The following is a 144,179-nucleotide window of genomic DNA, read 5'->3' as shown; positions in this document are numbered from 1 at the left end:
GACCACCCCCGATCTCCTCCTGCCCCTTTCCCCCCCTAAGATTATTCCTCCTATTGCATGAGCCAGAGTCCAAAGGTGGGCTTTACTTCTAGCAGCATATAACTACGTGCTCCAACATAAACCAGATACCAAACTATTGAACACAGATGCCCTCAGTCACCTTTGACTGCCTCAAACAATATCACCACCAACAGTACCACAAGAAATAGTGTTAGCCCTTAACTTCTTGAATATGCTGTCACTATCGTTGAAGAAGATTCGGAATTGGATTCAGAGACCCAGTTCTATTCCAGAGTAAAGTATATGATTTTCCTTGGCTGGCATTCCGATATATCAGATCAATTCAAGCCTTTCCAGCTCCACAAAAACAAACTGAGCTGTGAGGATGATGTGTTATTGTGGGAGTCTGTAATGGTGTTTCCTGTTCCAGCAAGAGGGACTTTGCTGCAGGAATTACCCAATGCTCACCCAGGTCAGACCAAAATGAAGATGCTTGCCAGAAGTTAATTTGCTGACCAGGCATTAATAAGGATATTGAAAATCTAGTCAGGCATTTTGATCAATGCTAATTGCAACAAACCCTGCCTCCTTTGGCTCACTTGCACCCGTGGGAGTGGCCTGGTTGACTTTGGGCATGGTTACAAATGAAATTTGCAGGTCCTTTTTATAGGCACCATGTTCCTGATCATTGCTGATTCCTATTCCAAGTGACTTGATATTCACGAAATGAGAATAATGTCTTCCACGACAATTGAAAAACTATGACAAACCTTTGCTACACATGACATGCTGGAGATTTTGGTCTCTGATATTGGCTCTGCCTTTAGAGAGGCAGTATTTCAGCACTTTATGCATATTAACGGAATAAAACATGTGCGCATGGGACCCTATCACCAAGCCTCAAATGGCTTAGCAGAAAGAGCTGTACAGACATTCAAGTCAATGATAAATAAACAGCCAGGTGCATTATTATGAATGAATCTTGCTAGATTGCTCCTTATTTACTGGGCAACACCACATGTTACTGCAGGAATATCCCCTGCAAAGCCATTGTTGGGGAGGCGCTGCCGGACCAGATTTAGGACCTACTGTTTCCCAATTTAATGGGAAGGTGGAAATGAAACAAGGTATACAAAAGGAATATCATGATTCTGTTAAAGGCGGTAGGTCATTTGAGGTAAACGACCTAGTATTTGCCTGGAACTTTAGGGTTGGTCCAGCCTGAGTCCCCAGGAAGATCGTAACAAAAACAGGTCTGATGTCTGGTCTACCTTCAAGGAGGAAAAGTAAGGAAACATGTAGACCACATACAGAGAGAAACTAACTGTAAATGTGATGATTCAAGCTCTTTGGTTTGATTACTAATTTCCCTAGCCAAAAGTATGATGCGGTGTAATGCTTTTTTGAGAAAGAGGAATTTCCTTACCAATGCATTAAGAGTAACTTTTCTGTGCCTTAATGGTCTGAATTTCCAGTATGCCTAATGTAACAGAGAACATCTGTATTAATATCCATTTTACAACAGTGACATTACTCAGAATTATACCAGCGCTGGAGTCTAACCTAGTTGATGAAATTTGAATAAATTTTTTAAAATCTGGAATTAAGTCTAATGATGACCATGAAACCATCTTGATTGTAAAAAAAAACACATCTGGTTCACTAATGTCCTTTAGGGAAGGAAATCTGTTAGTCTTGCTCAATCTGACGTACGTGTGAAGCTAGATCTACAGCAATGTGGTTCACTCTTAAATGCCCCCAGGGATGGGCAATAAATGCTGGCCCTGCAAGCAATCCCTAATTGTCATGATTTTATTTTAAAAGGCAGCTTAGAAAGCAACTACGATTGTTGAATATAATCCTGTTCTTGTTTTATTACATATATGTGCTGTCTACAATAGAATTTATTGTAGTGCTGAAATTGAAACTTACATTGTTAAGAGAATGCATGTGTGTTTTACCTGGAATCTTGTTTTATTTGATTTTGCTATGTCTTACAGATTGCAAGTTCATGGCAATTATTAGTATGATATGCAGAGCATTAAATGTAATTGAAATCACACACCAGGCACGCTAAGAGGGAGAAAGATGGATCAGGAGATCCAAATCTTTTACAGATCTAGAAAGTATCCAAAATGTATTCAAACTGCAAATAAATAATGGAAGTTTTGAGAAGAAACTAGTCAATGTATGGGTGATTGTACTGTATTGCTGAGGTGGTTATGCCCTGCAGCATAGTGACACTTAATTGCCTGCAACATGGAAGAAGGGAACATGAGAAGGGGAAGCGCACAAACTCTGGAAAAAAATTTCAGGCTTACACTGGTGAAGGCCAGAAGCTGATCGGAAATGCAAAGTAACATTTCTAAATGTGCAAATGATCCAACCACCCAATTCTAATTTACACAGATTATCTCCCATTCAATCCAGTTCTACAGTTCATTAACTATAGTGCTCATCCACCTTAAAATGTACTCACTTTATTTCCATTGTTTTCCATTATTATTTGACACTTATTAAAGAAAGCCTCTGATCTTCATGACACGGAACCAAATTTTAGGTATATTTCTCCAGTGGAACTTGATCCATAATTTGACTCTGGAATTGCTACCATTGAACTGTGTTGACACTCAATGATGATATATAAACTTATGTACTGCTCTTTTATTTTACAATGATGTTACTGGAATGAATAATATGTTGACACTGAAGGATATGATCACAGTTTTAAGATTAGATGGAGACAACTTAGTTTATCCTGTCTGTGCTTAGTGTTTGCTGGAGCAATTCAAAACTAATTTCATTTTTGCTATGCCTCGAATCTCCTTGCTTTTCAGATACTTTTCAAATTTTCTCCAACAAAATACAATGATCTCTGCATCAATGTTCCTTTGTGACAAAACACCAATGCCCCAACAACTTTCTATGTATGCTCCTTTAAACCTCTCCTGTCCACTCACTCTCTGAATGACAATTTTAAATTGATGACCTCATCATTGACTGCTTGACCAGAGGAAGCAAGTCTTTCACTTGTCCCCTGAGCAAAATTCTTTATATTTTTAGAAAGTTTCCCTAAATCACTTAACTTGCTGGCCCGCCTGCCCTGACCATATGGCAAATATACACTGGGATGGATGAGGCTTTGGAGAGGAAGCCCACCCTTTCCCCAATTACAGCCTTTAAGTGGTCAATTAGTGAAGTATGATCCTCAAGAATAACTGGGTCCCACACAATTAATTCCCTTTCTTAAACCGTTTAACTTCTCCACCACCCTCTATATCTATATGGCATCTCATTAAAACCCATTTATCCAACCAATCTTTTCATTCTCCCATAATGTTGCAGTGCATTTTTGTTTGATTACACTTCAGTGAAGTACCTTAGTTCATAAGTTCATAAGATATAGGAGTAGAATTAGGCTATCCCAAAGTGCGGTGGATACCATTTGGCCCAGCAAGTCCACTCCACCATTCAATCATGGCTAATATGCTCTTCATCCCCATTTTCCTGCCCTCTCCCTGTAACCCTTCAACCCATTACCAATTAAAAATCTGTCTAAGCCCTCCTTAAATTTAGTCACTGTCCCAGTATCCACTGCACTTTGGGATAGCGAATTCCACAGATTCACAACCCTTTGGGAGAAGTAGTTCCTCCTCAACTCGGTTTTAAATTCGCTACCCCTTATATTAAGACTACGACCTCTTATCTTAGAATGCTCTACAAGAGGAAGCTTTTGCACCATGTCTACTTTATCAATACCTTTTATCATCTTGTATACCTCAATTTGATCTACTCTCATTCTTCTAAATTCCAGAGTGTATAGGCCTAAACTGTTCAACCTCTCTTCATACAACAAACCCCTCATCTCTGGAATCAATCTACTGAACCTCAACCAAACTGCCTCCAATGCCACTACATCTTTCCTCAAATAAGGGGACCAAAACTGTGCACAATACTCCGGGTGCGGCCTCACCAATGCCTTGTATAGTTGCAACAATACTTAAAGAGTCATATAGCCATAGAGGTTTACAGCATGGAAACAGTCCCTTTGGCCCAACTTGTCCATGCCACCCTTTTTTTAAACTCCGAAGCTAGTCCCAATTGCCGGCATTCGGTCCATATCCCTCTATACCCATCTTACCCAAGACTGGAGGGGCTGATTGTGGACAAGTCCCCAGGACCGGATGGAATGCATCCGAGGGTTCTGAAAGAAATGGCGGAGGTGATAGTGGATGCCTTGGTGGTTATTTTCCAGACGTCGCTGGATTCTGGGGAAGTGCCGGAAGATTGGAAAACGGCTAATGTTACGCCGTTGTTTAAGAAGGGTGCCAGGCAAAAGGCGGGGAATTATAGGCCGGTTAGTTTAACGTCTGTGGTAGGTAAAATGTTAGAATCTGTCATTAAGCAGGAAATTGCGAGGCATCTTGAAGGGAATTGCTTGATAGGGCGGACGCAACACGGTTTCATTAAAGGGAAGTCGTGTCTGACAAATTTACTGGAGTTCTATGAGGATGTGTCTAGGGCAGTGGATAGAGGAGAGCCGGTGGATGTGGTCTTTCTGGATTTTCAGAAGGCGTTTGACAAGGTACCTCACAAGAGGTTATTGCAGAAGGTCAGGGGACATGGAGTTGGGGGTAGGGTGTTAGCGTGGATAGAGGATTGGTTGTCAAATAGGAGGCAGAGAGTGGGGGTCAATGGGTGCTATTCGGATTGGCGGATGGTGACTAGTGGGGTGCCCCAGGGGTCAGTGCTGGGGCCTCAGCTATTTACCATTTATATAGATGATCTGGAGGAGGGAACCGAGTGCAGGGTGTCGAAATTTGCTGATGACACCAAGATTGGGGGAACGGCAAATTGTGCGGAGGGTGTGGAGAGTCTGCAGAAGGATCTAGATAGGCTGGGTGAATGGGCCAGGAAATGGCAAATGGAATTTAATGTTGGCAAGTGTGAGGTGGTCCACTTTGGTAGGAAGAATGGTAGGAAGGACTATTACTTACGTGGCGAAAAACTGCAGCAGGCGACGGTGCAGAGGGACCTCGGGGTCCTTGTGCATGAGTCGCAAAAACCCAGCTTGCAGGTGCAGCAGGTGGTCAGGAAGGCGAATGGGATGCTGGCCTTCATAGCGAGGGGGATTGAATATAAAAGTAGGGAGGTCTTGCTGCAGCTGTATAGGGCATTGGTGAGGCCGCAGCTGGAGTACTGTGTGCAGTTTTGGGCGCCGCACCTGCGCAAGGATATTTTGGCCCTGGAGGGAGTGCAGAGGAGGTTTACTAGGCTGATACCGGAGTTGAGGGGATTGAGCTATGAGGAGAGGCTGAATAAACTAGGCTTGTACTCGTTAGAGTTTAGAAGAATGAGGGGAGATCTCATTGAGACGTATAAGATGATGAATGGGATGGATAGGATAGAGGTGGAGAGACTCTTCCCGCTCAAAAAAGACAGTAGGACTAGGGGGCACAGCCTCAAGATAAAGGGGAGGCGGTTTAGAACGGAGTTGAGGAGGAACTTCTTCACTCAAAGGGTGGTGAATCTCTGGAATTCTCTGCCCGTTGAAGTGGTGGAGGCTGCCTCGCTAAATATTTTTAAGAAGCGGGTTGATGGGTTTTTGATAAGAGAAGGGATTGAGGGTTATGGGGAGAGGGCGGGAAAGTGGAACTGAGCCACGACAGATCAGCCATGATCTTATTGAATGGCGGGGCAGGCTCGAAGGGCTAGATGGCCTACTCCTGCTCCTATTTCTTATGTTCTTATGTTCTTATTAAAAGACATTATACCCACCGCTACTACTATCTCTGGCAGCTTGTTTCAGACACTCACCACCCTCTGTGTGAAAAAAATTGCCCCTCTGGACACTTTTGTATCTCTCCCCTTTCACCTTAAACCTATGCTCTCTGGTTTTTGACTCCCCTACCAATATCCAAAAGATATTGACTAGCTTTTCTATGCCCCTCATTATTTTATGGACTCAATAAGATCACCCCTCAGCCTTCTATGCTCCTGAGGAAAAAGTCCCAGTCTATCCAGTCTCTCCTTATAACTCAAACCATCAAGTCCCAGTAGCATCCTAGTAAATCTTTTCTGCATTCTTTCTATTTAATAATATCCTTTCTATAATAGGGTGACCAGAATTGTACATAGTTCCTTACCTTTATATTCAATTCCTTTAGCTATAAATGTGAACATTCTATTTGCTTTCTTTACTATCTGCTCTACCTGCATTATAGTTTTCTGTGATTCATGAACGAGAACACACAGATCCTTTTGCACTGGGGTACCCTGAAGTCTCTCCCCATTTAGATAATAATTTGCCTTCCCATTTTTCCGACCAAAATGCATGACCACACACTTATCCATATTAAATCCAACTGCCACAGTTTGGCTCAATCTCCTAATCTATCTATATCCATTTGCAAGGTTCCGATTTCCTCATTGCAACTTACTGTCCTGCTTATTTTTGTGTAATCTGCAAATTTTGCTATAGAGCCTTCTATTCCTGTATCCAAGTCATTAATATAGTCTTAGGATATGTCTCTATATTAATGACACTATATAAATGCAAGTTGTTGTAATGCACAACAGAAAATGCAGTTATATTTTTAAATGGCATTTAACGGCAGTTAAGGGATGGGCAACAAATGCCAGCGACACTTGCATTTCATGAAAGTATATAAAAAACATTGACCCGAGGCAGCAAACTCTTATTGAGTGATGTAGGATATTTCCATTCATGTTTAATGTACAAAGATAGATTTTACAATTAGAATTTTAAACATCTGATCTAAAAGTCTCTGAGATTTCAAAAGATGAGATTTAATGGCCATTATCATTTTTAACAACTTAACATACAATGTGAAAATCATAGAATGGTTGCAACACAGAAAGAGGCCACTCGGTCTGCTGAACATGTGTTGGCTCTCAGAAGAGCAACTCACTCCCCCATCCTTTCACTGTAGTCCTACAATTTCTTCCTCTTCAGATGCTTATCCAATTCCATTTTGATAGCCATGATTGAATCAGCCTCCACTACCTTTTCAGGCAATGCATTCCATAACCACTTGCTGTGTAAAAAAAAGGTTTTCTTTATGTCTTCTTTGGTTTTCTGATAATCTATTTAAATCTGTGCCCTTTGGTTCTCAGCCCTTCCACTGATGAGAAAAGTTTCTCTTATCTACTTCTACCTTACATGTCCTTTTTTTGCTCCATCTTGCTCGTATTGCCCAATATTTCCCCTCATGAGAATGCACTTCAACTTTACCTGAAATATTTCTGCTTTGAAGGCAGTCCATTGTTTGATTAGAGTTTGATCTGCTAATCTTTGATTCCAACTTACCTGAAACAGATCCATTTTCAACCCACTTAAATTGGTTCTCTAATTAAGGGCTTCTATCTTTAACTGCTCCTTGTCCTTTTCCATAACTAATTTATATTTGATGATATTATGATCACTGTTCCCTGAATGTTCCATTATGGCAGCTTGAACCAACAACCCTTCATATTCTCCTGAACCAGATACAGAAATCCCCTTCCTCATTGGGTTAGGAAGCTCCTGATCAAGAAGATTCTCCTGAACACACGTCAAAGACTTTCCCACCCTTTAAACTAACTGGATGGCTGGTTCACAGAAACATAGAAACTAGAAGCAGGAAGGGGCCATTCGGCCCTTCAAGCCTGCTCCAGCATTCATTTTGATCATGGTTGGCCATTGAATTCAATACCCTGATCCTCCCTTCTTCCCAAATCTATTGATCGCTTTAGCCTCAAGAGCTATATATGATTTCTTCTTGAAAATCAGACAATATTTTGGGTTCAAATACTTTCTGTGGTACTGAATTCCAACATTCTAGGTGAAGAAATTTCTCCTCACCTCAGTTCTAATAGTTCTACCCCTAGTTCTGGACTCCCCCCACCATTGGGAACATTCTTTCTGAACTTACCTTGTCGAACACTGCTAGAATTTTATGAGTTTGTGATGCAGAGACACGCCAACAGAGCAGGTTCAATTCCTGTACTGGCTGAGGTTATCCATGCCTGAGGTGTGGTGTCCCTCAGGTTAAATCACCATCAATAAGCTTTCCTCCTCAAAAGGGAAAGCAGCCTGTGGTGCTCTGGGGCTATGGTGACCTTTCATTTCATTCCCGTCTATATTAAGATAACAGTTTTTTATCTTTCCATTAGTCAGTAGCCTATAGAATATACCCAGTAATACTACTTCTATTGTTTGTTAACCAACTCTATTCTGTCCTTGAACCCTCTACAGCATCCTTTTCTTCAGCACTGTAATATTTTCCTTGGATTATTGTAAGCAATACTGCCATCCCTCCTCCTTCCTTTCATTACTTATCTTTCCTGAACACCTCACATCTAGCAGTATAACAATTACAAGGAGACATAAGTTCAAAACGAAGAGGGGAAGGTTTAGTGGAGATGTGCAGGGGAGGTTTTTTACACAGAGTGTGGTGGTCTCTGGAATCCACTGCCACATGAGGTGGTTGAGGCAGTTACGTTAGCCACAGTTAAGACTTATCTTGATAGACAAGTGAACAAAAGGGGAATAGAGAGATATAAGAGATTGGTCTATTTGATTTGATTTGATTTGATTTATTATTGTCACGTGTATTAGCATACAATGAAAAGTATTGTTTCTTGTGCGATATACAGACAAAACATACCTTTTGTAGAGAAGGAAATGAGAGTGTAGTGTTACAATCATAGCTAGGGTGTAGAGAAAGATCAATTTAATGCGAGGTAGGTCCATTCAAAAGTCTGACAGCAGCAGGGAAGAAGCTGTTCTTGAGTTGGTTGTATGTGACGTCTGACTTTTGTATCTTTTTCCCGAAGGAAGAAGGTGGAAGAGAGAATGTCCAGGATATATAGGGTCCTTAATAATGCTGGCTGCTTTGCCAAGGCAGCAGGAAGTGTAGTCAGAGTCAATGGATGAAAGGCTGGTTTGTATGATGGATGGGGCTACATTCATGATCTTTTGTAGTTCCTTGCGGTCTTGGGCAGAGGAGGAGCCGTATCAACTGTGATACAACCAGAAAAAATGCTTTCTATGGTGCATCTGGAAAAGTTGATGGAAGTCATAGCTGACATGCCAAATTTCCTCAGTCTTCTGAGAAAATAGAGGCATTGGTGGACTTTCTTAACTATAGTGTCAGCATGGGGGGACCAGACAGGTTGTTGGTGATCTGGACACCTAAAAACTTAAAGCTTGTGACCTTTTCTACTTCATCCCCATTGATGTAGACAGGGACATATTCTCTTTTGCACTTCCTGAAGTTGATGACAATCTCTTTTGATGACACTGAGGGAGAGATTATTGTTGCTGCACAGTTCACCAGATTCTCTATCTCATTCCTGTACTCTGTCTCGTCATTGTTTGAGATCCAACCACTAGGGTGGTGTCATCAGCAAACTTGAAAATCAAATTGGGGGGGAATTTGGCCATACAGTCATAGGTGTATAAGGAGTATAGTAGGGGGCTGAGAACACAGCCTTATGGGGCACTGGTGTTGAGGATGATCATGGAGGAGGTGTTGTTGCCTATCCTTACTGATTGTGGTTTGTGAGTTAGGAATAGGAATCTAGATAGATAAACGTGATCGGTGCAGGCTTGGAGGGCAGAATGGCCTGTTCCCGTGCTGTACTGTTCTTTGATATATTTAATAACCAGGCTTACTTTTTTTAGACACCTCTATGTAACCATCAAAACATTAAGCAACACGTGGCTATTTGTAATAGCCACTCTTAAACATAATTCACCAAAATGGATTTCTGTGCAAGAACACAACTATTTTAAAAGTAAAATAGTCACACCAATTTTTTTGTAGAGGTTGAGATGAGCTGTAGATATAGGCATTTCACAGGAAAGAATTTGGGACGTCTATAGAATTGATCAATACAAAGGTCAATGTCCGCCCCCTTGTGGAGGATCGAGGGCTGTGTGTCACTGAAGTGTAACTGTGCTGAATGTTCTCCTGACAATTTATATTTTAAAATGCTGGAAACTTTAGTGCTAAAGTAGACATCCTACCACAGGTGAGTAGAAGCCCAAGAGCCGTGAAGAGTATTCATTGCACATCTTGATTCATGGCATGCGATAAATTTGAAAGAATTTGGAATTAAAAACCCTGCAACTCGTATTGGGATTATTGCTGAAGAGTAAAACTACATTTCTGCTTTGACCCCTCCCCCACGGTCTGACAGACTCAATCTCATTGATTACAATGTGGCGACCCAAAGAATGAGCAGTAAAAATATTTGGTGATCAGAATCCACTGATAGTTTATTGCATGCTCCAATTAGAAACGGGAGAATAAGTAGAACTCTGTATCTAAGGTATGTTCGAAGCATTGCGTTTGGGTCAATGTAAATTTCACGGCCATAAGACCTCAGAAAAATGTTGATACAGTTTGCTTTCCCGGAATCGCAGCAACTCACTCCAGGTTTCTGGAAATGACACCATATTAATTGGCTGTTTCCCCAGGATCCCGGCTATTCACACGTAGGATGTCAAAGTGGAGGATTTGGGAGTTAAGTGCACTGGATCCGGGTCCGGCGTCGCAGCCAAATCCCAGAATCGCCCTCAGCGGCAATTAGTCCCTTTAGTTTCAATTATTTCAGAGCATAAATTGAACAGGAAACCGAGAAAGAGAGAGATTTAGTGTTTGCCCAATAAAACAGAGCATTAACTTTTCAACTCCGGAAACCTAATAAACATGTTAATAGTTAATTGTTAACACTCCCAGAACTATTCCAGTAAGTTTATTTTGTGCAGTCATAAATTGGTAATTGGAAGGTGACACTTAATGACTATTTTATATGATTCACTTCCTTTTTGCTTTTATTCCGTATATAGAACCCCTACTGCACAGAAAGAGGCCATTCGGCCCATCGAGTCTGCACAGATTACAACAATCCCACCCAGATCCTATCTTTGTAGCTCGCCATCTGCGCGTTGCTAATCCCCCTCACACTATGGGGGATTTGGCATGGCCAATCCACCTAAGCCACACATTTTTGGACTATGGGAGGAAACCGGAGCACCCGGAGGAAACTCATGCAGACACGGGGAGAATATGCAAACTTAACACAGACAGTGACCCAAGGCTGGAATTGAACCTGGCGCTGTGAGACAGCAGTGCTAACCACTGTGCCACCCCTCATCACTGGATGACGCAATATTAGATCACTATTACCATTAAGATGTTTAATCTATCAATGCTCGATTTGCTAACCAGCACACGGGAATAATCTGTAACCACCCCACTTGGTGACGGCCCCTCGCTATAACTGGACTTCATTCATTTTCTGCTCCCTTTTATTTCTCTCAGAAATGCTGTGAATCCCGAAAAAATGCTGGAGAATCTCTCAGAGTCTGCGATGCACAATAAAGTGAACATCGTGTTGGGATTGAGAACTCACCTCAGTTCAAACCATCACCTGTGAACTTTGAAAAATGAATCAAAATCCCAGTGTGTTGCAGGCTGTCCCGGTGTATTCGGTTTATCAGAAGTGCGGTTTTCTTCTTTTAAAATAAATCACTTATTTAAATGTCACTTTCGTGAAATTATTGCAGCCAAATATCAAACAGTGTGGCTGGAAGGATCTCTGTGTGGGTAGGGGGGCGGGTGGGGGTGATCTGTGTGTGGGCGGGTGTGTATGGGGATGGGTGTAGATGTGTTGGGGGGGTCCCTCGTTTATGTAAGGAACAAAGTTTAGTTTCAATTGAGATGCAGGTTTTAAAAATCCGCAAGCGTGTGCTGGTTACAGAAAGATGCATAGAATGAAATCAAACACACAAAGCGAGTGGCGAACAAGTGGGGAGGGATAGTGAGGGGGTTCTGGTGATTAAGGGGCATTTTCGCCTCAGGTTAAGCCCTTGAAGAGGATGAAATATCACAAAGTGTGGATCATTCTCAGCACTGGGGGATTGCTTCTGGACAGTTCAAAGTCCACATTTCAAATTCTGCCAAAGGTTTTCTTGTTTCAGTGTGTGCCTGTGCGTGAGATGCTTGCACGTATCTCCATCATTGCTTCATTGATTCCAACTATGGTCATGACCCCCCCCCTCCCACGTTCCCCCTCCCGCTCCCGCCCAGAATTATAAGGATGTGCTACAGAACCTTGTGAAGAGATGTCACATCACTGGCTTTCTGCCGGCGCTTTAAGGTGATTCTGATGTCATTTGCTGCATTGACTTTAAAAGCAGCAGCGATGGGTTCAGAGGCGGAAGAACGATCCCGTCCGTGTCCAGGACAAGCTCCCAGCTCCAGCTCTCGTGTTCGGGATGGGCTCCAGACTTGCCAACTTGCTGTGCTCGCACCTCGCCGTTCTCCTCGCCGCTTCACTGGTCAGATCAACCCCTCTGCTGAGGACGGACTCAGGAGCTCAGCTGGAGAGGAGTTGGGCTCAGCAGATCCGATTCATGCACCTGTACATGGAGGGGAACAGCAGACACTTACAGATTAACCCTGACGGACGCATTGACAGCTCCAACTCCCAGAACTATTACAGTAAGTTTATTTCTGGGTTGAATGTGACATTTAATGACCATTTCATAATTTGATTGTCATTTCTTTTTTAAACATTCATTCCGTTTATATCACTGGATTATGCAATATTATCTTTCTCTACTATCTTTCAATATTATCTTTCTCTACACCCTAGCTGTGACTGTAACACTACGTTCTGCACTCGTTTCCTTCTCTATGAACGAAATGCTTTGTCTGTATAGTGTGTGAGAAACAATACTTTTCACTGTATGCTAATACATGTGACAATAATAAATCAACTCAAATATTAGACTGTTATTGCTGTTAATATTTGGTATTTAAATCATAGAATCATAGAATCCCTACAGTGCTGAAGGATTTACCCAGCCAATCCCCCTGACACAGTCTGCGGATGCTGGAATCTGAAACAAAAACAGAAAATGCTGGAAAATCTCAGCAGGTCTGGCAGCATCTGTGGAGAGAGCATACAGCCAATGTTTCAGTGCTGAGAAGGATCACTCAGACACCGAAACGTTGGCTCTATTCTCTCTGCAGATGCTGCCAGACCTGCTGAGACATTCCAATACTTTTTCTTTTGATATTTGTTAATCTCCCCACTTTGTAATGGTCACTCTCTTCAGTTGCCTCTTTCTCTCAGAAACCTGTGTGATTCCCAAAAAAAATTCTTGAGATCTTCCAATGTCAGCTCATCACCTCAGGCCACTTAGTTAAAGATGAACCTCAGTTAACGTTTCGAATTCATATCAGATCTTTCTACACAACTGTTCTGACTTGAAACGTTAACTGTATTTCTCTCTCCACCGATGCTGTCAGACCTGTTGAGTTTATCCAGCATTTTCTGTTTTTTTTCAGATTTCCAGCACCTGCAGTATTTTGCTTTTCATTAAAGATGAACTGTCTTGTCGCCTTTCGATTTGTAACCAAGTTATTAACTGCAGTTGGTTCCTTATTATTTAAAGATCGTTTGAACGGATAATCCATAAGTTTCCTTTTCGTGAATTCATATTTTAAACAATTAAGTGTTGATAGAATCGTTAAACAGTGTGGACGTAAGTGGGTTGAGGGAATCAACTGGACATCTCTTTCAAAGAGCTAGTAAAGGCACGTCAGGCTGAATGGCCACCGTCCGTGCTTCTACGATTCAGGGGAGAAAGAGACCATGGGGCCCCTTGTGCCTCATGCCATCTTTGAAAGAACGAGTCTATTAGCTCTCCATCCCTATCATTTCCCCGAGGGCACACGTCCTTTTTAATTCCTCTCTTGCCCTTACAAAACCATCAAAAGCCACAGGACATCTGGGGAATGCTTGACTGCTACCTCTCCGTGCCGGTATCACTGACTAACGTGCGTGTTCTTTGTGGAATTACAGCTCTGCTGGAGATCAAGGCGGTGGAACCAGGACATGTGGTGATCAAAGGGGTGAGGACTGGACGGTACCTGTGCATGGACACCGAGGGTAGCATTTTTGGATCAGTGAGTATTGGCCATCTATTTGTACAAAACTAGTAAAGTTGGTCTGCAGACCCAGATTCTCAATGAGAACACCTCACCCATCTCTAAACATGTTAACCTTGACCATCCCAAGTGTAATATGCGGTGAATATCTCTTTTCCCAATAGATGACCTACAGTGAGGATGACTGCAATTTCAAAGAGGAACAGTTACCAACATTTTATAATGTGTACCACTCCCCAAGGCACAAGAAGGTGTTAAGCCTGAGCCTGGAGAAGCGCCCATTCATCCCCAACAGAGAACTGCCACCTCTTTCTATGTTTCTGCCTCTGGAGGACCAGTTACCCACCACCACCCACAGCAGAAGAAATCCTGAGAGAGAGGCCAACGACACAGACCCCTTTGGGATGAGATCAGGACAACAGGCGAGCCCAAAACTCTCCAGAATTGGAAGAGGATAATGGGCCACACCGATCTATTTGAGACTATAACTACAATCATGAACATTGGCCAAAAAGTACCATTACCAGGGTCTAGATTCTATTTATTTATTGTGTTGTATCACCATATAGTTGATGAACTAGAGTAAGTAACACCAGTTGAAGAAGCACTGATAGGAATAGGGTCACAAGATTACAAATTAATTGCGGAGGATAAAGTTATTCTTAGCCAATGCACCCAGAGAGATCCGAAAGTCTTTCTCTTGTAGCATTTAATTGTTTCTTACAAGGTTCCAGATTCTTACTTCCATTGTCTTTCCTGGAACTCTGTTTCATGCAGTATCCACTTGTGACCTGGAGAATATAATCCTGACATCAGCTCCTAATTTGCCTTTTTCTGTTTGAACTTTGCTCCATTACCCACTCTGGATATTTCATTTAAAGTCACAGTCCAGTTTTATCTTTTCGATTTTTTTGGCAGTGATGTTCAGATGTCCCCTTTCTGTGATAAATCTTTCCTCACCTATTATATCAAGGATTATCATTTTCACTGCTTCCAAGGCTTAAATATCTTCTGTGTTTCTCGACAAACAGGACTGGATGCCATACTGAAGATCCACCTAAGCAAAGCACAACCCAATTGTGACTTTATCCCACTTAGATTCTACTCTTCTACTTGTTTTTTACAGCTTGTTTCTACAGCTTGGGCATTCTGCTAACCTTGCTAATGATCACTGTGCATGTTTAGTGTTTAGTGCACCATTGAGACCTCTAACCATTTTTAGCTGAATTCTGACTGCCTTCAACACCCATTCGTGGATTATGAATCCATGTGCTGGGGCGGCACAGTAGTCATGATGTGGGTATGCCGGCGTTGGACTGGCGTAAACACAGTAAAAAGTCTGACAACACCAGGTTTTAGTCCAACCTATTTATTTGATAATATTCTCACTAGCTAGTGAGAATATTATCAAATAAATAGGTTGGACTAAAACCTGGTGTTGTCAGATTATTTGCGGCACAGTAGCACAGTAGTTAGCACTGCTGCTTCACAGGTCCAGGGTCCTGAGCTCGACTCCCAGCTTGGGTCACTGTCTGTGTGGAGTTTGCACATTCTCCTCATGTCTGTGTGGATTTCCTCCAGGTACTCCGGTTTCCTCCCACAGTCTAAAGATGTGTGGGTTAGGTTGATTGGCCATACCTGGGTGGGATTGTGTTCGGTGCAGACTCGATGGGCCAAAGGGCCTCTTTCTGCACTGTAGGGTTCTACGATTCTATGATATGTGTCATCTATTTTTTTCTTCACATCTGCACTACTTTCCACTTGTTATATTAAGATTCATCTGGATTTACCCTGTCAATTTATACACTTAATCCAATTCATTTCAGTGAATATACTATTCATCCTCTTTTGATATTATCCTCAACTTTGGCTGCCATGCCATTGAATCCAGGTCAATGACATTAATTGGAAATAGTGTTAGTCCCAACACCAAACCCTGGGGCAGCCGACTGGGTATATCTCACGGCCTGAGATAACTTCTCTCACCAATGTTGGTTGTTCTCCATCCTTTCACAAATTCCTTTTCCATTTTCAAAATTTATCCTGAAGTTTGAGATTAACTGGTCACCTTTTCTATGGAGCTTTGTTGAGTGCCTTTCTGGAATTTATGTATGCCACATCCTAGGCCAAACACAGAACACTTCAATTGTTACATCCTCAAAGACATTAAAGGAGGCTGATCAAGCAGGGAGCTTTCCCATCTGAATCCACATGTGATGAATAGCCTCTTCTTGTCTTATAAAGTCCATGATTCTATGACTGATACTTCTTAGTGCTAGCTTTACTTGGAAAGGAAGTTACACACACGAAACTATATTTAAAGACCAAAAGGGCAGTCTAAATGCTTTTTTATTTCACTTTTGCAAAAGACTTGAATCACTCCCTCTCAGTGTACAGTTAATATACAATTAATCTTGTCTGTGAAATTGTACTGCCTACTCTGAATTATCTATTTATTTAAATTATTGCTGTCAATATTTATATTTATATATATATATATGCCAATCCTTTTTATAAGAATGTTTTTCTAACTTAAATGGTGATTTGTACAACTAAAATATAACTATAGTAGAAAATAAATGGCACTTTGTTTCCTAATGAAGTTTTACATTTGTTTGACTTGTTCAAAGGTTGATGATTGTGTCTTATTGCAACAGATCAGAGTGGTCAGATTATCATTGATACGATTTGATTTGTGTGCATATCCTTGTCAAGCTCCATGAACTTGCATATTGTCATTCATTACCTCGTGGGTAAAAATTCTGATTGCCCCTCTGTATTTACAAAACCAGTGTGCAATTCAACCAGTTAATCCCCAGACACAACTGCAGTTTGAGGTCAAGAGCATCAAGGTTTGTAGTTTTAAGCATTATTCACTTAATTTTATTTAATGAATGGGTGTGTAATTTTATGGGGCTATGTATTACATCATGTACAATATTGTCCAGTTCTAATCTTTCGCTGTAAAGGATGTTGTTAACATTGCAGGAAAGGGTTGGAGAGGATATAATTTATTTTGTGCACTTCACAAGATGGAACTGTCCAACATTTCTGAGCAATGACATTAGTTAGCAAGATTTGAGGTATGTAAACTAAATACAAATTTTTGCAGTAAAACTCACCATTCCGTTAAATTTCAGACATTATGGGTGAAATGTTACGAGCTTTGCTCTAAGTGTCTAATATGAGTGAAAATCAGAGAATTGCTGGTCCGTTTTTTGGGTGAGTTTCCACTCCCAATCTATGCACTCTGTCTCTGAAATTTTGGCCTAGACCATTTCTGGCCACAAGTGGCAGTGGGCGGGACTTAACCCATCAGATAACCAGCAGTTCAGATCGGAGCCACAAACTGCACATGCACAGAAACAGAGAAAGATAAAGCTGTTCTCCTGCCAGAACCCTCGGGCCAGATACAGCCTCCCCCTACCTGCCAAGGACATCGGAGGCACCCAACATTACTGACCCCCTTACCCCCAAACCCCACCAGACCCACTTGCACAGGATCCCCTCATCACCCCCTGGGCCCGATTGCTACCTGACATGACTCTCTGTTGTAGTGGGAGAGTAATTTTCCTCATATTGACTGGAAATCTCTTAGGGCTAAGGGTCCAGATGATGAGGAGTTTGTCCAGGAAAGTGTTTTGGAACAAGATGTAGGTAGCCCAACTAAAGAAGGGACTATACTGGACCTGGTACTAGGGAATAAGCCTGGCCAGATCAACAAAGTTGCAGTGGGCGAACATGTGGCAAACAGTGAACACAATCCCATAAGTTTTTAGATATGCATGGAAAAGGACAAGTGTTGTCTAGGTTAAGGTGCTAAATTGGAAAAGGCTAATTACAACTGGATTAGGCAGAATTTGGAGGCTGGTGTTTGGGAGAGGCTGTTTGAGGGTAAATCCACATCTCACATATGGGAGTCTTTTAAGGAACAGTTGATCAAAGCGCAGGCAGGAATGTGCCTATGAAAAGGAAGGACAGGAAAGGCAGGATTCAGGAATCATGGATGACCAGAGAAATTGCAAGTCTAGTCAAAAAGAGAAAGGATCCATACATAAGGTCCAGGCAACTAAAAACAGATGGAGCACTTGAAGAACACAGGGAAAGTAGAAACAAACTCAAACAGGGAAAAAGGAGGGCAAAAAGGGTTCACAAAATGTCGTCAGCAGCAGGATTAAGGAGGATCCCAAAACATTTTATACGTATGTTAGAAACAAGAGGGTAGCTAGAGAAAGAGTTAGTCCACTCAAGGACAAAGGAGGGAAATTATGCATAGAACCAAAGGAAGTGGATGAGATCCTTAATGAGTACTTTGCATCTGTGTTCACAATGGAAGGGACATGTTGATTGATGGTGTCTTGGAGGAGTATGCAAACCCTCTAGAGCAAGTTATCATTATGAGGGAGGAAATGTTAGATGTATTAGAAAGCCTTAAGTAGACAAATACGCTGGGTCAGATGGCATCTATCCCAGATTGCTGAGGCAGACAAGAGAGGAAATTGCTGGGCCTCTACCAAAGATCTTTGGCCAAAGTGAGGTCCCAGAGGATTGGAGGATAGTCAAAGTTGTCCCATTATTTAAGAAGGGTAGCAAGGATAACCCGGGTAATTATAAGCCAGTGCACTTGATGTCAGTGATAGTGAAATTGTTGGAGAAGATTTTCAGGGATAGGATCTTTATCACATTTGGAATTGAATGGTCTGAAAGATATGTAGGGAGACAGGTAGTATTGAGGAAGCAGGGGGCTACAGAAGAACTTGGACAGGTTAGGAGAATGGGCAAAGAAGTGTCAGATGGAATACAATGCAGAAAAATGTGAAGTTATGCACTTTGAAAGGAGGAATTGACTAGCTTCTAAATGGGAAAATGCTTAGGAAATCAGAAAGAAAAAGGGACTTGGGAATCATTGTTCAAGATTCTCTTAAGGTTAATGTGCAGATTCAGTCAGCAGTTAGGAAGACAAATGCAAGGTTAGCATTCATGTCGAGAGGGCTTCTGATGCTGTATAAGGCTCTGGTCAGACCCCATTCGGAGTATTGTGAACAGTTTTGCGCCTCATATTTAAGGAAGGATGTGCTGGCCTCCAGTGGAGGTTCTTAAGAACAATCCCTGGAACGAAGAGCTTGTCGCATGAGGAATGGCTCAGGACTCTGGGTCTGTATTGTTGGAGGGGGGGATCTTATTGAAACGTAAAGGATACTGTGAGGCCTGGATAGAGTGGATGTGGAGAGGATTTTTCAACCAGTAGGAAAAACTAGAACCTGAGGGCATAACCTCAGGTTGAAGAGATGATCCTTTAAAACAGAGATGAGGAGGAATTTTAAAACAAAGATGAGGAGGAATCTGTGGAACTCTTTGCCGCAGAAGGCTGTGGAGGCCAGGTCATTGAGTGTCTTTAAGATAGAGATAAATAGGTTCTTGATTAATAAAGGGATCAGGGGTTATGGGGAAAAGGCAGAGAATGAGGATGAGAAAAATTTCAGCCATGATTGAATGACAGAGCAGACTTGATGGGCCGAGTGGCCTAATTCTGCTCCTATGTGTTATGGTCTTATGGTCTTAGCAACAGACAGCATGGTTTTGTATGAGGGAGGGCATGTCTCGCTAATTTGAATTAGTTTTTTGAAAAGGTGACAAAGATGTTTAATGAGGGAAGGGCTGTGGATATTGTTTACATGGACTTTGGTAAAGCATTTGACAAGGTCCTTCATGGCAGGCTGATGAAAAAGGTTAAATCACATGGGATCAAGGGTGAACTAACTAGATGGATTCAGAACTGCTTGGCATATAAAACAGAGGGTAGCGACGGAAGGTTATTTTTCTGAATAGAGGTCTGTAACTAATGGTGTTCCATAGGGATCAGTGTTGGGACCTTTGCTATTTGTAATATATATAAATGACTTGAAAGAAAATGTAGCTTCTCTGATTAACAAGTTTGCAGATGATACCAAGATTGCTGGAGTTGCAGATAGTGATGAAGATTCTCAGAGAATACAGCAGGATATTGATGGGCTGTAAAATTGGATGGAGAAATGGCAAATGGAAATTAATCCAGATAAATGTGAGGTGATACATTTTGGTCGTTCCAATTCAGGTGGGAGCTACAAAATAAATGGCAGAACTATCAGGAGCATAGATACAGAGAGATCTGGGAGTACAGGTCCACAGATCCGTAAAAGTGGCAGAAGGTGGAAAAGGTGGTGAAGAAAGCATACGGCATGCTTGCCTTCATTGTCCAGAGCATCGAGTGTAAAAGTTGGCAAATTATGTTAGTTACATAAAAGTAGGTTAGGCCACATTTGGAATACTGTGTCTCATTCTAGTCACCACACTACCAGAAGAACGTGGACATTTAGAGGGAATACAGAAAAGGCTAATCAGGATGTAGATCGTAGATCATAGAACTCTACAGTGCAGAAAGAGGCCCTTCTGCTCATCGAGTCTGCACTGAGCACAATCTCACCCAGGCCCTAGCCCCATATATTATACCCACTAATCCCCTCTAATGTACACATCCCTAGACACTAGGGGCAATTTCTTAGCATGGCCAATCAACCTAACCCACACATGTTTGGACTGTGGGAGGAAACCCACACAGGCACAAAGAGAATGTGCAAACTCCACACAGACAGTGACCCAAGCCAGGAATTGAACTCAGGACCCTGGAGCTGTGAAGCAGCAGTGCTAACCACTGTGCTACCATGCCATGCTACATTGGCTGGTTTGGAGGATATTAGCTCTGAGGAGAGATTGAATAAACTGGGATTGTTCTCCCTGTAAAGACGGAGGCTGAGGGGTGACCTGACAGAAGTTTATAGGGTAAATAGTTGGAAGCTTTTTCCCAGGGCAGAAATGACAATTGCAAGGGGGCACAAATTCAAGATAAGGGGGGAAGGTTCAGTGGAGATGTGCAGGGGAAGTTTTTACACAGAGGGTGGTGGGGGTCTGGAATGCACTGCCAAGTGAGGCAGTTGAGGCAGACACATTAACGACATTTAAGATTTATCTGGATAGACACATGAACAGACGGGGAATAGGTTGGTCCAGATAGGAAAACGTGATTGGCGCAGGCGTAGTGAGCCGAAGGGCCTGTTCCTGTGTTGTACCGTTGTTCTTTGTTGTTTTCCTTGCCCTCATCAACACAGGGACACAGATTCCACCCCCCCCCACCCCCTTCGCCCCACCCCCTGCATCAGGACACCTGCAAGTGCTAACTTGGCTTCCCCTCCATGATAACAAGGTGACATTTAACGAGAACTTTACAATATGATTCCCGTCCTTTGTGTCTTAATTTATTCTGTTTATATAATTGAATGATTAAATATTAGATCACTATTACCATTAAGGTGTTTAATCTATCAATGCTCGATTTGCTGACCAGTATACGGGAATAATCTGTAACCATTCCACTTGGTGACGGCCCCACTCTATGACTGGACTTCTTTCATTTTCTGCTCTCTTTTTCTTTCTCAGAAATGCTGTGATTCCCAAAAAAGGTGCTGGAGAATCATCCAGAGTCTGCAATGCACAATGAAGTGTTGGGATTGAGAACTCACCTCAGCTCAAACCATCACCTGTGAATTAAATCAAAATCCCAGTCTGTTGCAGACTGTCCTGGTGTATTCGATTTATCAGAAGTACAGACTTCAGTTTCTTTTCAAAAACATACACATATTTGATGTCACTTTCATTTACCTATTGCAGCTAAATATCAAAGTGTGGTTGGAAGGGTCTGTGCGTGTGTGTGTGTAGGTGTGTGGGTCTGCATGGGTCTGTGTGGGCCTGTGTATAGGTGTGTAGGTCTGTGTGAGTCTGTGTGTGGGCGTATGGGTCTGTATGTGGGTGTATGGGTCTGTATGTGGGTGTGTAGGTCTGTGTGTGTGATCTGCGTGTAGGTGTATGGGTCTCTGAAGGTATGTGGGTCTGTGTATGGGTGTGTGGGCCTGTTTGTGGGTGTGAATCTGTGTGTGGGTCTGTGTGTGGGTATGTGGGTCTGTGTGTGAGTCAGTGTGCAGGTATGTGGGTCTGAGTGTGGGTGTGTGAGTCTGTGTGTGGGTGTGTGGCTGTGTGTGTGGGGATCTGTGTGTGGGTCTGTGTGTGTGGTCTCTGAGTGTGAGGGGGGATCCTAATTTATGTAAGAAACAAAAGTTTAGTTTCAACTGAGATGAAGAAAAGCAGATTTTTAAAATGAATGCCGGCATGTGCCGGTTACAGAGATAAATTCAGGAACACGAGTGAAATCAAACACACAAAGTGAGTGGCGAACAAGAGGGGAGGGATAGTGAGGGGGTTCTGGTGATTAAGGGGCATTTTCGCCTCAGGTTAAGCGCTTGAAGAGGATGAAATATCACAAAGTGTGGATCATTCTCAGCACTGGGGGATTGCTTCTGGACAGTTCAGAGTAAAGTCCACATTTCAAACTCTGCCAAAGGTTTTCCTGTTTCAGTGTGTGTTTGTGTATGTTTTTGTGCCAAAAGGCTAGCATTTGCACGTATCTCCATCATTGCATAATTGATTCCAACTATGGCCATGGCCCCCCTCCCCCTCCCCCGTTCCCCCTCCCGCCCAGAATTATAAGGATGTGCTACAGAACCTTGTGAAGAGATGTCACATCACTGGCTTTCTGCCGGCGCTTTAAGGTGATTCTGATGTCATTTGCTGCATTGACTTTAAAAGCAGCAGCGATGGGTTCAGAGGCGGAAGAACGATCCCGTCCGTGTCCAGGACAAGCTCCCAGCTCCAGCTCTCGTGTTCGGGATGGGCTCCAGACTTGCCAACTTGCTGTGCTCGCACCTCGCCGTTCTCCTCGCCGCTTCACTGGTCAGATCAACCCCTCTGCTGAGGACGGACTCAGGAGCTCAGCTGGAGAGGAGTTGGGCTCAGCAGATCCGATTCATGCACCTGTACATGGAGGGGAACAGCAGACACTTACAGATTAACCCTGACGGACGCATTGACAGCTCCAACTCCCAGAACTATTACAGTAAGTTTATTTCTGGGTTGAATGTGACATTTAATGACCATTTCATAATTTGATTGTCATTTCTTTTTTAAACATTCATTCCGTTTATATCACTGGATTATGCAATATTATCTTTCTCTACTATCTTTCAATATTATCTTTCTCTACACCCTAGCTGTGACTGTAACACTACGTTCTGCACTCGTTTCCTTCTCTATGAACGAAATGCTTTGTCTGTATAGTGTGTGAGAAACAATACTTTTCACTGTATGCTAATACATGTGACAATAATAAATCAACTCAAATATTAGACTGTTATTGCTGTTAATATTTGGTATTTAAATCATAGAATCATAGAATCCCTACAGTGCTGAAGGATTTACCCAGCCAATCCCCCTGACACAGTCTGCGGATGCTGGAATCTGAAACAAAAACAGAAAACGCTGGAAAATCTCAGCAGGTCTGGCAGCATCTGTGGAGAGAGCATACAGCCAATGTTTCAGTGCTGAGAAGGATCACTCAGACTCCGAAACGTTGGCTCTATTCTCTCTCCGCAGATGCTGTCAGACCTGCTGAGTCAATCCATTATTTTCTGATTTTTATTTCAGATTTCCAGCACCTGCCATGTTTTGGTTTTTTGCAAAGATGCACCTGCCTTGTCATCTTTCGATTTCATATTAAAATATTAACTGCACTTGGTTCCTTATTATTTAAAGATCAGTTGAACAGATAATTTGAAAGTTTTTCTTTAGTACATGAATACTTAAAACAATTAAGATTTCACAGAATCATTGAATAGTGTGGACCTATGGGGTAAAAGTAGGCTGAAGGAATCAAATGACATCTCTTTCAAAGAGCTAGCGAAGGCACATCAGGCCAAATAGTCACCGTCTGCGCTTCTATGACACAGCGGAGAAAGACCAGGCAGCCCATTGTACCTCATGCCATCTTTGAAAGAAGTCTATAAGTTCCTCATCTCTATCCTTTCCTGGAGAGCACATGTCCTGTTTAACTCCTCTCCTGTCCTTACAAAGCCATCAAAAGCCACAGGACATCTGGGGAATGCTTGACTGCTACCTCTCCGTGCCGGTATCACTGACTAACGTGCGTGTTCTTTGTGGAATTACAGCTCTGCTGGAGATCAAGGCGGTGGAACCAGGACATGTGGTGATCAAAGGGGCGAGGACAGGACGGTACCTGTGCATGGACAGCGAGGGCAGCATTTTTGGATCAGTAAGTAATTGGCCATCTATTTGTACAAAACTAGCAAAGTTGGTCTGCAGACCCAGATTCTCAATGAGAACACCTCACCCATCCCTAAACATGTTAATCCTGACCATCCCAAGTGTAATATGTGGTGAATATCTCTTTTCCCAATAGATGACCTACAGTGAGGATGACTGCAATTTCAAAGAGGAACAGTTACCAACATTTTATAATGTGTACCATTCCCCAAGGCACAAGAAGGTGTTAAGTCTGAGCCTGGAGAAGCGCCCATTCATCCCCAACAGAGAACTGCCACCTCTTTCTATGTTTCTGCCTCTGGTGGACCAGTTGTCCACCACCATCCACAGCAGAAGAAATCCTGAGAGAGAGGCCAATGTCACAGACCCCTTTAGGATGAGATCTGAACAACAGGCGAGCCCAAAACTCTCCAGAATTGGAAGTGGATAATGGACCACACCGATCTATTTGAGACTATAACTACGATCATGAACATTGGCCAAAAGTACCATTACCAGGGTCCAGATTCTATTTATTTATTGTGTTGTATCATCATCTAGTCCTGAAACTAGAATAAGTTGAAGAAGTACTGATAGGAACAGGGTCACGAGATTACAAATTAATTGCGGAGGATAAAGTTATTTTCCTCCACAATCATCCTCAACACTGATGTCCCACAAGGCTATGTCCTCAATCCCCTAAGATACTCCTTATACACCTGTAACTGTGTGTCCAAATTTCCCTCCAACTCAATCTTCAAGTTTGCTGATGACACCACCGTCGTGGGTTGGATCTTAAATAATGATGAGACAGAGTACAGGAATAAGTTCAAGAATCTGGTGAACTGGTGTGACAATAATAATCTCTTCCTCAATGTCAATCGACTTCAGGAAGCGTAGAGGAGAACATGCCCCTGTCTACGTTAATGGGGATGAAGCAGAAATGATTGAGAGCTTCAAGTTTTTAGATGCTCAGATCACCAACAATGGTCCCCCCTATGCTGACACTGTAGTTAAGAAAGCCCACCAATGCCTCAGAAGACTAATATAATTTGGCATGTCAGCTACGACTCTCACCAACATTTACAGGTGCATTATAGAAAGCACTCTTTCTGGTTGTATCACAGCTTGGTATGGTTCCTGTTCTGCCAATGACTGCAAGAAACTACAAAAGATCATGAATGTAGTCCAATCTATCAGCAAACCACCTTCCCATCCATTGACTCAGTCTATACTTCCTACTGCCTCGGAAAAGCAGCGAGCATAATTAAGGATCCCACGCAAACTGGACATGCTCTCTTCTACCTTCTTCCATCAGGAAAAAGATACAAAAGCCTGAGGTCACATATCAACCGACTCAATAACAGCTTCTTCTCTGCTGCCATCAGACTTTTGAATGGACGTACCTTGCACTAAGTTGATCTTTCACTACACCTTAGCATTTACTGTAACATTTTGCAAAAAGACTTGAATCACTCCTTCTCAGTGTACAGTTAATATACAATTAATCTTGTCTGTGAAATTGTACTGCCTACTCTGAATTATCTATTTATTTAAATTATTGCTGTCAATATTTATATTTATATATATATGCCAATACTTTTTATAAGAATGTTTCTCTAACTTAAATGGCGATTTGTACAACTTAAATATAACGGAAGTAGAAAATAAATGGCACTATGTTTCCTAATGAAGTTTTACATTTGTTTGACTTGTTCAAAGGTTGTTGATTGTGTCTTATTGCAACAGAGCAGAGTGGTCAGATTATCATTGATACGATTTGATTTGTGTGCATATCCTTGTCAAGCTCCATGAACTCGCATATTGTCATTCATTACCTCGTGGGTAAAAATTCTGATTGCCCCTCTCTATTTACAAAACCAGTGTGCAATTCAACCAGTTAATCCCCAGACACAACTGCAGTTTGAGGTCAAGAGCATCAAGGTTTGTAGTTTTTAGCATCATTCACTTAATTTTATTTAATGAATGGGTGTGTAATTTTATGGGGCCACGTATTACATCATGCACACTATTGTCCAGTTCTAATCTCTTGCTGTAAAGGATGTTGTTAACATTACAGGAAAGGGTTGGAGAGGATATAATTTATTTTGTGTGCTTCACAAGATTGAACTGTCCAACATTTCTGAGCAATGACATTCATTAGCAAGATTTGAGGTATGTAAACTAAATACAAATTTTTGCAGTAAAACTCACCAGTCCTTTAAAATTCAGACATAATGGGTAGAATTTTCTGACCTCGTTGTGCTCATTTTATGATGGGAAAATGTTATAAAGTCGGGGGTAAAGCAGCTAGCAGGAATCGCACCTGTTTTCACACCCATTCCCATCTTACCATGGGAAAAAAATTGGTGCAATCGGAAGCCCGTCCAAAATGGATGAGGTGTCAATTTATCTGTCTTGTCATGCATCATAATGTCATTAGTGAGCTTCACTCCCAATTGTCCCAGCTCACCTGCCTTTACAATCTCATTTGCCACAACTAGATTAGTCTGGAAAACACCTCCTTTATAAAAGTCGGATTCTAGCACTAGATCAGTGAGGGTGAGCAAGGAGTTAAGTCTCTGCATTTAAACTGCTCCGTGCTGTTTGGTGGTGTGGTTCATGGTGCTCAAGTTGCATTTCGGGTCGGGGGGGAGAGGCTGCCAGTATATGGGGAGCTGTTGTTGTTCAGGGAAATCTCAGCACGGACGGAGTCTGAGTGCTGACCTCAAGTCTCTGGGTCCTAGTACAGGTAGCAGAAATCACTGCTGCAGGTAGGGGATATGCTGGCAAGTCTTTGAAGTGGCAGTGCTACAGTCTTAGGTACATCAAGCAGCATTGTCTATAGTCACTACTACATGGGTTCTGAGTGTGTGTTTGTGGGAGGGGGAAATGGTGGGTTGTGCTGCTGGGGGGCTGTGGGGGGAATGGAGGGTTATGTTGCTGGGGGACTGCTGGGGGCTGTTGGGGGGGAATGGGGGGCTGTGTTGCTGGGGAGTTGTGAGGGGATTGGGGGGTTGTGTTGCTGGGGGGCTGTGGGGTAGGAATGGGAGGCTGTGTGGGGGGAATAGGGAGCGTGTGTTGCTGGGGGGGGGTGCTATGGGGGGGGCTGTATGGCTGGGGGTGCTTGGGGGTGGAATAGAGAGTGTGTGTTGCTGGGTTGGGAGTGAGCAGGATTTTTAACCTCTCCATCTGTCTCTCCCCTTCCCCAAATTCCCCCCTCTCCTATCATATTGACAAGATGTCTTTTGCAATGCAACACATTGATTTTGCTGTTCTTTTAGTTGCTGCTGGAGCTGAGGAGGAGGAACTGGAGGGTGAATTGTGGGCATAGGGGGCCCAGGCCTTACCACTCGCAGAAATGATAGACTATCTCCAGAGGCAGGATGTGGCCACCATTTGTCCCGGGGGGGGCGGGGACCCTGGCAGTTCGCACATGAGTGTCCTTCGAACAGCTGTCAGACATTGCATGCTGCCGATGGCTCTGCTCTGAAAGGAGACAGTGCAACTCTTGACACCTGTGCCATTTGTTGCAGGACTTTGGAGCACGAAGGTTGGGGATGTCAGGGGGGTTGGGGGGTTGGGGGTTGGGGGGTGGGGGGGGTTGGGGGGTGGGGGGGGTGGGGGGGTGGGGGGGGTGGGGGGGTGGGGGGGGTGGGGGGGTGGGGGGGGTTGGGGGTGGGGGGTTGGGGGTGGGGGGGTGGGGGGGTGGGGGGGTTGGGGGTGGGGGGTTGGGGGTGGGGGGTGGGGGGGTGGGGGGGTTGGGGGTGGGGGGGTGGGGGGTGGGGGGGTTGGGGGTGGGGGGGTGGGGGGGTGGGGGGGTTGGGGGTGGGGGGGTTGGGGGTGGGGGGGTGGGGGGGGTTGGGGGTGGGTGGTGGGGGTGGGGGGGGTGTGGGTGGGTGGTGGGGGTGGGGGGGGGTGTGGGTGGGTGGTGGGGGTGGGGGGGGTGTGGGTGGGTGGTGGGGGTGGGGGGGGTGTGGGGGGGTGGGTGGTGGGTGTGGTGGGGGTGGGGGGGGTGTGGGGGGGGTGGGTGGTGGGTGTGGTGGGGTGGGGGGGTGGGGGGGTGGGGGGTGGTGGGGACACCCACTACCAGTGCCTGTGAAATTAATGCCTTAAAATTTTATGCCATCAGGTCATTCCAGACCGCCAGTGAAAACCTTTGTGGCATTTCACAACTATCCATCCAGAAGTGTGCGAAGGAGGTCATAGATGCCCTGTACGCCCAGACTGGCCAATATATCAAATTTAACCTGGACAGGCCCAGCAGGAAGCCCAGGCTGCAGGATTCATGGCCATCGCGGGGATGCCAAACGTACAGGGGGCTATGGACTGCACCCACATCACCCTCAAGGCCCTGGTCAAGAATCCATGAAGATTCATGACTAGAAAGGGCTTCCATTCAGTAAATTGCAACTGGTGTGTGATCAGCTTAACATTATGCATGCCTGTGCTAAGCACCCCGGCAGCGTGCATGACAGCTTTATATTGAGGAGCTCAGATATCCCAAAGGAAGAGCCCATGGTGCAGGGATAGTTTGTGGGGGACATGGGATACCCAGTTTGGACTTGCCTGATGATGCCTGTGCGGAGGCCTGAGACTGAGGCAGAGACCCAATATAACGAGGACTGCATTGCCACCCATTCAATAGTGAACCAAAATGTGGTTCAGGTGCCTGGACCATTCTGTCAGGGCCCTCCAATATAGCCCTGCATACAATATTGTCCACGTTGTGGTGGTGTGCTGTGCCCTACACAACCTGGTGCACCAGTGAGGAGACCTTCTAAAAGAAGAGGACATGGAGGTTGACCAATCAGGTGTCGCTGGGAAGGAGGCTGCCCAGCAGGAAGAAGCAGATGAGGAGGAGGAGGAGGAGGAAGAGGAAGAGGAGAAGGACGATGAAGAACAACACCGCCAGCTGGAGGGCTGGTGGCAGCAAGGATCAGGCACGTGAGGGCAGTGTGTGAGACCCTGATCAGCACATGCTTTGGCAATAGGAGGTTGTGTTGCCACACATGGGTTCCATTCCCCCTCACCCCAGAGTTCTACAATCTTCTGAACACTTGAGGTGGCACACTGGCACAGTAGTTAGCACTGCTGCCTCACAGCGCCAGGGACCCAGGTTGAATTCCGGTTTCAGGTCATTGTCTGTGTGGAATTTGCACATTCTCTCCGTGTCTGTGTGGGTTTCCTCCTACAGTCCTAAGATGTGCAGTTTAGGTGGATTGGCCACGTTGAAGTGCCCCTTAGTGTAAGGGGACTAGCTAGGGTAAATTCATGGGGTTATGGGGATAGGACCTGGGTGGGATTGTGGTTGGTGCAGACTTGATGGGCTGAATGATTCTATGATTTTAACACCAGGATGGTGGGTCTGGGTACGCTGTGTTAACAAGTTTCTTTGGCAGGCAGGAGGGTGATGACAACTTGCTAAGCCCCGTTGTGATGATGCCCTAGTGCAAAGCAGTCTGACTCCCATCTGTGTTTCGCATGCACACTAGCACCTGACCCACATATAAACTCCATGCAGGCCCCCAGGGCAGGATGAGTGGAGGAGGGGAGGGATCTTTTGTGGGTTCTGGGGATGCAATGGCAGTAAGTTACAGATGGCCCAGGGCGTCAGGGCCCCTTCCTGCAACACACGGCACCAGGTTAAGTGCAAAGAAGGGAGAGGAACTTGGGATGTAGGCAACTTACTTGACATTTTTCCATAAAGTGGAGGATTGGCAGGTGTTCATTCCTATGCTCCAGCCTGACCATGCTGTCACTTAACATCCACATCCCCTCCTCTCCCACAAGCTCTAGTGCCCATGCCTCAAAGGGGGTGAGGACCCAGATCTCAGGCTTACCACCTCCTGTCTTCACCCTCTCCCGGCAGTTATGGGCACTCTTCTCCTGTGGAGACAGGAGGAAACATGCAAAACCTAGTAGCATGAGAACTACAATGTATCGGGGGTGGTCCTCAGAGAACTGTGATACTCTTGGGAGGAAACAGGAGGCGCTTTGCAGTCAGGAGCTGGAAACATGCAGGGTGCTGGGGGTGGAGGGATCTGGGGGTCATTTAAGGGAAAGATGTTAGATGAGGTTACACACTCACCTTGTTGCCCAGGTTAGGTCATTTTTTTTTCTGGTACTGCCTCCTGGTTCTCATGGTCAATGCCCTGACACTCAGACATGTGGCCACAGCGTCCCAGGCTACTTCTGCGTTGCTTTCCATCGGGGAAGTGTCCCGTCTTGCCTCCACCACCTCCAGGAACCTGGCCAGGTTAGATTCCAAAAATCTGGGTGCTAACTTCCTTCAGGCCACTTTTTTCTGCACTGCCTGCCTGCCTGTACATCCTCGAGGTTTTCATGGAGCTTTCTTTTATTCGAGCAGATTAGCTGCAGGCAGTTTGGGTGAGTCACATGCCCGTTAGAGAATTCCAGTGAGTTTAATAAAGTTTGCCTCATTACCATGGCGGGGAAGCCAAGTCAGCACTTGCAGGTGTGCTGGTGGGGCGGGGGGGAATGTACCTCTGTCAGGGCAAGGGAGGGGGAGAGGGCCAGGACGTGGGTGTGCAGGACGAGGGAGTGCTGGGGGGCTAGGTGAGGGAGACCAGCGTTAGGGGAGATTGGAGGCAGGGGAGAGAGAGGGTCATGTTCGGCAGCCATCAGGGCTGGGCTGGGTGATGAGCCACATATCCAAGTGGATGAGGGGAGGGCAGCCTGAGGGGATAAATGGGTCAGTAATGTCAGGGGGGACTCCGATGTCGGTGGGGGAGGGAAGGCGGAGGCTGCATCTGGCCCAGGAGGGTCCTGCCAGGAGAGCTGCTTTATTTTTCACTTTCTCTGCACATGTGCAGTTTGTGGCTCCGGTCTAGGCTGCTGGTTATCTGGTGAGTTAAGCCCCTGCCCACTGCCTCTTGTGGCCAGAAATAGTCTAGCCCAAAACTAGCCCAACGACAGAATACATAAAATCAGGAGTGGAAACTCACCCGAAAAACAGATCAGCAACTCTACTGTTTTCACGCTAGCTGGACACTTGGAACAAATCTCATAAAACTGAGTCCTATTTGTCATTCTAAGGTGCCAGTAACTGGAATTTTACTGGCATATTTCACAACCGGCTGTGTACTAATCAATTTGCCAAAGTAAACATGGATGGTGTCACAATTTTCTTTCCATAAGTGACATGGCTGAGATAAAAAATGCAGTGGGAGTGCTTTGGAATTAAGATAAAAATGTTTCCATCCACTTTCATTTCTCAATTGGTTCAGATCAAGGGTATAACTTGTACTTCTGAAACTGATGAAATAGTTTGTAAATGAGTTCAGTAGCTTTTTTTAAATGGATGTGGTTTTTGTTTTGTTACATACATATTTGGCAGAAATAGTAGCCTTATTTCCAAGTCCATTTTGGCTCACTCCTGGAGCCAGTAGTCTTGTTTCCACTTTCATTATGAAAAGGAATATTCTTATCAAGGCAATAAAGCCTTTCTCATTCCGTGCAGGAGGAGAACAGGTCATTTGCAGTGCAAATAAATTGCCCTCAAATTTGCCAAAACTGTAAGTAAGCTAAACTCTCACAGAGTGAGGGAGAGGATTCTTTGACGCAATAGCTTCTCCTGTCCCTCATTTCTCTTCCCTACCTGCCCACACCTCCCCTCCAACTCTCCCCCTTAATCATGTTATTTTCTTCATTGTTCATGATTCACCAATCAATACATCAAACAGTCAAAGAAAGGTGCTAGTAAAATGATTATTAGTATCTGGTTATAAATACTGTCTGATACCAATGCAGCATGGGTCATTAATATTAAGAGCAGCAATGATATCATGCCATGTTAGTTTGTGTGCATCCAAACGGTGATCCCATCATGACTAAAAAAGGTTTTATTTTAAAGTTTATTTATTAGTCACAAGTAAGGCTTACATTCACACTGCAATGAAGTTACTGTGAAAATCCCCTAGTCGCCACACTCTGGCACCTGTTCGGGTCAACGCACCTAACTAGCGCATCTTTCAGACTGTGGGAGGAAATGGGAGCACCTGGAGGAAACCCATGCAGACATGGAGAGAATGTGCAAGCTTCACACAGACGGTGACCCGAGGCTGGAATCAAACCTGGGTCCCTGGCGCTGTGAGGCAGCAGTACTAACCACTGTACCACCCACAACTAAACAACTATTAAACAAGCCAGAGAGTTCAAATTTTATTTTAATAGCATCATGCAATGTTGTTAACTCACGGATATTTTCCTGTCAAATTATTTGTAACCCTGTGCAGACAGTAACACTGATTTCTGTGACAGCCTCCACATTGCACCATTTGGGTAACTGTAATTCATATTTGTGGGAAAGATTCAATACTGAAACCCAGATTGCCAGAAAACCTGTCAAGTTGTGTTTTATATATTTTGACTACCTGTTCTGTATAGAGCAGAAAGACCATCCCCAGGCTGCAATTCCCATTGTTCAATTGTTGGAGAGTTGTAGAAAGGAATGAGAACGGGAGCGAGGGGAAGGAATAGCCCTATTCACTTGCTGCTGCCGGTGCTCCTTCTTCCAGCCCTGGGTATACTGACACAGCACTTAGTCACATCCTTCAAGATAAGTCAGTACCACTAGAGATGAGTGCCTATTCTCTGGGAGTGACCTATGCCGCATTCAGGCTGATACAAGGCAACAGTTTCCCTGGGCCTGTTCCAGCCTTGTTACCGGTGAAAACTCCTTCCTGTTCTTTCACTTTCTGCTAATTCTCCTTAGCCTCCGGAAGATGTTGTTACAAATCATTTAGTGCAGCTGAAAGACATCAGCCAGCACAAACAGCCAGTATGATGTCTCCAGCTCTTCCATCCACAGGTTCCCTCTCTCCTGCTCTTGCCACTCCTGAGATTGGAGAAGCAGCAGGCTTAGGAAAGACAGTGTTGTTCTCCAATCACAGATCCTGGGCCTGATTTTACCATCAAGTTGTACCTGTTTTCAGGTGGGAAAACCTGATACAATCGGGCGTGAGGCAAATAGCGCAATCTGTACCCGTCTCCACGCCGGTTCCCCCTTTACCAAGGCCCACAACATTGTCTATAACAAATTTGAATTGAACTAAGAAATTGACAAGTTGCAGAAAAAGGTTTTGGATTGGGGGAAAAGTAGATTTTAACAAAATTAGGCAGGATCTGGACAAGGTAGACTGGAATGAGTTAGTTGTGGGAAAATCTACAAAGGGCAGTGGGGGGTGTTCAAAGATGAAATGAGGAGGATGCAGGCCCAACATGTTCCCTCCGGGGTAATAGGAAGATGTGGCAAACCCAGAGTACCATGGATGACCAGAGACATTCAGGATATAATGAGAAGGAAAAGAAAGACTTCTAACAAGTGTAAGGGGAGTAAGTCTGCAGAGGGATTAGTGGGGTATAGAAAGTGCAGGATGGAGCTTAAGAAATCAATTAAGAGAACAAAAATGGGATATGAAAAAACTCAGGATTTTCCCTACTTTTACCAGCCAAAGATATTCAATGAGTATATCAATGAGAAGATAACCAGGGAAAGAGTAGGGCCCATTAGGGACCAGAGGAAATCTGTGGGTGGAGGCAGAAGACATTGATAGGGTATCTTCACTCAGGAGAATGAGGAGGTATTCATAAACTTGGGAAGAGAGACTGTGAGGCTCTAGAGAAAATCATAAGGAATGACAAGGTATTGGATGTATTGGCGGGCTTAAAAGTGGGCAATCCTCCAGGTCCGGATGAATTGTGTCCCAGGCTGTCGTGGGAGGCAAGGGAGGAAATTGCAGGGTTTCTGACCCAAATTTTTAATTCCTCCCTGGCCATCAGGGAGGTGCCAGTGGACTGGAGAACAGCTAGTGTAGTCACACTATTTAAGAAAGGTTGTAGAGACAAGAAGGGGAAGTACAGACCAGTGAGTCTCACATCTGTGGTTGGGAAACGATTGGAGAAGATTCTGAAGGAGAGAATCTATCTCCATTTGGAGAGGCAAGGTTTGATCAGTGATAGTCATCATAGTTTTGTCAGAAGTGGGGGGGGGGGGGTCATGCCTAACACATTTGATTGAATTTTTTGAGCATGTAACCAAGTATGTGGATGAGGGGTCGTGTGGTCGATGTAGTTCATAAGGATTTCAGCAAAGCCTTTGACAAAGTCCCACATGGGAAACTTATTAAGAAGGCTAATGCACATAGGATACAGGGTGATTTGACAAGGTGGATTCATAATTGGCTTAGCGGTAGGGAACAGAGAGCGATGATAGATATTTGCTTTAGTGACTGGAGGCCAGTGACCAGGGATCCATGCTGGGTCCCTTATTGTTCATCAGTTACATAAATGACATAGATGACTATGTGGGAGTTAGGATCAGCAAGTTTGCCAATGACACAAAGATTGGCTAGGTGGTTCTTAGTGAAGTTGAGTGTCTTGGGTTACTCAAGATATAGACAAGATGGTCAAATGGGCAGATATGTGGCAGATGGAATTTAACCCTGAAAAGTGAGGTGATGCACTTTGGAAGGAGTAATTTGGCAAGGAAGTATACTATGAAAGGTCTGACACTGGGAAGTTTCAAGGACAAAGGGACCTTGGCGTGTTTGTCCATAGATCTCTGAAGGTGGAAAGGCAGGTTAACAGGATGGTGGAAAAGGCATATGGCACACTCACCTTTATGAATCAGAGTATAGATTACAAGAGCAGAGATCATGATGGAGTTGCATAGAACTTTGAGGCCACAGTGTACTGTGTGCAGTTCTGGTTACCACATTATAGGAAGGACATGAATCCACTAGAAGGGGTGCAGAGGAGATTCACCTGGGATGGAACACTTAAGTTATAAGGAGAGGTTGGATATGCTTAGGTTGTTTTCTCTGGAGCAGAGAAGACTGAAGGGTGATTGAGGTGTTCAAGATTATGAGGGGCACGGACAGGGTAGATAGGGAGCAACTGTTCCCCTTAGTTGAAGGCTCAGTTACGAGGGGAGGGAGGTTTAGAGGGGATTTTAGGAAAAACCTTTTTACTCAGAGGGTGATGATGGTGTGGAATGCACTGTCTGGGAGGGTGGTGGAGGCAAGGTGCATCACATCCTTTAAAAAATACCTGGATGAGTAGTTGGCCCAGCGTAACATTTCAAGGCTATGGGCCAAATGGGATTAGATGGGCAGGTCAGAGCCTTGCATGCATCAGTATAGGCTTTTCTGTACTGTGGTATTCTGTGATTCTGTGAATACTGCTTTCCCAACTGATCATCCACAGATGGCTGCTTATTTAAGGGCTGTCACTTCAGATTTTTTTTGTGACAAATGAATTTTTCCAAATTCACACAATGCTTCATCTGTTCCATGTTTATACTTTGCATAAATATCTTTCTAATCTGTTTAGAAATCTTCCTTAGTTCAGGAAGCCAGTTTGGGAGGAGTAATCCCCAGAACGCTCCTGGCAATGTGCTCTTGTTGGTCCATTTCACAATCTATTCCATGTTATGAAGCATAACACAGTGGCACAGTATTAGCACTGCTGCCTCATAGCGCCAGGGATCCGGGTTCAATTCTGGTGTCAGATCACTGTCTGTGTGGAGTCTGCATGTTCTCCCTGTGTCTGCATGGATTTCCTCCGGGTGCTCCAGTTTCCTCCCACAGTCCAAAAATGAGTGGGTTAGGTCGATTGGCTATGATAAATTGACCCCAGTGTCAGGAAATTAGCAGAGTAAATATGTGAGGTTATGGGAATAGGGCCTGGATGGGACTGTGGTCAGAAGAGCACAAGAACTAGGAACAAGAGTAGGCCATCTGGCCACTTGAGCCTGCTCTGCCATTCAATAATATCATGGTTGATCTTTCATGGGCTCAGCTCCACTTACCCCCCACCACCCCGCTCACCATAACCATTAATTCCTTTACCATTCGCGAATTTATCTATCCTTGTCTTAAAAACATTCAATGAGGTAGCCTCAACTGCTTCTCTGGGCAGGGAATTCCACAGATTCACAACCCTTTGTGTGAAGAATTTCCTCCTCAACTCAGTCCTAAACCTGCTCCCCCTTATTCTGAGGCCATGCCCCCTAGTTCTAGTTTCACCCACTAATAGAAACAACTTCCCTGCTTCTACCTTATCTATTCCCTTCATAATCTTATATGTTTCTATAAGATCTCCCCTCATTCTTCTGAATTCCAACGAGTATAACCCCAGTCTACTCAATCTCTCCTCATAAGCCAACCCTCAGCTACAGAATCAACCTAGTGAATGTCCTCTGCATCCCCTCCAGGGTCAGTATATCCTTTCTCAAGTAAGGAGACCAAAACTGTACACAGTACTCAAGGTAGGGTCTCACCAGCACCTTACACAGCTGCAACATAACCTTGCCATTTTTAAACTCCATAACTCGAGCAATGAAGGACAAAATTCCATTTGCCTTCTTAATTACCTGCTGCACATGAAAAACAACCCCTTGTGATTCTTGCACAAAGACACCCAGGTCCCTCTGCATAGCAGCGTGCTACAATTTTTTACAATTTAAATAATAGTCCATTTTGCTTTTATTCCTACCAAAATGACAACCTCACATTTACCAACATTGTGCTCCATCTGCTAGACCCTCACCCACTCATTCCGACTATCTCTATCCATTTGCAGACTTTCAACGTCCTCTGCACATTTTGCTCTGCCACTCATCTTAGTGTCATCTGCGAATTTTGACACACTACACTTGGTCCCCAACTCCAACTCATCTATGTAAATCATAAACAATTGCGGTCCCAACACTGATCCCTGAGGCACACCACTAGGCACTGATCGCCAACCAGAAAAACATCTATTTAGCCCCACTCTTCGCTTTTTGTTAGTTAACCAATCCTCTATCTATGCTAATACATTAATATAATACCATGCACCTTCATTTTAAGCAGCAGTCTTTGGTGTGGCACCTTGTCAAATGCCTTCTGGAAATCCAGATACACCACATCCACAGGTTCTCCATTGTCCACTGTACATGTAATGTTCTCAAAGAATTCTACCCAATTAATTGAACATGACCTGTCTTTCATTAGCCCATGCTGCGTCTTACCAATGGGACAATTTATATCCAGATGTCTCACTATTTCTTCCTTGATGATAGATTCAAGCATTTTCCCTACTACAGAAGTTAAGCTAACTGGCATATAGTTACCTGTCTTTTGCTTACTTCCTTTTTTAAACAGTGGCATTACAGTTGCTGCTTTCCAATCTCTGAGGCAACCACCTCAGAGTCCAGCAAATTTTGATAAATTACCACTAGTGCATTTGCTATTTCCCCCATCATCTCTTTTAATATGCTGGGATGCATCCCATCAGGGCCAGGAGACTTGTCTACCTTTAGCCCCATTAGCTTGCCCGACACTACCTCTTTCATGATAATGACAGTTTCTAGGTTCTTACCCGTCATAGCCTTCCTGACATCAATTTTTGGCATGTTATTTGTGTCTTCCGCTGGTTGGTGCAAACTCGATGGGCCAATTGGCCTCCTTCTGCACTGTAAGGATTCTATGATAGATTAGGCTTCTTTTGTAAAGCACTTAATGGTAACAATTCACTACACAGTTACACCTGATTTCCAAACGACTCAGACTACTTATGCTGCACAAGAAATTTTCCATTCTGCAGAAGTAAAAAAACTTTCTCCTGCCTGGGTGCATGATATTATTCCACATAATTATTTCATACAAATTGGATTTTATTGTATTAGTAATCTCACAGAGTAAAATGATCAAATGGCTCCTGAGCAACAATGTGGAATGATTGTTCACTATCACTGTCAGTGAGAAACATTGGAGCCCTCAGGTGTCTCTGTCCAACCTAAACTTTTAAGGGGCCAGAGGACAGAGATTGAATGGTTCACAATTGTATCTGTGTTTTGTTGGTCAGCAAGCCTGAAAACTCAAAAACTCAAAGGCACCAGAATAGAATTGGGCAATAGGTAAGTAGGCAAATAGGACAAGATTGAAGTCAATCGAAAAGCCTCTAGATAATCAGGTATGGTTTAAAATCGATTCACTAAGGGTTCAATATGCACTCCTGGCAATTACCTCACAAAAGCCTGTTCGTGGTAAACTTCCATTTGCAACAAAATAAACCAAACTCCACTCAATATTCCAACCTCTGTTTATAAGATAATTATGGATGGCCCAACATATGACCTTAAAAGTCCCCCCTTCACATCACCCAATCTGCTCTAAAATGATTCCAGGGATTTCACTTGCTATTTTTCAACCAGATTGTCAATGAAGCACTCTTGTTTCTGTGAATTCTGCTAAAATTTCAGCAGCTTTGTGGTATTCCGGAAGACTTTTAAAAAAAAAATCGGAACCATGACGCTGTCTGAAGCTCAGAAGCAGCAGTGCAGCAACCGTAAGTGAAACTGACCTGAAAGACAGGCTATAAAAAAAATCAGAACCATCAGTCTGGCTTTGGACAATTGCAAGTACTCCATTTAAAATAAAGAGTCTGCATTATCGTAGCCCCCGGTAGCACATGTTTTGCACTGTGTGCATCCCCTCTCCCAGATCCTGATGTCCCAAAGTCAACATGGGTTATTTTTTAATTCTCTTGTAGTAGCATACAATACATATCTGCTACATTGTTTCCCATGACACATGGAGTGCCAGTGTACAGACCAGTTATAAAATTGTTAAAGAGAGGCTTACGAGAATGACCAATTCTGAATTCCGGGTCACCAGAATCTATTAATGATAAACACATAATCAATAAAAATACTGACTGAAAAATAGCATTGTCTACTTTACCAGGGAGATATCTCGGTAACTTATCACACAGACATTCTCATAGATTTAACAGCACTACCCTGACTACATAACCAGTGCAGCAGCTAACAGAGTTATTCTAAATCTTACTAAGAAAGTACCTGTCTCTGGTCTCACAAAGCAATCATGCAAATTCACCACACCAGACTTCAGAAAACCCAATGAGAATATAATATTAAAGGAAAAATCAATGCAAACATTAATATTTGTTTAATAATTATCCTTCATGTCACAATCTACAAACATCTCCTCCTCTATCTTCTTCTCCTGGTTCTTTAGACAAGAGCCATTGTGACTTATCCTAATGCGACCTCAAGGTGAAACTGAAAGCCAATGTGTGGACCAAGAGCCACTTGACACTGATGTCATTGATTGTCTTGAGCCAGTATATTATGAACTTTCAGACAACACATTAAAACTTTGAAGACAGACTGTCTATTAATATGATTTCTCAAGCTCATATGACTTTTGCCATTCTGAGCCAGATAACCCCGAGCTCCAAGCAAATACTGAACTAAATGTGGACATTTATTTGTCAGATTCACACATCCCTTTGTTTAAGAATGAAGCATCAACATAAAGAACTAAAGTATTCCAGCTGGCTCGTCCTTCTGTTTCACAATGGAGAAACAAGACATCAAAACTCATGTCTTAGATGAGTTTTAAATTGATCCTATTGACCTTCCATTCTATTGTGATGGTCGCTCATCTAAACGAGACAGGATAAATTTCAAACTATCAAATAATGACATAGAGTATATAATCAACACACCACCTTTCTTTGGATGAAGGACTTTCAATTTGTTCAAGGCACATGATGGGAACAGCTATGTTTTCTGTCTACTTTTAAAACAGCATAAGCTGCTTGAAGAGACAGAGTTCTACCAGAGTCCATCAGAAAAACCATCAAAACAGCTGCAAGTCAATTACACAACAAAAGGTAATAAACAACTGTACACTGAATGTAGAATGACACTCCCCAACCTGTTTTAACTACAGGTTCACCCGAAAACCACCAACTATTCAAGGACAACTAGGGATGGACAATACATGCTGGCCTAGACAGTGGTGCCCATATCCAGTAAATGAATGAATTTAAAAAATCAACTACAAGAAGCAACACAGCCTACCAAAACTCCATTGTCTATATGACCAGCACTTCAACTAAAAGCCTCAGCTCATCTAAGAAACTGCAGGCCTGCCATGAAAGAGAAACTGTGACAATTATACTTTGTAATTGTATTTTTTTTCTTCAGCTGTATCTGATCTCTGTGTGAGTGTGTGTCAGGTGAGCAAGTGAATTGTCTCATTTTAAAGCTCTGGGGCAAATGTGGGATAATAAGTAACCTTCTTTATTTTAAAACTCACAAGGACACTTGCTACTGGAATTATTTAAACTGGGACCTGGGTGCGATTCCTGGCTTGGGTCACTGTCTTTGTGGAGTTTGCACATTCTCCCTGTGTCTGCGTAGGTTTCCTCCAGGTGCTCCGGTTTCCTCCCACAGACCAAAGATGTGCAGGTTAGGTGAATTGACCATGCTAAATTGCCCTTATTTGATTCGATTTATTATTGTCACATGTATTAACATACAGTGGAAAGTATTGTTTCTTGTGCGCTATATAGATAAAAACATGCAGTTCACTGAGAAGGAAATGAGACAGTGCAGAATGTAGTGCTACAGTCATAGCTAGGGTGTAGAGAAAGATCAACTTAATGCTCCTTCTGCACTGTAGGGTTCTCTAATTCTATTGGGACAATCACTCCATGGATAAGGAAATACGTAGACCTCACATATGAGGCATAATCATGGACAGTAAGAAAGTGCATACATTTTGCCTGTACCAATTCGGGTGCTGCACTTTGGAATTGTATCTATTGCAAATGAGGCAAATTCGACTTTAAAGGAATTGGAAATAGAAGGGAAAATTTACATAGCCAAAATCTTTTGAAACAAGAAATGAAAGAGGTTACAGTAGTGAGTTTTATGAGAACTAACAATAGAAAGTAAAATGCTACTTTCCATGTTAAAGCATTTCTGCAAGAAATTACTTAACTTGGCAAATGTTAGTGTCCTTAAACACAGGACAGCTGAAAGCCATAGCTAAGCAGATAGAATTGAATATAGATGATGAAGCGCTGATATCTGAAGTACTAAAGACGCTGTCCAGCAAAACGATCTCACTCCAGATTTGGAACAGATAAAAGCTAAAGAAGTTGAACTAGATCAAGAAATCAGACAAAATTCACCTCAAAGAATGGAGGCTAGAGAGAAGGAAAAGAAATTCCAAAGGAAAGTGAGAGAGAGATCGTACTTTTCAGCTCAGAGAGCTTGAGTGAGAGTTAGTCACAGAAAAATTGGGAGCACAGATTGCAGCAGCTGGGAAATTGACCTAACAGTGCAAATATGCCAGAGACAAAATCTGATCCCCTAAAGCTTTGTCCCTAAGTTTGAAGAGGAGGATGTAGAAACTTTATTTTCAGCCTTCAGAAAATTGGCAGCTCAATTATAATGGTCAGCAGAGCTTTGGACTCATTGGATACAAGGCCAACTATTAGGAAAATCTGTGAGGTTTCTTCCCTGCTGCCCACTGAGGTTTCTGCCAGTTATGATCAGATAAAGGCTACTATTCTCAGTGCTTTATAAACCCATGGCCTATCACCAACAATTTTGGAACCAGTGGATCCAAGCCAATTGACCGCACATATGAAGGGTTAAGAGAAACAGTACTGCTTCCGGAGTTTAAGAACTGTCAGCTATACAGCCTCAAGACTCACAGAGAAACACAGGGTTTACAGTCAAAGACATAGCTATCATGATTGGTGACTACGTGAACTCATAAACCTCTAGTCCAAAACAAATTTGGATCTAGTAACTCTTGCCAGCAAGGAAGAGAGAGAAAGGAAGGAAATGGATGGAACAGAAATAAACTCCAAAGGAAAGGAGAATAGAGAAGGTGGGACAGATTAATTCCCAACTTGAAAAGGAGATGACATGAAAAGTAAATCAGGAATACCACACCTTGCTTGCTTCCAAAGCATCAAGCTGAGGTACATAAAACTGTTGGTTCACCCAAGAAACCAACAGGGGGAGTTGCAATCACAACCATGTCAATTGTCTTGAAAGTACAGCTCAGTTGGCTGGATGGCTGGTTTGAGATGTGGAATGATCCCAACAGCGCAGGTTCAATCCCCATACTGGCTGAGATTGTTCACAAAAAAAAAGTGCAGCATAGGAACAGGACTTTTGGCCCTCATGATGCCATGACTAAACTAAAAAAAACCTTCTGCCCTTACTCAGGCCATATATTCCCTCTATTCCCTCCCTATTCATTTACCCATCCAGATGCTTCTTAAACGTGCTTGCTTCCACCATGTCCTCTGGCAGTACGTTCCAGGCACCCACCACTGTGTCAAAAAACTTGCCCCATATATCTCCCTTAAACTTTTCCCCTCTCACCTTCAACCTGTGCTTCTTGTAATTGACACATTCACCCTGTGAAAAAGACTCTCACTATCTACTCTGTCTGTGCCTATGATAATTTTATAGATCTCTATCAGGTCTCCCCTCAGCCTGTCTTTCCAGTGAAAACAAATTTATTCAATCTCTCCTCTTAGCCAACATCCCTCAAGACCAAGGAAACATCTTGGTGATCCTTCCTTGCACACCCTCCAAAGCTTCCACATCCTTCTGATAGCGTGGCAACCAGAGCTGCACACAATACCCCAAATGTGGCCTAACCAAGATTTTATATAGCTACAACATGATTTGCCCAACTCTTGAACTGAAGAAGACCTCACCTTCCCAACTTTGCCCCATGCCTGAGGTTAAATCACCACCAGTCAGCTCTCACTCTAAAAGGGGAGAGGAGTCAATAGTCATTTGGGACTATGACGACTTTATCTTTACCTTACCAAGCCAAACTCAAATGAGAGGGGGGTAGGACAGGATACGTAGTGAGGTTTTCTGTAAAAAGAGAAGATGACTTCTTTTGAATCACATGTTCTAAGAAAAGAAATGACTATTTTTGGAGATACAGGGTAGTTTTGAACCTTACTCGCAGTGAAGATTGCTGACTTGCCACCTGAAAGCAGGACAAAAACAGTAAAAGGCCTTAATGGCAAATGTTCCAAGGTACCTCTAGTAAAAATTCACCTACAGAGTAAGTGGGTCAACAGTGCACAGACTATTTTTATAGGGGGAGCCTTTTGATGGGAAATGACTTGGCAGGATACCAGGTACCGTGCCCAGAGAGTCTAATACAGTCCACAGGGACCGGGAAAGCAAAAGGGAAGTAAAACAATTCCATTCAGCTGCGAAGAACTGAAGAATTTCCTAACATCTGACATGGGGCCATACAGCCAATAAGGATTAAGGTGATAGAAGGAAGCTAGAGGACTTTTAGGACACCAGGAGATAAAAAGATTGAGGTGAAGCCCTTGGGGAGAAATTAACTCCAACACTGGTGTCTAAGTAAATGGAGTGCCAAAGTTTAGGCAGTTTGGAGCTACAGTCATAGAGCAATACAACATGGAAGCAGGCCTTTCGGCCCAACCGGTCCATGCCTACCATGGTGCCCTCCCAGCTAGTCCCAATTGCCTATATCCGTCTAATCCTTTCCCACCCATTACTTATCCAAATGCTTTTTACAATATTCAGACATTGGCGAACATGGATAAAACTCAGGAAGGCAAGCAAATAACATCCATCACATTTATAACATGGTTCATGGGGCTAAAGGGATCAAGGGATATTGGAGGAAGGGGGTCAGGATATTGAATTCGATGAACAGCCATGATCAAAATGAATGCCGGAATAGGCCCAAATGGCCTTCTCCTGCTTCTAGTTTCTATGTTCACTATATTTCAGTACCTGCAGCACATTATGAACATTTAATTGTTTTATTATCTGCTTTATAAAGAAAGATTTGCTTTTATATAGAGCCTTTCATGACCCCAGAACTCTCTTAGCAAATGGTTTCATCTTATTTGTCTGCTCACTATTGAATAAGTAAAGATTTTGGCCTCAATAGAGATAGTTATATTCACTAACACAAACTTAAATGTTACTACAAATGTACACATAGCAAAACATACATTTTTTTTAACATTACGGGCAATACACTAAAGCATAAATATCACCACCATATACCCAGTAAAATCACAAATATTCATCTATGCTTAGGACAGAAAGGTAACCAATCCTCTTCCCATCAATGGTTCTGGCATCATAAATTGCCCCAAGATCTCTGTTTCATTGGGGGCTTGAGTTATCTTATATTTAGCTTATTCTACATAGCTTGCACAATTACCTCTCCTCCCAACCTGCCCCTGTCCATAGAGCTACTCTTTAGCATGGAGATGTTTGCATTGTCTCGGATACTGATTATTTGGTGTAGAGGTATGAAGATATCCACCACTAGGATAACAAATCTTCACAGTCACATGACCAAGTTGTTGCAAAGTATATTCATGAAGTCAGAGAACAGACCTTGATCTGATAACACACTAGAACCAGGATTTTCTGACCATTCATACCAGCTGGATGCTTTTCCGAGGCAGTGGGAAATATAGATGGAGTCAATGAATGAGAGGTTGATTTGCATGATGGACTGGGCTTTGTTCATGATCCTTTGTAATCTTTATAAATGATCTAAGCTTGGAAATAGGCAGCAGCATTCTAAAGGAACATTCTAAAGCATTCTTGGTCGAAGCAGGAGCCATACCAAACTGTAATAACATCCAGAAAGGCTGCTTTCTATGGAGCATCTGTAAAAATTGGTAAGTGTCGCAGCAGACATGTTGAATTTCCTTATCCTCACAGCGCCAGGGACCCACGTTCAATTCTGGCCTTGGATCACTGTTTGTGTGGAGTTTGGATTTCCTTCCAGTCCAAAGATGTGCAGGTTAGGTTGATTGGCCATGCTAAATTAATACTAGTGACAGGGGGCCTAAACAGGGTAAACATGTGGAGTTATGGGAATGGGGCCTAGGTGGGATTGTGCTTTGTACGAATGGCCTCCTTCTGTACTGTAGTAATTCTATGATTCTATGATCAGTGTTAGGGTAGCTATCCTGTAGTTTACTGGTAGGGTGGCACAGTGGTTAGTGTTGCTGCTTCCCAGTGCCACGGTTCAATACTGGCCTTGGGTGACTATTTGTACGGAGTCTGCCCATTCTCCCTGTATCTGCATGGGTTTGCTCCGGGTACTCCAGTTTCCTCCCACAATCCAAAGGTTGATTGGCCATGCTAAATTGCCCCTTAATGCCGGGAGATTAACAAGGTAAATATGTGGGGTTACGGGGATAGGGCCTGGGTGGGATTGTTGTCAATGCAGACTTGATAGGCTGAAAGGCCTCCTTCTGCACTGTAGGGATTCCATGATTTTTTTCTCTTTCCTGGATAGTGGTATAATATTAACAACATCCAGTTTTCACGCCACTCCTGACTTGGATGAGGATTGAAAGATTGTGACCAATGTCTCTGCTTTTTCTACTTTTGCTGCAGCAACACAGGATGCATTTCATCTCGACTGGGAACCTTGTCCACTTTAAATAATGATAATCTATGGAATATGCTTTCTCTTTTTGATTATTATTCTGACTGTATCTTACACCTCTTTTTGTATTACCTTCACATTATCTGCTTCCTTTGTAAAGATAAATATTTAGCCTTTTGGGTTATTCTCCTTAACTACCAACTTACACGTTATATGTTTATAAAATGTCTTACAATTCAATTTAGTGTTACTTTTGAAACATTTCATATTTTTTCTTTGCTTCCCGAAATAACTATTTCAATTCCTTGTTGTATTTTCCATAGTCTTTCTAGTTATTAATTGAATTTCCATTTTATTTTAATTTGCTGTGTCTGCTACAGCACAATACATTTGGATACGCTATCTTTCCCCTTCGATGGGATGTGACCAGTTTGTTCCTGAACTATCTCAGCCCTAAATGCTGTCTGTTGCTCCGTTATTATTAATTACAAATTAACTTCTCATTTTTGTCCATTAATTTCTCCAGTGCTTTTTATTTATTAATACTAATTTCTTTAAATTCCTCTTACCACTAGATTCTGGGGTGGGGACATCTTACCATTGCAGTCTGCAAACTCATCCAAAAAACAGATCTCAAACTCACCCTTTTTCATGCTCATCCTGAACTTCAAAATTTTTTTAAGATTGTTCCACCACCACCACCTACCCACCGCCCCCCAAACCATCCCCCCCCCCACCCGCCTTTCCAGGTCTCACATTATTTGCTAAACTGTTTTGAGTCTTTATCTGTGAAGAAAAGACAAAGAATGTCTCTGCCATTTCAACAAGACCATGGCTGATCTTTGACTTTAACTTCACCGTCCAGCACTATCCCTGTATCTCTTCTTTCCTTTAGTCCTCAAAAGCCTATCAACTTATTTCTGGAATGCAAACAACTGAACATCCATAATCTCTCTGGGCTGGAGAAATTCAAAAATTTGCAATCCTTTGAGGGAAGAAATTTCTCCCTGTTACAAACACTCCTGCAATCCTGATTTATACTCTACCTGATACTACAGAGACACGACAGGTAAACTACACCCAACATGAAAATAATCCTGTATCTTGATTTTTCAGAGTTAAAATCATTTCCCTCAGCTATCTTTATCCCATTCCTTATTATCAGGGCTATCCATCTCATCAAGTCAGTATTCATGGTCCACAGAGAAGAAGGAAGACTCCATCCAAGGCAACCTAACAAAATAATCAAAACATCTGTCACAATTTTATCATTGGAATCAAGGCCACGAGTATCACTTAGATGCAAGTGGTGATAAAGAAAAATATCTGTATGTGCGGCATTTATACTGGGACAGCCATCTTATATCTGGCCACGACTGGATTAAGCTCCCAGCTTGCCTGTGTAATTCAGAAATGTATTTTTGTCATTGTTAGGCTATGTAAACCAGCTCCCAATGTATGGAAAGTTCTCAACTCAAAATGAGTACTTTATGACTACTGAACAACAGTACAAGTACAGATGTTTGTACATCCCAACGTTGTGCCCAGACATTGGCCACTCTAGCAGCTAATTAAGCCCAATGTGTACCATCCTTAGTACAGACTCCTGGCAAAGACTTACCCAATTGGGATCACACGAATGGAGTCATTTCAGGGTATTGTAGCCTGGATTGTGCATGGCAGCGAATTGGGTTTGCATGGCTATGGTCAGAGTGTCCACTGGAACACTTGGGCATTGCATCGCTTCTGCTTCCATTGCAATGGCTGTTGAGACTTTACCTATCAGAAGCTAAATCATAATTGGGTCCACACGTTCTCTCAGGGGCTCCAAGCTCAGCACAAAGCCCTGTGCAATGTTAGTGCAAGAATCCTCCTAGCAGCTGGACAGGGACCATAGGCTTTCTCATGTACCAAGACTAACTAATCCTTACCCAAATCTGATTTAATTTGATTTATTATTGTCATATGTCTTGCGATACAGTGAAAAGTATTACACGCTATACAGATAAAGCATATTGTTCATTGAGTGCACAGGGGAGAAGGAAAGGAGAGGGCACAGACTGTAGTATTAGTCATAGTTAGGATGTTGAGAAAGATCAGCTTAATATGTGGTAGGTGCATTCAAAAATCCGATGGCAGCAGGGAAGAAACTGTTCTTGAGTCGGTTGGTACGTCTTCACAGTATTTTACATCTTTTTCCCGATGGAAGAAGATGGAAGGGAGTCCATCCAGGGTGTGTGGGGTCCTTGATTACACTGGCTGCTTTACCAAGGCAGCAGGAAGTTAGACGGTATCAATGGCTGGGAGGCTGGTTTGCGTGATGGACTGGGTCATGTTCACGACCCTTTGTAGATTTTTGCAGTCTTGATCAGAGCAGAAGCCATCCCAAGCTGTGATACATCCAGAAAGAATGCTTTCTATTGTGCATCTGTAAAAAGTGGTGAGAGTTGTAGAGGACATGCTGAATTTCCTTATTCTCCTGAGAAAGTAGAGGCATTGATGGGCTTTCTTTAACTATAGTGTCAGTGTGGAGGGGCCAGGACAGGTTATTGGTGATCTGGACACCTAGAAACTTGAAGCTCTCGACCGCTTCCAGTTCATCCCCTTTGATGTAGACAGGGGCATATCCTTCTTTATACTTCCTGAAGTCGATGATTATCTCTTTTGTTTTACTGACATTGAGGGAGTCTAGCTCTTTCCTGTATTGGGAACTTTTGTTTAATCATCTGTGGCCAACAGAATCTGGAGCACTTGCTTACTCAAATGGGATCAATGAACGATAGAGTGGCTTGTTTACTTGAACCATGAGTTACAGACAACCTCCTCACAGAATCAACAGTTTTAAAATATTATCCATAGAAAATTAATATCAGACTCGGTAACAGATGGACAGTGAACACATTGCTAATTGACACGTAAAAAGTGGAAGAAAATATTGCAAAAAAAATCAGGAGGTACCAACCATTCACGTGTTTGAAATAGAACATGCTGATTGCAATACTGTATGTGCCAAAGATCAGGAACCAAGTGAAAGTCACAGCCTTGTACAAAACGCAGAGATGGGCAAATGTGAAGTGCATGATAAAATGAGCCAAGAGAGACAAAGCACTGCAGCATTACCGAATACCCTAGATAAGGTAACAGGGGATGTTGGGTGAACGAGTTGTCAACATAAATCTGAGATTCTGCAGTACTGAGGGTCCAAAGGCCACGTGTACGTTTTATAAACCACGTCACGAACATGAGAGGGGAGCCTAAGCAAATTGATTAGGGTGGGTGATTTGGCACTTCAGTCAAATTCCTTTCAAGGCCCACTGCTTGGCTTGCAGAAGGAATACTTAAGAAGGGCAATTCAAATGAGCATTGGTCGACTAATGAAATAAAGAATAAAAACAAACTCGACAAATCCAGTCAAAGAGAAATGTTAGTCCAAGGGGTTTTCATAGAATCAAAACAATACAGAAGGAGGCCATTTGGCCCATCGAGTCTGTGCCGACCACAATTCCATCGAGGCCCTATTCCTATAACCCCACACATTTACCCTACTAATCCCCCGATACTAGGGTCAATTTTAGCATGGCCAATCAACCTAATCCACACATTTTTGAATTGTAGAAGGAAACCGGAGTACTCAGAGGAAATGCACACAGACATGGGGAGAACATGCAAACTCCACACAGACAGTGACCAAGGCTGGAATCGAATCAGGGTCCCTGGTACTGTGAGGCATCAGCGCTAACTACTGTGCCACCCAAAAAACACAGAAATGGGTTAAGACGGGCAAAGAGAAATCTAAAATGAGTAAAACCACAATTCAACCTCGATAATATCACAGTAAGGTGGTAACCAGAGAAAAGACGAGCACCACACCAAATGCTAATGAAGAAAGAATTGAAAATGAGCATAAAATAGTTCTTGTAATTAGTTTCACCAAGGAGAAAGCCTTCAGTGAGGATACAGTTCACATATAAACACATTACCTTGAGCAGCGTCCAGTACTGTGGGTGCGCCTACATCACATGGGCTATAGTGGTTCAAGGCGGTAGCTCACCATCAGCTTCTCAAACACAATAAGGGATGGGCAATAAATGCTGACCAAGCCAGTGAACTCCATATCCCAAGAATTAATTTAAAAATAGGAACAGCATCCTAAACTGCAGCTTCCCTGATGTCTAAAGATGAAAATGAAACAGGGAAATGACAAATGTCAGATTGATAACTTAGTAAAAAATCAAATTAAATAAAAATAAGGGGGGTGGAGGGGATCAGATCCAAAATGGGAAAGTCAAAGGGTGAAAGTGCTTGAGAATGGACTGACAGGTAATATAAAAAAGGGACTCAGAAATCTGTTGTAAACATTTAAATACTAAACAGGTAGTCAAAGGAAAGGTGAAGCCTTTTAGAAATTGGAAAGGAGATTGTTTTGTGGAGACAGTGGACATGGCTAAAGTACTAAATGAATATTTAGTACTTTACTTCACTGAGGAAGAGGATGCTGTCAATGCCACTGTAAAGGGAGATGTGGGAGTGAAAGTGAAGCAATTAAAAGGTTGGCAATACTCAACGTCACCTGGTCCAGACAGGGTCTACATTCCAGAATGCAGAGAGAGAAATGCACGAGTGGCAAATTGTGGTAGTTCTGACCATAATCTTCCAGTCTTTGTTAGAGTGGTGTCATCAGGACATGAAAACTGGAGTACACTATTTAATCCTATTGTACCAAATGTGACTTTACTAGGTTTATCTTTGTATTCTATTCTGCTAGATATCAAGGCCATCGTTCCATTAGCCTTTTTGATTGCTTACCATATTTATTTGTGACATTTTAATGATGCAAATCTGAAATGACAAGTCTCTTTGACCGTGACTTGTTCAAAGGTCCAAAGTTATCACATTTGCTGAAGTTGAAATCCATTTGCTGCCATTTCATCCATTCACTTTATCACATTTATTTGTTTACAATATGCTGACAGCAAACGTGGAACTCAGGCAATGCATTTTGATAGGAAAAAAAATGGAGAGACAATATAACCTAAAAGGTAAAATTCTAAGAGGTAAAGTTCTTTCTAATAAGGAGGTAGAATTTTTTTTAATGTACTAAATGTGGGCATTGCTGGCTGGGCTAGCATTTATTGCCCATCCCTTACTGCCTTCCATTTCAGACAGCATTTAAGAATCAACCTCATTCTCTGGATCTGGAGTCACATGTAAGGATAGCAGATTAGTGAACCAGATGGGTTTTTATGACAACTGACAATGGTTCTATGGTCATCAGTAAACTGTTTAATTCCAGATTTTTAGAAAAAAATTCAAATTTCACCATCTGCCATGCTGGAATTTGAACCCAGGTCTCCAGATCATGCCCAGTGACACACCACTACGTCACTGTCTCCCCATGTGTAGGTACATAGATCATTGAAGGTGGCAGGACAGGTGGAGGGAGCAGTTAATAAAGCCTGCAGAATCCTGCGTTTTATTAATTGGAGAATAGAGTTCAAGATCAAGGAGGTTATGCTGAACTGATACAAGACACTAGACAGAGAGTAGTGGTGGAGGGGTCCTTTTCTAGCTGGAGGTCTGTCACTAGTGGTGTGCCGCAGGGCTCAGTACTGGGACCTCTTCTCTTTGTAGTGTATATAAATGATTTGGAAGAGGGAGTAGGTGGTGTGATCAACAAATTTGCTGATGACACCAAGATGGCTGGATTGGCAGGCAGTGAGGAGCAGTGTCTGGCAATACAGCAGGATATTGATAGGCTGGTTGATTGGGCAGATACATGGCAAATGGAGTTTAATCCAGATAAATGTGAGGTGATGCATTTTGGCCGGAATAACGTAGGGGGGAGTTATATGATAAAGGGTAAGCCTGTAAGGAGTATAGAATCGCAGCGAAACCTGGGGGTGCAAGTGCACAAGTCTTTGAAGGCGGCAGTGCAAGTGGAGAGTGTGGTGAAGAAAGCCTATGGTATGTTAGCATTTTTAGGAAGGGGTATAGAATATAAGAGCTGGAGTCTAATGTTGCAGTTGTACAGAACGTCGGTTAGCAGCATTTAGAGTACTGCATCCAGTTCTGGTCGCCTTATTACTGGAAGGACGTGGAGACTCTGGAGAGAGTGCAGAGGAGGTTTACCAGGATGTTGCCTGGTATGGAAGGACTGGGGTATGAGGAAAGATTGAAGAAATTGGGGCTGTTTTCCCTTGAAAGACGCCGACTGAGAGGGGATCTAATAGAGGTATATAAGATTATGAAGGGTATAGATAGAGTAAACAGAGGTAAGCTATTTCCTATGATAGAGACATGTAGGACAAGGACTTGAGGTGATGAGGGGAGAGGCCATGGACTTAAGGTGAGGGGGGAGAGGTACAACACAGATATTAGAGGGAGGTTTTTCACACAGAGGGTAGTGGGGGCATGGAATGCTCTGCCAAGTAAAGTGGTGGATGCAAACACGCTAGAGTCATTTAAGAGTAACTTAGACAGGCACATGACTGGGTTGGAGATGGGTGGATAGAGGAGATTGTTTTAAATAAGGGTCATTAGCATTGGGGCGTCCCTGGTAAGGTAAATGGATATGGTACCATTAATTTTTTTTTTCCCTTTTCCTTCACAGGTTTTAAGTCGGTCCGCCTTGTGTCGAACGAGGGGCATACACGCGATGGGTCATACTGGGGCTGCTCTTGGTTGTTCGAGATTGGCCTAATGCTTCATGTCGTTAGTGTGTGCCTAAACTGAACCAGATACTGGGCAAGACGACAGCTCAGTGACTATTGCTGATTGCTGTGCAGACACATGGATTTGGGCCGGTGTCTGTGGGAGTTTGCGCATTCTCCTCGTGCTTGCATGGGTTTTCTCCGGGTGCTCCGGTTTCCTCCCACGCCCCAAAGGTGTGCTGTTAGGCTGACTGGCAGGAATAAATTGTCCCTAAATCAGTTTTCCTCAATCTGGATGGCCATAAAACATTAGACAAGGGTCATGGGTGGAGAGGGGGGCTGGTGGGGTGTTGAGATGGCGGCACAGGCTCGTTGGGCCGAAGGGCCTGTTTTTGTTCTTTGTTTTTTTTAGAATTCAACTGGAATATTGCGCACAATTCTGGGCACTAGGTTATAGAAAATATGTGAATGCATTGGAAAGAGTGCAGAAGAAGTTTACAAGAATGATTCCAGGAATGAGAAACTTGAGTAATGAGGATTGATTGGTGAGATTGGAACCGTTCTCTTTGGAGAGAAGGTGGTTTAGAGGAGATTTGATAATGATGTTCAAAATCATAAGGAGGATGGTCAGCATAGAGAAGGAGAAACTGTTCCTGATCGTAAGAGGATCAAGAACAAGAGGGCACAGATTTAAAGTGATTTGCAAAAGAAGCAAATATGACATGAGAAAAACTTTTTCACCAAGTCTTTCATTGTGGAATGTACTGCCTAGAAGTGTGGTGGAGGCAGGTTCAATGGAGGCATTCAGAAGCACATTAGATGATTATTTGAATAGAAACAATGTATGGGAAAAGGCAGGTGAATGGCACTAAGTCATGAGAGCCGGTGGATGTGGTCATTCTTGATTTTCAGAAGGCGTTTGACAAAGTACCTCACAAGAGGTTATTGCAGAAGGTCAGGGGACATGGAGTTGGGGGTAGGGTGTTAGCGTGGATAGAGGATTGGTTGTCAAATAGGAGGCAGAGAGTGGGGGTCAACGGGTGCTATTCGGATTGGCGGATGGTGACTAGTGGAGTGCCCCAGGGGTCGGCGCTGGGGCCTCAGCTATTTACCATTTATATAGATGATCTGGAGGAGGGAACCGAGTGTAGGGTGTCGAAATTTGCTGATGACACCAAGATTGGGGGAACGGCAAATTGTGCGGAGGGTGTGGAGAGTCTGCAGAAGAATCTAGATAGGCTGGGCGAATGGGCCAGGAAATGGCAAATGGAATTTAATGTTGGCAAGTGCGAGGTGGTCCACTTTGGTAGGAATAATGGTAGGAAGGGTTATTACTCACGTGGCGAAAAACTGCAGCAGGCGACGGTGCAGAGGGACCTCGGGGTCCTTGTGCATGAGTCACAAAAACCCAGCTTGCAGGTGCAGCAGGTGGTCAGGAAGGCGAATGGGATGCTGGCCTTCATAGCGAGGGGGATTGAACATAAAAGTAGGGAGGTCTTGCTGCGGCTGTATAGGGCATTGGTGAGGCCGCAGCTGGAGTACTGTGCGCAGTTTTGGGCGCCGTACTTACGCAAGGATATTTTGGCCTTGGAGGGAGTGCAGAGGAGGTTTACTAGGCTGATGCCGGAGTTGAAGGGGTTGAGCTATGAGGAGAGGCTGAATAAATTAGGCTTGTACTCGTTAGAGTTTAGAAGAATGAGGGGAGATCTCATTGAGACGTATAAGATGATGAATGGGATGGATAGGATAGAGGTGGAGAGACTCTTCCCGCTCAGAAAGGATAGTAGGACTAGGGGGCACAGCCTCAAGATAAAGGGGGGGTGGTTTAGAACGGAGTTGAGGAGGAACTTCTTCACTCAAAGGGTGGTGAATCTCTGGAATTCTCTGCCCGTTGAAGTGGTGGAGGCTACCTCGCTAAATATTTTTAAGACGCGGGTTGATGGGTTTTTGGTAAGAGAGGGGATTAAGGGTTATGGGGAGAGGGCGGGAATGTGGAACTGAGCCACGACAGATCGGCCATGATCTTATTGAATGGCGGGGCAGGCTCGAAGGGCTAGATGGCCTACTCCTGCTCCTATTTCTTATGTTCTTATGATGCTCGGTTGAGAGTCGGTGCAGGTACATTCGGCTAAATGGCCTCTTACGCACCATAATAATTCTGCGATTCTATGATATCCATCATCTAAGTTATTAATAAACAGTGAATAGCTGAGGCCCCAACCCAGATCATTGTGAGACACTAGTCATATCTTGCCAGCCAGAGTATCGGTCACTTGTCCCATTCTTTTTCCCTTAAATCAGCCAATTTCCAAAAGAATTCAATAACTTGCCCTCAATTTCATGAGTTTCAACTTCAGCCTCTTACAAGGGTTTGCATCAAATGCTGTCCTGAAGTCAAATACAAATGATAACCATAAACATTCCCCTATTCACAACTTTAGTAAACTCTTCAGAATACTTAAGCAGATTATTTAAGTATCTCTTTGAAGGTACCAACCTAATAAACTGACTCAAATTAATTTAGAGTCTCAATCTAACCTTCGCAAATCCACACTGGTTCTCACTGATCAGCTGATAATTTTGAAGGTGTCCAGACACCTTAATTACAGAAAGTAGCAATTTCCCAACACCAAACGTTTGGTGAAATTGTCTATAATTCCCTTACTTCCTTCTCACATCTTTCTTAAATAGAGGAGCAATATATAATTTTCCAATCTAAAGGAATTGTTCTGAAAGGATATTAAAGATTAAAGTCACAGCATCTACAATGTTCTCACCTACTTATTTTAAAACCCTCTGGATCAGAGAACTGAAAGATGACAAGTGTTACACTTTTGCTCAAATAAAGGAAGAGGACAATTAAAAGTCAATTGGTCTAATGTTAGTGGTGGGGAAACATTAAGGTTTTGAACATCCCTATCAAACTGCCCTTAACTTCTGCTGCTTGTTTGTATTTCATTATAGTTAAACTTCTAATTATCACTTCTGGATAAATTCACCCAGCAATGGGGTAGCCTGCCCTGTACTACTTTAATTGATGCCAGTCTGATAATACTGAACAATACAGTCTGAAAGATGTGCTGGTCAGGTGCATCGACCTGAACAGGTCCTTGAAAGTGGCAAGTAGGGGAATTTCACAGTAACTTCATTGCAGTCTTAATGTAAGCCTTACTTGTTATTAATAAATAAACTTTTAAACTTTACTACTTGTGGTGTTATATCCCTTTATTGAGACTGGTGAACTTTAGCTAAGAAGGGGGAACTTGGTGTAGCCAATGTTGTCACCTTTAAATCCAAATTATTTGCCATTTTTGCAGTATTTCCACCACTTCTGAAATTTATCCATCTGGTCACTTGTTCACAATTACATGCTGGGCAGTCACTAGCAGTGCCATTTATCACCACATGGTGGCAGACATTTCTAACCAGTTCTAAAATGTTCAATAATGATCAACATGGCATTTACTTCACCATATATAGATGTTCGGAAAGATTTGTTTCAGTAAAATTCTAAATAAATAAAATACTTAAGAAAATTGTTGTAAATAAAGTCTGTTTTACTTGGTCATGGATAAGAAAGAACTAAACTAAGAAATATATAGGGATCTGCACACATTAAATAATACATCTTTCTTTCTCTGCACACTTAATTCATAGAATCGTATGAATTGAGACATAGAAAGATGTCCTTTGACCCTTGCAGCCTGCCACTTAGCATAGTGACAGTGCCACACAACACGATAAGAGGTTATTCTCAATGTGAAGGCAGGACTTCATGTCCACAAGGACTGTGCAGTGGTCACTCTTACTGATACTGTCAGGGGCAGATGCATCTGCAAACGGCAGATTGGCAAGGATAAGGTCAAATATGTTTTTCCCTTTTATTGGTTTTCACCACCTGCTGCAGACCCAGGCTAGCAGTTTTATCCTTTAGCACCCGACCAGCTCGATCAGTAATACTGCTGCCGAGCCACTCTTGGTGGCGGACATTGAAATCCCATATCCAGAACACATTTTGTGCCTTTGCCACCCTTGGTGCTTCCTCCAAGTGTTGTTCAACATGGAGGAATGCTGATTCTTCAACTAAAGGAGGACGGTATGCGGTAATGAGTAAGATGTTTCCTTGCCCATATTTAACCTGAAGCCATGAGATTTCATGGGACCCTTGAGTCAATGTTGAGGACTCCCAGGGCAACTCCCTCCTGACTGTATACCACTGTGCCAACACCTCTGCTGGATCTGTCCTGACAGGATAGATCCAGGGATGGTAATGGTGGTGTCTGGGGTGTTATCTGTAAGGTATGATTCTGTGAGAATGACTCTGTCAGGCTGTTGCTTGACTGGTCTGAGACAACATCCCCCAATTTTGGCACTAGCCCCCCAGATGTTAGTAAGGAAGACTTTTAGGGTGGCACAGTAGCACAGTGGCTAGCACGGCTGCCTCACAGCGCCAAGGACACAGGTTTGATTTTCGGCTTGGGTCACTATCTGTGCGGAGTCTGCACGTTCTCCCCATCTCTTCATGCATTTCCTCCAGGTGCTCCAGTTTCCTCCCACAGTCTGAAAGACGTGCTGGTTAGGTGCATTGGCTGTGCTAAATTCTCTCTCAATATATCTGAACAGGCACCAGTGTGTGGTGACAAGGGGATTTTCACTTCATTGCAGTGTTAATGTAACCTTACTTGTGACTAATAAATAAACTTTAACTTTTAACTTTAACTTTGCAGCGTCAACAAAGCTGTTTGTTTTACCGTTGTTTTTTCCACTGCCTAGATCATCGGCAAGTGGTCTGTCTGGTTTCATTTCTTTGTTGAGACTTTGTAGTGATTGACATAACTGAGTGGTTCGCTCGACCATTTCAGATGGCAGTTGAGAGTCAACCACATCGCTGTGGTTCTGGAGTCACATGTAGTCCAGACCTGGTTAGGATGGCAGATTTCCTTCCCTAAAGGATATTAGTGAACCAGATGGGGTTTTCCAACAATCGTTCCATGGCAATCAGTAGATTCTTAATTCCAGACACGTTTTACTGAATTCAGATTCCACCATTTGCCATGGTGGGATTTGAACCCAGGTCCCCAGAACATTACCTGCGTTTCTGGATCGATAGTAGTAGTAGCAATAATACCACAAGGCCATCGCCTCCCCAGTGGCCGATACTTACTATATTTGTGAATAAAGAATTGATATGGTGAAAAGGTGGGTAGAGTTGATCCTTGAAAATGGTGACACAGTGGTTAGCACTGCTGCCTCACAGCACCAGGGACCTGGGTTTGATTCCCGGTTTGGGTCACCATCTGTGTGGAGTCTGTACATTCTCCCCGTGTCTGAGTGGGTTTCCTCCAGTTGCTCTGGTCTCCTCCCACAGTCCGAAAGATGTGCTGGTTAGATGCATCGGCCACGCTAAATTCTCCCTCAGCGTACCCGAACAGACGCGGGAGTGTGGCAATTGTGAGTTTTTCACTATTACTTCATTTCAGTGTTAATGTAAGCCTACTTGTGACACTAATAATGAACAAAACTTTATCTTTACAAAACCTGACAATGCAATTCCAACATAGAATATAACACACGGAGGCATTCCCCTTTCCTCATTAGGGCTATCAACTGCTGCACTTTGCTACCACCTAGTGTTCACATTCAACCAGTGCTGAGCAAAACCCTGCATTACTGTACGGTGCAACGTCAGTTCATCTGTTTTACTGCAAATAAGATTATTCAATGTTGTATACAGATAAACAATGATTCCCTAAATAATGGCAATACATGTTCAGGCTTGTGTCTTTATATGGACATTAAAAAAAAAGGATGTTGGAAATATACAGAAAACATTTGGAAAGAGGAGACAAACTGATGCTTCAGTTCTAACCCTTTATTAGAACTTATAACTGTGAGGTGAGTAGGTACCTCAATGGGGTAGAATACTTAAAATTTCACAAACGATATTAAGTCTGTTCTTTAGGATATAAGCACTTGCTGCACCCAAACTGTGCACACGGTGAAAACAAATGTGTCAATCAGTTAAGATGTGGGGATGCCGGCGTTGGATAAGGTGGGCATTGTAAGAAGTCTCACAACACCGAGTTAAAATCCAACAGGTTTATTTGAAACCTGATGAAGCAGCAGTGCCCCGAAAGCTCGTGATTCCAAATAAACCTGTTGGACTTTAACCTGGTATTGTGAGACCTCTTGCTAGATTAGTTAAGATTAAGAACAAAACAAAATCATTCTATATAATTACTAAATAGCATTTTAACTTAATGTCACAAAGTATAACATTCTGTAACTAAGATACAAAAAAAAACTGGTAACATAAACAAACTTCTGCCAGGAGGTGAACGGAAGTAATGTTCCACATTAGTCATTTCAAAGCAGCCTGATCTTACCTCCAGATCAACTTAACCAACTAGTGAGGTGCGAAACTTCATAAGGCCATCGCTGATTTACGAATTGCTTAAAGTGCAGTTATCCTGTAAAATGGAGGCTTGTTAAAGCAAAAGGAATTCAGTATCTGGAAGGAAGGCAAAAATGCTTTGACAGGTTATCAGAGATCATGAAAAAACATTTCATAAAAACCTACCAAATAAAATAAATAGGATGCAGTGAGAGATGTAAAAGGAAATGTTCTTCTGGAGGGAAAGGCTAAGAACTGTAAGAGATGGTGCCTTCAAGAATATTATAGAATTAGCAGGCATAATATTGTGAACCCTTAACCGAAGATTACATGTTTTCTTTCTCTTCAGAAAATAACCTATTCCTAGCAGCCACGGGCTGAGACAAAATAAAGATTTATACACTTCTGAACAGGCAGCAGGGAGTCTTCTGGAACTTCGTGTAGTCTCTAAACAAATAGGCAAACTGGTAGGCATTAGCAAATGACCCTCAGCATAAACTACAAAGTGACCTTCAACTAAAGTATTGGAAGGTGACTACGCTGACATCTTGGGTACATGCCCACAATGGTCCAAAGGGCCTCTTTCTGTGTTGTAAAACTCTATGACTATTCATTGGTTAGAAGGATTTGAACAAGTGATTAAAATAGGGTTAACTACCAGGCCCTGGAAATAGAATATATTAGTGGGTGCTCAGTGTCAGGGGCTATCCTTGTCAGGCACCTTCCTCAGATGGAAGAAGAGTGCAGAAGATGGAGATGAAGGAGGAAGAGCTTTCCAACACTCAGACTGTCGCCCCATGCTACAGGAATCAATACACTCAGCACCACCTGTCAGGTCATCCTCTGGGATCAGCAAGCCACTCCCAACTGTTATGGATCATATTCTTTTCCTGTCTATTTAGCTTATGCATTACATTAAACTGTAGCTGCTTAATTAACTTAATCTATCTGAAAATCAGTTACGATTTCTTAACCATCAACCTTGTGACTACTGAACCTTAAGAAAACTTGCATGATGAAAATATGAAATGGTTTTCAAAGAAGAATACGGTAATGCCAAACGGCAGAAGCAGTATGCAATAGACAGAGCTAAGCAATCCGCTAACCAACAGATCGAATCTAAGCTCGGCAGCCCTGCCGAGTCATGAATGGTGCTGGACAATTTAACAATTAACAACAGGAGGAGACTACATAAATATCCCCATCCTCAATGAGTCCAGCACATCAGTGCAAAGGACAAGGCTGAACATCTTCAACCAGTAAATGGGAATCAGGGAAAACTCTCCACTGGTTGTCATACCTGTCACAAAGGACGATGATTGTGGTTGTTGGAGGTCAACCATCTCAGTCCTGGGACATCACAGCAGGAATTCCACAGAGTAATATTCTAGGCACATGCATCTTCAATTCTTTTGTCAGTAACCTTCTTTCCATCATAAGATCAGAAGTGGGGATGTTTGCTGATAATTTGCACTTTGCTCAGCACCATTTGCAAAAGCTCAGATACTGAAGTCTTATGTCCATTTGCAGCAAGCCATGGACAATTTCCAGATTTGAGCTGACAGGTATCAAGTGCCATTTGCTCCACACAAGTGCCAAGAAATGACTATCTCCCCATGACATTCAATGATGTTATCACTGCTGAATCCCCCAGTATCAACATTCTGGGGGTGTTACCATTGACTAGAAACTGAACTGAACCAGTCATAAATACTGTGGCCACAAGAACAGGTCAAAGGCTGAGAATTTTGCAACAAGTAATTTATGTCCTGACTCCCCAAAGCCTGTCCACCATCTACAAAGCACAAGTCAAGAGTCTGATGGAATGCCCTCTCCTTGCCTAGATGAGTGTAGCTCCAATAACACAAGCAGTTCAACATCATCCAGGACAAAGCTGTCTGTTTGATAGCACCCCATTCATCTTGTTCAACATTCATTCTATCCACTGATACACAGTGTACAAACTACAAGATTGCACTGCAGCAGCTCGCCAAGGCTCCTTCAACAGCAATTCCCAAAACCCTCGACCTCTACCACCTAGGACAGGAGCAACAGATACATGGGGCACACCATCATCTGCAAGTTCCCCTCCAAGCAGAATCAGAGAAGGGGATATTTGGATGAATGACCAGAGTCTTTAAAGATGTGGGGTTTAAAGCAAATTCAGATGAGATCACTTGGTGACGGTGATCATGGCTGCTAACAGTGAAATGAAGCACGAGGGATAGCATAGGAACAAAATGAATTGAGAGTATGGGGGAAGCTACCAAGGTAGAGACGGGCAAGAGGACTTAAATACAAGATTGAGAAATTGAAACCTGAGGAATTTGGGAATTAGGTGCCAACCAGATCAGAAAAGGGTGATAACAGGGCCTATAATCAATTAGACCAATTCACAGCCCATGTATTTTTGGGCTCCAGTGCAGTATGTGCTTCCTTTTCTTTCCTTCTCCGCCACTCTATTACATTGCTGGGCTTGGTGATGCAGCTTAATGGACAAGTTGCTGCTATTTTCAATGATTGGGAGGAGCTTGCTAACAGTCATTAACATCAGTGCTACTGTGTTTCACAAAGAGCTTCAGTCTATCTTTGTTGTGCTTTTTTGTCCTCCCTGGGGATATTGGCCAGTTAAGAGCTGAGAAAACAGTCTCCTGTTCATCAAAGATGATTTTACAATTTTGTTTTTTGAGCTGATTAGTGTTTGCTCAACTGTCCTCCCATTGAATCCAGAGGATATTCCAGAGGCATGACTGATGGAATTTCTCCAGCACTCCTACGCATCACTGATACACAGTCACAGAAGTACAGGGAGTGTGGTGATGATTAATCTGTACACCAGGATTTTCTGACTTGCAGCTACCCTGGTATGGGAAGTGTTCAGAGTCTGTCTTTCAACTAAAAGGGAGATGGAATATTTGGCTAACTTGATGTGGGTTGATATTGGAGATTTTATTGCAGCAACACTTAAAGAGGATCAGAATATTCCATGCAGGATTGCAGAAATTGAGTGGCATACAAATCTAGTGCAGAGTGAGCACTGAAGTCATCCTGCAAACTGTAGATCATGCATGTCTAAGATGGTCGGTTTACTTTTGGTATGGAGGTAACTGAGATTAAAGAGTTTTCCATCTAAACAGCATTCAATACTGACACCAGAGGGCAATTGATCTTTGATGAGGTGAGTAGCCACGGTCAGGTAGATTATAAATAGTACGTGAGCTTTCAAATTGCCTTGCTTGACCCTAGTCCATATTTTGAAAGCATCTCTTTTCAATCTTCCACTCAAGCTAGTTGCAATTGTATAATGGTGAATCAATTGCAGGATTGGGAAGTTTGCTGTGCTTCAAACATTTGGATTCCCAATCTACAGAGCTTCACGATTAACAGGCAAATGCTTTGATTCAGTGGATGAGTTCCTGGCACTGTTCTTCTGGCATTTTTCTTGGATTTGTCTGGCAACAGGGACCATATCAGAGGGTTCGCTGGAAGGCCTAAAGCCACTCTGAATCTTTGAGAGGAGTTCCTCAGCCACAGTGAGAGGGCAATTTAACAGGATTTTCCCTGTTATGCAGAAAAGGGGAATCCCACAATGGTTTCCACAGCATGATTCATCTCCCTTCTTGAAGATTGTTCAAGAAAAGGGATGTGGGGGAGTGGTTTGGGGAGTTCTTTTTCTACACAAATCTGTGGATGGAGTCTTGGTCTGAGGAGAAATTTGGAAGCTTTGAAGATCTCAGTTGCACTAAACTCCTGAGCCCAGAAAATTGGATTCCAGTATCGTCATCATCATGACTGGTTTGATAAAACCAGTGCTGAAGTATGTGATGATCTAGAACAAAGAGAGCATCAGACCTTGCAAACCTTTCCACCACATCAAGTTGGGGATTCACAGGACCTCTACAGTGCATGAGGAGGCCATTTGGCCCTTTGAGTCTGCACTGTCTTTCCAAAAAAAGTCCTTACTTACCAACCACATGCATTTACACACATATTCCAAACCCATCTTCTGCTCCCTAACATTTGACCGGTTTGACCCCTACTATTGCTGAACTCCTTATCCTAACGCAATTGAGCTCTCTCTGTTCTTCTGGTGCACTTGGCTTCTTCTTGTTAATGATCTATCCCGACACCCCGCCTTGCCAAATTAATTTAAGTCCTCACCGACAGCATTAGCTCACTTCTCTAGGAGGACACAGGTCCCAGCTCTGTGAGCTGCAGAAGCACTGCACCAGGTTAACTGTTAGAAGCATAACTTACTCAGTAAAACGTTAAAGAAAAACAATCAAGTTACAGCATGGGATTTTATTCTCATCTATACTGCAGCACACAATTGTCCAGTGAATTTTTAAAAATTTATCTCAGTTCAATCAAATTTACAGGTATAACAATTGTTTTTTTCTTTACAGCAGCATGCAAAAGTTGCACACTTCCATGCAGCTGCACCTTTAGGTTTTCAAGCAGTGGTGACAACTGTTTTCAAAGTACTTAAAATCTTTTAATAATACGCTTTGCAATGTCACTGGTCACAAGTCTCATTATACCCTACTAGTTTTTAAATGCTGCACAATAGTTAGAATATGTTTGCACCAAGTAACTCCTGTTGTGAGGAATTTATCACAGGGTCAATCAGTAACCACAGATTCAAGTAATAAATTATAGAATGCCTTCTCTCAGTAAGGAAACTAAAGCACCATTCACACCCATTAAAGAGATGGATGATCTTTTGCTCTATGCCACATGGACGGAAATATTAAAAGGCTGTTTCCTACAATAAATAAAAGTTTCTCTACATTATTTCAATATACCATGGTGAAATTTGAAAAAGGAGATTAAAAATGAGAGCATTGGAAATACTAAGCAGGTCAGGCAGCATTCATGGAGAAAGGGAAACAGTTAACGTTTTAGGTTGATGATCTTTTGTCAGTACAAGAGTTAAAAATGCTAGTTATGTTTTCCCACTTGGCAGCTGTTGATGATTCTGCTTCTCTCAGCATTGCCACCCCTAGATCCATCTTTTGTTTCTTTACCTGGCCCATACCATCTCCTTTTCTCTTGTGCAATCAACACTTTTGACATTTGAACCATAAGACATGGAGCAGAATTAGGTCACTCAGCTCATCAAGTCTGCTCCGCCATTCAATCATGACTGATATTTTTCTCATCCCCCTTCTCCTGCCTTTTCCTCCATAACTCCTGATCCCCTTATTAATCAAGAACCTATCTATCTCTTTCTTAAAGACACTCAACGTCTTGGCCTCCACAGCCTTTTGCGGCAAAGAGTTCCACAGATTCACTGGCTGAAGAAATTCCTTCTCATCTGTTTTAAAGGATCATCCTTTTAGCCTGAGGTTGTGCCCTCTGGTTCCAGTTTTTCTTACTGTGGAAATATCTCGTCCACTCTATCCAGTCCACTCTCCACGTCCACTCTATCCAGGCCTTGCAGTATCCTGTAAGTTTCAATAAGATTTCCCCTCAACCTTTTAAACTCCAACGAATACAGACCCAGGTTCCTCAACTGTTCCTCATACAACAAGCTCTTCATTCCAGAGATCATTCTTGTGAACCTCCTCGGGGCCTTTCCCAAGGCCAGCACATCCTTCCTTAAATATGGGGCCCAAAACTACTCACAACATTCCAAATGGAGTCTGACCAGAGCCTTCTGCAGTCTCATTTAATCTCTCCTACCTTGCCACAGACCTTCCATTGTGTTCTTTGCTGAACCTTCTTTTCTTCCCCTGCACTTGTTTAAAATCTGCAACATCTATCTTTTGTAGTTCTGGTTAAAAAAAAAATCAATCTGAAACATTAACTGTTTCTCCCTCCAGACGCTGCCTGACCTGCTGAGTATTTCCAGCATTTTCTGTTTTTATTTTAGATTTCCAGCATCTTCAGTACTTTACTTTTGTTCTGAAGCTCATAATCACAGGTTTTAATCACAGACTGATGTTAGAAATCAAATCTGTATACTGGCAAATAAATAGTCTTACAGCTAACGTGCCTGATGAAGAATAATTTATCACTATGGGTTCAAACTGACAATACATCCTGTTCAACACCTATGTCATCAAGGTGACTACACTTATATAGATAATCACAGACTATCCGAGGAGATGAGCTTGCTACCAGATCTAAAGTAACAACAAACCTGCTTATTCCTGCATTTGGACTAACAGAAAAAGCTTTGGACTGGTCAAAGGATGGCGGTAAAGGACATTTCAAATCCTCTACAAAATGCCTAATCCACTGTAGCATAAATCCACCGTGACTGACTATGAGTATATTAGCTGTCAGATCTCTGCCCTTGTCCGAATTGCTACTGTTTATGGCACAGGCGTTGGAGTTCACACTGCTGAGACTTTCTTGTGGACCGTGCAAGTCTCCTGAATGCTCAGCAACTGCATCAACCTGATCTGGCGCACTGTTGTCTTTTCCTGCTTGTGTCAGAAGGTGACATAAATAATTGAAAAAATCCTTTGCTCGAACTTGAACCTGTAAAACATACAGCACATTGTCACTCAAACTGTCACAGATGCAAAACATGTGAGAAATATTTCCTGTGGGTTAGGTGCATTGGTCATGCTAAATTGCCCCTTAGTATACCTGGATGCGTAGGTTAGAGGGATTAGAGGGGTAAATATGTGGGTTACGGGATAAGGTGGGATTGCTGTTTGTGCAGGCTCAATGGGCCTAATTGCCTCCTTCTGCACTGTAGGGATCCAATGATTTTTCAAAGTGTATTCAATTTGCATAATGCAAGAACTACAAACAACAATGAGGTAATGACCAAATAACCTGCATTTGTGATATTGGTTGAGGAATGAACGTTGGCCAGGAAATTGTGAACTTGCTGTTCTTCTTGGATTAGTACCATAGGATCTTTTACATTAACACATGCAATCACATGGATCCCCAGCTTAATCTCAACCGTAAAGCAACACCTTCAACAGGTCAACACTGAAAGCTAGATTACGTGCTTAATCTCAAGTGGAACTTGAATCCAAGGCAAGAGTAACACTGAGCCAACCAAGGCTGAGTATAACAACAACTGAGACAAAGGTCAGGATTTTCCCATCCTGCTCATTGTGGGAATTGTCAGGGGCACGATGGAAAACGTGACTTGGGGTGGGAATTTCTGGCCCTGCTCTGGGTGGGACCAGAAAATTCCAACCAAAGTGTCTAAGACAAAGACATTGGGGAGGATTTTCCATCCGTGCAACGCTAAGATATGAATGGAATCCAAGTCCCAATCTAAATCTGAGAGAGTTAGGCAGTTTGTGTGTTTTAAGCACGTGATCAGCCACATCCATCAATAAATGACTTACATCATCCACAGTCTCTGCTCCTGGTGGAGTAAAATAAGGACACTTTTGCCCTGCAGCTTTTGCCAGTGCCCTTAATTCACTCAAGGGCTTTCCTTCAGCGAGGCCATATTTCTAGGAACAAAAATAGGATTAAAGTTGTAAGAATGTTGTTGTTATTTGGAAACAAAAAACTTATAATGCACTTATTGTATCAGCAATTACAGACTTCTGCATAATCACATTGAACAACTGCTTTCAAAGCAATAGGACAAATAACAAGCAAAGAACTTACCACGTTCACTTTTTCTAAGTATGTGACTGCTTCACTTCTTTAGTTAAGCTTTTCCCATTATAATATTTGTCCACAAGTAATGTGTGAACAGCCTATCGAAACTAACACCCTATAATCACATCCTTCCACTTGAGAAACAAAGCACTGTGAAAGCAGTGCCCCTAAAAACAGCGCAGAAATCACCAACAGCTGCAGACCAGCAAAGCACAGCAGGAGAGAACTTTAAAGCACAGTGGGAGAGAGCTGTGGACATATCACAGAGTAGTATCACAGAACAAAGAGTTATGTGGGATAAATACACTGGCAAGCTTTTAATTTTTATTTCAAATAAAAATGAATCAGTAACATTAATTTATATAGTGTTCAATTTTTATTTCAAATAAAATTCAACTACAAAATAATTTGGCAGAAAACTAAAGACAATTCGATCATTTATATAATTAGTGTACAACTAATCACACCTCGGGATAACGTTGGAATGAAATAAAAAGAGAGAGCAACACACAAGGGTTCTGAATCTTTTAATAAATTAAATCTGAAACTATATACTTAATGACAGATGAGGATAACATTTAAGTTAACTCCTGATAAGATAAAATAGTGTCAGGCCAAGGGATGCAGTTGATTGATGAGTAGATGGCAAGTCTTTACTTGTTCAAGTCCTAAATTTATTTGTTAACTCAGTTAGTCTAAAAATAGAAACAAGAGCAGAATTTATTGCCCAGCTGTAATTGCCATTGAGAAGGATGTGTCAGCTGCTTTCTTTAGATACTGGAATCCATATGGTGCAAATATATCCACAGTTCCAGGATACTGGCCTGGTAAAAATGAAGGAGTGGGATATGGTTCCAAGCCAGGGTGATGTGTGACTTGGAGGGAAACTTGTGGTTGGTGGTGTTCCCATGTGCCTGTGGCTCTGGTCTTTCAGGATGGTAGAGATCAAAATTTGCAAAGTGCTGTCAAAGGAAGCTTGGCAAGTTGCTGCAGGACATCTTGTAAATGGTACACGCTGCTGCCACTGCACATTGGTGGAGGCTGGAATGAATGTTTAAGTTAGTGTATATGGGGTGCTCAAAGCAGACTGTTTTGTCCTGGATGGTAACAAGCTTCTTGAGCAAGTGGAGGGTGTTCCATCACCCTCCTGACTTGTGCCTTGTAGTTTGTGGACAGACTTTAGGAACGCAAGGGGCGAGTTACTCGCCGCAGAATTCCCAGCTTCTGACCTGCTTTTGTAGTCACAGCATTTAAATGGCTATTCCAGTTAGGTTTCTGATTAATGGCAAGTCTCAGGATGTTGATGGTGGGAATTCAGCAATTACAATTCCATTGAATGCCAAGGGCAGATGGTTAAATTCTCTCTTCTTGGTGACCGTCATTGACTGATACTTGCGTGGCACAAATGTTATTTGCACTTGCCAGCACAAACCTGAATGTTGTCTAGGGCTTGCTGCATATAGATACAGATTGCTTCAGTACCTGAGGAGTTGCTAATGCTACTGGACACTTTCCAGTCGTCAACAAGTAAGTATCCCCACTTCTGACCTTATGACGGAGGGAAGTTCATCAATAAAGCAGCTGAATGCAAGGAACTCTTACAGCAATGTCCTGCGACTGAAATAATTGGCCTCCATCAACCACAACCATCTCCCTTTGTACTAAGTATGACCTGATCAATGGAGGATTTTCCCCTCCCAATTCCCACTGAATTCAGTTGTGCTAGAGTTCCCTTAAGCAAAGTCAAAGACTCTGTTGTCAAAGAGAGCCACTCTCATCTCTCTCCCTTACATTCATCTATTTTGTTCATCCTTTTATGAGGAAGGATGTTCTTGCTCTCAAGGGAGTGCAGCAAAGATTTACCAAGCTGATTCTGGGGATGGCAGGACTGATGTATGAGGAGAGTTTGACTAGGTTAGGATTGTTTTCGCTGGAGTTCAGATGAATGAAGGGGGAATCTCATAGAGACTTATAAAATTCTAACAGGTCTAGCCAGGGTAGATGCAGGGAGGATGTTCCTGATTGTGGGGGAGTCCAGAATCAGGCGTCACAGTCTCAGAATTCGGGGTAGGCCATTTAAGACGGAGACACGGAGACATTTCTTCACCCAAAGATTGGTGAGCCAGTGGAATTCATTACCACAGGAAGTAGTTGATGCAAAAACACTGAATGTATTCAAGAGGCAGCTAGATATAGCACTTGGGGCAAATGGGATCAAAGGTTATGGGGTGCAAACAGGATTAGACTACTGAGTTGGACAATCAGCCAAGGTTGTGATGGATGGTGCAGTAGGCTCGAAGATCCAAATGGCCTCCTCCTGCTCCTATCATCTATGTTCCTATGTTTGTATCAAGACTGTAATGAAATCAGGAGCTGAATGCCCTGGCAGAACCCAAACTCAGCCTCAATGAGCAGATCATTGCTAAGTGCCACTAGATAACACAGTCAACAGCACCTTCCATCTGTTTGCTGATGATCGAGACTAGACTGATGGGGTAATAATTGGCCAGAATTGACTTAGCCTGCTTTTTGTGGACAGGACATATCAAGGCAGCTACCTACACTGACCAGTTTAACACAGTGTTGCAGCTGTACTGGATCAACTTGATCAGGGGTGTGGTGAGATCTGGAGCACAAGTCTTCAGTACAATTGCTGGTTGTTGCCAAAGCCCACATTCTCTGCTGCATCCAGCGCCTTCAGCCATTGCTTGATATTACATAGGGTGAATCAAATTGACAGAAGACTGGCATCATGATGCTGCGGATTTCAGGTGGAGGCCAAATGGTACAAGAATCAAAGGCAATATGGGGAAAATCATTTTCACGTTGCATGGATTTAGGATCTGGAATGCTTTGCCCAAGAGTGTTTTGGAAGCAAATTCAACTATGGTTTTTGGATGGAAGTTAGATAATTAGTGGAAGAGAAAAAAAATTACAGGATTGCAGTGGAAAGATAGGAGAAAATGGGGCTAGCCAAATTGCTCTTGCAGAGAGCCAGCACAGACACAAATGGACTTCTTCTGTGCTCTTTCCATTCAATGATTCTCGTGACACTATGATGCTTCAGCTTTGCGCCTCCTTCGTTCAGGGTGTACTGCAGATAAACTCCTAAGCAGGAATCAACACTATGGCTGTGATTCTCTCATCTCACTGCGCTAATTTGTTAGTGCAACAGGCCGGGAGTTTCTCACATTGGCTGATTTACGGGGTTCACGCACGCATTCATACCTTGCTAGTGTCTTCCAGTGCCGGATTTCCAGCGGCATGAGATCCATGCTGGAAACTGGCAGGGAAGCACAAAGATCATTTAAATGGTTATTTGCATATAATTTAAATGTGATTAGCTGGCCTGGGGCTGAAGTCTCCGAGGCTGTTAGCATCCCCCCCACCAGAGTGGTTCACTCCAGTGGTGTTTACAGTAGTTTCCCACTAACGGAGATGGCGGGGGAGTGGGAACGCGGGGGAATCCAGCATCGTAGGGGTCATGGGGCTAGACAAAGATCGAGCTAGCCAGCAACTGGAGGGTCGTCAGTGTGGGACCACTGCGCATGCGCTAATCTCAGCAAAGACAGATTGATGCATGAGCAGTAGCCCGCTCTGCGTGCTGATTTCAACCTTTCCAGCTGGATAGGACCCGCCCCCTAGTTTTTAATAATATTCATGCTGGTGGCCCCTGCAGCGCACAGAGTCTGGGAGATTCTTCCCTCAATTCCTGCCTAAAAAGCTAGCATGAATTTCTCCAGTCTTCAGGCAAATTCGACACTTAGAATTTTTTGGAGGAGAATTCCGCCCTACTTAACTGCTTCCCGAACTGCAATAAGCTTTCCACATGATACTAAAAAGACAGAGGATATTACCTTAAAACAGGGACTAAATTATATCTATATATCCCAACTCAATTATCTCCCACCACTCCCCAACCTTGCCCCGGTTTAACTGCAGATTACACTTGATGCTTGTGCCTTTGTGCAGTACCATGGTGACTGGCTAGAAGTGATTAAACCTGAGTACTCTACCAGAACCTGCAAGTTCCTGTAATCCCATTGAAAAGCCCATTCTTTGCACAGAAAGAACACTCCATGTAGTCCATACAAAATGTTGTGCTATGACTGAAAAGCTTATTTTACTATAATATAGATAATTACTTTAGTTCTTCTATAAATTATAAATTAATCTAAGTGTTAAAACAATTATTCTGCAGCCTCCTATCTGTGGTATTGAGGCAGTCGTGCCAATAACAAACAGATAATAGTCATGTTCACCAAACACAGAATTTATACAAATTAAATTAACTTTATTTGCAAAGTGCCATATGAGGAACAAGGTTTGTGCAGTTTCTCATCTGAAAACTGCAAATCTAAATGGTCATTACGTGTTTATGTCCTCCTACTTTGATCAACACGGAAATCACATTTCCATTGACGAAAAATTCTTGGAAGCTTTCAAACTTTATAATACAACAGATTGCACCATACAATTATGCATCATCTGCCTCTTCTCACCTGTATAATATACTTTAACGTGGATTAGATTCAAATAAAAAACTCCCTCGAATTTTAAACTGGTCTTAGACTTTAGATTTTGTTTTTATTTGTAGCAAAAGTAAAGCTCTCCTTTGTTCAGGTAATTAATATCTGCAAGCATAAATTCAGTGCAGTAGAGATCAAACACCAAGTTATATTTACCGAAAACTGTACTTCACAGCTCAGGATTATTGCTGTAGGTAAATTCATATTGAAAAAAAACACAAAACGTTCCAGAATTTTACTTACTCTATAGTAACAATTATTTAAAAGCTATGATTTTCATTGCAATAACTCCTCCTTTAAAGTTCTGGCTGTGTTCCTGAAAGTTGCAACTTTAAATGAAACAACTAATGCTAAAGTTGGAATTTGTCACCCTGGAAAATAATATACAGGTTTTTAAAAATATGTACAGCACTGTGCATTCCTAGCTGAAATAACTTGCAAAATAAAACACATCGCTAAATATAAAAATACAATATACAAACTATTTTTAAAAATTATAGGATTCACCTCAGTACTCTTACATTGACCAGGCTCCATCGAGTTGGTCCATATGCTTAGTAGTTAAAGTCCTAACTACCTGCACCAACCAACATCTGCCACTCAATGGAGGTCAGGAGCAGAGCCAGAGCAGGAATGAGGAGCCACTGATGAAGAGACCCTGAATATCCATGCAAGAACAAAGGCTGGGTGGCAAAGGTGGTGGTGTGCTTGGCAGGGGTGGTGGGGGTTTAGTCAGCAAGGCCAGGAAGCAAGAGGCTGGGGGTCAGCAAGAGTAGAAGTGAGCAGACAGGTCACAGAACAGGAAGTCTGTGACAGACAATGTTAAAATGAAACTGAGTGAACAGATTAGCTGACATTACTTTATTCATAAAGAAAAACAATGTTAACTGAGTCAATGTCAAACAAGAACTTAACATCATCCAAGATAAATTACCAACCACGTGTTTGTCTCCGTCATCAAATACGATGTCATGGCTTAAGAACAGCAAATTACATTTATATAATGCCTTCAGTGTAGAAAAATTCCCAAGGCACTTCACAGGCAGCTTATCAGGACCAAAACTGACACAGAGCCACCCAACGAAATAGGAAGCCAGGTGACCAAAATCTGGGTCAAACAGCTAAGCTTTAAGGATCCCAAAGGAGGAAAGAGGATGTGGAAAGATTTAGAGAGAAAATTCCAGAGCTTGGGGCTTAGATAGCTAAAGATATGGTGACAGATAATGGTGCAATGGAAATTGGAATACACAAGGGGCTAGAATTAGAGGAATGCAGAATTTTGGGAGGGTTATTTAGAGCTGGACAAAGTTACACAAATAGGGAGGGACAAGGCTGTGGAAGTATTTGTAAACAAAGATGAGAATTTTAAATTCAAGCTGTTACTCTGCTGAAAGCCCACATGGGTTAGTGAGCACAGAGGATGGTGGGTGAACATGTTGGTATGTATTCCAAAGCAGTTGCTTGTTTTCTCTGAGCTGAAGTTTAGAGGGTGGAGAGAGAAACAGCCAGGAAAGCATTAAAATAGTCGAGTCTAGTAATAAAAGAACGTGAGCGAGTTTCAGCAGTATTTGGATTGAGTCAGAGGCGCGCAACGTCAAAGGCAGGAGACAATAATCCTGGTTCATAACAATTGTTTAACCCTGCAGCTCAAAAGCAAACCTGTACAGATATTACACCCTGCCTCATAGTTCACCAAGTGACAAGAAATGTAGAATAAAGACGCTTTGATTCACCTTATTCAAATTAAAATTTCCCCTCCGCAAATTATGAACTGTAAACAAAAGATAGTCAACTAACCTGTTAAAATAAGGATCCGAGATGGCCCTGTGGCAGGAGGGGGTTGGGACAATAAAAAAGAAGAAATAATAGATCGAAATGGAGGAGAGTTCATGGTCTGAAGTTGTTGAACTCAATGTTAAGACCAGAAAACTGTAAATAGGAAGGTGAGGTGCTGCTCCTCCAGTTTGCGTAGGGTATCTGTGGAAAACTACAGCAGGCCAAGGGCAGGCATGAGGACAAGCTGGTGAATTGAAATGGCGAGTGACAGGAAGGTCAGAGTCATGCTTGTGGATGGCCTGGAGTGTTCCACAAAGCAGTCATCCAAGTCTGTGTTTAGACTCCCCAAAGCATCTCCTCTACACTACATCCTAAATCTACCTATAATAATGGTATTTCTAAAGGAGCTTTTTGTAAGGCACATGTTCAAAGGCTTATACATGACAATTTTTAAAAATTCTTTTGTTGGACAGGGGCGTCGTTGGCTGGTCAGCATTTATTGATCATCCCTAGTTGCCCCTGAGGTGGTGGTGTGGTGGTGAGCTGCCTTCTTGAGTCGCTGCAGTCCATGTTCTGTGGGTTGACCTGCAATGCCATTAGGGAGGGAATTCCAGGATTTTGACCCAGTGACTGCAAAGGAACCATGACACATTTCCAGACGGCAAGTGGCTTGGAGAGGACGTTGCAAGTGGTGGTGTTTCCATGAACAAGGGCAGCAGATACTTCTGAATGGAAGTGGTTGTGGGTTTGGAAGGTGCTGTCTAAGGATCTTTGGTGAATTGCTGCAGCGCATCTTGTATATAGTACACAATGCTGCGACTGAGCCTCAGTGATGGAAGATGGAAGAAGTGGATGTTTGTAGACGTGGTGCTGATCAAACTGGCTGCTTTGTCCTGGATGCAGTCAAGTTTCTCGAGTGTTGTTGGAGCTGCACCCATCCAGGCAAGTGGGGAGTATTCCATCACACTCCTGACTTGTGCCTTGTAGATGATGGATAAGCATTGGGGAGTCAGGAGGTGAATTACTCTCCGCAGTATTCTTAGTCTCTGACCTGCTCTTGTAACCACTGTGTTTATGGGTGAACACAGTAAAAAGTCTGACACCAGGTTTTAGTCCAACCGATTTATTTGATAATACTCACAAGCTTTCGAGGTTTCCCTCTTCGTCAGGTGAATGGAGAGTTCTGGCCTCAGACAGAGCATATAAAGCACAGACAGTTTAGAGATTACTGATTAGAATGTGAATCCTTACACCTAACCTGCTGTTCAAGACCTGAAGTGGCTGACAATGTGAGTGGAAGGAGCACTGATCACAGGTTACAGAGATGTGTATTGTCTCCAGACAGTACAGTAAGTGAGGTTTTGCAAACCCAGGCAAGTCATGGGGGTTACAGACAGTGCGACATGAACCCAAGATCCCTGTTGAGACCGTCCTCATGTGTGCGGAACTTGGCTATCAGTCTCTGTTCAGCAACTCTGCGCCGTCGTGTGTCGTGAAGGCCGCCTTAGAGAACGCTTACCCGAAGGTCAGAGGCTGAATGCCCGTGACCACGGGCACTGAACAGAGACTGATAGCCAAGTTCTGCACACATGAGGACGGTCTCAACATGGATCTTGGGTTCATGTCGCACTATCTGTAACCCCCATGACTTGCCTGGGTTTGCAAAACCTCACTGACTGTACTGTCTGGAGACAATACACATCTCTGTAACCTGTGATCAGTGCCCCTTCCACTCACATTGTCAGCCACTTCAGGTCTTGAACAGGTTAGGTGTAAGGATTCGCATTCTAATCAGTAATCTCTAAACTGTCTGTGCTTTATATGCTCTGTCTGAGGCCAGAACTCTCCATTCACCTGACGAAAAGGGAAACCTCGAAAGCTTGTGAGTATTATCAAATAAATCGGTTGGACTAAAACCTGGTGTTGTCAGACTTTTTACTGTGTTTACGCCAGTCCAACACCGGCATACCCACTTTATGGGTGAATCCAGTTGAATTTCTGGTCAATGGTAACCCCAAGGATGTTGACAGTGGGGAATTGAGTGACAGTTACACTATTGAATGTCATGGGGATTATCGATGATGGTCATTGTCTGGTATTTGTGTGGAGCAAATGTTACTTGCCACTTATCAGCCCAAGCTTGGATATTGTCAAGACCTTGTTGCATTTGAACATGGACTGCTTCTGTATCTGAGGAGTCACAAATAATTTGAGATGTCACCTCTTCAAAATAAGATGTTATGAAAGTACAGTCTGTGAGCTGCACAAGTAACTTCAAATAGAAACCGACATTTAAGATTATTCATCTATGTCACAAGTTTGCTTACATTTACACTGCAAAGAAGTTACCGTGAAAATCCTCTAGTTGCCACACTCTGGCACTTGTTCGGGTACACTGAGGGAGAATTTAGCATGGCCAATACACCTAACCAGCACACCTCTGGACTGTAGGAGGGAACCGGAGCACCCGGAGGTAACCCAAGTAGACAAAGGGAGAACATGAAAACTCCACACAGAGTGACAGGGAATCAAACTCGGGTCCCTGGCGCTGTGAGGCAGCAGTGCTAACCACTGTGCCGTCTGGAGCCCAACCCCCACACCATTATAATTTTGTCCCACTCCCATTCTGCCTTTTGTTTTGTATACCATTACAATAAAATTCATAGGAGGTTCAAGGAACAACACGTCATCTTTTGATCAGGTGCTATACAACCAGAGATTGTAATAGCTTCAGACTACAAGCAATGCTCCCATTTTTTGACAGGAGGTCCTAGTAGTAGTTCTGGTGCTGTCACTTACAGCTCCTCCAGACTTAAGATATTTCTTTACTTGTCCCATTATCTTTCCCTTTCAGCCTGCATCATCAAACAGGTTATTTAATCACTCCTGCCTTCCACCCCATCACAGTTCGTTGTTCTTCTTCTCTCCTCCGAGCCCAAATCTCCAGCTTCTTCCAATTCTGATGAAAGTTCATTAATCTGACACAATAAGTCTGTTTCTCGCTACACCAATATTACCTGGGCTGCTGGATATTTCCAAACCTGCAGAATTGAGGGGTTTTGGTCTCCTTATTCAAGCCACAGAGCGTGCACAGCAAAGGTTCACCAGACTGATTCCTGTGATGGCATTATTGTTGTATGAGGAACAGTTGAATGAGCAAGGCCTGTATTCACTGGAGTTTAGTAGAAGGAGAGTGGACCTAATTGAAACATATAAAATTCTCAGAGGGATAGTTAGACTGGTTGCAAGGATGATGTTTCCCCTGGCTGTACAGTCTAGAACAAGACGGTCACTGTTCAGGATAATGGGGTAGGCCATTTAAGACTGAGATGGGGAATTCTCTACCATAAGGCTGTGAAGGGCAAGTCACTGAATGCATTTAAGAAAGAAATAGATTTTTAGACACTAAAGGCATCATGAGGTATGGGGAGGGAGTGGGAGTATGGCGTTGAAGTACAGAATCAGCGATGATCACGCTGAATGACGGAGAAGGCTCAATAGGCTGAATGGCTTACTCCTACTCCTATTTCCTACGGTTCAGCTACTGTTTTTATGCCATAAGCTGATTTATGGCTTGCATAATGCTATGTTTCATATCTACTAATACTTAGCAGATATGAAACATCATAATTCAATAGACCGTTCACTTTCTTGTGCATTACATGCACAGGAAAACTATTAGGAGGTTACAGAAAAGAAAACTGCAATGGTATGGAAAGCAAAACCATGAGCTGGAAGTTTGGGTCACTGGAGTATGCCCTGCTACAAGGCAGTTTTTTTCTGTCACAGAACTATTTCATTTCCTGGTGAACTGATTCGTGAGCTACATAAACAACTTTAGCTTAAATGCAATATTTTACAACAGATTATATACTTCGTGAAAATGCATGTGCCATGTTGTTCTTGAAATCACTTGTCAACCTATTCAGAGTGCCAGTTTATTTCATAATGTATTATTTTAGACATATTTTTTACGTTTGATACTTACTCTTTCTCGAAGCCTTGTGTCAGAGACTATTTCAAGTTTATGTCCACAACTATTCTCTAATATAATAGCAGATGCAGTCTGAAACAGAGGAACGACGCAGTGAATTCGCAGCAAGTAAAACCAATTTGTAGTAGAGTCACAAAGGTTACAAAAGAGTTCTTAATCATTGGTTTGTCCAACAAAATTATTGTTTTACTGGAAATGCAAAACTTCTCTAATGGGATACATTAAAATAAGAATAGAGATCTTTTGATGGCAAGTTCAGTTTTGCAAGAAAAGCTGATATACATCAGGAGTGCTCTTATTCTATATTTTTTGTTACTTTGTCACAAATTGTATCTGAACCATATTTTTTAAAGTGGTCAAAATTATATAATGAATATTTAGAGAAGTATTTTCTGAGTCACTTTCAGAATTAGGTACCAAATGGGAAAGGATAGCGTGTAGACCCACAGCACCATCAAACTCATGTCAAACTTCCAACTATGCTCGTTAACAAATAACAAGCATCAGTAGCAAAAAATAATCAACGTTTAATAATTTTCAAAAGTTTTAGAATTAACACCTAATATAAGGAGGTATAACATGGATGTTAGAGGGAGGTTTTTCACACAGAGGGTACTGGGGGTATGGAATGCTCTGCCAAGCAAGGTGGTGGAGGCAGGCACACTGGAGTTGTTTAAGAGTTACTTAGACAGGCACATGAGTGGGATGGAGATGAAGGAATATAGGAGATTGTTTTAAATAAGGTTCAGTAGCCTTGGGTTGTCCCTGGTAATGTATAAGGATGTGGAATGATACTAATGTTTTTCTCTTTTAATTCACAGGTTTTAAGTCAGTCTGCCTTGTTGTCCAACAAGGGGCATACACGCAATGGGTCGTACAAGGGCTGCTCTTGGAGGTTCAATAGCCTAGTACTTCATGTCGTTAGTGTACGCTTAAACTGGACCAGATGCTGGGCAACACGACAGCTCAGTGACTACCACTGTTTGCTGTGCAGACACATGGATTTGGGCCAGGGTCTGTGGGAGTTTGCGCATTCTCCCCGTGCTTGCGTGGGTTTTCTCCAGGTGCTCCGGTTTCCTCCCACACCCCAAAGATGTACTATTAGGCTGATTGGAGGTAATAAATTGTCCCTAAATTAGTTTTCCCTCAATGTGGAATGCCATAAGCATAGATAAGGGTCATGGGTGGAGGGGGGACTGGTAATGTTAAAATGGCAGCGCAGGCTCGTTGGGCCAAAGGGCCTGTTTCCCAGACTGTTTTTGTTCTTTGTTCTAAAAGATTGCTAAACAGGAAAAAGATGCTTCATCTTCCCAGCAATTGGAGACTTTAACATCGCTATTTGAAACATGGCAGGTTCACAATCTCATATTCTGAAAAAAGTCCCATGTCTATTTTCACATGTCTCAGTTGGCTGGATGACCAGAGTATATCAGATTGATGCTAACAGCGCTGGTTCAATCCCTGTTGGGACTGGAGTGGATTTGGGACCTGTCTCCTTGCACTAGTCATGGAGGAGATCATGAGCCTTCCTTCATTTAGGGATCTGAACAGCTACTTTGCTTTTACAGCACTTTCATCTTTATTATTTCAACATTCAATAACTCTTATTTTCCTGGAACAGTTACCAGCATGTTGCATTTTAGTCCAACTTAGATACAAAAAAAGCTAGTCACAAAACCACTAACTTCTTGAAATTAAATCACTTGAAGAAAATCAACAGAATGAAGGTAAAAAGCACCTGTTTAGCACGCTGTAGGTCACTTGAGAACACATGAGAGAACTTGATTTCCCTGAGAGCCTGACCCGCAGCCTTCGCCTGCTTGAAGCCAAACTCGGACAGCGGTTCATCCACTCCTTGCCCTGAAAAGGAATAAAAAGATACGAAAGCAATTTTTTTGTGTGTTTAATGTTCTTTAAGAGACATAATTGTAGAAGTGTTGAAAATTACACAGAAGAACAAAGTAAAAGGATGGCTAAGTTTGCAGAACACGCTTCCTTCTATGTGTGTAATGATTGGTATACATTTGCCACAATGTATAGATATGACAAGTTGGCTAACATTCTCCTGTAAAAATCCAATATAACCGGAGTTTGGGAAATCTTGTTTCTAAGTAAATGGGGGTGCACAACACAGTTCTAAGTTTTGCTATACACCTAAGTTGACAATCCCTCAAGATCATTATGAAGGCCTGTGTTAGAAAGAGGTTTCAGTTGCTGAGGACTATGTGATTTTCTTTTGATGTTACACAGTGGCACTGTTACAACTGAGTTGGAAAAGGTTTAATCTACACATGGACTATATTGTATTTAACCTTGTAGTTTAAAGTCTACTTACTTCTCAGTGCCAAGATCTTTCAGCCAAACTACATAAGACATTCTCCTGATTAAAAGTAGAATCTTCTGAAACCTGTGGCTTCCCTATGTGTCCCTGCTTCTAAGTTATTTTCACAACACCAGGTTAAAGTCCAACAGGTTTATTTGGTAGCACGGCCCCTCATCTGATGAAGGGACAGTGCTCTGAAAGCTTGTGTACTAAATAAACTTGTTGGACTTTAACCTGGTGTTCTGAGACTTCTTACTGTGCTTACCCCAGTCCAATGCTGGCATTGCCACATCATGCCCAAGTTATTTTGCCAGAGGAGGGGTCAAACCAATAGCAGCAAGTAAACAATTTGTAGCAATGAAGTGTTCACCAGTGGGATTATTACTGACACTATCAGCACCTTTCTGATGGCAGTTGGGGCCCCCCCTGAGATTAAGCATCCCAGCAGCAGGCCAGGGAATTGGGCAGAGTAGGGGTTGGGGGGAGAAAGGGGAGAGCCATTGATGTCTCATTCCATCCCAAAGCCATGGAGATAAAGGGGCTACAGCTGCATCCCATTGCCAAACATAATTTTAAAATTTCCAGAAGCATTCAGATGGGGCTTCCATTGTGAGGCATCCTTGCCATTTCCCATCTCCATCAGTGGCACCCACCTCGCCTGGTGGGGCTGCCAATCACCCACAACTGCAGGAGCTGAAACTGCCCTCCTGACTGTGGAGACCATCAGCTGTCCCTAACTGGAAGGCAGATGAGGAGGTAGGTTGTTAATTATGTACCTCAGGGAAGATCATGCAGGTAGGGTTTGATCGTGATCGGGTTTGAGGCCTGAAAATCTTCCTAGGCTACAGGATGTTATCCTAGGTGTCACCTTCATACATTAAAGTTTTATGAGTAATTTAGTCAAATTACAAACAAATAATAAATCTTCTTTTACTTTTACTTGTTAGACGATAGTGTATAATAATAAGCAGCTTGTGTAAAGATCACTTTTAAGTACAGAATGAATGATATAGTAGTAGAACAATGCTGCATAGACTGGTTAATGGTCGATTATATCATGAAGCACAGCTAATCTGAAAGAACCAGCAAGAAGTAAAAACAAATCAAGAGGATCAAGCTAAGAGATTTAGCCACTTCACTACATCTTTGCACACATCCTAGCATTCTTTTCTTGATGGCAGTTAGCCAAGTCCTGCAAGCAACTCACCTTTCCAAGAATGTTCCTTAAGACAGGGGAAGCCACAAATGAATGAAGGGGAGATGATATTTCAAAAGTAGAGTCTCCACAGAATACTTGCTTATTATTTCTTTTTGCACAGCTAATCATAATTAGAAATCTATGCTTGAGATAAAACATTACATTATTTTTGAATAATACTTACCTTGAAGAACTTTTGCTTTATTGTATCTTGTTTCACCACTAAAAAAAAAGTTTAAAGAAAAACAATGTTAAACCAATAAATAGTGAGAATCACAGTTTCATACCTTTTCCCCCTTTCTTTCTATGGGCATCACTGGCCGGGCCAGCATTTGTTGCCCATAGCTAGGTAACAGGAAACTGAGTGGCTTGCTCGCCATTTCAGAGGGCAGTTAAGAATCAACCACTTGGAATCACATGTAGGCCAGACCAAGTAAAGATGGCAGATTTCATTTCCTAAAGGACTTTAATGAACCAGAAAGGTTTTTTTCAGTAACATGGTCATCATTACTAACTACTAATTCATGTACACCAGGGATTATTAATTGAATTCAAATAGCACCATGGCAGATGGTGTAATTTGAAGCAGGATATTAGCCTGGGCCTCTGAATTACTGGCCCAATGGCATTACCACTACACTACCACCTCCCACTTCACAATACCAGATTCATAAATCTCTACAGATCAATCACACAACGATTAATTCTATACAGAAATGAACACAACTGCCTGAATGCAGTGCCACTGCTGTGCACAAGAACTGAAGGATCATAGCCCCAAAACAATTTGTTATACACATTTCAGATTACAGGGTGAATTCAGATAGGTTTCACGGTAAAGCATCTTTGGAAATAAGCAAGAAGAAAATATCTAAGTGCTCCAGAAAGCCACCATCAGAACACTCAGCATAACAATGTTTTGAAGCCTATCACAAGCCTAAAACTGAGATTCAAGAGGGATTTGGATTATCTGAAAAGGAAGAATGTGCAGGGCTACAGGAAAAAAGTGGGAATTGTTCCTTCAGACAGCCAGTGGGGACACAATTGGCCAAATGGTCTCCTCTGCAGTAACCGTTGTGTGATTCTCTAACTGCTGCTTAGAATAACTGAATACCTGCTCCATCCAAGGTAAGGCAATGCAATGATTAACATGAAGACAAACTTTCCATTCCTATGTCACATTTACACAATCATAAGAAACAAAAAAGGAACCATTGTGCAATTGGAGGATAATTAAACCAAGCAGTTTTCAAGTTAATGAATCTACGTAAAAACTATCATATTACAGTGTCTCGTTATTCTGCTTGCTGCAGGTACACAATTCAAGTGTGAAGACAGGTGTGGTCAATTCTTTTAAAAAATATCAGGAAAGAAGCATGCTTGATTTTGTTGGGCTTGCTACACAATGAAATGGAAATTCCAGAAGTAGTAATTCCGCAGAACTGGAGTCCATTAAGAGGATGATACATTTTGCTTGGCATTCAACATGTTGAAAGCCTCCCTTTCTACATCAACAGTATGTGTATTATGCCATGTATCTATAGCTTACCAATGGTACAAGTATTGCCATTAATAGCAGAGTAGACCATAGATAGTGAATGCAGAATGTCCCTTCACATTAAATACACTGTACCTTAAAGAGCTGGATTCCTTATTCTCCATCTCCCCAAGTCACTAACCCAAATTACTGGCAAATAGCTGGCAACCACCGATTCCAGCAAGTGACTGTACCTTTCTTATAAGCTGCAGGACAGCATCAGCAGCGTAAGGACAAGTGGAAGGAACAGCCACGATGGCCCACCATTTTTCAATGACAATGCTGCAGCTCAGCTGAAGAATGTTGAAATGATCTGTTGACACTACTGGCTGCCATGCAAGAATGTCTCATCCACATCCTTGAGTCTTTCTTTGTTCTGCTCATCAGTCGCCTGCATGCTGATGCCTCCATTGATTGCAATATTATAGAGCATACAGCACATCATCACTAGCTTGGACAATTTCTGTCATGTGTACTAAAAGTCACTAAATCACCCAGGCAACAGAATCATTGCTTCAAAACACTGCTTAGTTATGAACCCAGGTTTGGCATAGATCTCATTGTTTTGTTGCTGGACCTTATTGGTTGTTATGGCAATGAGTCTCATCAGCCAAGGTCAAAGAGAATACATAGATTCCCCAGGAGCCATCCATCCAGCTTATCTCACTGGAACAGATCTCAAATGTTGGCCTGTCACGGTATGCAAGATTCAAAGCAACTCTCGGCATACGTAATATTTCTTTAGACAACATTCAGTTGACATCACATGTATTCACATTGACATTAATTTCTTTTCTCTATTTTTGTGTGGCACCAGTTAGACCTATTTGGAGTTCAAATAAGCATATGTGCATTATCAGCAGTGCTCTGAAATCTGGAAAAATATCAGCAAAGAAACCTCACTACCTGAAACCCTGCTACTGCCACAAAGCACACTGGAGTAGGCCACATACCCATGCTCAAACAGGAATATGACATTTGGGGCAAATCAGTTTTAAGTGCAGACCAGAGAAGTGAACATCCAGATAGAATCCACTGAGATAAGACAAAAACTAAATGCCATATAAAGAATTACATTAGGACTTAAAAACTGATTTTGGAAATAAAATTTAATCATGGGGATTTGATTACATCATGCCAAATTCTGCACTGTACTCTCCCCTCATGTACCTTATGCCAGCTTTCAATATACAACCTGATAGGTGAAAAAGATAACTGAAAAATTAACTAGTTTTAGGTTTTCATTAAAAGTAAAGACCCTCATTTGGTTATGCAGAAAAAACAATTTAAAAATTTTAGTCGCATTGATTTCCCAAATCCATTGCTTGAAGGCAATTGAAGTAGATTCAAAAGGAACTTGTAAAAGAGAATGGGTGGTTATAGATGCATACATATGGGAAAGAAAAAAAACTGCAGGGCTATGGGACAGAGTAATGCTGTGCTACTAATTTGAGATAACTCTCAAACAGCAACAGCTTGCACGAGTGCCGCAAGTCCTTTGACTTTTTTTTCCTAACAACTAACACCCTCCACCTCAAGTTGCACAAGACGAACGTTGAATTATTAATACCCCTATGACTTTGGGTAAAGTTTGAAAGGTTTGCTTTAACCAGATAAATTAGGAATGTCCAATCTTAGAGAAAACAAAAGCAAAATACTGCAGATGCTGGAAAATCTGAAATAAAACATAAAATGTTGGATAAGCTCAGCAGGTCTGGCAGCATATGTGGAGAGAGAAACACAGTTAACGTTTTAACATGAAAACAGAAAGCGCTGGAAATTCTCTAGCGATCAGGCAGCATCTGTGGACAGAGGAAGGGCTGAAGTCTCAGGCCAAGGGACAAACTTTAAATAAAAGCAAAAAAAAATGCAGATGCTGGAATCTGAAACAAAATCAGAAAACGCTGGGAAATCTCAGCAGGTCTGACAGCATCTGTGGTGAGAAAACAGAGCCAACATTTCAATTCAGGTTCGAAACATTGGCTGTATTCTCTTTCCACAGATGCTGTCAGATCTGTTGAGATTACCCAGCATTTTCTGTTTTTCAATCTTAGGCCTGGTGGGTGCACATTGTGAAACATTGAGACTAGAAGCAGGAGTAGGCTATTCATCCCTTACAGCCACCTTCACCATTCACTATGATGATGACTGATCATCAAATTCAATATCCTAATTACCACCCCCCCCCCCGCCCCGCCCCGCCCACCTTGCCCCCATATTCCTTGATCTCTTTATCCCCATTAGAACTATATCTAATTTCTTCTCCACAAGGGCTACGAATGCAATTCCAGTCAATTTCTCTACACTCTTCACAAGTTTATGAGGCTAATGGGACTTTAAGCTGCCAGTTAGCATTAACCCAGCAGAGGGGCACCATGGTTATGAAACGTCCCAACAACAGTCAAACCGGCAGCTGCCCAGCGAGCAAGAAGGATGAGTAACTCAGGTTGCTGCGCCACCCAGGGCTGCGGATAGATGGCAATCCCCAGTGGTGTGAGCAGAGAGCCCTTCGGCCCAGCAGCACGGGGTGAGGCGGTGTTTCAGACAGCGGCCGCCGGCCCGAGCCTCCCTAACCCGGCGCTCCACTCACTGGCGAACCAAGGTGATGCCGAACTTCATGCTTGGGCCCCCCGCGATCAGCCGGCTCTCCCGCAAACAGCTTCACATCGCAACAAACCGCCCTCCCATAGGCTCGCCCGGGCCACTGACATCACCCGCATAGCAACCAATCGGAGCGGGAGGCTTCCCAGTGACGCAAACAATCCATTCCCTTCCTTGGGCTCTCATTCATTCACTTCCTGCCCTCTTCAACCCCAGTCCAATCCGTCTCTGCACTTATCCAGGCAAGGCTTCCCTTATTCATGTGTGGGACATAGGTATCCTTGTCTGGACAGCTTTTTTTCGCCCATAAGGGCAGTTGAGAGTCAACGTGTAGGCCAGATGTGTAAGGACAGCAGATTTCGTTCCCTAAATGACATTCTTACTCCCCACTTGTGCACTGCAAGTGATGGAAAGTTTTGGGGAGTCATTCACTGTAGCACACCCATATTCCTGATAGGGTATGTGTTTAAATGTATTCCTGGAAGTTTTGCCCCCATTTTCCAGCTATTAGTCAACCAACACCTTTATTCTTGTGCTGCACTGTGTTCTTATGCAAAAAAGACATATTATCTAATTGTATGATGTTTGACTATTGTCCTCTTCCCCTCCACTTCCAATATTTTTATGTCCGGTAAAGAGAAAGGCTCAAAGAAAATGTCAAAAAACATTTTTAATGCCCTGATTATTTTTCTCCAGTATTGCAGACAGCGGGATCCTGGGGATTAATACCAATCTTGGAGCGCTGGCAATCTAAACTCTGGCTATCAGAGCAGGTTAGAGTTAAGTTTCCAGTCAATGGTAAATCCAGGATATTGATAGCGATTCGGTGACGATAATACCATTGAATCTGGAGAGTGATTTAGCATACATGTAATTCTCCTCCAAACATCATGACAACATCTACTGTGGCTCTCAGGCTTGGACATTTTCTAAACTGGAGGCAATACTAAGCAAGGTTGCAAAGCTGGCCAACTACGGTAAGATATGGAGTCTTCAAGCCCAGCAGCAACAAAACAATCTCAAATTTATTCCATCACCATCATGCCTCTGCCAAGAAGATACTCAACATCTCACAGACCAAATCACAAACATCATGTTTATCTGGATGTTACCCTTGACCAAATACTAACATTCAAAAAACTTCTAAGCAAGATAGCAGGGTAGATCAAAATGTGAAACCCCCTCCTCAGCAAACTTGCTGGCTTTTCTAGGGTGCAGATGCTCAAACCTGCAGGAATTCAGCTGCATAGCAAGAATACTGTGCATCAGATGGTACCCTCCAATTAACTCAATTCCTGGCTCCCAATCTTGAGCAACATCCCACCTCCTCAAATAAGGAGGGAGATTGCTTCTGGAGAAGGTCTACACCAACCCCAGCCTGCTGCTATACAAAAGCCTTACTGATAATCCACTGGCTGCTCGCCTCCCAACACACCAGCTCGCATATCTAAGACCACCATGCCAAGGAATAAGAAGTCCTGTGGTAGTGAGAATGGCATCAACACACCACCATTAAAAACCATTTCATCATAGATCCCACAGCTCACCCATTCAGCTTCAACCTGCCACACTAGTATCATTCACTCAACTATTGCTGCCAAGGCCTTTATGCAGTGAATTGGTACACATGCTGCATTGCAGGTACCCAGACTGCAGTTATGGCGCACCTCATCAATGACCAACATCATTGAAGACTGCCCCACAAAGAAAATTCAGCAGCTCCATTTGGGCACTGCAGAAGCTATTGCCAGGCTTAGTGATTACTGCACACAAAAAATTGGCACCTCATTACGGTTCCCTTTATGCTGCTCCTGGCATCATTCTCATTCAATCCGAATTGGTCTTCTGCCTTGATGGTGACAAAATAAATGTTGCACAATGAGGTTTCAGATTGCTGGATGACTAGAATTGTGCTGCTAATGGCCCACTCTGCTCCATGAATGTCCAGTTTCAAGAGGCTAGATCTGTTCTGAATCTGATCTAACATCAGAAGGTAACCTCAAGTGTGAAAATTGGACTTGTCTTTTATAAGATCACTGCCAGTGCACTCAAGGACTGATGCATCTCTAATAGACTGATGTTAAGGTCAAGTAGGCTTTTCCCCTTGTGTTAGCTCTCTCACAAAGAACCCAAACTCTCAACTTTGATACAAGTCCCCAGCTGTTAAGTGAGAATAATTTTGAGAATTGACTGGGTTGGGCTTGCCTTTACATCCAATGATTGGTCAAGATATTTTCTTATTTCTTCATTAATGGAATTCAAACAGCATCAGCTGCTGCGAGATTTGAACCAGTATCCTCAGAATTACTCAGCCAGCAACATTACCACCACACCATCATCTTCCCCCCAATAGAGTAGCACGCTAGGTTAGTTCAGATGTATAGGGGAAACCATATCTTCATAAAATTAAAATTTGGAAGAATATTGCGTTATTTGGACACTTGGATTTAAAAAGTTCATAAATTCACCTTTGGACTGGGAGCCAGAATTCCTTTTCCATGAAATCACCTCAGCAGCATGGTACTGTAGAGGGGAAAAAGCTGTGTGGCTTGATTGCACTGCCATTATTTTAGTAACTGGCTAAAAGGCAAAGGCTAGTGATTTACTGGAAATCACATGTCAGGGAGGCATTTGAAGCTTTGAACCTTTTTTTAAAAATTCAATTGGGATTGAACTCAAAGTGAGAAGCTGCCCAGTTGTCATTCTCCTTACCTTGCCTTGCCTGAGATAGAGTGGTTAACAATGTCCAGCTAGGGGAAACTCATTTGTCGGGAAACCCAAGGCTGAAACATTGAGGATTGAAATGGTCATATTCTCCTCCACACCGAGAACCTCCAGGCCTCTATTGAAACTAGCAACGTGTGCGCACAAGGGGTCTCCAGATTGACAGCATCAAAACCTTGTGAACTTTATCCTCTTCTTACCCCCCACCCCCAAAATCCATTCTCCAAATGACCCTTGCTGCTTGCCCTTTGTATATATGCTGGGTATTTTTCTGGTTTACAATTGTGTTGACCAGTTCTTGCAGCTTATTTACAACTGGTGTTTTATAATAAAACCATTGCTGAGTTTATTGGTTAAAGTCTTTTATTCTGGGCCTAACAGTAGTGAAGATAAGTAATTGTCCTTTTGGTGAGTGCATTACATTTTTTTTTAAACCTAAATGGTGGAACCTGTGTATAGTTGGGCTCAAGGAACTGTGGTCTCCTATCAACCCAGTCATAACAGCAGTTAAAAATCAACTACACTGCTGTGACCCTGGAGTCACATAAATAAGAATGGCAGATTTATTCCCAGAAGGATGTCAGTGAAACAGACAAGATTTTTAATAGTTAATATTGATATTAGCTATTATAGATTTGTCCAATTGAATTCAAGTCCCCAGCTGTCATAGTGGGTTTTGAACTCAACGCCAGATTATTCAAATCAGGCCTCTGGATTAATAGTCCATTAATTTAACCATGATTTATTTATGATTTCCGCTCCTTCCATGCACTAAGTGATGCAACTATGACTTTTAAATGTTCAAAAATCATGAAGAATTTTTTTAAGCTTAAGGTTCCAAATTTTGGTCCTCTAACACGTAGAGAGCATAAGAACAAGGTGCAGGAGTAGGCCATTTGGCCCCTCGAACCTGCTTCACCATTCAATAAGATCATGGCTGATCTTTTTGTGGACTCAGCTCCACTTAGCTGCCCGCTCACCACAACGAGCTGGGCAAAAGGAAAATAGAAAATACAAACTTCTGTTCTTGTACTTGGGAGTTTACACCTATCGATTCCTATAGCAAATGTCAGAATTTGCATTTAAACGTTTTCAGGGGCTTGTGTTCAGTGAACTTTTTCCAGTGTGTATGTTTAAGACTAAAAAAAGTTGGTAAATGATGTCAATTTTGTTGGAAGTTCTTTCGCAGAATACCATACGATGGTACCAAGCAAAATAAAACAGAACTAGGAGACCAAACATCCTGCCCTCAAAAGATACACCAACATTTTTTTCAAAATAAACTTTTAACTGCAAGTACATTCGAAGATAATCAAACATGTTAGACAGCTATTCTGTGGTAAAGTTTTGGAAAGAATCTATAAACTCGAGTTTTGCATGTTTTGAAATCAACCCAATCTTCATCCAGTATTTCCAGGTTTTATCAGGCTTTTTAGGCAACATATTTTACAGGCTTAATGAATTAAACCTTTCTTTGCAACATAACAAAAGTAAGTAATTGGGCTCAAAAAAGTATAGAACTTTGCCAAAATCTTTTGTCGTGGAGTGGCAATGTGCTGCAACACAATGCAACGGTGTTCCTGCCATTGTCTTATAAATCCACAAAATGTCAGTTCCAGATGTATTTAATTCTTGAGCATTTGCCTCAGATTTGTGCAAAATAACCTCACCAAGAGAGGAAGTGCTGCCGAAAAGACGGCTGTGAAACTTAATCTCAGAAGTTCCTACTTTCAAGAAATGGGATAGGAATCCAAGACAAAGAGCAAGCTGTCTTGCTGGCTTTTACCATTGAAGTAAATCAGTTTGTATTAAAAAGCTACGATCTACAAAAATGCTTGAAAACAACAATTGGAAATGAAATCTAGATTACTTTTTATAAGAAACAGCAACATGGTAACTGAAATAATCCCAAAAACCATATAGAATTAGTGGTTATACTAATCCAGCCAAACCATAAATGATGTGTTGTCTATGGGTTATTTCCAACATAGTTTCATACTATGAAGTTGAGGGCAAATAAGTAAGTAAAATAAATTTGCTGAATTCTAATATTTTACCTGAAGCACAGACACAAGAAACAGTGATTCGAACCAACAAAATGTTTGTTTACTGGGCAGTTTATTGGTTCATTTTGCACTTGGAGCATAGGAACAGCACAACAACTCTGTATTTTTAAGCTTTAAACTTTGGATATTTCTTACTGAAGCCTTGCATTGGCTGTGCATTCCATAGAACTAGTGAGAAATAGGTTAGAAAATGTGGTTAGAGCCAGCATAACATGGATTGGGACTGCTGTCAAACCACTGGCGTTAACACAAGCGATGGAAACCTGAAAAGAACCTTTTACTAAAATATTCTTATTTATAATTTACTGTTAGAAAGATTTTTTTAAAACAAACTGAAGAATTGATCAGCAAGGTCAAGAATTTATGACGGAACAAATCAAATTCCATTTTTATTACACAGGAACTTCCAAATTTGTGTGGTTTTCCAGACTAAGTCTACAACTGTCTATTTTTCTCTGAAAAGCCTGCATTGATAGACAGCTTTGATATACAAGTTGCATTCCACTAAATTGAGGCCATTGGAAAGTGGATTTTAAAATAAAAGCTAAATATTGAATAAGGAAATCAGTGAAACATTTTAATGATGATGCAACGGGAGAAAGATGGAAACATTTTTAGGCACAGCAAGTACGGTAAGTACTTGGGGGGGAAAGTAGCATAGGAGAGTAAGAAACATGTTGAATATACATCTCATGCTCTACGATCTGATTTCTGTTTGTTCACATACTGTAAAAAAAAGACTGCAAGCATAATCCACCATGTACCACTTCATATTTTAATCTGATTAGCAAAAGCTTGTTATCCATCTTAGTTTAATTCATTTTGTTTTCTATAATATGCGCAGTTAGATAAAACAGTAATTTTTACAAGCAGATTTAGATAAAAAATACTTTTGCATTAGAGCTACAAGACTCAGAATTATGGCTTCTGGTCGTTTTTAAATTGCAGTACCAAAAACGTTATCTTAATCTTTAAATGGAGACGAGGATTAGACCCATTATCGGCAAAAATACAAGAACACTTAGCATTGTTGCTTCCACATAGTATTATTTGAGATTCAACATTGATTTGAAACCACACAATTCTAACAGCATTTTGCGCCAAGTAACCAAGATCAATTTGTTCAGCACCCACCTTGATAAATTGGTTTACTGCGCATACATTTGGACTTTAGTAGACACTACTACGACAGAAACTATATGGCCATATACTTAATGAAACTTCCTGATACTCCCAAAAAGTGTTGCAAACTCAACCTTCCCAATTCTGCTACTCATCCTTTTGAGAGATTGCTCTTTAAAAAGTGCTGGATTGTGAGCTAGTGTTTTGATTGTCTCCTTGGAGCTGGGTTGAGAACACCCCCAAACCTATTGAATACCTTTAGAGGATACATTATTTCAAACTCCATTGTTTTAAAAAATTGCAAGTATTTTAATTTGCAAATTTAGATATTGATAACATGGAAAGCACATTCACTTTACAGCAAACCTAGTCAGCACCAGATATTCCTAGAAGTAGGCATCAACTCTGTCAACATATTTTGGATTGCTCTCCTCTTCTAAGTATATCATTTGTTTTGTATTACACATTGACTGGGCTCATGTTGGGTTAATCATAGCACTGTGAATACTCCATTGGCAAGTGGGAGTGAATAGCAAAACCAGATCAGGAAGTTCCATTAAAACACTAACCATTAAACATGAATTATCTAATTTTAATATTTATGGCAATAATTCCCAAGCTGTTAAAACATCTCATAAGGGCTTATCTTACTCAAGTCATAAAAAAATCATAACAACAATGAGATTATGACTCATACAACATTTATCCATTTGAGGATGTCACAAATTGGTGTCATATGAAATTTAATTAGTATACCACCAGAACAACTTTACCTTTCCCATAGCTGCTTTTTTCAGGTAGTCTTACTTAATATTTCTAGAGTTATGGTTTACTGTATGGAAAAACTACAGCATTTGACCTTTCAATATAGTGGCCAACATAAACATTTGCAGGAAATCTTGGTTTGGAATTGCTTGGCTAAATCTTCATAACAGTAGTATAAATGGTCAATTGGAATTCTTTATTTGCACCCTGAGCACATCCAAGGTGATGGTTGCTAACATGGATTGAAGTGAGATCTACTGTAATTGAATTAAATGGGAGAAGTATTAACATGTCCTATAATCTTCCAATAAAGCAATATAATACTCACCTGATGAAAGCTCGTGACACCAAATAAACCTGTTGGACTTTAACCTGGTGATGTGACACTTCTTACTTAGTACTCAAATGATCAAAAGACAGGAATGCTCAATTTATTCCAGGTAGAAGGAAATTTTGATATCCCCCTTTTGAAATGATCTGAATGTTTAGCTGGTTATGACAATGAACACCCACATCACAGAAGGAATGTTTCAGGTGTCCAAAATGGATGGTGACACTAACAACTGAATCCCAAAACTATGTTGCAAAGAGTGGATTTTGTGGACAGAGCCACACCATTACACAGTAGCATTATATCCCAAATCTGTGATGGATTACCTATTGCATAGCACCACAATTAGAAAACCAAAGCACAATGAATCATAACATCCAATTCTTATCTGAAGAAACAATGCAACTTGGTTATATTTAAACATCTTTCAAGATTCTGTTCTACTGATCAGAATGCATCACTTAGCACAAGCTGTGTTAGCACACATCCTATGACTATGATGCATGTTAAAATTAAGTCGTGAAAACTAGAACGGCCACTTTTTGGGTGACGCATGTGAGAATAAGTGAAAAAGACCCACACACATGCACTTTGGACCAAGCGACTTTATTATCCATAAGACATGCCTATTTCCTTCACACCATAAAACCATGATCCAAAGTCATTATAAGTTGAATAAAAATCAATACTGAACAAACAATTCACAAATCTACTGAATTCAGCTTTGTACCCATCAACTGATCATATACTCCCACAAGTTTTCCACATTGTACTCAGACTATAAATGCTCTCTACTCATCCCTAACCATATGAATAACAAAACATAAGAGAACTTTGTGAGAGAATAACATTGTATTGATATGGCATCACACAGTAAAGCAAAAAAGTTTAAGAACAGAGTTGTGCATCTGAAAGTAAATGAGGTACATGGTAATGTTACTGAGCCCAGAAGGGAGCCTTTTGCTTGTGCAACCAGCTTGTGCATCTCAGCTGAGGCAGCACTGTACTACAGTGTGTCCAACCATATTTCTTTATAGCAACGAAGCCTTTAAGGTTCCCCAAAAACTGTAGTAGTGTGAGGTATTGTGAATATGAACCATTTTATTGTCCAGTAAACCTGAGGTAACTATGCTGTCTTTGCAGAATGTGACAAAAAGAAAATCATGAAACAATACTGGAAAAAACTGTACATGGGCACTTCCAGTAAATCAATGTACTCATTTTCCATTACCCACTACTTCAGGATTTTGAAACTTAAGCAGTAAAATAATATATTATAAAAATGTTTATAAAATAGCAGCACACTCAGTGAAACAATACAGCCAAGTACTGTTAATGTGAATAAGAATGAAAAAAATCATAGCTTTTCATAGCAGCGCAAAATAAAGATTCGTACTCCATTTTCTACCCTCATCAATCCAGGTCAGGCTGTGTCAATTCAGCAAAAATTTATTAACCCCCACCCCCGGAATACTTTCTTTAATCCCACCTTTCACAAATCCCTAGTTCAACATTTCAATCAATAACTTCATTTTGCAAATTTCTGACTGTTACAAAACATGTGCAAATAAACACCGCCCCAACTCTTTACCATCCATGCCCTAACGATGGAGCAGAAAAATTCAAGTAGACTGAAAACAATTTTTTTCAAATAACAACAAGTTGTGAACCATGGTATTTGCTGCTTCTTGCACCAGCAATGATTCTCATCCAAATGTCCAAGGCTCGGTACACCTGTGGCACACAAGATCCTTCTATGACACTGAAAATACATGAAGTTACTGAAGATTTGCGGAATGTTGCAACCCAAACTGGAATGTCTTCCATAAAAGTGTTGTTCCTTTTTCCAGCAACACCATAATTACATAAAACACCAGATACTGGGAAACAAAAACAAGTTCATTTCATAAACCATTCCATCCATCCCTTGGGAAATATATTCAAAGTGCTTTTCAAATGAAATGGTTTACAATAATGCTAACTGTGGGCCAATGTCTGCACATAAACAAAACATTTGGAAGTTTTTCTCTTTGACAAGCTTTATGCCTCTTTTCAAGTGGAAGGATACAGTTCAGTTTCTCTGCTTGTCAGTCACACAATAAGCTAGGTAATCACAGTTGAAATCTCTCTGCAAGATCAATAGTGATGACCAAAAGATCTACATCAATCTGGACAACCCTGTGTTATATCTTCTAATGCAGAGTTCTATGGCAGTGTAATCAGCTGACAGGCAGTTGAATCAGGAATTCCCTGGACGCATTCAAGTTTGGCCCACAGTTAGAGGAGCAGCTAACAATGCTGCTGTGTTTAGAATGAACCATTTCTGAAGAAGGAATTAGAAAGCGTTAGAGACATACATTGATGGAGGGTGAAGTTGGGCAGCAGAATTAGAAACAGATGATACAGTGAAGAGAGTAGCTATATACAAACACACACACAAAACTGGTAAAAGACAAAGACGTATGGGGAAAGGGAAGAGGAAGGAGGATGGGAAAGGGGGGGAGAGAGAAAGATGTATGGGAAAATATAGAGAGGGAGCAGTAAGATATTGAGGAGAGATGAGAGAGAGACATGGGGAAAAAGCCATACAGAACTAACGACAATAGGGAGAAGAGACATAGACACATGGTAAAGAAATGTATAAACCATCCAAGACACAAAGAAGTTAAAGTAGATTTAAATAGGAACCTTCCATACACATGCTAATTATTTAAGGCAAAACATATACCCACATTATAGCAAATCTGTGAATAACTGAACTTCATTGGAAGATGAAAGGGTCAATGTTATGGCAATTACATTCCTTCTACACTGAAGATGGTTCATTCACAAAGAGAAGACTATTTTCCAGCAACCCTCCCCAATCCCTCAGGCTATTGCTTTGCAATCTAAATTGAGCCACAAAAGTTCTTATATCTGAAGAGGGTGCATGCACCATAAAATAGAATAGTAAATATCTAAATCATTTGATCCCACATACACAGGCCTGCACTTAGCTAGCTATTTTATGCTTTTTAAGCATGTTCATCATTGATAATATAACAGCAATTATGCAAACAAATAAGGTGGGATTCCCTTCTGCAGAACACCATAGGCACCAGAGTTTTTAATATCAGTTTTGTTTTTCTAAAATAAGCTTTAGATAGTTTCTATGTGGGAGCATTTTTTAAAAAGGAAAAACAAAAATATTTCTCCCCAAAGGGAAGATCACACACAGCCTTTCCATTCCAGCAGCCTCACAGATTTACATTTCTCACATCTGTGGGAGTGCTGGCCGGGTCCAGTTCATCCACCCTCTTTGAAGGGTCCTGCTGCCGTTGGTGCTGCTGAATGTGTCTCAGGTTGCTGACCAGCAATGATTCAATCTGCTCCTGGCAAGCTTTCAGGCAATCCTAAAATAAAAAAATAAATCATGTCATAAACGTAACTTCTGAGGTGTTGATAAATAACATACTGTGGCATTTTTCAACCATTTTGCTCTAGATTGAAGGGAGATGTAATATATCCTGCAAATTATATTCTTTTGCCATTTTTCCTCAGTTCACAATCATTTTTGCTTGTTTAGCAACATCAATGGGCCGAATGGCTGCCTCCTGAACTGCAGGGCACCTGTGATTTCTATGATGATCTTTACTCTCTCTCTCAATCAGGGACTGTTCAAATAAACCACCTGTTTATGAAAGAAACATTACTGTCAGATAAACAGTGGAATTTAAAAACTCAATTCCAAGATAAAAAAGTTAAAGTAAATAAAAAATTAATGGAATGTCAAAATACAGAAGCAATGGCCAGGACAAAGTACAACAGATTCTCAGAAGCATTTTTCAACTGTGAATGATATCAATTGATATCAAAATCAATTACTTGCAGTCAACAGAGATTAAGATTTTGTAACCATAATTACAGATTACATGTAGACAGAGATAAAATGTACTAATTTATCAAATCCAATACTAACAAAACCTTATTAGCAATTTTAGTTTTTCCCCAGTTCTTTTTTCAAATTTGATTTACCAGAATATTGCATAACGTGCATTACTTTGTTTTCCAATAGACATCAAATTCAACTGTCTGACATTACTGATCATCTATACTGCATCTGTTGGAAAAACCAAGGTTTCTTAGTTCTTGTAGACCCCTTTTCTAGCCACTTACACATCCTTCTCTCCAGTCAACTCACTCATACTAAACAAAGTCAGACAAAGCCCTGGAGATTAAAGTTGGCCTCAGTAGGGATGTAAAACTGCAATTACCTTTTACTCAGCGGTCCAATATTTAGCTTCATTGACTGCAACAAAGCGGTATATCAGCCAAGTCATATAATGACCAATGGCAATTTCTATGTCACATCTTCATTCATGTTCTGATGGTGTAGGGTTCAGTGCAAACCCAACATTTTTTCCATCATCAAAACCACTTCTCATAACACTGCCCTCCTCTGCTCTAACCCTGGTGAACCCTTTATCCATATTTTTGTTAGCTCTAGATTCAATTGTTCTAATATCTTCCTAATCAATTTCCCATCCCCCAGAAATTCAAACGTTTCCAAAACTCATCTGTTTCTGTTGCACACTAGGTTTTGTTCATCTCGACCTCTGACTTTGTTGACATAGAATAGCTAAGTAAAATTATCCTCAACTTTACATCTCCTATTGCTTCACGGAGCAAGTCTAGCACTCAATCAGCAGCATCAGGAAGGACTCGGTGACAAGACCTAATAACGGAGAGCCTTCTCAAAAGGTGAATGCCAATCACGACTGCGGTTGACACTGAATGAAGCTATAAAACAGCAGGGAGCACTGAGGGCCAGTGCTAGCTTGGGCATGCGTTCCCTTGGCTACTCCAAATACCCTTCCTTGAGGTGTTAATGAATGCAGCATCAGACAGGAGAGATGTGCTGGGCCCAGCATCATGAAGAAACCCAAAAAAGAGAACAAGCAGACATGGATGGAGGCAGCTAGAAAGATTGGTGGCAGGTAAGTCATTGAGGATGTGGATACACTGCAGAAAGTGATTCTTCTGCAAAGGTGGGTGGCAAGCAACACCTAGGTCTTAAACCCTGTAGGGACCTGCATGCACGCAAATGGAGCAGACCCAGTACCTATGATTCTCACCAATATTGTTAGATCAAGTCACCGATTGTATCACTGCAGGGTTGGTAACCATCTCACATAATTCCCAATTGAGCAGACGGGGCAGGGACACACACACACGCAACATTTCTTGTAAATGTTGGGCTGGAATAGGTGAGGAAGCCCACTTAAATCTCTCTCTTCATCATGATTGAGGAGAAAGCACTAGTCCATGGAATTGTCTCATAAAGGTGGTGTGCCACAGCTAGCTGACCCTAATGGAAAAGGTAGATTGTGAGAGTGCTGTTAAGTCAGGCCATGGGCATTGGAGAGACAAGAGATGAAGAGCAGAGTTGTTTGATAGCTCAATCTTTAGGTGAAGAGCTCCTGCTCAAACAACCACTCTCATCCAAGGGGTTTGTTGTATTGAGGCTCTTGTTGAGCAACCAGAGTTCTCACTATCATTTTATAGTGCTTCCTATAGGTACAGTTTCAAAGGAGGAGCAGAACATACCATTCCAGTCATTCACTGCCAGCCTTCTCGGTAGGAAGAAATGTTGCAGGGCCAGAGTCACTCATTCCTCCACACCTTCCGGCAGGGAGGTACATTCATCTCAGCTGGGCCTCAGTCAAGGGACACAGATAGCCCCCTCACCTTATCCATCATTCCAACAAAAGAACCATTGAAGGCCCTGTGACAGAAGCTGTCCCAGAAATACATAGACACAGAGGGGTCCCTGAGGGCACCTCTGTCATGAGGATGAAAGTCACATACATGTCAGTTGCAAGCAAAGCCAATGGAATAGGAAGTTGTCAGCTCATCTTCAGCCACAAGGGGCAGCAAACCAGTAGAGGTTGATGGGAACAAAGGGCACCACATCAGATGCACTGTGTGTCACTCAGGTGATACTTTCTCGTTTGTACAGCAGTGAACTTATTCTTTAATAATTATTACATATGCCCACAATCAGACTTATTATTATTGTTCAATGTCGAAAAGGACGCATGTTAACGGTCATGGCTGGAAGCTGGGTATCTTGCAGCATCATGTACAGTGCAGCAGGAGCTTGTTGACAGCGGTGGATCATTCTCAATCTACTTGGGTGGCAATGAGATTATTCAGATGTGCATGCTTGTGGGATAATTTTTTATTCAAAAAGGAAGGCAAGTTAGAGAACAAATTCAAGTGTAACGTTGCTGATTAATGTAGTTGTGGCTGTGCCAGACCACCACCACCAATCGACAAGAGCCCAGAAACAGCCTCTGTGTTCCCTCCAATGCCAGGGCTTCTTTATATTGCCACATACTTTGGGCACTGGCATTGTTACCTGCAAGTGGATGACTCTTGGCCTGCACATCTGATGTCTTGGGTAATGCCATCTTCCCCTTTCATCCCTTCTAAGTGGTCTTAACTTCCTCGACCAGGAAGGTGCATCTATTGAAGCTCCTTCTCCCTACTCTGTCCAATGCCAGAGAAGCCTATTCCCGACTCCACTCCTTCACCTGTTGCTTGTTTGTTCACCAGAGATTCCTCTACCACCTCTAATGTCAGTACTGCCAGCAGCCTCCCATCCCTCACAAGATGACTGCCACTCAGTTCATAAATGCAAGCCTCTCATCACCAGTGACGGAAGCACTGTGCCACTGCTTGAGCAGCTGAGGATCAGTTAACAAATTCATCCATTATCCCTCCTAGCTCCCCAAAGTAATCTTAACACATGTATCCACTGATGTGTACCAGATCTGCTATTTCTGCTACACCTCTTGGTTGAAAAATCTCAGATTCTTCATGAGATCTACAACAAGCTCAGCAACCAGTTAATTAGAGCTGTACGAATTGCTAGTTCCCCTTCTCCCAATTAACTACTCTGCATTCCAAAGGTGTTGGGATCCAGTCACTCCATCTGACAACATAATTTTAAATGCGTGCCTCCATCTTAACTTGCTCTTTGTGGCTTTTGAAAATCCAGCCACTCTACGCTTTCTAAAAACGTTGCTAACATTATTTTAAACAAGGTTTTTTTTATAAGTTCTCCAAAATTTTCCATTATAATAAATACATATACAATTTGCAAGTTTACTGAACTATTCCATGATCTTAAATATAAACTTAACACCCACAATATTTGCTGCTTCTCGTTACATTATATACTCCAAAATGCAGGATATAGACAGCCTGGGTTGCAGCTTTTGTGTAAAACTCCAGTTACCCAATTGTTAGAGACTTTTTTTTAATGTCAGCATTCCCCAAGCACTGATTCAGCTTCAGTTTAGCTCCAGCACATAAGGCAGATTTTTCCATCTTGCACTTGGCTTGTAGGACCTGTGCACTGGGGCGGGGGGGCGCTTTGGATGAGCACGTTCAGGAACTGACACCACCAGATCTTCTAGGTGCAGCCCATTTCTAATTTGAATGGGGGGGGGGGGGGGGGGGTGCGAGTAAGAGAGCGGAGAGAAGAGACTGTGAATCTGGCACAGCTGCAGTTACAAATTAAAGGCAAACTGATTTATTTCTGCAACGAGAATAAAGGAGTCAGGAAATCACTGCAGTTACTGAAGAATAGTGCAACGTCTACACAGAACCTCTCCATTCACTGATGCAGCTGCTCCTTCTGAAATGGATGAAAGAAGAATTACCCTGCTTGGCGCTAAAGGGCTTCCTCCTCAGACAAGTTGTACAGACTGTATGCAAGTTAATAGAATACTGTGCTCCAAAGAACAGGGTGTAGGTGAAAAAGAAAAATTGCTAAGCCTACCAAATAGATGGGCATGCATGCACTAAATGTTACAGCTTAACCACCGCAAATTCAAAGCAACCAGACTGTATTTCAGTTTTTTTAATGTTCATACATACAGTAATGTCCAAAAGACATGGCAACACAATCACCAGGCTAAACAAAAAAATGTCTCAGTGGCAAACTGATGATACATTTTTTTCCCAAGATACTTGTCCAGCTGACCCTGAAGAAATCTAATACACTTTCCCTACAACCTCCCTTCATAACAAGTGTCATCAGCAGCTCACTTAGTGGCACACAGTCAGAACATTAGAGGATTCAAGTTTCCTTCCAGGACTGGAGTACAAAACTCCAGACGCACACTTCAATGGAGCAGTGAGGGATGCAACACTGTCAGAGATGCCATCTTTCAGATGAGACATTAAACCAAGATCCTGTCTGCCCTCTCAGGTGAGCATAAAAGGTCCCATGGTATTATTTGAAGAGGTACCTTTGATGCCCCTGCCAATATTTATCCCTCATTCAATAGTCACCTTCACATTGTTTATGGGAACATACTGTATGCAAATTAGTTGTCACAACACTGACTAAACTCAAATGGCTGCAAGGTGCTTTCAAAAGTCTTGAGCTGATGAAAGGCACAATATAAAGGCAAGGTTTGTTAAAAAACTTTATACCCATCCACATTAAACTTATCTGCCAACTGTCAGTCTTCCTCTGAAGATAGTCATATATACCCATCGCTGGCCCACATCTAGCCCAGAAAATTATCAGAATCTTACTCAGCAAAGTAAACTTTCCAACTGTAACTTAGTACTTGGACTCCTGGTGTACTAACGTGTGACAGTAACTTTACAGGACAATCATAATGCTCTGCTCCCTAGCTAGTACATGTGTGCATTCACACTCAAAACCGCTCACAACATATCTAATAGGTACAATGAACTGGTGGGTGAGTGGAAAGATCTTACTTAATGAACATCAAGTCCATCACACACAACTGCTTCCATTTCTAAAGTCCATTTAAGACATTTACAGTAATGCTATCACCACTGCATTGCTAAAGGGAAAATATTTACAAATGCATCAGAAACTATCCTCCTTGGAACCAAACAAATGGTATTTAACAGGTTAAGCTGAAGTATTAGCTAAAATAATGTTTGGAGGGATACTGAAATATTGTCGTGTAAAGTATTAAAGTGATGGTTATATATGGCCAAAAAGCTACTAACAAAGCTGGCAGTTAAATATTTGCAGTTAAGGGATGTTAAGGTACTTTCCCTTTGCATAGCATTTACAAAGCAAACGGCAGTCCTAAGATTTTTGATAAATGAATAAAACTGAATAAATTGTGGATTTGGATGATGACTCAGACATTTTTCTTTCTTGTATGAATCAGCTAGGATTGATTTTTTCCATGAGAAAGCATCCATTATTAATGGCTGTTAACAGCTTGTGAAAAGTAGCCGATCTACGCCACTGCTTCAAATTACTGGGATCAAAAGAACACAGGAAATCAGATTCTGGCAGTGGAACATGGTATTCTTCCCTAGCAACACTAAAACCTAGGAACCTATTATTTTTGTTAAATAAACTAGGAAGGGAACAAGAGGTGAAAGACAACTGCAAACTCCTATAAGTGGATGAGAGGGTTACTGAAGATTTTATGTAAATTATCAAGGAGGGTAACCGAAGGTTTTCGCACAAGGGAGAGCTGCATGCAGCTTTTTCCACAGACTGAGGAATTTGGACAGGAAGATTAAAACAGAAAAATTTTGACAAACATCCAGCTGGCTGAATACAAGATTGAACTCTCGTCTCGGAGGAGATCATGAGTCACCATGCTTCACAGTCAACCTTGTACCTTTCAAGGTGAAAGCCACTGATGCATCCAACAATTGTTTTTTTTAAAAAAGGTCAATATGCTTCATTAGTTAAAAATTGCTCTCTAGGGAAAAAATATTTTATTTCCATTACACAATTTACAGGGTGTAAAAAATGTTACAAGTCTTTTGACACTAAACGCCCAAGTTGCAACAGCATCATTAATGCCAATCTCCAATCCTGAAGTACACTTAGTACAAATTTTGTGACTAGAGTGTACTGAACAAACTATGGTTGTTTCAACACAAAAGTGTTAAAATTTACAACTACCTTTGGAAACAAACTCATTTCCCTCATTTTTAAGATCACTGGCAGAGTCACCTGCCACATTCTGCTTTCCACCGTGAATGGGATGTGATGGAACAGCGGTATTATTTTATGGAGCTGCATCACCCCACTGTTGCTCCACATGCAAAGCACTCAGATTGAGAAGTTGAATGAATGCTAATAGCTGCCAACTCAACCAAATACAAGTAGGAAACGATCTCATTCTTCCATTCATTTCAGTCAATCCTGGCTGCTGTTTTCTTGCATACTAAGTACAGTCTGCAAACAAACAAAGCAGGATGAGGGAGTAAGTCCTGTCATATGCTTCCAAAACCACAAGCATTAAGCAGCACAATGGGTGGATAAGCCTTCAGTTTGCCTGGCAAAGCATTACATGACCCCATGCTAAAGACCCTTCTACCTTGATGGAGTGATCGTGTACAGTGCACACAAGGTTTTCCTAGTATCAACAGCACTCAAATACAACTAGCTTATGTAGATTAAATAACTTCGCTTTACATGGGGCTGAATATTCACCTATGCAGGAGTGAGGAGGGCGTAAATGCTAAGATACAACAATCAGTAGCCACTGAAGTTCACGTGATCACAAGAGTCATAATTGCAGGTCACTGTCAGTTTGGGGAATCCACCTGCAGCACTCTCTCTGCCAGCCACCTCCTTACACTAAAAGACCCTTGCAATGATGAGCAGACGTTCTGCCCGATCAAGAGGACTTCACAAACTTCAGCCCATGACATATCCATATCCTAGTATAGTTTCTGGCTATTCCAATAGACTTCATTATAATTGATTCTACCAGAATTACCATTACCTTCAATCCCACATTGATTAGGGCTTCCATGCTCCTACGTGCTTGCAATATTACTTTGTGATTGCCCTTTTTTGTTGGGTTATCAACTGCAAGGGATCAGTTTGCATTTGTATTTATGGACATTAGAAACAAATTAAACATGTTTATGTTTAAGTTTATGTTTATGTGAAAGAAAAGGTTATTACTTTAGTTAGCTTCATGTTAAACAAAAATGCCCGCACGTCTGTGGGTTTTGGTTTCATTTCAAGGTTTATAATGTGAAAACAAACAGAGGCCCATACCGAAAGACAAGCACTTCTGACTCATTCGGAACCAGATATCTGAAAAGAAAGAGTCTCTCATAGAAACTATCAGCAGAGAGGCAGGAAAATAAGTAAGGGACAGAAAGCAAGTCCCAGAGGCTAACAAACAGATAGCTCCCTAGAAACCAGGGAACAAAAAAGTCCCAGGACCTCTGAAGTCTAAGGAACAAAGAACCAGAATCTAAACAAGGTATTTTACAGTAAAGTTAAACAAAGCGAAAGAGACAGGCTCCTAATTAAAGATAAAGATGAAAAGTACAAACCTAGTGAAGTTGTCTAGCAAGAAGCCAGACATCTGGAGTAATCTTAAGATTGGCAACACCTTAATACAGCCTGTAGAGAGGTGGTTCTCTATAGGTGTGACTGGGTACCTGAGAGATAAGTGTGGAAGTTTGAATGCACGTGGCAATAAAGGGCAGAGGAATATTGAAATCTTAGAAATGGATCCTTGGTGAAGACATCCAAGCGAAAGCACTGGTTGGGCGAAGAATCCAAAACTTTTTCCTCCCTACCACCCCCTCCCTCCAAAAATCAGATTACAGTGACATCAGCTGGCACAATGTGATAGGCATGGGGAGGAGAAATCCACAGAAGATGTATTGGGTGGCATCTGCCACTTGGTTTCAGAGTGTGGCGTGTCTGACCATAGGAGGCCTGTTGGTTTACATGGACTACGTACTGACGGAGAATCTTAGTACAAGATATATTTGGTAACTTGTGTTATCCTTAGCAAGGATTAACGGGATCACAGAACAGCCACTTTAAACAAAAGAATAAAACATTTCTTAAACATAAAAAAACTATAATCTTTTGTTTAAAGTGGCTGTTCTGTGATCCTGTTAATCCATGTTTCTAAACAAAGAAAAATGACAGTATTGAGCCAGGATTCCATTCTGGGATCTGACTATCAATAGCAACACCATCTGTGATTGCAATACAACCGATATCTAGCGTAACTTCACTAAAGTTGAAAAGCTTGACCTTGCTTATTCTCAAGGGAAAGATCCAACAGGTCCCAGGTTCAAGTCCCACTTGAAGGCTTGAAACAAAAATCAAGACTGGCACTCCAGAGCAGTACTGCATTGCTGGAGATGTTGTCATAGAATCCCTACAGTACAGAAGGAGGCAATTCAGCCCATTGAGTCTGTACTGAGCACATACCACCCAGGCCTATTCCTATAACCTAACATATTTACTCCACTAAGCCCTTAGACACTAGGATCAATTTGGCATGGCCAATCAGCCTGACTCACATCTTTGGGCCAAGGGAGGGAACCAGAGCACGCAGCGGAAGCCCATGCAGATGCAAGGAGAACATGCAGACTCCGAACAGAGTGACCCAAACTAGGAATTGAACCTGCGCTCCCTGTTGCTGAGACAGCAATGCTAACCACCGTGCCACCCGGTACATCTTTCAGATAAACATTAAACTAAAGGTGCCAGTTTGGTAAACATAAAATATCTCGTAATAATTTTGAACAACAGTACTCTGACCAACACTGATCCCGCAATCAGTATCACAAAGACAAATTTTCTGGTCCTTATTGCACATTTTTTCCCATACACTGATAAATTCCAACAGGAAGATTAAAACAGCTAATTATTTTGACAAAAGTCCAGCTGGCTGAATATAACATTGAACTCTGGAATGAGATCATGAGTCACCATTCTTCATAAATAAGTCTCTACCAACCTCGTACCTTTCAAGGTGAAAGTCACTGATGCAATTGTTACAGACAATAATTGATTTTATTTAGAAGGGTCAGCATGTCTCACTATTTAAAAATCACTATCTAGGCACAAATTAACTACTACATTTCTTACGCTGCAACAATGGCTACACTTTGAAAGTACTTCATTGGTCGTAAGCCACTTTTAGGATGTCCTGTGGCTGTGAAAAGCACCATATAAATAACAAGTCTTTCTTTCTACATATAAAGCAGTCTAAATTAACACAGTAAAATGTCCCAAACTGCTTAACAAGCGTAACACCAATAAAAAACCATTTGTGACGCCAAGCCATAGGAGAAATTAGTACAGATGACCAAAAGCTTGATCAAAGAGGTAGGGTTTTTAGAAGCATTCTAGAAAAGGAGAAAGAGGTAGCGGAGCTGGAGAGTATGCGAGACCAAGACCTAGGTGAAATGATTAAAATCAGACACATGCAGGAGGCCATGATCAGAAAAGTACAAAGATCTCAAAGACTTGTGGTGGAGGAGGATGCTGCACAGACAGGGACAAAAGAGGCCAGTGAAGGATTTGCAAAGAGGAGGATGATTTTAAAATAGAGGCACTGTTGCATGGGGAGCCAGTGAGGACCACTGTGCACATGGATGATGAGTAAATGGAACATGGAGTGTGCATAGATATGGACAGCAGGTTTTGGACCAGTTCAATTTTATATAGGGCAGAAGCTGCAAAGCCAATCAGGAGAGCATTAGAATAGTCAAATCTCAGAGATACAAAGGAATGGATGAGAATTTCAGTAGACTAGTTGGAGTCAAATGATTTTATAGAGGGAAATAGTATTAAATAAAAAGGTAAATGGAATCCCCATGTTTGAAATTAACTCCAGGACCTGGGCAGTGTTGGGCACAGATCAAGCTTATAAGATGCACAGGAATTTTAGCCGAAACTATTTTAAACAGTGGGTGGTTAACATATGGGGCAGACTATAAGAAAGGCAGAGGACATTAAAGAGCACAGAAATATTTAAGGCAGAATTGGATACATGAGGATTTCTAAAATATCCTTATTTATGAGGATTTCTTTTCCTGTGATCCTCAAAGTTCAATCTTGCGGACATTGTTGTAAGCAAAGAGAAAAACAATAGGGTGTGAAAAAGAAACTATTTGTCTAACTTTCTTTTTAGTTAAAATATTGGAGGTGGGAAAAAAAGCCTTTTTTCTGGTTGGGGTCATTGAAACTGAAGTCATGCAAGGAAATCTCCACAATTATAATATTGAGGCTGCCTCCTAATGGACATTATTAAATATCTCAGAACTCAAGGTTCATGCTGAAAAACATATAGCCATGACATTTAAAGGTGCGAAATTTAGATTCCCATACAATCGAGGAGTACACAGCATACTGTACCTCTACTTAATAACAACTGCCTCCTCCAGTGCTACTCTAAATCAGTGTTCTGTACCTTTCCTGGAACTTTCTGCTCAACATCACTACAAACTTTTCCCCTTTGGCTGTATCTGCAATGGTGCCTGCTTCAAGTGGGAGTGATGATGTCTGGTATGCAGGTGAGTCAGTACTTTTTGGTAGCATTTAGTTGACCACTGGGCTCAGGTTGATCTGTGAAAAGACCAGGTGGCTCATTAGCAGTATATAAGCACATTTACTTATTTAGATATCATTTCTCTTATATTATATACTTGTGTGAACAGACAGTGAACAAGAACAACTTAAATAAGTAAATACATGCTGCATACCAGGAGCTCAAATACTTTCATCTTTGTAGTTACAATGCCTTCCAGCTACCATCTCATGAACAATTAAAATTAGTCCCTTAAACCTGAAGCTGTTTGTAGTCACTTTGCACAATACCCAATGCACATTGAGCACTCCTTTTAAATGTTTGGGCATTCCTGCAATACTTATTTTTCCCATCAGGACACGAGCAATGTAATTTTCATAACCTTTCACTTTTAGTACCTTGCTTAATGTATTCTTGCTAATTACAGAATGGTTATGACAAAGGAAGCCATTTAGCCTCCTTATTATTGGGTAGCGCCGTTGTCTCAGTGCCAGGGACCAAGGGGTTCCAGCCTTGGATGGCTGTGTGGGGTTTGCATGTTCACCCTGTGTTTGCATGAGTTTCCTCCGGTTGCTCTGATTTTCTCCCACAGTCCAAAAGTGTGCAGGTTAGCTGGATTGGGCACGCTAAAATGCCCCTTGGTGTCCCAAGATGTGTAGGTTAGGATACTTATCAGGATATATGTATGGGTGTATGGAAATAGGGCAGGAAATGAGCTTGTGTAAGATGCTCTGTCACAGAGTTGTTGCAGACCTGATCAGCCATAAGGCCTCCTTCTGCACTGTACGGATTCAATAGATTCTATCATCCCCATGCCAGCTCTCCACAAGGGCAATTCAGCTGGTTCCTTTCCCCCTGACCCAGCAATTTTTCTACTTAAATGCTTATCCAATTCTCTTACGAAAGCCCAATACATCTACCTCCACCATATCCTAATGCAATATATTCCAAATCCTAATGCAATTCCCATTGCATAAAAAGGTTCTTACATCACCGCTGAGTCATCTTAAAATCACTTCTCTTGGGTTCAAGACCCTGGCAGCAATGGGAAGAATTTCTATCTACTCTGTTTAGATCCCTCATGATCTAGAATACTTCTATCAAATCTCACTCAACCTTCACTTCTCCAAGAAGAAGCACCACAGCCTTTCCAATCTTTCTACACAACTCAACTCCCTTGCCCCAGGAACAATTTTCAATGTTTTTCTGTATTCAACAGTCATCACATCCAACTCAAAGTATGGTGCCTAGAATTGGAGGCTGAGCCAGTGTTTTATAAAGGTTAATCATTATTTCCTTACTTTTGTAATCTACTGTCCCTAGTTATATAGTTCAGGATCTCCACATGCCTTTTTAACCACTTTCCCAACCTGCCCTTTCACACTCAATGATTTGTGCACATATACCCAAGTCCCTCTGCTCCTTCAGAATTGTGCTCTTCTGTTTATATTGCCTCTCCTTTGTTTCTTCAACAAGGATGTATTACTTCACATTTATCTATATTAATTTCATTTTCCACGAGTTCACACATTCCACCAACCAACATCCTCTTGAAGTCCATTGCTATCCATCTCAGCTTGGAAATACTGTGAACTGTATGTCATCTGCAAATGCTGAAATTGTGCTCTGCATACCCCAAGTCTGGATCCTGAAAATGCATCATGTAGCAGTCCAGTCATGAGTCAGTACACTTGTTTTTGTACTAACATCGTGTCAACTGACTTCCAACATGTGCTGTTAATTTAGGCCAATATTTGCACCTGATCTGGGTTGAAATTTGTTCCTATGTAGCTAATAGCTTTCATCAGTGGTATAAAAATCCCGTAAGCATGTACACTTGATTCACATTTTATGCTTCACAACTGTACGCTGAGTGTTGCTTTTGAACAGTACCCTCTATTTTGGGCAGGAAAATGCTAAATGTAGAGTAGCACATCTGGAAAGTAATATCATGCTAAAGCTATGGCTAGACTGCACAAGCCTACAGCATTACTCTGCCCTGCCAAAATATAGATATCATGTAAGCATCGAATTACTTACCAACTGATGGAACACAGCTGCATTTCTTTAAAATAACTAATTAGTAACAGCAAACAAGTTTTAAAAAATAGATCAATTAAAATAATGTCGAGACCTTGAATATAATAGTTTGATTTTACTTCTCCCCATTTCTCAATGGACTTTTCCACTGATGTAATAAGTTGAATCTCAGCCATCCTCTGTGCATTATCTTCCCCCTACACACTATCATCCAACTGAACAGTCCATATGAAAATCAGGAGTGCCACATCAATTTAAACATTTTCTGAAAACCTAAGTTGTAAAAATGATCCATGACTGTCAGAGCAGCAAAAGCCAGGTCTAAATTTCATATGTTCACAATCTACTCCAAATCCAAGGTTGTTAAAATCACCTTTCATGCACTCCAAATTTCTGGTAAGTACAATGACTGCATCATTCCATTCTTGCATTCCAAATGCACTATGACTAGCTAATCAACTGCACACACATCATGTGCCCTTAATCACAGTTAGTCATTGATAGAAGACCAAGCAACTAGAAGAGAAACCAAGTGATCATTAAGCACAACAGTATTGTTACCTCTGAACATGGACATTTACTTTCTTCTAAAACATTTTCAACTAGCACCTCAAACACTTGCCTTTTTATAAAATATACAATACACAAAAGGCAGTGGACAAATGCAAGGTTACTAAGCCACTATACCGACATTCATAGAACAGAAATGGGAACCCAGTAATCGCTCAAGGCGCAATTCTTTAAGAATCCATTGCTTTGCAAGGATGTTAAATTATCCAAGATGTATAACCCACCACAACACAAAGTAAAACCTCTCTCACCTCACCTTTGTCTTTTTTTCCCCATATTTATTCATTTTAACACATTAACTCAAAGGGTCTAAATCTCCAACTGCCCTAGAATGTAGGTTCCAGGAATATTACCACACTTGCACCTACAGTAATTTAACTGCATGTGGATTTTCAACAAAGATTGAACATAGTTTATAGACAAGATATTGGCTGCCAACCATCTGTCAATCCCTTCAAATAGTGTAACAGGATACTCACCACATCTGTGTGTGTGATCTTGGCCAGGAGATCTGTCAGGTTGTCACTTGAAAGAGAACTGTCGCCAATATCAAGCTGAAGTCCACATATTGCTGCCCCCACACTTCCAGTCGCAATCATTGATGGTGGATACATGGCAAATTTGAAGTCTGCAGGGTAAGATAAAACAGAGGTTTAAAAACTGTACACGTTCTCAAACAATGCTATGGTTTTCAAACCAATTTCGAGAATAACTTTCACCCTCACACAACCCTCCCGCCAAACTGATACATAATACCTCAGACTATATATAAGCAGATTGATTCAAAGATGACTCTTGCTAATCACAATACATTTAAGAATCAAAATATATGGCCCACTTTTCAATAAAATAATATCCCGGAAACACACTGATCATGAATGTCTGAATAAAGAGCCACAGTGCCCCTGCCAACCGGCACTGCTGTAGGTCTGCTTCCACGTGTGGTCACATGAACGCACTTCATTGCCCAATAACCTTGTAAGCTCCTTTAATGTTATTCACAATGCAAATGAGACAGCTAGCAAATGGCCAGAGGCCCAGAGTGACTAATGCCTAGCTTCCAAAAGACTTGCATAGCTTCTATCTCCACTCTTCCCTTCCTCCGTAACAAGCACCATAAACTTGGCTATCAAAGCTCCACATGTCCCCTCTTTGTTGTGCAACAGGCAGTGATTTGTATCAGTAGCTCCTATTTTTAGCATATTAATTAACTACTGCAACTGTTGAGGCAAGTGTCTCCAACGGGAGAGTGTGGCACCATTGTTTGAAACCATCTCCTCATCTTTGCTATTGAAAATCATGGAAATGACCTTCCTACTGATATGAATTCAAGCTGACATGCTCACAAAAGACTGGGGGGGGCAGGGCACCAATTTCACACATGCGGCTTGCCAGCTCACCCGACCAAGCTAGCAAGGGAGGCTTTTTTTTAAGAAAGAGAAAAAGGGTAGCATTATCGTGTGTTATGATTAGAAATGATTAATAATTGAACTACAACACTAACCAGACATTACAATATTTTAAGAGATTTTTTTCCTGAAATGTTAACGTGCAATAAATTCTCACTGTTATTCCTTCAGTGTAAACAAGAACTATGGAGAGTGCAGTTCAATGATACTTATTTTCCAAAACATAATTAAATACAAAATGCTATTCAGGTGTCACACGTGTAAATTTGCATTGTGTTAGAATTGGTAGAATGAAAGAAAATTGATCACTTGGAATGCACAGACACTCTCCTCATGACCAAGACATTTTTGGACAAGAATCAGAATGCCTGCAATCTGAGCAATCTATACAAAGAATAAAGACATGACATTGCATTCTGGGTTCTGAAAGGCAGCCGGATGAAAAATTCAACCCTGCACAACCTCATCCACTAATTTTAAAGCTTATTTATTAATGTCACAAGTAGGCTTACATTTACACTACAAGGAAGTTACTGTGAAAATCCCCTGATCGCCACACTCTGGTGCCTGTTCGGGTACACTGAGGGAGAATTTAGCATGGCCGTTGCATCTAACTAGCATGTCTTTCAGACTGTGGGAATAAAATGGAGCACCCAGTGGAAACCCACGAAGAAGGAGAATGTGCAGATTCCGCACAGACAGTGACCCAAGCCAAATCGAACCAGGTCCCTGGTGCTGTGAGGCAGCCGTGCTCACCACTGTGCCATCATGCCACCCTATTGGCAACAATTAGGTTTTATGTTCTTAACTGTACCAGCAAAATAATACGGTGTGCAGTAAATGTTTCTTTAAAGCATGTTATCTGAATTGAGAGCAATGCCTCAGGAAATCCATATCAAAAGAAGCCATTCAGCCACACACTTCATCAGATGTAAAATGACTTACATTATTTGGTACTTCTCAGTCAACATTTATCTATACAACTACTTCAACAAGTAATTCCTTGAAAGAACGGGAGACACTCGAGGCACTGAGGAGTTATGAAGGCAGTTAGCAAATAGAAGTAAACTGTTCTTCAAAAAGACAGGCCAGTTTAAACACAGCTCTCTTTAAGACTAGAATTGGATTAAATGATTCAACAGTCCTTCCACTATAAGTTAGTGCTTACCCAATTTAATTTTGAACAAAGCTAATGGAGGGTATAAAGAAAAATGTAAAGCACAGCTCTTAGTGTACCATTTCCTATCTATAATGTTTCACCATCACACTTCAAGTCTGATACCAGAAAAGAAAGACACATCTTAGCTGAGACATTAGCCTAAATTTCAATGATCTCTATTTGATCTGACTAATCAAGTTATTAAAAATGTAACATTTGAATGCCCGCAGAAGATAAATCATGACATACAAGTTAATAAGAACATCTCTTGCCCACTGGATTCTGGTTTTGAAGATCAGCTCAGAACAAATTATACTCAAATTGTGTCTGAGGCTGCACTTTGTTTGGAACAGAAACGTTCCCTTTATATTGCATCACCGCACAGCTTCTTTACATATTACACTTATGAGTGGGGTTCTTTATTCATGTGACATCTTTAGATCTCTTTTTTGCATACTAGATTGTGTTTTTTTAAGAAGCAAATAAAAAAGATTCCATCCATATCTCTCCATGTAACAATTTTAAACATTCACTCTATATTAAATTTTAATGTACTAAAACATATGTCATCAAAAGTAGCTCATCTTGAAATACTAAATTAACATAGAGGCAGGGGCCAAATATTTGTGGTTCTATTTCCAGGACTAGGCAATGCACAGGTTCACAAAGACATTAATGCTAGCATTAGCACACTGCGTGCTCAGTAGGCATTAGAATGGAGAATGTGGCGTTGATTGACACTTGCAGGAGAAGCCAATTAAATCTTGCTACAGCTTCAATAGAAAGTTGAAGTTGGTCCCTTTATAAGATGGGAGAAATCCACATTCAAGCTTTCCAGACCATGGACTCTGCCTGAAACACACAAGTGATGTTTTCATGCACCACGCTTCCAATGGTGGCACTACTATTCCCTATCCTTATGTAACTTTGAAGAGCTGGTGTCACTAGATTACACTGCATTTCCTGCCCCTCATAACAATGATGTTTCCACGTCCACCCATGCCACAATAAATGTTAACTATATAAACAAAATGCTGTGCAGTAGTTAAGGGTAAAAACCAAAAGAAATTCATGTATTCCTAGTAGACCCAACATGAAATATTCAACCAATGCAGAACAACAATTAAAGAATGTCATCCAATACAAGTAAAACTGTTATTGAAATCAGAGGAAATTATGAGCTTTTTCCAAGTCAGCCCTAAAATTCAGCATTCGTTTCTGACCAACAAAACACCAATAGAGACAGAAGATTATGTCTATCGTCAATAGTCTGAGTGAGGAAAGACTTCTGCAAATAATCTTATAGAGGCAGATGCTATACATGATGAGAACAGGCAAGCTAACCTTGAAGTATTACTTCAAATCAAACTGCAATAGGACACGCACACAAGTTGAAAAATAAAAAGGCAAATTTAAGAATATTAGAAGATTCTTCTTCAATGGGGCAACACATGGAACAGATTTCCAGAATTGAACAAAGTAGCAAAAATCGAAACATTCAAGAAACAATTGGATTCTGCAAATGCAAGGGCTTGGGGGAAGTGGAAAGGAGTCACAGTAGATTGGTGCTGGATAGATGACTCAAGGTTGTTTGAATGGCTTTTCCCAACTGTAATTATGTTCTAATCCTGTAAAAACACAAAACCCATTAACTATGTCAACCAAACCAAGAGTAATATACAGTACTGATATTTTAGACTGGCAACCTGCTTAATGTATTAGGCCCCTCTTCCATTCCAACTGCAATGTTTACAGATACTAAGCACTGCATTCTGATGTGGTTGCTATATTCACCAGAAAGCACTCAGCATTGAGTAGCTGAATTTGATATTTTAAATTTGATCTATCAGCTTATAGCACAAATTTTGTGCCAGAGAACATGGAATGGATTCTAGCCTTGAGTAATCTGTCCATAATGTAAAACCTTTCCTGGACTCCATTCTTCCAACCAAAGATTGCAGCTCAGAATTAATGCGTAAATACTGGCCTGGTATGACACCACTCTGCTACTGAACTGTCCTTTACTTCTCCAACTTGGGGGGAGCAGAATTACACCTTTAACGCCACAAACTTATCTTTGCTCTGAAGGTGAAATAGATTCAAAGTGTGCATCGAGGTAACAATTACAGATTTGCATTCTGCTCAGAATTACCTTAGCACTTCCATTGTGAACTAGTAGTGCAGACTTGAGTGTCAACACAAAAACATTACAAGTAGTCAAAATAGTTAAAAGGGAACTAAAAAATCCAACTTTCAAATTTCATGTTGAAATGGAAAGAATATGCTCCAAATACTGCAATTAATGAGATATCAGTCTCAAAAGAAACTGCTTTCCTGTACAGATACCTACACTGCCATCAAATATCAAACAACTGTTTCATCGATCTATTGTTTATCATTTATTTCACATTCATTGGCAGTTAGATGGTGTATGGGAGAGGATTTTAATTTTCTGCAGAAGAACAAACCAGATGGTCCAAATACCCTCCTTTGTCTACACACATCTTTTGTGGGATTTAATAGTGTAACAATACAAGTTTTTTTTAATCTCAAGTTTCTCAGTATCTTCAAACAATAACTGACAGGTGGCTTTAAAATGGTAAATTATAAATGTTAAATCCCTGAACAGGGACCCAACTTGTTTAAGCAGGTCACTCTACACATCCCCTATTGTTTAGATATTGCAGTGGTCTTTGAATTTTGCTTAGTGCACTATACAAAACAAAAGCCATGGTGCTGCTTTCTAGAGGGTTCTCAGCTAGCTTTGGAATATTATCAAATTGGCAATTTTTTTTTGGAAGAGTTAAAACACTTAAATTCCAGCCCCTTGTATTACTAATGGTAAAATGGTCCAAGTTGATTAAAGATATTTCCTCATAAAATTACTATATAATCAGCCAATAAACTTTAATTGCATGCAACATGCAGTGCTCCACCAACCAGCACCAAACAAAACTGATCAGAGTGGACATGAACATACTGGAAATAAATTTCAAAATATATTAGTATGCCTGTCAATCTCCCATGACATCGGCCACAAGGAGTCAAAATCAAGTATATTCTTCAAGTAAGGCAGATACAGGGAAAAGAACCAGGGCATGCAGACATAATGGAGCCCAAATGTTAATATTTTCATATTGTCCCTATTTGTAGGTTTTGTTAATGAACTCCTATGTCTACACTTCTAATATAAATTGGCCATGTCAACCTGTTGCAATGCGGTCACAGTCTTCCTCTGATGGGGGGCACTACAGCTCCTTCATTAATAAGGTTGTATAAAAGCACAGTGTGACAAGTTTCCATTATAAAGGAAAACATAAGAATTTGGAATGGGAGAAGTTCACAGGAAGGACAAAGTGACAAGATTTTTCAAAGATTAACGACAAAAAGCAACAATAAAAATTTTCATTACTTGTGAAAAGGATTCTCAAGCAAATAATGATGTGTGGCAAAATAGAAAATAAAATTGCGGATACTGGAAATCCCAATTAAAAAAAGATGCTAGAATACCTAGTGGCAGCATCTGTAGAGACAGAAATTGAGATAGCCTTTCAGGTCTATGATCTTTCACCAATTATGGTACCCATACATATTGTGCCCAATTTCATATAAACCAAAACAATATTGCAGAAGCAACAGAATCAACATATGTGTCACAAACTTTCCTCTACATATTCAAAGTACAATCAAAGACAACTCAAGGTTCAGTCTGGTTTACTATGGCAATCAAATGCAAACGTCTTCCACCAACATAGAACCCTTATAGTGCAGAAGCAAACCATTTGGCCCACTGAGTCTGCACCAGCTCTTCAAAAGAGCATCTTACCTAGGCCTACCCCTCCACCCTCTCTATAACCCTGTACATTTGCCATGGATAATCCACCTAATCTACACATCTTTGGACACTAAGGGGCAATTTAGCATAGTCGATCCATCTAACCTGAACATCTTTGGACATATCCTAATCATATACATAAAGCACTACCTGTTGGGGACACTAGATCCCTCATACCTGTGGCACAAAGGGCAATGAAGGTCTGTGTATGCTTTCGGATCAAGTGCAGCTTATCTTTAGGAAGAGAAAACTTCTTCAGGATGTGTTCAATGAAGTCATGTGGCGTCACTGCTGCAAGGTTCCACTTCAACTTTCCCAAAACTACCAACTCCCACTCCTAACACAGAGATAAAAAGGTCAAATGCATCACAGAAAGGCACCAACAGACAGGAGAAAATAAATTATACCAGAAAGTATTTAAGAAGAGAGTTCATTTCAAACAAGAATCCCATCGTATAGTAGGATCTCAACTGACACATTCAGGTGGAGTCTTGAATATTTACCTCCAGAGGGTGCTATAGACTCAAATTTGTACTATTCACTTCACTTAGCGGGGATAGACCAAGTCAGTGCAATTTTAAATGCATACCACCCTTTTCAACAATACACTTCAAATATTGAACTCAAGCCTGGTTAAAATCCAGTAAGCAAAGATAACAAAAATTGCCCAAATTATCTTGTTGCAAGGAAATGGAGCACACCTGTTTAGTTTTCTTCATTTTCACATTTTAATTTGCGCCCTCTAGATTGTGGACATTTTAGTAGTAAGAGTTTTACTCATATTTGCAAATGAAGAAAGTAGTAATTCAAGATTTCCTGCCCCCCCCACCCCAAAAAAAAGTGTTAAAGAACAAAAGCTAACTTCTGTTAACAGGAGTTAAAGAACAGAATGTCATATTATAAAATACATGAACATTCACAATTATGAGTATAGTTTACAATCCGAATGGGTCTTCCTAGCTGAACACCAAGATTTCCTAGAAATTGCAAACCTTAAAAGTAATTTTACACTTTGGTTGGAAGTTTATTTTGATAATAGCCAAGTATAGATAGGCCTCAGTGCTAATCTACAAAATAGAAATTTTTGCATAGATAACCGCAGATTGTGAAATTACCAGAAGTTCACGTGGTCTGATAGAGTTGTCAGTGTAAATGCAAAGCTTTTCCGCCGTCAGAGGAATAGTCTCTTTGAACTTGGATGCAAGGAACATACAGACTGCTCCGAGCAGCTGCAGATGGCATTTGGTAGTTGGTACAATTGATAAGAATCTGTCCAGGTAATTCATTGCCAAAGGAAAGACTTCCTCCTCACACTTCTGCTCCTCGCAGACCTATGGGGGGAAAATGGCTAAAAATGAGGAATAACAAGGTCATAGAAAGTACTGCTGGTGGAGAGAGAGGCCCTGGCACCAACCCTGATCTGTCACATGCCTCTGATTCAGTCAACAAGAAATGAATTAAAGTCACAATCACAGCACCAAAATGCTTAGAGACAACTGACTCCAGTCTTGACTGTCAATTTCCAAACAATGCTTAAAAATACATCGTAAAAAGTCTGACAACACCAGATTTTAGTCCAACCGATTTATTTGATAATAGACTCACAAGCTTTCGGGGTTAGTCCCTTCGTCAGGTGAATGGAGAGTTCTGGCCTCAGACAAAGCTTGAGAGTCTATTATCAAATAAATCGGTTGGACTAAAACCTGGTGTTTTCAGACTTTTTACTGTGTTTACGCCAGTCCAACGCCGGCATACCCACATCATAAAAATACATCCACACAGTCTAACACAACACCCAACAAGATGCCGCACTCTCACTCTCCAATCACACTTACAGCCCACCCACCTTCAACTCTCACAACTGCCCTGTCCAAAGAGCCTAATCGAGGCCTTCTCCCTCAGCCAATCTCAGACTCACTGACAGCTGCCTCATCCCCACTCTCATTCCGTCCGGACTGCTGCGCTCAAACAGACAACGTTGAAGTCTATGAGCCAGCCAGAAAAGACAGCAGCACCCAGCTGCTCTGATAATCGTTGCCACCCACTGATTCCACAATACCAGGTTGACTGGTACGGGGGCCGGGGGGGGGGGGGGGGGGGGGGGTCTGTGATTCCCTTCCCCCATCATATCCCAAAACACCAGCCCAGACCCACAGCCAAAGAGAGAAAATGGAGATATTGGGAAGGGTGGTGGGGGGAGGTGGGGGGTGGTGGGGGGAGGAGAGGTGCCAGAAAAGGGGGTGGGGTGGGAGGAGAAGGGGTACCAGAACGGAAGGGGGGGGTACCAGAAAGGAGGGGAGGGGGGTACCAGAGAGGAGTGGGGGGGGAGGGGTACCAGAAAGGAGGGGGGGAGGGGTACCAGAAAGGAGGGAGGGTGGGGGAAGAAGGGGTACCAGAAAAGGGGGGGGGGGGAGTGGGGGAAGAAGGGGTACCAGAAAAGGGGGGGGGGAGTGGGGGAAGAAGGGGTACCAGAAAAGGGGGGGGGGAGTGGGGGAAGAAGGGGTACCAGAAAAGGGGGGGGGGGTGGGGGAAGAAGGGGTACCAGAAAAGGGGGGGGGGTGGGGGAAGAAGGGGTACCAGAAAAGGGGGGGGGTGGGGGAAGAAGGGGTACCAGAAAAGGGGGGGGGGGGGGAAAGAAGGGGTACCAGAAAAGGGGGGGGGGAAAGAAGGGGTACCAGAAAAGGGGGGGGAGAAGGGGTACCAGAAAAGGGGGGGGGGAGAAGGGGTACCAGAAAAGGGGGGGGGGGGAGAAGGGGTACCAGAAAAGGGGGGGGGGAGAAGGGGTACCAGAAAAGGGGGGGGGGGAGAAGGGGTACCAGAAAAGGGGGGGGGGGAGAAGGGGTACCAGAAAAGGGGGGGGGGGGAGAAGGGGTACCAGAAAAGGGGGGGGGGGGAGAAGGGGTACCAGAAAAGGGGGGGGAGAAGGGGTACCAGAAAAGGGGGGGGGGGAGAAGGGGTACCAGAAAAGGGGGGGGGGGAGAAGGGGTACCAGAAAAGGGGGGGGGGAGGGGTACCAGAAAAGGGGGGGGGAGAAGGGGTACCAGAAAAGGGGAGGTGATGGGGGGAGAAGGGGTACCAGAAAAGGGGGGGGCTGGGGGGAGAAGGGGTACCAGAAAAGGGGGGGGGATGGGGGGAGAAGGGGTACCAGAAAAGGGGGGGATGGGGGGAGAAGGGGTACCAGAAAAGGGGGGGGGGATGGGGGGAGAAGGGGTACCAGAAAGGGAGGGGGCGGGGAATGGGGGGACAGATGGGGGTAACCGGGCAGCTGCCCCCGAATACGAACCTCCAGCATCCAGGTGGCCACCATCCTCCGCATGAAGGGTTGGATGTCCTGCTGGAGGCACTTGAAGTAGGAGCAGGCCGGCAGGCAGCGCTCCTCCAGCGCCAACAGGTTGTGCAGCACCCGCTCATCGTGCAGCAGCCGGGGGTCGGGCAGCGCCCTCCTCACGGTCTTCAGCTCACAGCACAGCAGCTCCATGGCGGCTGCAGGCGGGTAGAGCTGGGGGCGGGGGGCCCGGGGAGAGGGGGGCAAGCTGGTGTGGACGCTCCGCTGCCGCCTCTCCTCTCCCGGCCGGCCGGGCCTGTCCCTGTCCTGGCCTAACCTCCCTCAGGCGCTGCTGCGGGACGCGCTGACGCAGGGAGCGGGCAGCCGCTGGCGGTGTGCAGCGGCAGCGGCGGCGGCGGGGCGGGCGCAGAGAGCGCGCACATCCGACACTGGCAGGGGGAAGCGGGGAGGCCGGCGGCAGGGGAGGGCGGCCATGCACATCGGGCCGCTCATTAAAGGCCTCGGACAGGACGGCAGTGCGGGGCCCCGGCACCGGTCATCTCTAGGGAGGGAGGGAGGAGGGGAGGGGGGGGGGAAGGAAGGAGGAGCCGCGGTGACCGAGAGGGACAAGAGCTGGGACCGGGACTGAGAGTGAATCTGTGAGTTCAATGGAGATTAAAGCCCGAGCCCGCCTCCCCACTGCCGGCACTCCAAGTGCACCAGGAGACCCGCCCGCTGGGTGATTGACAGACAGGGGAGACCAACCCACCGGGTGATTGACATACGAGAGGCACGCCCACTGGGTGACTGACAGACGGGAAGGCCCGCCCACTGGGTGATTGACAGACGGGGAGACCAACCCACTGGGTGACTGACAGACGAGAGACCCGCCCACTGGGTGATTGACAAACGGGGGGACACGCCCACTGGGTGATTGACAGACGGGGAGACCCGCCCATTGGGTGATTGACAGACAGGAGACCCGCCCATTGGGTGATAGACAGGAAAGGCCTACCCACTGGGTGATTGACAGACGGGAGAGACCCGCCCACAGGGTGATTAACAGTCTGAAGGGACCCGCCCACTGGGTGATTGATAGACCGAGGAAACCCGCCCACAGGGTGATTGACAGGCATGGGGACCCCCCCCCCCCGCAGGGTGGCTGACCGACTGGAGAGACCCATCCACTGGATGATTGACAGGTGGAAGAGTTCCGCCCACTGGGTGATTGACAGACAGGAGAGGCCCGCCCACTGAGTGATTGACAGACAGGCCTGGTGGACCTGCTCACTGGGTGATTGACCGGAAAGGAAGCCCCGCCCATAGCCTGATTAACGTGCGGGGGAGGGACAGCCTCGCCCACACCGATTAACAGGCCGGGGAGGCCCGCTCAGACAGTGGCAGGTGGGGACATCTGCCCACAGGCTGTGATTGACAGCTCGCCAGGGAGACCCGCCCACAGGCAGATTGACAGGTGCCAGGATAGCTCCGCCCACCGCTGTCCTAGCCCCGCCCTCTGCCTACAGCTGACACATGGTTGCGGAGTGCTAGCTGTCCCTTCCTGTGCTGACCGCCACGTCCTTTCATTAATTGGCTGGAATGGAGCATGCGATCGGTCAGTCTTCCCACTCCTGCTGATCAAATGCCAGCAACTTTCTAGGAAATAAAATTGTGTGTGGCTGCTCTCCAGCCAAGTGCAGTGGCCCAAAAGCGGAATGTATAGCCAGTGCCATCTGCACAAATCACTGGCTCTGTGCACACAGGCAAATGAATAACTAGATCCACCGTCCAAATATATCCTGACAATACATTACGAGCATGCAGTTTTCTATTTTAAAAAATGCTTGGTGCATATTTCTGCAGCCACACATCTGTGCGCTGAAAAGTTTGAAGATTGTGTTGAATGAGTGGACGTTCAGTGCCTCAGTTTTAAGATGCTGCGGAGTGTTAAAGCGTGTTTAAACTGGTATTACACAGACACACCTTAATTACGAAAATACGAGGCAACCCCAACAAAACACATCAATCTGAACAAGTTAAACGTGCATCTTAAAACACAAACGCATGTTGATTTAAGTTGTGCAACGTTTAAGTTGCTGCGTGTTCCTGTTTCAGTTGTGCTTTTGTGCAAGCTACCCCTTGTTCTTTTTTTATTTGGTTTACTTTTTTGGGAATTTTGTTTGATACCTTGGATTCTGCACTTTGCTATCTGCCCCCTGTTGTCTTTTACCTCTCTGCGCAGCATAGGGACGAATTCAGTCCTTGCTTACCTGTTGCTGAGCAGATTTGTCCATGTTTTTCACTCCGTGAACTCTGCATTGCAAATCGGTCTCAGCATCTTTGAGAAAGATGGGAGATAACACAGTTGAAGCAGGAATGAAGGAATAAAAACAAAAAAAAAGCTGAAAATATTCAGGAAGTACGTCAGACAGCAACCGAGGAGAGATGGCCTTTTTATCAACAGGGTTTGGTTTTATTTCAGATTTCCAGCTTCCACAGTATTTTGCTTTTGCAGCAATCTGGTATAACCCCATAAATGTCAGCAATAGTTCTTTGATTTGTGGTGTAGTTTTTTTGCACACTATACAGACAAAACATACCGTTCATAGAATACACAGGGAAGAAGGAACGGAGAGTGCAAAACATAGTGTTATAGTCACAGCTGGAGTTCCTGGAGCTTGTTTTACCATCCTGCGGGCCACAGAAATCGGAGCAAGCGAGGGGCGGACCATGGAAAGGTCTATTAACCTCGGGTGAGATTTTCCGGTTTTGGGGTGAACATGGCCAGCAAATCTCATCCCTCATGTCCAACGACACATGGAACAAGCAAAGCACATGTTTATATCTGTAAAGTTTATTTACTTATTAGTCACAAGTAAGCTTACATTCACACTGCAATGAAGTTACTGTGAAAATCCTCTAGTCGCCACGCTCTGGCACCTGTTAGGGTACATGAGGGAAAATTTCGCATGGCCAATTCACCTAATTTGCACTGAACACAATCCTATCCAGGGTCTATCCCAATAACTCCACGCATTTACCCTGGTAGTCCCCCTGATACTAATGGGCAATTTTTGCATGGCCAATCCACCGAACCTGCACATATCTGGACTGTGGAAGAAAATCCGAGCACCCGGAAGAAACCCATGCAGACACAGAGAGAATGTGCAAACTCCATACAGTGACCCAAGCCTGGAATCGAACCTGGGTTCCTGGCACTGTGAGGCAGCAGTGCTAACTACTGTGCCGTCGTGCCGCCCGGACATGTGTTGAGAAACCGTTTATCCGTACAACATTTTAAATTAGCAGCTTTTATAGTAATGCTGATGGTGGTCACTGTCCCTCACTTTGAGGATGACATCTTCTCAGGCTTGTGGGTTTCTGTCATGGGACTTCATATGGCTAAATAGACTGATTCTTAACACACAGATCTTTGGGAACATGGGACAGGAAATATCATGAGGTAGTGGGCTCCAGAGTACAGCACTTGCTTCCTTTTCTTTTCTCTGTGCCATCTTGTCTCATTATAAAGGCATTGGGACTCAAAAGTGTGACGCATCTTGATGGACATGTTTGCACCATTTTGAATGATTTGTAGCAAGTTCTTTCCAGTCATTAATGTGAATGCTGCTGCACTTCAAGGAGAGTTTGATAGTGTCATTGAATTTTTTTGTCATTCCCCTGGTGCATTAGCCATTTGAGAGTTGAGAAAGGGACTCAAAATGTTAAATCTGTTTTGTTCTGCACAGATCTGCCTGACCTGCTGAGTTTTTTCGCAGCATTTTCTGGTTTTATTTCAGTTTTCCAGCATCTGTAGCATTTTGCTTTTGCTTTGATTTCACAGGAGCTTTGCCCGACTGTTTGTGGATCTGGCTTCAGGAAGGACACTGACATTTGTTTGATGGTCTTTCCATTCGATCCGGAGGCATTGCTAAAGGAATTTCTCTTGCATTCTAATGTGTCACTGTAAACTGTGCAGGTCTCATTGCAGTATAGGAATCATAGAATCCCGACAGTGAAAAAGGAGGCCATTCAGCCCATCAATTCTGCACCGACCCTCCGAAAGAGCATCTTCTCCAGGCCCATCTTCCCCCTCCCACTTCCACCCTATCCCTGTGACCCAGAACAATTACTATGGCTAATCTTGACATTTTTATTGGATTTCTCTGGCAACAATGACCATGTCAGAAGTAATGTGTGTATCATTGCAATACATGTGTAAAATGATCTGAACGCAAATCCATTTTTGTCTGATTGTTAACTATTCCTGGGTGGTATGGTGGCACATTGGTTAGCACTGCTGCCTCACAAACGCCAGGGACCTGGGTTTGATTCTGGCCTTGGGTCGCTGTCTGTGTGGAGTCTGCACATTCTCCCCGTGTCTGCTTGGGTTTCCGCTGGGTGCTGCGGTTTTCTCCCACAATCCAAAGATATGCAGGTTAGGTGGATAAGCCATGCAAAGTTGCCCCTTAGTGTCCCAAATTGTGTAGATTGGGGGAAATGTGTGGGATCCGAAGGACTAACAGAGTCGATGCAGACTCCATGGGCTAAATGGCCTCTTCTGCACAATGGGGGTTCTTTGGTGGACACTTTTTATGCTTTAAACATGGCCACTTCAGTGGAACGTACTGTCATACTGTCATTCACAGCCGGAGTCTTTTGCAGTTACTGGATAGCGTTCAAGACATTCTCAGAGGGGTTCATTGAGTTCGGCATTTCTTACTAGAGGCAGGGCGAAGAAGTTTCTTTACCCGCATAAGGCGGGTTCATAGAAATGACTTACATCTGTAATTTACTCATCGGTGGTGCTTTTGATGCATTATGCTGCTCAAGATCACGAAATGATGGTTAATAACCGTAAACTGAAGGGGAAATATAAATTAAAATAATTCCGGGAATTGTTACCAAAGTTTTCCTTCAGTTTTCCCGAATTCGGAATCACAGAATTAAAATATTTGTCCCCATTTAGGAAAACGATGGGGGTTACCTATAATCCAGATATCGCATGTAGAGTCAAATAGTTAATGTGAGCACTGCAACAATCCTCCGAGTAATCTTTTTGTTCAGAGACCTGCGACGCTTATAATTGCCAAGTTCGGAAAACCTTCCAGCTCTGTGTGTGCATATTTGATAGTTATTTAACCTCAATTTGTTACACACCGTCTAAACCCTGATGCAGTGCTTATTTTTAATCTAGCTTTTTTTTACCCGCGTTAAAAATCCAACCCAAAATAAAGTTGATGACTTGATGATAATAGCGTTGGTGCTGCTCTTCCCACTGTTGTGGCAGTTGGAAGCAGCAGATGTGGAATTGTCCTGAATTTGACCGGTTCACCAGATGGAAAATAGGAATTGCTTGTTGCATTGTCAGGTCCCTTCCCTCGGCCCGCTTTCCTGGTTAAGCCTGCTGTCTGAGGGATTGGAGGTACCTGTCCGAGGCAGAGACCTCGGCACCGGGGCGAAAAGGAGGAATTTAAAAAATACTATTCTTAATACGCAAAGGGGCTTTAGGTGACATATGAGTGCGCAATTGGTTCGGCAGACTAATAAATAAATAGGTTCCTGACGGATAGCAAGCTGTGATAATTTGCCTTGTATTGACTTCACAATCGTAACCCTGTGTGTGCCCTCTAAGAACTATCTTCCCTGATGATTGGTACAGGTTGATAAGCAGAGAAAAATACATGGGCAGGTTCAAGTACAAGGTGTTCAGGAAAGATAGGAAAGAGGGAGGGTTGGCAGTATTGATGAAGGAGAACATTGCAGTGCCGGAGTGCTAGAGTGCCAAGGACAGAATCTATTTGGCTAGAGCTAAAGGACAAGGAGGGTGTAACTAAGTTGTACAATGTAGTTTATAGACCACCAACTGGTGAGAAAGATGTAGAGGAGTAATTTTGCAATAAGAATTATAGAAATGGGGACTTTGATTATCCAATTATAAATTGGGGTAATAGTAATGTAAAGGGCAGAGAGGGGCACAAGTTCCTGAAGTGGCTTCAGGAAAAAAAAACTATAGCAGTATGTTTTCAGTCCAGTAAGAAGAGACATTGCTAGACCTGATTCTCAGGAATGAGGTGGGCCAATTGGATCAAGTATCAATAAGGGAATATTTAAGGGATTGTGTCAGAATGTTTAGGCTGGCATGGAAAAGGACATGAAACAATGTAGAGTAAGAATAATTATCTGAGATAAAAGCCAACTTCAATGGCATTAGAATGGACTTGACACAGATAAATTGGAGGGCACGGGTTTGGCAGACAAAATTGCAATTGATCAATGGGCTGCTTCTAAAGAAGAGCTAATTTGCGTAAGGTTGATTTTCATCAAGGGAGAAAGATAAATCCAGAGTTTCCTGAATGACAAAAGAGATAGAGATTAAGATAAAGAATAAAAAATGTGCATATGACAAATGTCAGGTGGACAATACAACTGGGAACCAGGCTGGATATAGAGGGGAATTGAAAAAGTAAATAAGATAATCAAAGACAGAGTATGAGGAGAGACTGGTAGCTAAGATAAAAGGGGATTCAGAAGTCTTCTAAAGGCATATAAAAAGTAAAAGGGTGGATATAAGGAGAACATAAGAAAACATAAGAACATAAGAAATAGGAGCAGGACTAGGCCATCTAGCCCCTCAAGCCTGCCCCGCCATTCAATAAGATCATGGCTGATCTTTCGTGTCTCAGTTCCACATTCCTGCCCTCTCCCCATAACCCTTAATCCCCTTGCCTAACAAAAACCTATCAACCCGCGTCTTAAAAATATTTAGCGAGGCAGCCTCCACCACTTCAACGGGCAGAGAATTCCAGAGATTCACCACCCTTTGAGTGAAGAAGTTCTTCCTCAACTCCGTTCTAACTCCAAAGCTGATTAGGATCCTCTGACTCAAGGGTTGTAGCATAGGACTGGAGAATTGGAAATAAAATACAATTTTTAAAAGAAGGGTATAAAGATAATCCCAGCATTTACATGTCAGCCAATTTAACCTTGGGGGGTAGGAAAGCTTCCAGAAATGATAATATGGCACATACTTAATAGTCATTGGGTAAATGCAGATTAATGAAGGAAAACCAGCACAGATTTGTTAAGGGCAGATCATATTTAACTAAATTGCTTGTGATTTTTTACGAAATAACAGACAGTGTTGATGAGGGTAATGCTGTTAATGTGGTGTACAGGGACACAACAAGGCAGTTGATGCAGTGCTGCACAACAGACTTCAAAACAAAGGGAGAGTCACGGAATAAAGGGGGTGGTAGCAACAAGGATACAAAATTGGCTGAGTGGCAGGAAACAGAGTAATGGTGAATGGTTGTTTTTTGGACTGGAAGATTTATAATGGAGATGCCTAAGGGTCAGTGTTAAGACCCCCACTTTTCCTGATACATATGACAATGACCTGGACACAATTTCAAAATTCACAGACAATATAAACTTGGAAGTACTGTGACCCATGGGGAGGATAGTGGAGAATATTAAAAGGACATGGACAGGTTGGTGGAATAGGCAGACAAATGGCAGATGAAATTTCAGTCATGCTGTGGAGATGCCAGCGTTGGACTGGGGTAAACACAGTAAGAAGTCTCACAACACCAGGTTAAAGTCCAACAGGTTTATTTTGTAGTAAATGCCACTAGGTTTCGTAATGCTGTTCCTTCGTCATCTCTCCATTCATTTGACGAAGGAACAGCATTCTGAAAGGTAGTGGCATTTACTACCAAATAAACCTGTTGGACTTTAACCTGGTGTTGTGGGACTTCTTATGATGAAATTTAATGCAGTGAAGTATGAAGTGATTCATTTTTGTGGAAAGAACACAGAGCAACAATATAAATTAAAGGATAATATTCTAAAGGGGGTGCAGGAGCAGAGGGACATGAGTGTATATGTGCATAAATCATTGCAGGTGGCAGGAGAATTTGAGAGACTGGTTAATAAAATGTACCACATCCTAAGCTTTATCAATGAAGACATAGGTTTAAGATTATTTATTAGTGTCACAAGTAGGCTTACATTAACACTGCAATGAAGTTACTATGAAAATCTCCTAGTCGCACACTCCGATGCTTGTTTGGGTACACTGAGGGAGAATTTAGCATGGTCAGTGCACCTAACCAACACTTCTCACAAAGCAAGCAAGTTAAGTTAAACTTGTCAAATGGAGTATTGCATCTAGTTCTGGGCACCGCACTTTAAGAAGGATGTGGAGGCATTGGTGAGAGTGAAGAAAAAGTTCACAAGAATTGTTCCAGTGATGACAAGCTACGGTTATGTAGATAGATTGGAGAAGTTGGGATTGTGTTCCTTACAGAAGCGAAGGTGAGAGGGGATTTGATAGAGGTATTCAAGACCACGGAGAATCTGAATAATGTTTGATTTGGTCTGATTTATTATTGTCACATTTATTAACATACAGTGAAAAGTAATGTTTCTTGCACGCTATACAGACAAAACATACTGTTCTTAAAGAAGAAAACAGGAGAGTGCAGAATGTAGTGTTACAATCATAGCTAGGTTGTAGAGAAAAATCAACTTTATGCAAGGTAAGTCCATTCAAAAGTCTGACAGCAGCAGGGAAGAAGTTGTTCTTGAGTCAGTTGGTACGTGACATCAAATTTTTGTATCTTTCCCCGAAGGAAGAAGGTGGCAGAAAAAATGTCTGGGGTGCATGGGGTTCTTATTATGCTGGCAGCTTTGTTGTGGCAGCAGGAAATGTAAACAGAGTCAATGGATGGAAGCTGGTTTGGGTGATGGATTGGGCTACGTTCACAAACTTTTGTAGTTCCTTGCTTTCTTGGGCAGAGCAGAAGCCATACCAAGCTGTGATACAACCAGAAAGAATGCTTTCTATGGTGCATCTATAAAAGTTGGTGAGACTTGTAGCTGATATGCCAAATTTCCCTAGTTTTCTGAGAAAATTGAGGCACTGGTGGTCTTTCTTAACTATAGTGTTGGCATGTGGGGACCAGCACAGGTCATCGGTGACCTGGACACCTGAAAAGCTCTTGACCCTTTCATCCACGTTGATGTAGACAGAGGCATATTCTCCTTTACACTTCCTGAAGTTGATGACAATCTCTTTCATTTTGTTGACATTGAGGGAGAGATTATTGTTGCTGCACCAATTCACCAGATTCTCTATCTCATTCCTGTACTCTGTCTCATCATTGTTTGACATCTGACCCACTATGATCGTGTCGTCAGCAAACTTGAAAATTGAATTGGAGGGGAATTTGGCCACACAGTCATAGGTGTATAGGGAGTATAGTAGGGGGCTGAGACCACAACCTTGTGGGATATCGTTGTTGAGGATGATCATGGAGGGGGTGTTGTTGCCTGTCCTTACTGATTGTGGTCTGTGACTTAGGAAGTTCTGGATCTACTTGTAGAGAGAGAGATGCCGAGGCCCATGCCAAGGAGTTTGGATATGAGTTTCATGGGAATAATTTGTTGGAGGCTGAGCTGTAGTCAATAAACAGGAGTCTGACATAGATATCCTTGTTATCTAGATGTTCCAGGGTTGAGTGCAGGGCCAGGGAAATGGTGTCTGCTGTGGACCTGTTGCGGCAGTAGACAAACTGTAGTGTATCCAGGAGGCTGGAATTGATTTGTTACATGACTAACCTTTCAAAGCACTTCATAATGATGGATGTCAGAACCACCGTCTGATAATCATTAAGGCACGCTACTTGGTTTTTCTTAGGTACCAGGATGATGGTCATCTTCTTGAAGCAGATTATTGTAAAGAGAGGTCGAAGATGTCTGTGAGTATCCCCACCAGCTGAGCTGTGCAGGATCTGAATGCATGTCCAGGTATCCCATCTGGGCCAGTCATTTTCCGTGGGTTGACCTTCAAGAAAGCTGCTCTGACATCTGCAATGGTGACCCCAGATACAGGTTCTCCCCGGGCTTCCAGGGTGGAGAGTACGCGCTCGCTGATCTCTTGCTCAAAACAGTCACAGAATATATTGAGCTGATCAGGGACAGGTGCGTTGGAGCCTGCGATTTTACATGCCTTCATCTTGTAGCCTATTATGTCTTGCAGACCTTTCCATAGTCGGCAGGGGTTGGTGTAGCTAGCCTGGGATTCTAGCTTGGTCTAGTTCTGTCTTTCGGCATCTTTGATGGATCTCCTTCGGTCATATCTGACTTACTTATATAGATCAGTGTCACGTGACTTGAAAGCCTCAGACCTGGACTTCAGCAAGTGGTGGATATCCCTGTTCATCTATGGTTACCAGTTGGGATTTGCTTCTTTGGCAGTCTTCCACACACTTACTAATGAAGTCATTTACTGTAGTGGCATACTCGTTCAGGCTGGTCACTAAGTTTTTAAATACTGACCAGTCCAGTGACTCCAAGCAGCCCCATAGGAGACCATCCAATTCCTCAGACTAACATGGCACGACTTTCTTTGATGGATTCTCCCGTTTCAGTTTCCGCCGGGAGCAGGAGAACAGCCCTCGCAGGAGGGGCTAGTTGGGAGAAACTGTTCCCACTGGTGGAAGGATCGAGAAGCAGCAGGCACAGATTTAAGGTAAGAGAAAAGGAGTAATGCTGACATGAGGAGAAACTTTTTCATGCAGCAAGTGGTTAGGATTTGGAATACACTGCCTGAGAGTGTGGTGGAGGTAGGTTCCATTGAGACATTCAGGAAAAATTGATTATTTTCTGTAAAGGAAGAATGTAGAACCACAGGAAGAACGGGGGGCAGTGGGGGGGTGGGGGGGGGGGGTAGGTGGTGAAGGTGGTGGCACTAGGTGGATTGCTTCTTCAGCAAGCCAGTACAGAGACAATGGGCTGAACAGCCTCCTGTGCTGTAGGATTCTATGGCTATTTACATGGGAGTTCTTGAAAAGCTAAAACCTGAGACTGAAAATTCTGCTTATTTCTGTTATTTTAGCAGAGATGTCAACCCACAATTTTTAAGCTGAAATCTTCCTGGTTTAGAATAGTACAGAGAGGGATTTAAGTATAACATATGTTGGTGCTATACCTAAATTTCTGCACATACTCATGTTTTTGTTTGACTTACAGAGCATGCTGAAATTTTAAACTTGGAGCATTTGTTTGAAACCGAGAGCCCATGTTTCAAGGCTGCAGCTAAATTAATTAAAATAAAACATAATTGAGACATTGTATTTGGATCTTCCACAGACATTTTCTCAGATGCAGTAGTAGTTGCTCCCCTAGCAATCTGAGCATCTCAATCAGATTTGATTCACGCTGCCCTAAATTTATAGATGTGGAAATCTAACATGGAGGACTTTGAGGCCCTGGAGACCCAGGCCAGATACCTGTATCTTTTCAATCCATCTAAGAAAACAGACAATACTTTAGTTTAATGTCTTTTTCAGAAGGCAGCATCTCCAGAAGTGCAGCATTCCTAGATACTGTGCTGAAGTTTCTGTAGTAGGACTTGAACCCACAACCTTCTGAGTCATAAGTAAATTTAAAGATGTGGGGGTTAGGTTGATTGGCCGTGCTAAATTGACCCTAGCGTCAGGGGGATTAGCAGGATAAATGGGTGGGGTTATCGAATAGGGCCAGGGTAGGATTATGGATGGTACAGACTTGATGGGCCAAATAGCCTCCTCTTGTACTGTAGGGATTCTATGATTCTAAAAATATTACCAATTGAGCCATAGTTGATTCCTAGTTTTTGGTCCCTCACCTCTGCCTACTCCTTGAAGATCCTCTTTCAAACAAATCCATTTGACCACATCTTTGGTGACTCCCAACGCCGCCAATATAGCCCTCTTTTGGGAGAGTGCCTATTTAGTTTTTTTTTCTATATTAATAGTACTATGTAAAATGCATGTTGTTATTTTAGTTGCTTTTCAACAATATTTACTCCATTCTTAAAGTTACAAAGCCAGTGCTCAGAATGTACTGGGCAAATCCCAAAATCCATTCCTTGCTTGCTCCCAAAAGCCAAGTTCAAAATCTAATCAAATCCCCAAAGTCCCCACAAGGGAAACAAACAAGATTCAAGCTAACAAGATGAGGCATCTTGGGCTTGATCAGGTACTTGATCTTAGCTATAAGTCTTGCTATTGATGTTGTCTAGTCCTTTCTTGCATAGCTCATTTAATTAATCTATCCATTGTGCTGGACTCTAATCCCTTCACTATGTTAAAGACCTCAATCATATCTCCTTGTTTCCAAAGTAAAATGTGCTAGCTCTTTAAACCTGTTCATTAAGAGCTCTTCAAGTAGATGTTAAGCCCTTGTACCTCCTGTGAATGAGAACATTATTCTTCTCCACCGGATGAGGGGAACAAAATTGAACATTTATGTCATGACACCATGGTCTCGTGAATTGTCATTTCAGTTTTATATTTAATTTTTCAAGCTAATAAAAGCAGAATCGTGCAAATTGAATGTTCCCAGCATAGAGTCTATTATGGATGATTTATCTGTGCTCTGAGTTGGCAATGGTTGAATATCATGGGCTTTGTACCCATGATATGCCTTCTTGATGAAAAATACTTCATGATGGGAATATGCAGTTGGAATTTTTAATCTGTAATTCCTTCTTCTGGCACCTGCTTTATTTATGTGCAAGTACGTGGCTCGCATTAACTATTTTAGATTAACAAATGGAATTTTTTTTTGATTGCCCTGGGATTGAAGTCTAGAGTTGTTGGTTCTGAATTATGTCTCAGTTATACTCCATGTTATAAACAATGATTTTTTTGCATTGCACCATACACCACAATTGTGCCATATATTACAGTTCATTTCTATGAAAAAGATGATATTGCAGTACCAGTACTTAAAATATTAGGCTCCCCCTATGCAGCCTTTGAACAATATTCATTAGTAATCAATTGTGTGTTAATTTTAGAAATTTTACAAGTTATCAATGCTCTAGTAACTTGTAGTTTTCCCTTGCCCATCTCAACAACACTATTCAGAAAGTATTTGCTGATATACTACAACAACTGCAATATGTTCTGAGAGTTTTTTTAAAAGGGACCATATGGATTAATGTTAATTGTGTATGGAAATTTAAAACTTGCTCTTCTTTTCATTAATTTCATTACACAAAACCTGTCCCTCATTTTTTGTTCCTTTACATTGGTTCAGCATGCACTTGCGGGTATGAAGACTTGCATTTGTGGGGTATCTAGTTTGATCATTAGGAGTTATGGAAGAACAACATTAAAACATTCTGGAAGAATAATGTTAAAAATTCTAGAATAGAACACAGCAGTAAAGACAAATAGGATGGAAAACCCAAATGCCCCCCTCCTCCATGACCATAGTAAGTTTAATGAAATATTGATGGATATTTCATTCACATGGTATAATGCAAGGCCAGGAAGAGAAATTATGAGCACTTGTTCTTTTCCTGTTTCTGGGGCCCTTATTTTCCTACCAATATCCAATTAAGAGATTCTATTTTATCAGTAATCTCATAGGATACAATGATCAAATGACAGATGAGCAACAAAGTGGATTAACTAAACAACATAGATCTTGAAGCTCAGTGAGAAGCATGGAGCCTTCAGGTGTCCCTGTGCACCACAGCGTTCAAGAGACCAGAGGACAAAGACTGAATGGTTTCCAATTGTATCTTCATTGTAAACCTACTTGTGACACTAAAATATTTATAGGATCAAATATGACTCTATGACTCTAATTGTATCTTTTTTTTAATCTGAAAACTCTGCTGCTTCTCACTACAATATATTTTCAATATCTACTATGCAAAACAAGTTTATCACAATATTTAAATACCTCAGAATATTCATAAAAGCACCAAGATAGAGTGAGATAATAGGTAAGTAGAGAAAAGGGCAGGATTGAAGTCAATGGAAAAGACATTTGAGAAAGATGCACTGTCAGCCCATTACACACTCCTGTCCTGGCAATTTTACCACACAAAGACTGTTCACACTAAATCTCAATTGGCAAGAAAATAGACAGAACTCCAGCCACAATTTCACCCTCTGTTCACAAAATAATTATAGGTTACAAAGGCCATCCAGCCCAATTCATCTCATCCATCCAGAATGCTATACATGTAGCTATATATGTAGCTATTCACAATTTCTTTTAATGATCTGGATGAAGGAACAAAATGTAACATCTCAAAGTTTGCAGATGATACCAAGTTGGGTGGGAGGGTGAACTGTGACGAGGATGCAAGGATCCTTCAGAACGATCTGGATAGGTTCAGTGAGTGGGCAAATCAATGGCAGATGTAGTATAGTTTGTATAAATGTGAGCGATTCTCTTTGGAAGCAAAAACAAGAAGGCAGGTTACTACCTAAATGGCTGTAAATTGGGAGAGGGGTGTGTGCAGCAGGACCTGGGTGTCCTTGTGCACCAATCACTGAAGATAAGCATACAGGTGCAGCAGGTGGTAAAGAAGGCAAATGGCAAGTTGGCTTCATTGCGGAAGGTTTCGAGTACAGAAGCAGGGATGTGTTGATGCAATTATGCAGGGCCCTGGTGAGACCACACCTAGAGTATTGTGTGGAGTTTTGGTCATCTTTTCTGAGGAGGGATGTTCTTGCTCTCAAGAGAGTGCAGTGAAGGTTTACCAGGCTGATTCTGGGGATGGTGGGACTGATGTATCAGGAGAGATTGGCTAGGTTAGGATTGTTTTCACTGGAGTTCAGACAAATGCAGGGGATCTCAAGAGACTTATAAAATTCTAACAGGACTAGACAGGGTAGATGCAGGAAGGATGTTCCCAATGGTGGCGGAGTCTAGAACAAGGAGTCACAATCTGAGGATTCAGGGTAGACCATTTAGGATGGAGGTGAAGAGACATTTCTTCACCCAAAGAGTGCTGAGCCTGTGGAATTCATTACTACAGGAAATAGTTGATGCCAAAATATTGAATGTATTCAAGAGGCAGCTAGATATAGCACTTGGACTGAATGGGATCAAAGGTTATGGGGAGAAAGCAGGATTAGGCTATTGAGTTGGATGATCAGCCATGATCATATTGAATGACAGAGCAGCTCAAAGGACCAAATGGCCTCCTCCTGCTCCTATCTTCCATGTTTCTATGTAATAGGAGCAAGAGTAAGCCAATCAGCCTTCAAGTCTGCTCTGCCATTTGATACCATTGCTTACATTGTACCAGTGAACAAAGAGAACAAAGAACAACACAGCACGGGAAACAGGCCTTCGGCCCAACGAGCCCGCGCCGCCACATCTTCCTACACCTACCATGCCCTGTGTGTATGTGAATGGAACCCCTAATGTAGCCAGATTCAGGGGAGAATAGTGTCAATTTGGTACACCAATCAGCCTAGGAGCACATCTTTGGGGTGTGGGAGGAAACCGGAGTGAGTACAACTCAAACATTTTAATTGGGACATGGAAAGATGCTGTATAAATCTTAGTTTTGTCTTTCTTTTATTAAGTCTGCATGCAATAGGCAGAGTGATTGTAGCAATGCTGGAATTGGAGGGCCAATGCTGATTCTTTGAGGATAATTCATAACTGAGCACTCAACTAATGTTATGAAAGTGGCTGTATATTTACAAGCCTTTAGCTAATTTAACCATACCATTCTGACTTGGCATCAATCCTTAATATATTATAACTGGCATACCTGCATGCCCCTTTTACACTAATGATACTATCCCCAGGATTTGTCAATCCGACATATACTAAAAGCACAGAAAAAATGTGGATTTAATTGTTGATCTGAATTTTCAAGAATTATACATAGTAAAAAACCTCAGTATGACCTTAACTCAAGAATGGATTGCTTCCCCTTCCCCCAGAAGCTGTCATACAAGTTGAGTTATACACTTTAAATTTACAGCCTATTGACTATTCCACATGATGTTGCATTACATTTGTACTAAATAAACATGCAAATAATGTTTAGAAAAAAATCTAGTTTTTTTTTGAGGTGTGAGAGAAATAGGCTGGTTAAGTGGAAAAACATAATAAATAAGAAATTTCAACAGTAAGAAGAGCATACACAATATCATGAGGGAAGTCATTCCTAGAAGCACTTAAATCACAGGATTGGGTTTCTATAAAGGCCCTTTATTGGTAAAAGCCCTTTATGCTGTTTCCTTAGTATGTCAATGATTTCTTTTTAGCCAAATTTACAGTGGATGATCTGAATCCTCCCCCCACAGAGATTTTTTGTCTCTCAGTGTCCTTCTGCGAGATGTTAAACTGGAATGAAATAAAGAATTGTAAAGCCTTTTGTCAAGCAATCTCTGACAAATAAGGAGTTCATTCCCAAACTTTACAAGATCAATAAAATGGGCAATTGTGAGTCAACATGCTGTTTCGTGTCATTCTTGATTCTTAGTTTCTTACATTTATTTGCTGAGGCCAAAGATTCCCAAGCCTTTGGTACATCAACACAGCATGTCATCAGAATTGTATCTACTTTAGGGCATAATGAAAATTTAGATTGCTATTTATATGCTTGTTTAAATTCAAACTAGAATTTTGAGAAGCGTACAATGTTTAGCTTTGACTAAACCTTTAAAAAAATCATAAAATGAAAGCATTTAGGTCTACTATCATAAAGAGCTGCAATTTCTGCTGTGAATTACACTTGCTCGTATCTGTGTTCTCATATAGTCATTTATAGCTTATGGATATTCTCCAGTTTTTGATATTTCCTTGTTTCGTTATCCCTGGATGTACAACTCTGATTCAGTATTGTCATCAGTTTTGATGTTTCTGTAGTTGCTAATGCACTTACATCATATTAGTCTAATTTGTAGTGATCGTTAGGCATAATAAGTACGCACAGAATTACTATACATCATTCTCTGCATTAAGACAATTGCTTGTCTGTGATTCAATTTCACCAGTGTAGTTGAGGTCACTCAGTTAGTAAATAACGTATAGCCATCTCCAACATCAGTTGATCACCAAACCTAATTTTCTGTTACCCTACAGTTTATGTAATGCTCAATAAAAGCCCTTCAACAGAACTTTAATAACAAAAAATATTTTTGCTAAAGGAGGACTGTTCAAATTCCACATCATTTCTGCACCCAATGATGTGGATGAATTTGTGAATTGAATATATTCTACATGCATGTTTCAGGATGATTAAAAATTCATGGAAAACTATTTTTATCCCTATGATTGAAAACAGATGCACATATAACAGCTGCAAATTCAATGCTGAAAGGGTTAAAGTTCACTGATTGCATACTGGTTCACTTACTCTGGAAATAATTAAATTCACAACATTTCTACAACGTGTGAATATTATTTTATCAAATTGTACACCAAGAAGTTTAAATAGTGAGCACACACTACTATAGTTCCTTTTGCAAGTTATAATACTGTACTAACATGGGGAAAATAGGAAGCCTAGGAATATATGAACAGGAGTTGGCCATTCTACATATTGATCCAACTCATCTGCCACAATGCCACTGTCACGTGCTATCCCCATATCCCTTGATGTAATTAGTGTCCAGAAATCTATCGATTTCTGTCTTGAACATGCTCAGTGATTGAGCTGCCATAGCTTTCTGGGGTAGATAATCATAAAGATTCATCATCCTCTGTGTAAAGAAATTCCTCCTCACTTCAATCTTCAATAGTCTGCCTAAACTATATCCACTAGTTGCAGAGTTACAAGCCAGGGGAAACATCCAACCTACATCTACCCTGTTATGCTGCATAAGACTTTTATAAGTTTCAATGAGATCACCTCTCATTTTCTGAAACTCTACAGAATACAGGCCCAGTTTCCCCAACACCTCATCATAAGACAATCCTCTCAACCCAGGAGTTAAATCTAGTGAATCTCCATTGCACTCTTTCTATGGCTAATATATCCTTCCTTAGATAAAGGACAATGACACAACACAACACTCCACATACGGTCTCACCAAGGCGCCACAAAATTGTGGAAAGGTCTCTTTACTCCTGTACATAAATCTCCTTGCAACGAGGGCCAACACAGCACTTACTTTCCTAATTGCTTGCTGCATCTGCAAGCTAGCATTTAGTGACTCAAGAACAAAGACGGTCGGGTCCTTTTGGATATCAAGACTTCCCAATACCCCTCACCATTTAAGAAATATTCTGCCTTTCTGTTTTTTCTACCAAAATGGATAACTTCATGCTTATTCACTTTATATTCAATTTGCCATGTTCTTGCCCACTCATTCAGCCTGTCTATTTCCCCTTGAAGGCTCTTTGTATCTTCCTCACAACTCACATTCCTATCTATATTTGTAATACCCCAGTAGTAATAGCCCTATGATCTATTTATCCCAACTCTGATTTCTGTCTGTTAAGTGATTCTAAATCCATACCAGTATCTTGCCCCCAATCCTATCAGCATTAATTTAATCTACAGAACTGTGTGGAGCATTATCAAAAACCCTCTGAAAATCCAGATACACCAAATCCATTGCTTCTCCTTTATCTCTGCTGCAAGTAACATCATCAAAATACTCCAACAATTTTGTCAAATCTGATTTTCCATTCGTAAATCCAAATTGACTACCTAATCATATAATTATTTTCTAAGTGCCCAAATATCACATTGTTTGAAATAGATTCTAATATTTTTCTCTACGAGTAACGTCAAACTAACAGGTTTGCATTCTCTGTTTTCTTTCTCCCTCTCTTAAATAGTGAGGCTACATTTCTTAATTTACAGTTTGCAGAAACCTTTTCAATTCAATTAATTTTTCACATACTACCTCTTTATAATAATAATTTCTTTCAGTTCCTCATTTTCAGAAGCAGCTTGTTTTCCTAATATTTCTGGGAGATTTTTGTATCTTCTCCCATGAACAAAGAACAAAGAACAACAAAGAACAACCCAGCACGGGAAACAGGCCCTTCGGCCCAACGAGCCCGTGCTGCCGCATCACCCTACACCTATTCTACCCTGCATATCTACGAATGGAACCCCTAACTTAGCAGATTCGGGGAGAATAGTGTCAATTTGGTAAAACCAATCAGCCTAAGAGCACATCTTTGGGGTGTGGGAGGAAACCGGAGCACCCGGAGGAAACCCACGCAACCACAGGGAGAATGCGCAAACTCCCACAGACACAGGCCCAAATCCATGTATCTGCACAGCTAGCAGTGCTAGTCACCGAGCTGTTGCGGCGCCCGTCTACCGGTCCAGGATCAAGCACACACACCTACATGAAGTGCTAGGGCACTCCCGGAACTTCCAAGAGCAGCCCACGCACAACCCACCGTGTGCATGCCCCTCGTTTGACACGAGGTGGACCTCCACCTGCGGAATAAAAAGACAAAAACGTTAATCTTACATGCCTGCTTTTCCGGTGTCTCCCGAGGTTCTAACTTTATTTAATAGCCCCTACCATAACCCTCCATCCTCGTTTCACTCATGTGTCTATCTAACTGAACCTTAAACAAGTCCAACGTTCCTGCCTCCACCATGCTACTCGGTAGTGCGTTCCACACCCCAACTCTCTGCGTAAAGACAGACACAAAGTAACTGTTACATTTCTCAGTCATTTCCCTATTCTCCACTATAAATTCTTTTATCTCTTTCTGTTTGTCGTCGTGAATCTTTTCCCTTTCATATACCTAAAGATGTTTTACAGTCCACCTTTATGTTTCTTGCTAGATCGTATTATTCTCTTTTCCCTTTCTTTTTCAGTTTTTTGGCTTTCTTTTGCTGGATCTTAAATTGCTCCCAATCTTTGTGCTTATCATTTTTGCTAGCAACCTCATAAGCCACTTCCTTTGATCTAATGCAATCTTGAACTTATTTTGTTAGCCACAATTGATTCAACTTTCCTGTTGGGCTTTTGTGCCGGAGGGAAATGTACATTTGTTGTAGACCATGTAAATATTAGTATTGTCTGTCTACAGTCAAATCTTTTAGCGTATTTTCCTAATCCATCATAGAAAACTGCCCTCATACCTTTATAGTTTCCTTTGCTCAGATTTAAGACCCTGGTTTCAGAATGAACAATATCACTTTCAAATGTATTATAAAATTCTATCTTATTATGGATAATATTTCCTAAAGGCTCCTCTACAGCAAAGTTATTAATTAGCCCATTCTCATTATAATACCAAATCTAAAACAACCCGTACACACTTGAGGAATTCATCCTTCACAACATTAGTATTCATTAGATTTACCCAGTGTATATGTAAATTGAACTCACCCATTATCACTGTATTACGCATGTTATATGCAGCTCTATTTTACTGATTTATATGCTGCCCAACATGTTTGTGGACTATAAGCAATTTTTACATCAATGTTTGCTGCCCCTTGTCGTTTCTTAGCACCACCCAAATTGACTCTACATCTTGATCCTTCAATCTAAGGTCTTCTCTCACTACCCCATGCCCCCTATCATAAGAACATAAGAACATAAGAAATAGGAGCAGGAGTAGGCCATCCAGCCCTTCGAGTCTGCCCCGCCATTCAATAAGATCATGGCTGATCTGTCATGGCTCAGTTCCACATTCCCGCCCTCTCCCCATAACCCTTAATCCCCTCTCCTATCAAAAACCCATCAACCCGCGTCTTAAAAATATTTAGCGAGGCAGCCTCCACCACTTCAACGGGCAGAGAATTCCAGAGATTCACCACCCTTTGAGTGAAGAAGTTCCTCCTCAACTCCGTTCTAAACCACCCCCCTTTTATCTTGAGGCTGTGCCCCCTAGTCCTATTGTCTTTTTTGAGCGGGAAGAGTCTTTCCACCTCTATTCTGTCCATCCCATTCATCATCTTATACGTCTCAATGAGATCTCCTCTCATTCTTCTAAACTCTAACGAGTACAAGCCCAGTTTATTCAGCCTCTCCTCATAGCTCAACCCCCTCAACTCCGGTATCAGCCTAGTAAACCTCCTCTGCACTCCCTCCAAGGCCAAAATATCTTTGCACAGGTGCGGTGCCCAAAAATGCACACAGTACTCCAGTTGCGGCCTCACCAATGCCCTATACAGCTGCAGCAAGACCTCCCTACTTTTATATTCAATCCCCCTCGCTATGAAGGCCAGCATCCTTTTCTTATCTATCCTTTTTAAATGACACATATCAGTCCCTGGTATCAGTCACCATGTAACCACATATCTGTAATGACAATTAAATCATACCCATCTTTCAAATCACCTACCTTTTTGCAAATGCTACATGCATTCAGATAGAGTGCATTTAACTGTCTCTTGAACATGATTCTTCATTCTGATTCTGTTTGATGCTCGCCTTCCTCTCATCTGTCTTCTAATTTTGCTTACCACTTTTCTATTTCCTGTTACCAGCCTTCCTCCAATCTGAGCTCCCTCTCAGGTCTCCATCCTCCGGCCAATCTAGTTTAAACCCTCCCCTACAACACTAGCAAATCTCCCTATGAGGAGAGTAACCATGGTCCTCCTATGGTGCAGTCCCTCCATCTGGGATGGGTTCCCATCTTCTCCAGATCTACTCCCTAAGTAAACAAAAATGCATGAACACTTAACCCTATCGAAAATAAGTCATTATCTTGCATTCTCAACATTTGAGCTGCCTGCTGCCCAGACAAATTTGCACCATGTAAAACAGAGCTGACTTTTAACCATACTTCCTACAAGAAACATGATAAAAACACATTTCTTAAATGCACAGTATCATCACACAATCATCTAGGGTTATTATGAGAGAAATCTACACAAAATCAGTTGGGTGGCATTTGGTTTCGGAGTGTGTCAGCACAGCCAGCCTGTGTGCTTAAAGAGATGAGTGTTACTAAGACCAATGGGCTGACTGGCCTACTCCTGCTCTTAATTCATTGATCTGGGTTCACAGTGCAATAATGAAGTCTACCCCTTATCATTGCCTACAACATATAATTAGACATTCGCACAAATCCTGCTCTCTGCGTATTAGGGTATAATATTGGCAACGTGTAGAAGATCACTGTGGTTAGAATTCAGTCTCTCTGGCGTATCCAAATTTCAACCAGAATATTTTAACTTAACTTCAAATACTTTCACGTTCAACTGCTAGCACTTTATCTTTATATAGAACAGCAACGTGCTTGATGCAAGACGAATCCAACTGTTGGGTCAATTAAAGTTTATAAATCATGGTTCTCTCGAACAATTCTTTATGATCCCACTAAACTCCCTCATACATTCCTTGAAATGGGACAGCCTCCGAGATTCCTTCCAGTGAGCTTTTATCTTGCTGGGTCACAAGATATTAATGGTAAGTCTGACTCATTTGTACAGTGCATGAATTCAGATTTCAACGCTGGGCATTTAAGGAAAAAACAATATTTTGCTTCAAGTGGAGATGAAACGTTTGTAGTAATGTGACCTAATTCAGGAGGAACGAGCTTGTCCTCTATCAATTTGGGCTACACACAAGTTTACAACTGAGCACAAACATGGAAAGATTAGATTCTTAATTGATTTATGGAAACAATGGGGCCTTAAGTTCAGCATCATTGTGCCCATTTTAAAGCAAAATAAATTGGGAGAAAGAGGTAGAAAAACTGGATAAGAGCAAAAACCAGGCTCAGGAACTTTGATGTGCATTTAACCGATGCCCATTTGTTATGTTACGTTATCAGCAAGGTATGAACTGTGTGCTGCCTGTTCATTTACATAATTACAGGTCAAAGTCAGCATTAAGTGTGCTTTTGAGTAGCTGCATGCCTGAGTAGGGGGTATAAAATCTTTAGAGTTTAGCATGAGTTCAAGCCATCCTGCACTAAAGTCAAGGGGAGGTGCATTGTCTTTTGAGATGGTGCTGGAATTCATTGCAGGAATTGATTTGGACGTAGCAAAATTACAAGAATGAGACAACATGGTAGAGGATAGACTCTAAGATTCTCTGGCACAGCACTGGAGATCTTGATGCAAGAGTACACATGAGGAGAGAGGTCCTTGTTAGGGTACTGGAACAGAACCCCAAGTTATATTAAGAAGACAGACTATAAAGGTACAAAAACAGAAAATGCTGGAAAATCTCAGCAGGTGTGACAGCATCTGTGGAGAGAGAATAGAGCCATTTTTGACTCTGGATGACCCTTCGTCAGAGTTTTACTCAAGAAGGTACATATCTCATTACATCTAAGCGTGCAAATTTAATAGTTGTGCAATCCAGTTCAGTCTTTCTTTCCCAACATTGAACATTCCATCCTTTTACATATCGTAGTCATGGTAAAGCATCTGCAACCACATTGTCTCTTCCTGCCACTGGTCGGCACGGTGGCACAGTGGAGCACTGCTGCCTCACACGCCAGGGACCCAGGTTTAATTCCTGGCTTGGGTCACTGTCTCTGCGGGATCTGCACATTCTTCCTGTCTGCATGGGTTTCCTCTGGGTGCTCCAGTTTCCTCTTACAATCTGAAAAACATGCTAGTTAGGTCATTGGCCATACTAAATTCTCCCTCAGTGTATGTGAACAGGCCCCAGAGTGTGACGACAAGGGGATTTTCACAGTGACTTCATTGCAGTGTTAAGATAAGCCTACTTGTGACACTAATAAATCAACATAAAACTTAAACTTAAACATATATAATCTTCAATTTAAACATTCACTTAAACATAAAAAAAATTGCACTACTATCATCACATTCTCTGTCCACATGTGGGTCTGGTGGAACTCCAGACAAACTCTGAGAAGGCAATGGGAGCAGGCAGTCATGTAAACCATTACCAATAAGGCAACTTCATGGACCTGAATGCTGTACCAAAAGATATTCAATGATCTCACGGTGTGAGGTCCTGGTTAGTGGATATATCTTCAAAAGCCATTTTCCACCATCTGCACCACTAGTCTCACACAATATTATGTGCTTTATAACACCAGTCCTCACCTACCAACGATCTCTAACCCGATTCATACCTTGCTTTCACAGCTTGATCTCAATTTCACACACTTAGCACAGCTGCAAGTCTCATACCCAAACATTACGCCTTGTTATGCCTAAAGCCACACCAGCATTGGAGTTCAAAAGGTTGAAGCTGACAATATGGACAGCATTTTCCATTCTGGTACTAATTCCCGTGACGGGGGTGGGAATGAGGTGAGTTTCCTCTGACAGAGGCTGTGTGGAATTCACACCATATTGTGCGATGCTATCCTAATTAATTATGCAGTCAGGGGTTTCCCAATGTTTAGCATGGCAAAGTGGGCTAGATGGCTCATATTTGGGTGCCATATTTAAAAGGCAGTCAGACATTAACTGACCCCTGTTGAAATTTGAAGATCCACCTCCTGGAATGTTCTGAAGTCAAACAATTCATGTTGTAAATGTTCACTCACCTACTGCTGCGTGTGGTGTTCCAGGGTTGGATTGCTGGAGGCCCCCATGAGCTGCCCCAGGCTTTCTCACAGGTAAGTCTTACATTAGCAAATCATGTTGATCCAGACATGTCTGAATCTGTATGAAAATCCACTGGTGGTGCGGATGATCCCATTAATGGGATGCTTCATTCTAGTCTTTGGTATGAATGGTGACCTGTCATAATGGCAGGGGTGCATGTTCTTGCCATCATTGTACGCCAGCAGGATGCCAAATATTTGTCTCCCAGCAAATTGTCTGCCCCACCACCAGGGGAATCACTAGGCCAGGCAAAGGCACATGGAAGGCAGGTACCACAGGAATGTACAAGGGTGATTAGTTGACATTTGTATTCAATGTTGGAAGATTTGTTCAATAAAGTTGGTTTGGAATAGTTGTTTGGTGGTGACGTTTATTTCACATTGAGGCCAAGAGGATGTTATGGTGAGAACAATTGAGGGAAGGGGTGAGGCTATTGTTGACTGAGAAATTTGGATTGCATTCATTGGTATTATTATTAGATGAGTCAGTGAAAGACAGCCTGACCAGAAAGGGGACATGCTGGACCCTTTTTCCTTTCTTCCTTTTCCTCTTCCTCCTCCTCTTCAACTCCTTCTAGTGGCAAAGGCTGTGTCCCCATAATGATTACATTGTGCTGGATGCAGGAGAACATGACAAATAATGACATGTGTTGCACTGCAGGGCTCCTCCAGAGTAGTCCTTGCAAGGGAAGTGTTGCTTAAACACCAGCTCAATGACAATGGCATTTGGGCAGCACAGTGGCACACTGGTTAGTACTGCTGCCTCACAGCACCAGGGACCTATGTTCAATTCTGGCCTTGAGTCACTGTCTGTGCAGTGCTTGCACGTTCTCCCCATGTCTGCATGTGTTTCCTCTGGGTGCTCCAGTCTCCTCCCACAGTCTGAAAGACTTGCTGGTTAGGTGAATTGGCCATGCTAAATTCTCCCTCAGTGTGCCTGAATAGGTGCCGGATTGTGGTAACTAGAGGATTTTCACAGTATCTCCATTGCAGTGTTAATGTAAGCCTAACTTACTAACAAATAACAAATAAACTTTAAACTTCACATGGCAGCATGGCTTTGGTCATAGGCATTTTGCTCACGTACATGTGGCTTGCTTGCCAGATTCATGCGCCAGATGGTGAGTGAATAACCCTTTTTGTTCAGAGGCCACTCTCTGGTTCGATGCAGGTACCTCAAATACTGGTGGTGCAGTTGATTGTCACAAAATAAAGTCATCATGCTGGCTGCCAGGAAACTGGGCATTCACTTACATCATTTCTTCAGCATGGTCACACTGCAGATTCAGCGGGTGAAATTTAACTTAGTTGTTAGCTGTTACCCCAACTTCAACAAGTAACAGTGTGTGTGGTGTCTCTGGGTTAAGAAGGAGGTATTCAGTAAAAACTGCCTCCCTTCTGTTATTTCACGTCACACCTGTGACTAACTTGTCTCTAATTGTGCTCTAACAGGAATGTACTTACCCCAACAATCGCCAGAGGGACCCTGCATGTTGATGCCAGTTTGGGAGGACCCTCAAATGCACTGTTGCTGAGAAAATCATGGTGCTCAAATAATTCACTGACTATAATGGGTGGCATGCATTAGCTGCGACTTACAGCATCTGCCGTGCCATCCCCAGAAACCCTTGAGAGATTCCCTCCCCCCTTCATCGCCCTCCTGCCTTCCACAGAAACTCGCTCACCCAGACCCACCACTCTGGTGTTGCAATGTTGCAGGAAATTGCAGAAGCCCAAGGGGGGATTGGTGGCACCCACGTGTGGCAACACAGGCCCCTAGTGATCAATGTGTGTGGTGATCAGGGCCTCCCTCATTGCCTCCGCATGCCTAACCGTGGCTGCAGCCAATTCTCCAGTGCCTGGGTGGTGTTGCTGGTTGTTGTCATCCTCCCTCCTCCTTCTCCTCTTCCTCCTGCTGGGCAGCCTCCTCCCCAGCGACGCCCGATTGGTTGGCCTCCATGTCCTCCTCCTCCTCTAAAAGGTCTCCTCACTGTTGCGCCAGGTTGTGTAGGGCACAGCACACCGCCACAATGCAGGGTGATATCAGGGGTTATATTGGACGGCATAATGTTGAGCTGATGGTCATACACCAACTGCACATTTATTGTTCAGGAATTTCTGTTCAGGAGTCGTCCTGGATTCTTACTAACAGATTGGTAATACAGACTCCCCCACCATTTCCTCCTCCTCCCCTGCACCCCTCACCCACTCACAGCATACTTCAGAACCCAT

General features: G+C 42.2%; 2 protein-coding genes and 2 pseudogenes across 3 annotated transcripts; 2 read left to right on the top strand and 2 right to left on the bottom strand.

Annotated features, from left to right (window-relative positions):
• Positions 1-11,890: 11,890 nt before the first annotated feature.
• Positions 11,891-15,253, top strand: LOC145355604 (fibroblast growth factor 19-like; annotated as a pseudogene). Its single transcript, XR_013889012.1, has 4 exons — positions 11,891-12,020; positions 12,137-12,515; positions 13,885-13,988; positions 14,135-15,253. The product of XR_013889012.1 is annotated as a fibroblast growth factor 19-like (transcript).
• A 4,935-nt stretch (positions 15,254-20,188) lies between these two features.
• On the top strand, positions 20,189-24,606 carry LOC145355603 (fibroblast growth factor 19-like; annotated as a pseudogene).
• Positions 24,607-62,752: 38,146 nt separating this feature from the next.
• Positions 62,753-84,089, bottom strand: tigara (TP53 induced glycolysis regulatory phosphatase a). The gene is made up of 6 exons (XM_080207348.1): positions 84,000-84,089; positions 80,057-80,094; positions 78,090-78,211; positions 76,346-76,423; positions 65,788-65,898; positions 62,753-64,954 (listed from the first exon to the last, which is right to left on the bottom strand). Exons 1-6 carry the CDS (start codon positions 84,026-84,028, stop codon positions 64,493-64,495), a joined length of 840 nt encoding a protein of 279 aa, XP_080063474.1. The 5' UTR covers positions 84,029-84,089; the 3' UTR covers positions 62,753-64,492.
• A 7,516-nt stretch (positions 84,090-91,605) lies between these two features.
• On the bottom strand, positions 91,606-118,363 carry ccnd2a (cyclin D2, a). Its single transcript, XM_080207347.1, is given in 7 exon segments — positions 91,606-92,847; positions 92,850-92,898; positions 94,267-94,410; positions 108,471-108,619; positions 114,572-114,731; positions 115,510-115,725; positions 117,678-118,363. Coding segments are annotated over 7 exon segments (1,095 nt in total). The 5' UTR covers positions 117,873-118,363; the 3' UTR covers positions 91,606-92,665.
• Between the last annotated feature and the right edge of the window lie 25,816 nt (positions 118,364-144,179).

The sequence above is a fragment of the Carcharhinus amblyrhynchos genome, chromosome 19 (assembly GCF_965287045.1).
Source record: "Carcharhinus amblyrhynchos chromosome 19, sCarAmb.v2.hapA, whole genome shotgun sequence".
In the NCBI taxonomy this organism is placed as follows: domain Eukaryota; kingdom Metazoa; phylum Chordata; class Chondrichthyes; order Carcharhiniformes; family Carcharhinidae; genus Carcharhinus; species Carcharhinus amblyrhynchos.
The sequence above is the reverse complement of the archived record's forward strand: the minus strand, read 5'-3'. Positions and strand labels throughout refer to the sequence as shown.

Excerpts from the sequence above, each read along its gene's own strand:
- tigara (XM_080207348.1), bottom strand. The coding sequence starts at position 84,028 with ATGAAGTTCGGCATCACCTTGGTTCGCCA. Across the intron at positions 76,424-78,089 it reads ACCTACAGCGTGCTAAACAG|ACTGCATCTGCTATTATATT; the intron begins GTGCTTTTTACC and ends CCTCTGTTTCAG. Across the intron at positions 64,955-65,787 it reads GAGCAGAGACTGTGGATGAT|GTTCAAGTTCGAGCAAAGGA; the intron begins GTAAGTCATTTA and ends TATGTTTTACAG.